Source organism: Diceros bicornis, chromosome 6 (genome assembly GCF_020826845.1).
Source record: "Diceros bicornis minor isolate mBicDic1 chromosome 6, mDicBic1.mat.cur, whole genome shotgun sequence".
Taxonomy (NCBI): domain Eukaryota; kingdom Metazoa; phylum Chordata; class Mammalia; order Perissodactyla; family Rhinocerotidae; genus Diceros; species Diceros bicornis.
In genome coordinates, this window is record NC_080745.1 from 63,793,808 (window position 1) to 63,937,986 (window position 144,179).

At 41.7% G+C, this 144,179-nt stretch overlaps 2 protein-coding genes across 3 annotated transcripts; one reads left to right on the forward strand and one right to left on the reverse strand.

The window, feature by feature from the left end:
* Positions 1-1,760: 1,760 nt before the first annotated feature.
* R3HCC1L (R3H domain and coiled-coil containing 1 like) lies at positions 1,761-98,243 on the forward strand. 2 transcript variants are annotated; one of them, XM_058543702.1, is made up of 8 exons: positions 1,761-2,039; positions 24,814-24,922; positions 66,040-67,862; positions 81,919-82,094; positions 86,797-86,867; positions 87,757-87,852; positions 88,351-88,491; positions 96,326-98,243. In XM_058543702.1, the coding sequence occupies exons 3-8, from the start codon at positions 66,054-66,056 to the stop codon at positions 96,391-96,393; spliced, it is 2,361 nt and encodes a 786-aa protein (XP_058399685.1). In that variant the 5' UTR covers positions 1,761-2,039; positions 24,814-24,922; positions 66,040-66,053; the 3' UTR covers positions 96,394-98,243. The 2 variants fall into 2 exon arrangements, with proteins under 2 accessions (XP_058399685.1, XP_058399686.1); XM_058543703.1 differs by lacking the exons at positions 81,919-82,094; positions 86,797-86,867; positions 87,757-87,852; positions 88,351-88,491; positions 96,326-98,243 and adding an exon at positions 76,913-77,252.
* A 1,912-nt stretch (positions 98,244-100,155) lies between these two features.
* LOXL4 (lysyl oxidase like 4) lies at positions 100,156-120,923 on the reverse strand. The gene is made up of 15 exons (XM_058543704.1): positions 120,855-120,923; positions 116,085-116,399; positions 115,315-115,493; positions 114,204-114,409; positions 112,707-112,745; positions 112,378-112,597; positions 111,301-111,484; positions 110,967-111,121; positions 110,057-110,224; positions 108,840-109,002; positions 106,277-106,520; positions 105,034-105,149; positions 103,926-104,062; positions 103,433-103,544; positions 100,156-101,464 (listed from the first exon to the last, which is right to left on the reverse strand). Exons 2-15 carry the CDS (start codon positions 116,365-116,367, stop codon positions 101,394-101,396), a joined length of 2,277 nt encoding a protein of 758 aa, XP_058399687.1. The 5' UTR covers positions 116,368-116,399; positions 120,855-120,923; the 3' UTR covers positions 100,156-101,393.
* Positions 120,924-144,179: the final 23,256 nt, after the last annotated feature.

A 144,179-nucleotide genomic window follows, 5' to 3' on the forward strand; every position in this document is an offset into this window, starting at 1 on the left:
ATCCTCAGAAAATCCCTCCATGTGGCTGGTGTTCTACTGGATTTGCTTTGAGTCCAACAGAGGAGAATTAGACAGGGTGGGAGTTAGTCAAGGGAGAAAGGGAAGGGTTTTCCAAACAGAGGGATAGTTCATGCAAAGGTGAGAGCAAGTGCAATGCAATAGTTCCGTAGATCTAGAATTATATGGAAGGGAGTAGGAGAAGATTAGCTCCTGAGAAACTTTGATAGGCTGAAGAGCATAAACTGATTCCCAAGCTGGGCTGGGGCACTTGGCAGAGGGAAAGGGACTGATTACTTTTCCTGCATAATTCTTATCACAGCCGGTAACTGTGTTTTGTTGTTGGTGGTTTTGTTTTTTGGCATGGAATCATTTGACTAACATCTGTCTCTTCCAAGAGAATGTGAACTCCACAAGGACTGTCTTGTTCGCTATTATTTTCTCAGTACCCAGCACAATGCCTGCTATACAGTATGCAACAAAATACATCCTTGTTGAATGACTGAATCACCTGGGGAACTTTTAAAAACGCCCACCTACCCTAAAATATGATCTGCTATAAATGTCCTTTCTCTGAATTTCGCAACCACAATATGAGACGGGGTGGGGGTGAGGGAAGTAGGGGGCCTGGACTCCCTATGTTGTAAAAGCCACCCAAGGGATTCATCTCGATTCCTCTTCCCAAACTCAATCAAGTGGATCCTTTAAAAGATTTTGCCAAAAGTGTGACATGATTAAATCTGCGGTTTGCATAAACAGGCCTGATGGTAGGAGAGAGGACTCAGAGGTACTGAGGTGCTGAGACCAGCAAGGAAGCTGATGCGGTCGTCAGATAAGAAATGATGCTAGTCTGAGTTAAATCACTGGCAGTGGGTGTGAAAAGGCAACAGATTCAAGAGTTACTAGGGAAAGTGACTCTACAAGATTTGGTGACCATTTGGACACGGGTGGAGGTTGAAGGTTGGAGTGAATATTAATGATTAGAGAGGACAGAGTAGTTCACTTTTGAAGTTGCTGCATTTGAGGTGCCTGTATGACATGAAGGAGGAAAGATGCCTAGGAAGTTGGGAACACAAACTATGCGCTCAGGAGAGAAGGGACAGCAGTGTCCCCTCCTCCCCTCCACTACCAAGAACTCTGGAGAACGTTAATATTTAAAAGGTGGGTTAGAAAAAGAATTCTTGAAGGGGACTGGGAAGAATGACCCGAGAGGAAGAAGGGAAACCTGAATAGTGTCAGACAGTAGGTGATAAAGAATGTCTGACAGCGTCAAATGGTGCCTAAAGCTTAAGTTAGAGGACCAGAATATACCTCCAATGAGTAGGCTACAAGGACACTGACGGCGACAAGAGAATTTTCTGCGGGGGCAGAAGCTGCAGTGCAGAGGACGAAGGAGGAAGTGGGGACAGCGGGTTTAAACTACCTTATTCAAGAAACTTGGCTGTGAAGAGAAGAAGGGGAATGGTATGACTGAGTGGGACGTGAGGAGATTTGGGCACGTTTACAGCTGAGGGGAAGCGGAGACGGCTGAGCAGACAAGAGTGTAAACAGGTGCCCACCCACGCCATTTTGCCAGCCCCTCCCCCCACGTGACCTGGAGGCAGCCAGCGCTGCCCCGGCCTCGCGGAGACTACAGCCCCCAGAAGGCCCCACGGCGCCGGGGGGCGGAGCCGAGGCCTGACGCGCGCTCCAGCGGCGCGAGCGGAAGAGCTAGAGGTTGGAGGAGGCGGCGGAAGCCGAGAGCGACGGCGGCCCTGGTAACGAGCAGCCCCGCGTCCTTTTCCCTCTCTCATTCCGCACCCCAAGTCGGGGCTCGTGGCCTTCCCTTTTCCCCTCACACCTTGGCCTAGAGTTCCTTTCTCCTTTTGTTTGTTACCGGTATTTTTTCCTCACGTGACGCGTGGGGCGGGCCCCCGCCTGGGGCGGAGGTTACTGGGAAGCTTCCGCCCTTCGACCCCTGCGGACCCTGGGTTGCGGGGGACCCTCTCGAGGCTCTTTTGCCCTGTCAGGGGCTGCATGCCTGCTTTGGGCCCTCGCCTCAGGTACTCCCTGCGGAGGGGACATTCCTTTCCCGGGTTTCAACAGGTACTGAGCGGGTCCGTGGCGACCGCCCCGGGGTACGGCGCAGTGGGCCACTGAGGCCGCCCGAGACAACCCCGGGGCTGCTGGCCGTTTCCGGGCCGCGAGCCTCTGGAGTGAGTCCGCTCCGCTGCCGGGATGGGCTGGGAGTGAGCAGTCGGTGCGGGAGGACGTACTTCCTGGTTTTCTTGGGCGGCCGTCGGAAAACTCTGAGTTCGCTTATTAAAGTTTTCTTTATCAGTAAAGCCACCTGTCAAGAGTTGTGTGAGGGAAGGAGCACAGGATTTAGAGTCTGATGTCCTGGGAGGAGTGCCGGGTCTGCCACTTGATGGACCTGTGATCTCTTGTAGCCTGTTCACCGCAGCCTGGGTTTTCCTATCTGAAAAATGGGGACAGTAGTCTTTGGTCGGCCTGCCTTCCGGTGTTGTGGGGTTCAGCAGAAGTGATATATGCGAGAAAGCATGTTTCAAATATAACCTTACTATGCTGTTTCCAGTTCGGGTCAGTTGAGTTTTAAACCACGTTCATGTATTTATGAACTTGATCATAAACATGATCATGATCTTTATGAAGATCAAATGAGTTAATAAATAGGGAGAAAGTGTCTTTGGAAACGAATATGAGCTATACAAGTGTTCTTATGCCGTGTTCCTGGTGAAGAGGTGACATTAGGGCCCCTCACCTGTAGAGTCAGTTTGAAACTTCCTCTGGATTTTAAGATCCACCAGAATTTGGACACTTCCTGCCTCTCAACACACACACCTGTCTACCCCTTGCTCTGTTATAAGCTTCCTGCAGCACCACACAGGTACTAGTATCTTAGAAAGCACTTAGTGTTCCTCAGATAAACTAATGGCTGTCTCCAGCAGGTCTTGTGTCTTTCCCCTTTTCAGATACTACTGGTGCTAAACCTACCTCTGATTCTGACACAATCCTGCTAATCTTGTGTGTGTAGTAGCTGAAAAATTGGGGTTATTTTCACCTATTCTAGGTAAATGTGCTAGCAGTCTGTGTTTCCTTAGAATTAGAATTCAGAATATAAATAACCAATATTCATTCTGTTTTCTTTTCTGGCAGTTAAGCTCTGAGAGTCTAAGCAGGTGGCTTTTTGTCTGTTTTCCCCTCTTCTAGAGAATGGGGATTTTACAGTCAATTTTGTATAGGTTTGGAGGTGTAGTAATTAGGCAATCTTGTATTTATTCTGAAATCTTTGGTTGAAAAATACTTGAATGTGGTTCAGAAGACAGAATGATAGTACAGTGAAGTGGTTGAATGTACAAAGTTGAACAAATTGGAGTTCGAATTCTGGTGCTGTGACTTCTAGTTTATGACTTTCACCAAATTAGTTGACCTCTCTAAGCCTGTTTACTAATCTCTAAAATGGAGATAATAGCATCTACCTCACAAGGTGCCTGTAGGATTAAATGAGATGTGAATATAAAGAGCCTAGTAGTGCCTGGAGTGAATAATTTTGTTGGTTGCTCATTATTTTGTTGCTGTTGTAATTGATGACTATGATGATGGTAAAAAATGATGATAGTTTTAGATAAAGTATTTTCTTGAGATTCCATTTTTTTTGTTTGTAACATGAGGATAGTTATCTTTAACCCATAAACTTAAAAAAATATACTGTAAATAGAGGTTCTCACATTGCAGAGTTGTGTTTTTTTTTTAGCAATTGCATGTTATATAAAGATTACATTATGCTCTTTTTCACTTTTGGAGGTTTCCAAAATGCTGTTGTGAAAAGATTGTTGTTGGGATGTGCCGTTGGACTGGTGCTTCATTTATAACCTGTAGTAAGAATGCTGTTTTCTGTCTGCACATTAAAGCTTGTAGCAGAACAGTTATCTATGTTTATGACTTAGGTATTGACTATTGACTAGGACAGAGTTTTATAGAGCATTTTTTTGTCTCCCCCACCCCTCCACTTTTTTTTAAGCTGGCCTATTTGATTCTAAAAGTTTAGCCTAGTGGGTAGGGTCTTTCTAGAAGACTTGGTGACCCTCAGTTTTTGAAGGTGGAAACTTAGTGACTGGTGCTGATGCTGGCATTGGTATGTGTGTATCTGCAAGGAGTGAGAATTTAGAGCAAGCAAGGAGGAAAACCTAATAGGGAAAACTGCTTTTTTGGTCAAAGCAAAGTCTTAGGGTTAAGAATTGAAATGTTTATTTTTAATTTCTTCAAGTGTTGTGTTGACTACAAGATATCTGCAGATTCATATGTTTAGGAAATGTTTCCTTTACTCTCTCTTCTTGGTGAGGAAGATCAGCCCTGAGCTAATATCTGTTGCCAGTCCTCCTCTTTTTGCTGAGGAAGATTGGCCCTGGGCTAACATCCGTGCCCATCTTCCTCTACTCTATACGTGGGACGCCTGCCACAGCATGGCTTGATAAGCAGTGCATAGGTCTGTGCCTGGGATCTGAACCTGCGAGCCCCAAGCCGCCGAAGCAGAGCGCGCGAACTTAACCACTGTGCCACTGGGCCGGCCCCTCCTTTGCTCTCTTTTTTGATGTGGAGTCCCCTGGCTCTGCTTTGCTACTTTCATTCTTACCTTTAGTTATGAATCAGCAAGGTAACTGTTTTTCCTACAGACTTGTGTACAAAACTATGACAATAGAGAGTCACTTCCATTAAAACCTACTTGGTGCGCTGTAATGTGTTCTTTTTTCCTTTATGTTTTAAACACTTTTGTTCTTTGACTATTTTTTACTTAAAAGAAGTTTTTGGAACGTACACTCATTCTCAGCTGTAGCATCTGAGTGTGCATGGTGGATGCTCAGTAATGACTGTGGTGAATAATTCTGAATAGGAACATTTTGCTGATTGTCCTGTGTTCCTAAGACATAGGACAGTTGTGGAAATAACCTAACCTTTGGAGTCGGGGTTTGAATCCAGGCTCTGCTACTTACTAGTTTTGTGACTTTGGTTCATATAACCATTCTGAGTTCATTTTCTCATCTGTAAAACAGTGGTATTAATACCAACCCTGCATGACTGAAAAGATTAGAGATTATTTGAACTAGGCACATACTAGTCAGGCTTAGTGAAAGATAGATGGTATTATTATTACTATTTTTAATTTTTATTATTATGTTTTTCTGATAGTCATGGATTTTGGCGATACATCTATATTCTCCTAATGCTTCATATGATGGGTGTATTTTTTTGTTAGCCAAGGTTAAGATTGTTGACTGTGACCATGGAACCCTGAAACAGCAAAGCTAATTGGCCAACACGTTTGAACCTGTGAGCCTGTCCTCATTAGCTCCATACACTAATTGTTCACAAAATATCTCACGAGAATAAATGATAAGACTGGTATATTGTTGATTTGGCACTCATTAGATGTAATAGAAGTAAATGAACTAGTGCCAGAAGTAGAAGTATAGATTTTTAATTATAAACCTGTGTAAATCTAAGACTGGCCCTCACACTATGTATGAAACTGGTGACCTATATGATGACCTTTGACAACCACTAACCTGAACTATAATTTAAATATTTCTTTTAGTTGTTGAATTGTATTTATTGTGGGCTTCCTGCCAATAGGAGAAGTGAGAAGAAGTGGAACTAGGCTATACATGTCTTGAAAGAGAACCCTACTTCTACTATGCCACCCACCAGAAAATGTGCTCTTAGCTAGTGGGGAGGACGTTGAGAATTTTCCATTAATGAGCCCAGCAGGATGGATGAAGCCTGGGTAACTCCTAAGAGCTTATTGAATTACAGAGAAATTCCAGTCGTCAGAGCTTTAGATAGAAGAGAAGTTATAGGGTGTTGCTCAGCAGCAGTAAGCGTTCATTTGGGCAGGATTTTCTCCTCTCTCAATAAAACATAGACCAGTTGTTCCCAGTCTGTGGTGTGCATTTTTCACTGTTTCATGCTAGCTGTCTAGCATTCTTCAAATTCACTCTTCAGTTTTATTAATGTTTGTTGTCTCTCTTGTAGCTTTCTTTTTTTGTGTCAAACATAGCGGGTTTGGGACTAGGGGTAAAAACAGAGGCAGAGAAGCGCTGTTGGAAACAGCAGGTTCTGGTGTCTAGTATTGTGAGGTTTCCAAATAACATGGTTTAACCTGTGAATATCATGGAATGGATTTCTGGAATAGGCAAGTGGCTTACAATTCACGAGCATTTAACTTGGTGCAGAGGCAAAAATATGGGCAAAAGGTGTGTGGCACTCCTTAAGTTGAGATTTGCCTCCTAGAAAAGAATCTGAATATGTGTAGTGGCTTGCAGTTGGGCTGTTTCACGTTCTTTGCCATGGAATACCAGAAGAGTATTAAAGAAAGAAGGGAAGCACTTGGATTTAATCCTCACCTCTCAAATTTATACCAGTAGTCTTGTGTTTTCTTATCATCTCTAAAATAGGAATAATAATACCAGCCCTGATTGTTTATAAAGATTAGAGGGAAAAGTTAACAAGGATATCTTGGAAATTGGGTGGGTAACTGTGCAAGAGAGACTGACAGAAAGGCAGAGTCCAAGAGAGGAACAGAAACACATACACAGAGTCAAATATATACACGAAATAGGCAGAGAGTGAAGGTCAGTCAGAGTCGGAGGGGAAGTCAAACACTGAGAGAGACAGACAGAGGCAGCCTTAGAAAGAAGAGTAATCAAAGATGTAGAGAGAAGAGCTGACTCAGAAATGAGAGACAGACAGATACAGAAAGGGAGACAGAAAAAATGTGAGAGGAAACAACCAGGAGGGCGTGACGGAGAGATGGAGAGCTTATTGAGTTAGTTTTTGTCTGTTATTTGAGGAGACTTTGTAAATATTTATAATTAGCTAGGAGAAAGAAGAAAAGCAGATAATAATAGTAAATCAAGTAACATGTTTATACAGTTTTTATTATGCTAAAATTTTCCCTTAAGTACTAAACATTATTTTGCATCTTCATGCAAACACCAAGCCAGCTTATGTGTTACAGACCTGCTTACTTCACCCCCTTCATAGTGTAGTTTTAAATACATTTGCAAAAAATTAAAACTATTATTTACTGTTTTAGAAATTTTTTTCTTAAAAAATCTAATACACGCTTACTGTAGAAAACTTGAAAATACAGAAAATTTAAAAGAACAGCAGCTAAAAACTCTCGTATTATTGCAGACCAAACAATACACAGCAATGCCCGCACATGTTTTTCATATTTTTTCCCCATCTTTTTTTCTAGGCGTTTACTAAAGCTCTTCTACTTTCCTAAAGGAATCAAAAAACTCTTTATAAGTCCAGAATCATTCTATAAATTAACTATTTGTGGTGGAGTTAAGTTTATGTTCCTCTTTTGGCTCTTAGATATTTCCATAAACCATTTGTATACCTATTTTTATTTCTTCCCTCCCCAGAGTAGATTAACAACTACAGGCTCTGTGTGATTCATCTTTGTGTCTTAGGTATCTAGCAAAGTGTCTTGCATATAGTAGGTACTCAGAATATATTTGAGATGAATGGTTAAGTTCCCTAAGTAGAAACTATCGTATTTAAACAGGTCTGCCCAATTTCTCATTGGCAGATTGGACCTCCCTTAAAGTAGAGAAAAGCTTGATTTTAGGGTGTGTGAGCATGCGTGTGTGTGTTTAGTATAAAGCTACTGAACTGGGAAAGGGAGCTTTTTCTGGTTAGCTTTCGTCGTGTGGCAAGCCACTCTGAAACTTAGTGGTGTAAAACGACTGGTTTATTATGCTGTGGATTCTGTCAGAATTCAGACAGGGCAGGGTGGAGATGGCTTGTCTGAGCCTTAGCTGGAAAGACTTCAAAGCTGGTGGTGACTTGGCTGGCTGGGAGCTCGAATCTGGAGGTATCTTCACTTATGTGTCTGGTGGTTGATGTTGGCTGTCCTCTGGAATACCTACATACAGTTTCTCCATGTAGACTAATTTGAGATTCTTCACAGCATGGTGTTGGCTGTTTTTTGAGTGAGCGTCCCAGGAGAACCAAATGGAAGCTGGTTTTGCCTTTTGTGACCCAGCCTTGGAAGTCATGTAGTTACACAAGCTTGCCAGATTCAAGGGGAGCAGAGGTTACACTGAACCCACTTCTCATAGGAAAAGTGTCAGAGTCACGTTGTAAGAAAAACATTGGTGAGGAGGAGGGATAGGTGCCATCTTTGAGAAAGACGGCATGTCACAAGTGCTTACTGAACTGAAAAACAGCAAGTTTAAAAAAGAGTTAATAAAACAGTATTGCTTTTTTCTTTTTTGCTGAGGAAGATTCGCCCTGAACTAACATTTGTTGCCAATCTTCCTCCACCCTACATGCTGGTGACCACCACAGCACAGTTGACAAGCAGTGCAGGTTCGAACCCGTGAACCCGTGCTGCTGAAGCTAAACGTGCTGAACTCAATCAACTACTACGCCATGGGGCTGGCCCCCAGTATCACTTTTGGAATGTTAGTCAGTGAATATCCTGTTGAGTATTAATAAGAGTTTTTCCCCTACTGCTAATGGTGTTTTTATTAGTTAATTTAGTTTAAAAACATACTAAACTTTTAAAATCTTTTAAACTCAAAGCTATTTTAAATTATTTTCTTGACTTTTAAACTCTGAACAAGGTTTTATTTCTCTTTTTAACCCAGTTTGCAAGTTGGTCGGTTTCTATACTTGGGCTTTTTCATATCCCTTTTTAAATTCAACAGAGTCTTATTTTGTAAATAATATTTTGTAAATACACGTTCACTGTAGAAAATTTGGGAAATCAGGAAAGAAACAAAATCTACTCATAATCTCACCTCTCATATGAAACTAGTTTCAGGTCCATAAATTCTTTTCCATGCTTCCTAAATTCCAACTATTGTGAAAATGGAGTTTTTAAGAAGTTTGTGGCAAACTCAGTTGGCAGCAGAATCCAATCTGCACTGATGCGGGGCTATTTGTAGTCTTTATCATACCTAGTATAATGATTCATACTTTTTTCCACAGAAATATTAATGTGTTTAATTACAGAGTGTTGCCCCAGACCCTGGATGTAATATTTTGTAACATATAGAATGTGTACCATATTAACTTTTCTAAAATCTGAAAAAAAATTGTGAATTCTGAAACCTCTCTCGCCCCAAAGTTTTAGATAAAGGATTTTGGACTGGAATTAAAAACTTAAGTGTTAGGAAAAGATGAGTTGATTAGCCTATTTTGGTGGTTCTAGACTTTTTCATCACATGAGTCTTCCCAGAACTTTTGTGCTTTCATTTCATATTTTTATTTTAGGAAAAGACCCAGAAGGAAAAGAAATAGCCTTGATTTGTTTATATGATTGGTAATTCTCTGCATCATCCCAGATAATTGTTTCAAAGTCTGTGTGACCATCTTTCAATACATTCAGAATTCCCAGTGACCTTTTAGGTCTCTTGACTCTTCTAGTGTGAGAACCAATGATTTATTAAGTACTAAAGTTGACAAGCCCCAGGTGTGGTATAGCTCTTGGTTTTTGCCACCAACGTTGTCAATGTGACATTGCTATTCTTTCCCTTTTTGCTGTGGTGTTTCTTTTTTGTACTGTGCTTCTTGTTTGTTTCCTTGGGTAGCCTGAAACTTTTCTTTGCCTTTGACGGTTGAGTTCAAGGTTGAGGAATTTATCTTTGACTTCATAATGTCATGTAGTTTTAATTTGTTAAGTATTTCTTATTATTACTATTATCATAAATTCAAGATGTGTTCATTATGTAGGATTTGGAAAATATAGCTATATTTTTACCACTTGGAAGTAACTGTTAACATTTAGGTTTATCTCCTTCCATTCTGTTTTCCCTGTGTGTGTAGTAATGTCACACACACACACACAATTAAATTGGAATCTCTTGCTGTTGTATATATGTTTTGTATCCTGCTTTCTTAAAAAAAAGTAATATGTTTATTAATAGTGTCAAGCACTGTTTCAGGAACATAGCATGAATTATATTACTGGACAGTTATCTTTAAATTTGTATTTACTGATTGATTGGGAACCTGGGAGACTAGGGTTAAAATTCTGGCTTTGCTATTGCCCAACTGAAAACTAGGGTAAGTTATAGGATATCTCTGGGCTTCCATTGTGTCAGCTGTCAAATGAATCTTCCGAGGTATTTGACACAATAATTTGATGAAAGTTAACCCTCTCCTTAGAAAATCACTCATACATGAAAGAAGTCCTAGTCTGGTCAGTTTTTCAGATTCTTCCAGTTCTCCTACTGGATGATCTCTTTGTAGAGGAATGCAAAATGTGGAGTATCGGTGTGAGGTTATTTAGGTTTCGTGGAAGAGGAGGACCATGAAGGAAGTGATAGAATAACAAATTGACTAGAAAGGACAGAAAAAAATTCTACACAGAGTTTAGTTTGAAGCAAAAATGAGTACAATATGTGAACTGAACAAGACAAAAAGGAAATGTTAACAATATTGCACAAATGGAAGGTGTGATTTTTACTGATGATGAGTAGTAAAGAGATGAGAGGTTTATTTGTGTGTAGGGATAATGAAGAATAATGGAATGCTTTGAAGGCTAGGCTGAAGAACTTAGATTTGATCCTATAGGTAACAGTACTTTTGTTGAAAGTCATATGGTGAAAATAGTGTTTGAAAGGTTGTACTGGCAGTTTTTGTGCCATAATCTCAAGTAGGGAGTGGCTGGAGAGTATTTCAATAGTATAGCCATAGGATAATGTGGAAATAGAAAACATGATAACTCTTGTGGAGGAAGAACAATTAGTATAGGATTAGAAGAGCTGGAAGAGTCAGAATACCTCAGAGTTTTGAACCTGACATATTGAATGTATTGTGGTATCATTGATAGTCACATTGAGAAAGGATCTCAGATAGATCTAGGGAGAAAGATAAAGAGTTCATTTGCTAATATAAGTTTAGGTATTAGATAATTTAAGTGGTAGTTTAAAAATCTTATGCTTTAAAAATAAAGAACTTAGTAAATGAATGCTGTCCCTTTTAAAGTAATCTGTTTTTGAGGCCATGCATTTATTCTAGCAAATTAATATCTTTGGAATTTGTCTTTTGGAACTGCTTTCAGAACGAGTAGAACCATACAAGAAAACTAATGTCATTACTTGATAGTCATATCCTTTGTCCCCAAAACAGTATTATCTTGCTTGATCACTCATCTTATTTACCATACTTGTTTCTAAGTGATATTTGGCAGTTTCTAAAAATTAGTCTGCAGCGGCATGAAATTTATTACCATAGAGGATATTTAAGTGACTATTGTGGTTGCTGAGGACAGCCTTAAAAAGTCTTAAGCTGTGATAGCATCTTTAGAATAAGGTGCTAGTGCGCACTGGTTAAGAGATTGGGTTCTGGAAAGCCTAGGTTTGAATGATCTCTTTAGTACATTAGTTATGTGTCTTGAGCAAGTTATTTAACTTGTCTGGGTCTCAAGTTCCTCATTTGTAAAATGAGGATGGTTGTAATACTTCCTATTTTATAGGATGTTGTGAGGATTAACTCTTAGAGCAATAGCTGGCAAATATTAAGAGCTCGGTAAATATTAGCTATTTATTACCGGCACAACTACTACTACTACTATTGCTGTTACCACCACTTTGTTTATTTATCTCTTTTGTTTGTTTTAAAAATCACTTATGTTCCTGTATAATTATGTCTCATACAAGTGGAATGATAAAGCTGGAGATAAAATTAGAGCTCAATCAGACATACAGAGATGTGGTTTTTTTTAGAATGTTTGGCCTGGAGCTTAGTGAGAAAAGAGCAGAAAAGACCAAGATTGGAATATTGGGGAGTACTCATAGTAAGGAAGTGGGAGGCAGAAAAGGAGCTGGCAAAGGAGCAGAGGGAGATTGTTTAGAGAAAGAAAGAAAACAAGGAGTGTATGTTAGTCTAGAGGTTATATTAATTAGGATTAGATTTGGTTGCAGCCAAATAACAGAGACTTAAACATTATAGAAGTTTATTTCTCTCGATGTCAGAAATTCCAGAAATAGTCTAGGACTGGTATGGTTTGTCATGGTGTCATGTTGTTGCTCCATTATGCATGGATTCTCTTCTTTTCCAGAGTCATTTTAGGGTCTAAGATAGCTCCAGTCGTTTCATCCACATTCCAACCAGCAGAAAGGAGGAAGAGAAGAAGAACACGTTTCTCTCCCTTTAAGGATACTTCCTGAAAGTTATATATACCATTTTTGCTCAAATTCCATTGATGAAATTTAGTCACAGAGCCATACTCCTGCTAGAGTGCTTGGGAAATGTAGACTATTTTGAATGGTCAGTGCCTGGGAATAAAGAACAAAAGCAGTGAGGATAATCCAAGTGTAGCTAGATGAAGAATATTGCATAGATAACAGAGTTAATTGTCTTTAGGACAGTTTAATTCATTATTGGTAATCCCTGATAGAGTTTCTATACTTATGAAACTATGAGCATAAAACTACTTTTGTCAAATTGCATCAATAGTACTTTGTTTTTAGCATGTAATGCCTTCATGAATCCTTGCTTAATTAGGATTATCAGTCTCTCATAAGGAAAAAAATTGTGTATATATGTATGTGTGTGTATACATATATCCTCATTTAACACTAGTGTTGGCCAAAATTACTTCATATGGCAACAGTATGCAGTAAAATTGATGGAGAATAAGTCTCTGCTATCCTTCTTTTGTTATTTTAAGCCAGTAATTTTACCTAGCCTTCCATCCACTCTCCAATTTGGTTTTGGCCAATGTTTTTAACCCATCTCTGTGCTTTTATATTACTACTCTCTCTCACAGCTGTTAATCGGTATTTCCCCAAATAGAGAAATGAGCAAATTTAATTAAATGTGTTATTTGCACTCTCTTGATCCTTAATGAATTTGTAAGTAAGGTCAGACCTACAATCTTCCTAGTATTACAATTACTGAAATCTCTCTGTCCACTCAATTGGTAATTATTTGCTTTAAAATTTTTTATTTTTAAAGCTTCTGTATTTTGTATGTTTATGCTCTTTCACTATTGGAAATATGAAAGTCTTCCAACAAAAAAGGGAGAACCTTTTCCCTAGGATTTTTTGTCCCTTTCAGTTGAAAATGTTTTATTTATATATTTTTGAATGATGAACAGTATATTTAAGATGTTTGTATGTTACTATTTTTCATATTTTATCAGCAGATATATAGTTTAAAATAGACATAGTTTAAAAAGTCAAATAGTAAAAAAAGTGTTTATAACAAAATATAGTGAGTAGTTTTTGTCCTGCCCTTCCCCGTTCTCTCTAGTCCTCTCCCTAAAGGTAACCACTTTCAACTCCTTAAGCTGTTCTTTCTGGCATTTACATATCTCCATATCAAATATCTCCATATTTGTAAATAATATATGTGTAATGCTGTCTTTTGATTCACCAATTTATTCATAATGTATCAAGTTTCTATTATGGTAGAGAAAGTTTTACTTTACACCATCACCGCTGCTACTCCTCCCCTATCCTCCCAGTTTACTTATGTTACAATATTTGGTAAAATCAAATCGCTAATGTTGCGTTTACATTATTATGCCTGTGCAAATTTTATTTGCTGATAATGTCTTAAATAGTAGTCTCTCAGTGCAGTTTTCCACAAGATCAGTCACAATAATCTATCAGTTTCAGTTTTCTTTCTTTTTAAAGAAGTTCTTGGACAAAAGAAACCAACAAAACAAAAAGTCCACCAACTGGGAGAAAATATTTGCAAGTCATGTATCCAGTAAGGGGTTAATTTCCAAAACATATAAAGAACTCATACAACTCAGATTCAGGAAGTTAACAGTGATTTAATATTATTATCTAATCTACAGACTTGTTCAAATTTCACCCATTGTCCCAATAATGTAGTATTATAGCAAAAGAATATTTTGGATCATGGAGTGCATTCAGTTGTCATATCTCTTTAGTTTCCTTTAATATGGAGCATTTCGTCAGTCTGTGTTTTTTCAAGACATTGAGATTTTTGAAGAGTGCAGGCGAGTTATTTTATATAATGCCTCTAATCTGGGGTTATCTGATGTTTCCTCATGATTGGGTTCAGGTTATCCATTTCTGGCAAGAGTAAGTACTGTTATGCTTCTCAGGGCACCATGTCAGGAGGCACAGGGTGTTGAAATACTGGTAATGTGATCTTGGATCACTTCATTAAGGTAGTGTCTGCTAGGTTTTCCAGTGTAAAGTTATTATTTTTCCTTTTGTAATTTTTTTGGTGGTAAAATATACATAACATAAAATTTACCATTTTAACCATTTTTAAGTGTACAGTTCAGTGGGATTAAGTACATTCACATTTTGTAATTTTGAAGTATCTTTGAAAAAATACTTTGAGACTTTATAAATAATATCCTATTACTCGAACTTGTACTCAATTATGTTAGTATCCATTGGTCATTTTTTTTTTAAATTTTTTGTTTATTGCAGTAACATTGGTTTATAACATTGTATAAATTTCAGGTGTACATCATTATACTTCTATTTCTGCATAGATTACATCATGTTCACCACCCAAATACTAATTACAACCCATCACCACACACATGTGCTGAATTATCCGTTTTGCCCTCCTCCCTCCCCCCTTCCCCTCTGGTAACCACCAATCCAATCTCTGTCTCTATGTGTTTGTTTATTGTTGTTATTATCTACTACTTACTGAAGGAAATCATATGGTATTTGACCTTCTCCCTCTGACTTATTTCACTTTGCATAGTACCCTCAGTGTCCATCCAAGCTGTCACAAATGGCTGGATTTCATCATTTCTTATGGCTGAGTAGTATTCCATTGTGTATATATACCACAGCTTCTTTATCCATTCGTCCCTTGATGGGCACTTAGGTTGCTTCCAAGTCTTGGCTGTTGTGAATAACGCTGCAGTGAACACAGGGGTGCATGTATCTTTATGCATTGGAGTTTTCAAGTTCTTTGGATAAATACCCAGCAGTGGAATAGCTGGATCATATGGTAGTTCTATCCGTGATTTTTTGAGGAATCTCCATACTGTTTTCCATAGTGGCTGCACCAGTTTGCACTCCCACCAGCAGTGTATGAGAGTTCCCTTCTCTCCACATCCTCTCCAACACATGTTGTTTCCTGTCTTGTTAATTATAGCCATTCTGGTGGGCGTGAGGTGATATCTCATTGTAGTTTTGATTTGCATTTCCCTGGTAGGTAATGATTTTGAACATCTTTTCATGTGTCTGTTGGCCATCTGTATATCTTCTTTGGAGAAATGTCTGTTCAGGTCTTTTGCCCATTTTTTAATTGGGTTGTTAGTTTTTTTGTTGTTGAGATGCATCAGTTCTTTGTATATTTTGGAGATTAAGCCCTTATCAGATGTATGGTTTGCAAATATCTTCTCCCAATTGTTAGGTTGTCTTTTCGTTTTGTTGATGGTTTCCTTTGCTGTGCAGAAGCTTTTTCGTTTGATGTAGTCCCATTTGTTTATTTTTTCTATTGTTTCTCTTGCCTGGTCAGACATTGTGCTTGAAAATATGTTGCTAAGACCGATGTCAAGAGCGTACTGCCTATGTTTTCTTCTAGAAGTTTCATAGTTTCAGGTCTTACATTCAAGTCTTTAATCCATTTGGAGTTAATTTTTGTGTATGGTGTAAGGTAAGGGTCTACTTTCATTTTTTTGCCTGTGGCTGTCCAGTTTTCCCAACACCATTTGTTGAAGAGACTTTCTTTTCTCCATTGTATGTTCTAGGCTCCTTTGTCAAAGATTAGCTGTCCATAGATGTGTGGGTTTATTTGTGGGCTTTCGATTCTATTCCATTCATCTGTGTGTCTGTTTTTGTGCCAGTACCATGCTGTTTTGGTTACTATAGCTTTGTAGTATATTTTGAAATCAGGGAGTGTTGTACCTCCAGCTTTGTTCTTTTTTCTCAGGATTCCTTTACTTATTCGGGGTCTTTTGTTGTTCCAAATAAATTTTAGGATTCTTTGTTCTATTTCTGTGAAAAATGTTGTTGGAACTTTGATAGGGATTGCATTGAATCTATAGATGGCTTTAGGAAGTATGGACATCTTAACTATGTTAATTCTTCCAATCCAAGAGCACGGAATATCTTTCCATTTCTTTGTGTCGTCTTCAATTTCTTTCAGCAATGTTTTATAGTTTTCCGTGTACAGCTCTTTCACCTCTTTGGTTAAGTTTATTTCTAGATATTTTATTCTTTTTGTTGCAATTGTAAATGGGATGGTATTCTTAATTTCTCTTTCTGCTACTTCGTTGTTAGTGTATAGAAATGCAACTGATTTTTGTATGTTGATTTTGTATCCTGCAACTTTACCATATTCATTTATTACTTCTGAAAGTTTTCTGGTGGATTCTTTAGGGTTTTCTATATATAAAATCATGTCATCTGCAAATAGTGAGAGTTTCACTTCTTCCTTTCCAATTTGGATCCCTTTTATTTCTTTCTCTTGCCTGATTGCTCTGGCTAGGACTTCCAGTACTATGTTAAATAGGAGTGGTGACAGTGGGCATCCTTGTCTGGTTCCCGTTCTTAGAGGGATAGCTTTCAGTTTTTCACCATTGAGGATGATATTAGCTGTGGGTTTCTCATATATGGTCTTTATTATGTTGAGGTACTTTCTTTCTATACCCATTTTATTCAGAGTTTTTATCATAAATGGATGCTGTATCTTCTCAAATGCTTTCTCTGCATCTATTGAGATGATCATGTGATTTTTGTTCTTCATTTTATTAATGTGGTGTATCACGTTGATTGATTTGCGAATGTTAAACCATCCCTGCATACCTGGAATATCCCACTTGATCAGGGAGTATAATCTTTTTAAAGTATTGTTGTATGCGATTTGCTAGTATTTTGTTGAGGATTTTTGCGTCAATGTTCATCAGTGATATCGGCCTGTAGTTTTCTTTTTTTGTGTTGTCCTTGTCTGGTTTTGGTATCAGGGTAATGTCGGCTTCACAGAATGAGTTAGGGAGCTCCCCCCGCCCCCTCAATTTTTTGGAAGAGTTTGAGAAGGATAGGTATTAAGTCTTCTTTGAATGTTTGGTAGAATTCACCAGGGAAGCTGTCTGGTCCTGGACTTTTATTTTGGGGGAGGTTTTTGATTACTGTTTTGATCTCCTTACTGGTGATTGGTCTATTCAAATTCTCTACTTCTTCTTGATCCAGTTTTGGAAGGTTGTATGATTCTAAGAATTTATCCATTTCTTCCAGATTGTCGAATTGGTTGGCATAAAGCTTTTCATAGTATTCTCTTGTAATCTTTTGTATTTCTGAGGTGTCTGTTGTAATTTCTCCTCTTTCATTTCTGATTTTACTTATTGGTGCCTTCTCTCTTTTTTTTTTTGGTGAGTGTAGCTAAAGGTTTGTCTATTTTGTTTATCTTTTCAAAGAACCAGCTCTTGGTTTTATTAATTTTTTCTATTATTTTTTTGGTCTCTATTTCATTTATTTCTGCTCTGATTTTTATGATTCCCCTTCTTCTACTGATTTTGGGCTTGGTTTGTTCTTCTTTTTCCAGTTGCTTTAGGTGCATTGATAGATTGTTTATTTGAGATTTTTCTTGTTTGTTGAGATAGGCCTGTATCACTATAAACTTCCCTCTTAGAACTGCGTTTCCTGTATCCCGTAAATTCTGGCATGTCATATTTTCATTTTCATTTGTCTCCAGGTATTTTTTGATTTCTTCTTTGATTTCTTCGTTGACCCATTCGTTGTTCAGTAGCATTTTGTTTAATCTCCACGTATTTGTGGCTTTTCTGATTTTCTTCCTATTGTTGATTTCTTGTTTCATACCGTTGTGGTCAGAAAAGATGCTTGGTATTATTTCAATCTTCTTAAATTTATGGAGACTTGTTTTGTGGCCTAATATGTGATCAATCCTGGAGAATGTTCCATGTGCATTTGAAAAGAACGTGTATTCTTCGGTTTTTGGATGGAATGCTCTGTATATATCTACTAGGTCCTTCTGTTCTAGTGTATCATTAAAGGCCAGTGTTTCCTTATTAATCTTCTGTTTGGATGATCTATCCGTTGGTGTAAGTGTAGTGTTAAAGTCCCCTACTATTATTGTGTTACTGTCTATTTCTGTTTTTATGTCTGTTAATAATTGCTTTATATATTTAGGTGCACACACATTGGCTACGTAGATATTTACAAGTGTTATATCCTCTTGTTGGATCGTTCCCTTGATCATTATGTAATGCCCTTCTTTGTCTCTTTTTACAGTTTTTGTTTTAAAGTCTATTTTTTCTGATTTGAGTACTGCTACCCCAGCTTTCTTTTCATTGCCATTTGCATGGAGTATCTTTTTCCATCCCTTCACTTTCAGTTTGTGTGTCTTTAGGTCTGAAGTGTGTCTCTTGTATGCAGCATATATATGGGTCTTGTTTTTTTATCCAATCAGCCACCTTATGCCTTTTAATTGGAGCATTTAGTCCATTGACATTTAAAGTAGCTATTGATAAGTATGTACTTACTGCCATTTTTTAACTTTTGTTTTTTCAGTGTTTTAGTAGTCCTTCTCTGTTCCTTTCTTCTTCTATACAGAATTGATGGTCTCTTTAGTTTGACCTCTGTCTGAAAGGTCTACTCTTTAACTCCCCTCCTCCCTCCTTTTATGTTTTTGATATCATATCTAACCTCTTTTTTGTGCATTTGTATCCATTACCCTCTTATCATGGAAATAGATAATTTTTCCTATTTGTGGTCTTCTCTTTTCCCCTTAAATCTGTCCCTTTAACATTTCTTGTAGCACTGGTTTCTTGGTGACAAACTCCTTTAATTTTTGCTTGTCTGGGAAATTTTTGATCTCTCCTTCCCTTTTGAGTGATAACCTTGCTGGGTAGAGTATTCTTGGCTGTAAGTTTTTTCCTTTTAGCACTTTAAATATATCATGCCATTCTCTTCTAGCCTGTAAGGTTTCTGCTGAGAAGTCAGCTGATAGGCTTATGGGGTTTCCTTTGTGTGTAACTTGACATTCTCTTGCGGCTTTTAGGATTCTCTCTTTATCTTTAATTCTGGACATTTTGATTATGATGTGTCTTGGTGTGGGCCTCTTTGGGTTTATCTTGTTTGGGGCTCTCTGTGCTTCCTTTAGCTGGTTGTCTGTTTCCTTCCTTAGGTTAGGGAAATTTTCATCTATTATTTCTTGAAATAGATTCTCTGCCCCTTTGTCTCGCTCTTCTCCTTCCGGGACACCTATAACATGGATGTTAGTGCGCTTGATGTTGTCCCAGAGGTCCCTTAGACTGTCCTCACTCTTCTTAATTCTTTTCTCTTTTACCTGTTCAGCTTGGGTAATTTCTTCTAGTCTTTCGTCCAGCTCACAGATCCGTTCTTCTGTATCTTCTACTCTGCCTTTGAGACCCTCTAGTGAATTTTTCATTTCCAGTATTGTATTCTTCATTTCTGATTGGTTCTTTTTTATATCTTCCATTTCTTTGTTGACATTCTCACTGAGTTCATCTATTCTTCTCCCCAGATCAGTGAGCATCCTTAACACTCTTAGTTTGAACTCTCTGTCAGGTAGGTTGCTCATTTCTGTTTCACTTAGTTCCTTTTCTGGGGTTTTGTCCTGTTCCCTTACTTGGAATGTATTCCTTTGCCTCCTCATTTTGCCTCTTTCCCTGTGCTTGTGACTACGTATTAGGTAGGTCAGCTACGTCTCCTGGTCTTGGATAGGTGACCTTATGTAAGTGATGGCTTAGGAGGCCTGCTGTGTGCTTCCCTCAGTTCTCAACATTCCAGGGGTGACCCCTATGTGGGCTACGTGTGTCCTTCTGTTGTGGTCTGTTTCCTCTCCCTGTAGGCGCCCAGGGAGGCCGAGTTATGCTCCTAGCCAGCTGTTGTAATGCTCAGCTGCTTGTAGTTGTTGTGGGCCCTTCAGTCTCTTTATCAGGTGTGGGGAGCCCCAGCACAGTTGGCTGCAAGTTCTAATACCACATTTGTGTTGCAGTATTTCTTTTAAGTGAGTAGGCTCCCAACATGGCAGGTTGTTAGGCTCAGGGCCTTACACTTGCTATAAGCCTCCCCACTTTAGGTCTCTTGTCAGCTCTCTGAGGATTGCAGCTGGGCTGGGCTGGCCTCAAGCACGGGAGCACCCAATTGTTTCAGGCTTTGGAAGGTGGGGCAAAACCCCTATGTGGTCTTTGAGAAGCACAAGTTTTCTGCAGCTGACAAGCCCTGCCCCCCACAGGTCCACACACACAGTCAACACAGTCCTGCCCCGTGTGCGCGCCCCGACCTCCCGAAGCAGACCCAGTCTCTCCACGGCAGGAGCCCCACACACTCCACCCGCTCCTTGTGCATGCCCTGCCCTGCTGAAGTCGGCTCAGTTGCCAGGCTGCAGAGAATCCAGTCACCAACCTATGCAGGCCCACAAGTTGCCTGAGGGCTTGTTGTTGGGTGGGGCCAGTCTCTAGGGTGGGCTGCCTGCCCTGGCTGAGCTGGATTAAATCGGTCCTGGGCTAGCAGGCCCCAGGGAGAACTCCAATGGCGTCTGTGTCAGCACGCCTACACCAGGCCACAACAATGGCCGCCGCCAATGTCCCAGTCCCTGGAGAGGTCTCACCTCTCACCGAGATGCACACAGGGCCTATTAGGTGAGTCTCTTTTCACCAAAGCACTGTGCACTTTTCTTTCTGGTGATTTTAGGTTGCTTTCTGAAACGGGTGAGTTTGCGCATGGGCCCTTTAAGAACCGGTTTTAATTTCTTTGTGAACCAGCTTTTCTAGGGGTACTCCCCAATGTTTTAGTAGCAGGCAAAGTCAGATATTATGTCACTCGTCTCGATTGTGCTGGGTCCACAAAATGCCCACAGCGGGGGCGTTCCCCTGCTCAGGGCCCCGCGCCTCCAGGGAGGGCTGCGTACCTGTGGGCTGTTCCCGGGCGGCCGTGAGGCGCTGAGGCTAGTTAAGGCGGCGTTTTTCCTCTCCAGAAGGGAGTTTGTGCCTCTTCTACCTCAGTTAGGATTGTGCTTTGTTGCAGGAGTTCCTCTTATCCAGTTTTCAGTTCTGTCTCAGGGGTAACTTTTCCACGAGTAGTTGTAAATTGGCTCTGCCCGCGGGAGGAGGTGAGTTCAGAGTCTTCCTACGCCGCCATCTTGACTTCCTACCTCCTCCATTGGTGATTTCTGCCTGAATCATTTTCATGATTCCTAAATGGTGATTTTCTAATTCCCTCATTCCTTCTACACTTATTTATTATAATACTTTATTTCATTATTTATTTTGACACTGTCCCTGATTTGGCTAGTGGGAGCCCCTTCAAGGTGATTGTCTCCTTTTGGCCTACCCTTGTTATTGTTTGAGCACTTCCTTACTTTTTACCACAACAAAGTGTTCTAGGCTCATCTTGCACTTTCCCAGCCTGAGCCCTAGAATGAGTTATTTCTTCAAGAAGCTCTAGTTCCTTTTAGTAGAGAATGGCTTTACAAGCCAGGATCTGGACTGTCGATGTCGTCATTGCTGCTGGGTGTCATTGCTTCTAGGCCCTCTCAGCAGGTGTCTAGGAAATACATATATGTGATGTGTGTGTGCACACGCTATATACATCTTTGTCTACTGAAAACAGCGAGTTGATGCTGATACCTCTGATTCCAATCCAACACTGCAGTGTTGATTCTATCCTTCCTTCATTCTATATTTATAACTCCTTCCAACAGTGAGAAACCTAGCCCTATTATTCATGATTTTACTTTTTGACTGAATCCTAGATATCAGAAAATAGTTTCAGAATTGCTAACTCATACTGCTATTTAAAAGATACCTAGTAAATAGAGTTCAGTCTTTGTTGATAGTTTTTTCTTTTAACCTAAGGGCATATAGTATATCTTCACTGTCCAATAGGTTAGCCACTAACTACATGAATTGAGATTTGTTGTCAGTGTAAAATATACACTGGATTTTGAAAACTTAGTGTGAAATCAGGAATGTTAAATATCTCAATAATTTTATGTTGATTATATGTTGAAATATTTTAGATACTTAAGAAAATAAAATATATTAATAAAATTAATTTCACCTATTTTTACTTTATTTCAGTGTCGCTACTAGAAAATATTAAATTACGTATGTGGCTCCCATTATGTTTCTTTTGGACAGCGCTGATCTAAAAACCATGTTCATAAGTTACTTGGATTAGTTTTCTCTCCCCAGCTTTCTTCCCTCCCTCGTATGGTTGTTTAGTCATTTGCAATACAGTTCAGTTCTGTTTGTATTCTAAGTTTTTCTCCTCATCCTAATCGATCTTATTTATTTTTGAGTATGTGAAACATTAACATGGTTCCAAAAGTCAGAAATGTGTAAAAATACATACTCAGGGCAACGTCACCCATTTCTTCTATCCTTCCCACCCTGTTTCCATCCACCCTCTCTAGGTAACCAATCTCATCATTCTTTGAATTATCCTTCCTGTGTGTTTTTTCCCCCAGGAATGAGGAGATACATGTATATTTTCTTATTTCCTCTTCTTTCTTACATGAAAGGTAGCATGATACTCTTTTGTACTTTGCTTTTTTCACTTAACACAATATATTTTGGAATCCATTCTGCATCAGTTTATAAAGCTAGCCCTCTCCCTCTGTCTTTTGCTCCCTCCCACAGTTGCATGGTACTCTGTTGTGAGGATGTTAACCATTCTCTTTTGCTTTTTTCAACATTTTGCTTTACAAACAGTGCTGCAGTGACTAACCCTGTCCATATATATTTTTGTATGTTTGGGTAAATTCTTAAAATGGAATGATGGGGTCAGAAGTTTAAAGGTGTATATATAGTTTTCTTAAACATTGCTAAATTCCTTTCTGTGGGTGTTGTACAAATTTGAATTCCCACCAGGAGTATAGGAAAGTGTTAGTTTCTCCACAGCCTAGCCATCGGAGTGTGTTGTAATACTTTTTAGTTTTTGCTAACCTTATGGGTAAGAAATGGTATCTCAGTATAGTTTTAATATTCATTTATTTTAGTAGTGAGGTTGAACATCTTTTCATATGTATAAAGGTCATTCTGATATATTTTTTTGTGTGAATTGTCTTGTATCTTTTTGTTTATTTTTCTATCAGGTTTTTGGGTTTTTTCTCCCTCGATTTTTAAGAGTTAAAAAAATATTAGGAATATTAGCTCTTTATAAGTGATGTATGTTACAAATATTTTCTCCCAGTTTGCCAGTTGTCTTTTGACTATGGAGTGTGTGTGTGTGTTTGTGTGTTTAGGCTTTTATTTTATGTAGTCCAATTTTTTGGTCCTTTGTTGCGTCTAAATTTTGGTTTATAATTAGAAAACCCTTCCCTTTACCCAAGGTGAAGAGGAATTCACACAAGTTTTCTTCTGGTACTTGTATAGTTTTAGTTGTTACATTTGGATCCCTGATACATTTGGATGTTTTTTGTGAATATTGTGAGTTTAATAATCTTTTTCCAAATGCTAATTAGTTGTCCCAGCATATTTTCTTTAAAAAGTACAGTTTTGCCCTAGTGTTTTGAGATGCCACGTTTGTCATATATTAAGTTTCCACTGAGTTTATTTCTGGACTTTCTATTCTTTTGCACTGGTCTGTCTATTCCTGCACCATTTATCACACTGTTTTAATTATAGAGCCTTGGTAGTATTTCAAGGGCTAGCTTTTAGAATTTTTAATGTTTTATTGGCTATTCTTATGTGTTTATTTTTCTCTTGAATTTTAGTATCAGCTGTCTGTCTCTATAAAAAACTTACTCGTATTGAGATTTTTGTTGGGATTACATTAAATTCATAAATTAATTTAGGGAGAACTAATATCCTTATGATGTTGAGTTGTGTTGAGTTTTCTATCCAAGAACAAGGAGTATCTTTCCATTTGTTCAGATCTACTTTTGTGTCTTTCAGGAATGTTTTAAAGTTTTCATTATATTGGTTTTGTACACTTTTTGTTAAATTCTCCATTTTTAAAAAACTTAATATGTTTTTTGGATCTTTATATCAACATTTAGAGCTACATTTTTTTAAATATCTGTATTATTCTCTATAGTATAGATGTACCATAATTTATTTAACCTGGCTCTTATAGATGGGCATTGAAGTTGTTTATAATTTTTACTATTATAAATAGTTACAGAATAAGTATCCTTGTAGAATTCCAGTTATTTCCTTTTGATAAATTCTTTGAAGGAGAATTGCGAAAGGTCCTTTGATATATAAAAGATGTTGAAATATTATTAAAATGCTTTCTATGTTAATAAAATGTATATCTCCACTAACAGTGTGTGAGCCCTATTCAGTCTGCATTCACCAAAAGAGGACCTTACTGCTCTTTTTTTAATCTTCGCCAATTTGATGGGCAGTAAAGAGTATATTTATTTTGCACTTCTTTGCTACTGATGTGATTTCTTTTTTCTTTGCTAAATGATGAAGTTTATTTTTTATCTGTCCATCCAGCCATCCATTCAGCATATTCTTATTGAGCATCCACCTTATGCCATCCTATAAGTTAGAACTATATTAATGACTGAAAGTCGAACGTCTTTTTCTGTTTTTGATCATGTGTATTATTTTGTTTCTTATCTCTTTTTTTGATGGCAGTTAATAGGCGTTTCTGTCCTCTCACACTAGTTCTCAGAGGACTGAGAATGAGAGACGATGACATTTCCTTATTCTTTTTTGTTGATGAGCCTCTAAAAAGTATTTTTGTGCATGTGTTTATTTTCATTGCACATTCTATGGTAAATCACTGTGTTAAACTCTTAGTTTTCATGAAGTGAGATAATGCAAGTTGAGTGTACAGACAGGTGTCAAAGAAGTGATAACTACCTATTTTTATAAAAATAACTTTTATTATTATTATTTTCCAGGTGAGGCTGCTGTTTGTCAGAAGGAAGCTTTTGTACCATTTGCCTTCAGACACAGTCTATCTGCGTGTTCTAGAGTTTTATTATTCAAAAAATAAATGTCACTTATTTGGTAAGTCAGTTAACTATACTTATGCATATTTTCTAGAAATATTGTCTATTTACTCTGTTTGCTTGCTTACATATTGTTTCTTCAGTGTCATTTTATTTTGTAACTCGCACATAAAACAAGTTTGAAAGTGGCAATTTCCTGAAAGACTTACGGTCTTTTGAAGATTTTCTTGCTTCTATTCACTGTCTTTCTTAATTTGGTGTTGTAGAAAGAAGAAGGGCTGATAAAATATTGGAATTAGTTCTCCAAGTTGGATTACTAGCTTTGCTCTATTCAGTCTCTTTCCACTGTAAGAACTGAAAATTAATATTCTTCCTGCCAAGCACTAGCGTCCCTATCATTCATATAGGGAGCAGCAAAGATGCAGTCTTACTGTAGGGCTTTGATGAACTGGTTTAGGAAGAATAGATGGTTAGTTAAATCCTCAGTAAAGCATAATAAAGCAGAATGAATAACGCTATCAAAGAACTTGGAAATGAAAAATAATTAGATATCTAGTGAAACTGATTTAATTTTTTAATATTACTCTATGGGTGTTTATTTTCAATTAAAAATTTTTTTTCCAAGAAGACTTAGGAAGTTGATATGACCTGCTGTTTTGTGAGAGGTTTTTCTTACCTACGTCCTCTGATGATCTTTTCAGTTTATTCCAGCTTCTGACTCTCATGTGTAGCCAGTGGCAACTGGGAAGCTGACGTGTAGGGTGAAGGCTTTAGTGATAACAAGAGGGTCAGTCACAGCAACTGTCAGATGATAATTGTACTCGGGTGCTGCTGAAACACATGGCAAAAAATTGGATCGCAACTATAATAAAATGATACTGATGATTTGCAGAATGGTGTTTTAAATGGTTTTGCATAGCAAGGCATAGCGAGAAGTAAATGTTGATGTGGAGAGCTGAGCTTAAAAAATGTATTCTCAAGTAGAATCTAAGAAGGAAGAGCCATAGGCACAGAAAAAAGGGGAAAGAAGACTCTTTTTGATTTTTTTTCCGGTAGTCTCTTTGCTTTTGTTAGCATACGAAAGCCGACTTCAGATGTTCCTACATGGGATGTGTGGCTCCTGTAAGTGGAGGCATGGGATTTCATTGTGCCTGGCTCTGAAATGGCCCAGATCTCAGAGCAAACCAAAGCGAGTTTTAATCTTGGTTGTTTAAAATCTCCTTGTACTTGTCTTATTAGAAGTATTATTTTTTTTAAGAAGAAAGTAATTTGCAACTGGCTATAAAGGGGGACATTGTGTCCGGGAAAAAGCTGTACTAATACACTGCACTGTCCCTCAAGAGTACTTCTCAAGTCCCCAAACGTAGTGCTGACAATCTGTGACAGCCTGTGAATTGTTGGACAGCAGTTGGGGAAGGTGGACAGCAGAGTGAGGTGGCTGTGTGTTAAGTTATAGAGGAGATGCGGAGGGGAAGAGATGAGAGAGGAGCAGGCAATTCAGATTCTGTGGGCAATTCATGTGGAAGCTATTCTCATTGTTAGCTGTGCTAATATGACTATGAAGTAAACAGCTAGCGTGTGTGTGTGTATGTGTGTGTGTGTGTGTTTTGGTAGGGTAGAAATAGTGTGTTTCACCTTTGTTTTCAAGGTGTTAGTGTTTCATTCTGTCATCAGAACTGTACGGTTAGATGTTATATTGATGAGAGTATGGATTGGATAGATTTAAAAGTTTTTAAGAGGCTAGAAATATCATGTCATGCCAGGAAATGAGTCTATAAAAGTCAGAGTAATGGGGATGCAACTTATCTTTTTCAGGAATTATAACACTGGTTCTTTTTCAGGAATTATCACACTGGTAATAAGGCCAGTTACCGTATCTAGATCCAGAAGACTGGGCTTTTATCTCAGACAAAGCCTTCATCCTGTTATTTATTAGATTTTATGCTTTTGTGCACACACATATATACATACCACCAGGTGGTATTATTTCAGAGACACTTGGCCAACTATAGCCATCTTCATCAGACATCAAGGCCTGAGTTTCTGAATATTATTTGGATTGTGGAGTAGAATTGAATGTGGGGCAAGCTTTGGTTCGGTTCTTTCTCTGATTATGAGAATGGTTATACCAAGTAAATGTGTTTGATTACTCCCCTAGTTATAATGTCTAATTCTGAATATGGGATTAGACTTGGGGCACATTGTTTTGGAGCCTATCCCTCATATTGGTCCTATTTCTGATTTTTGGTTAATGTTACTGCTTGGTCATTGATAGCATTGGATTAAGAAAGCGTGAGAGAGTTGTCAGTCTTAGGATTTGGTGCTGTCTTATTGCCTCTACACTGATGATGCATATTTAAAAAGATGCCAGGGATAAATGAAAGGGCAAATGGACTAAGGGGCAGACACTGTGATAGTATCGCTTTTTGGGAATTGTCTGTAAGGTCTAGATTTGACTCTGCTTAGGGGATCGAATGCCTAAACCTAGTGTTGAAGGCCCTCCAGGCTGAAAACAATCTTTCTGGCAGAATAGTCCACTATTTCCCTACATTGAACCTTTGCTTCTAGCTACACTAGTTTTTATAACTGTCTCCAAAATAACACTTTTTGACATAGTGCCTCTTCATATTGTTCAGGCTGTTCTTTCTGCTTGGAATGTCTCCCTTCAGTTCTCTGTCTAAATGCCAGCTTCCAAAGGCCTAGTTCCAATTCCACCTACTTTATGACGTCTTTTTCAACCATTCCAGGCCCTTGGTGATATCTCTCTTCTCTGGGTTTTTATCATTTACTGCTTTTCTCTTTATTTAGCAATTATATACTACCTTAAAACAACTTTAAGAAAAAATTCCTTGTTTTCCCAATTAGTTAGAGAAGACTTAAAGGGGAGGCTACATTATTCATGTGGTTCAAACCATGTTATTACTTGTAGGCCTACTTTACATTCTCCACTGCCCCTAGCATAGACTCAGTACATACAATATGTGCACCTAACAAATATTTGTTTGACTGTAAGAAAATGCCATTACCTATTGTTAGCTTTTACCAGTCTTTAACATTTATCTTTCTTTTTGTATCATAAGAATAATAGACAGATTAGAATGCAGTTTAAGTACCTGAACCATGTTTGTTCAGGAGATTATTCTTCTTTGAAAGCCTTCTGTAGCACTCTGTATAGGCTTTTTGGTCCTTAAAGGAGCGTTGTGCAAAAGTTATTGTATTCTAAGGTAATTATTTGTTATTCTTGAAACTCTAATTAGTAGACTTTCAGTCTGCACATATGAGAAGCTCTTTTTTTTTTTTTGGTGAGGAAGATTAGCCCTGAGCTAACATCTGTTGCCAATCCTCCTCTTTTTGCTGAGGAAGATTGGCCCTGGGCTAGCATCTGTGCCCATCTTCCTCTACTTTATATGTGGGATGCCTGCCACAGCATGATAAGCAGTGCGTAGGTCCTGGCCCGGAATCCGAACCTGCGAACCCCGGACCACCAAAGCAGAGTGCGCAAACTTAACCACTATGCCACTAGGCCTGAGAAGCTCTTATTTATTAATTATCTAATACTTTCTTTGCCTGCTTTGAAGTGAAACTTGCTTCTTTTTCTTCCTTGGTTTCTTACGAGCCACATTGGGCCTTCACAGTTGCTAGCATAGCTACAAAGAGGGAAATGAGATAGATAGAGAGTTGTAACTATATCTCTTAACATACAGACTCCACCTCCTTTACAGTTGTTCTTTCTCTTTTGTTGCTATTGCACTTTGGTGTTTTTTGTTTTTAAACTATTCTCTGTTATGTTTTATTTGACCCCATTTTTTATAAGGCATGTATTCTGGTCAACTGTAGTAGTTAAGTGCAGGAACTTTGAAATCCTAACCAACACTTGGAATCTGTGTGATCTTAGGTAAGTTTCAGATTTCTCATCTGTAAAGATGATAATAGCTACCTCTTAGTATGTAGTTGGGATCAAATGAGGTAATATGTATAAGACACTTAGCACAGACTAGGCCTAGTGGCCTCTGTTTTCAAAATTTACACAGTGCTTTATTAGCTTTAGTCTATGAATCCTAAAGGGTAAAAAAGATGAAGTTTAATGCGTATCAAGTTTGAGGCTTTGCCCCAAAGCCTTATCCATTTCAACTTTTTTATTGTCAACTATGGGATATCACTGTAAGTCAGGATAGACCCAGGAGAGGGACTAATTTCAAAGAAGTCTGGAAACATAAACCAACCTCCAGATGTGTAGTGAGGGAAAGAAGTTTTAGGAGGCAGTTTTTTCCTTCTTGCTCTCCCCCTTACCACCAGGTATATATGCAGAGTAGGACACAGACTTTTCTCTCTACCTTTCTGTTACATATTATATTGCTATTGTTCAGTTATATTAAAGCTTTGATCTGACTGTCTTTTGAGGTGATCAATAATAGGTGCTAATGTTAAACTTGGAAGAGTTAAGTTGGTGAACCATGGGGTTACCATATCAGTGGAGTGTGAAAGAGACTAAGCTGCGGACTGTTTCCCAATCTATAAAGCGTGAAATCAGTTGGTGCCGATGCATGGCGACTATAGCTAGTGGAGTGTAAAATAAGTTAGAGGCATGAATTGTGTCATGTTGGGAGAAAAACATTTTCGAGCCGTAGTTAATGTATTTTGGTGGCCCCATGATCCTAGCAGAATCATGTATTTTGCATCTTTCATTGTCTTGATACTCAGATTTTTCGTGAAATGTTTCTTCTAGTTCTGTAATCTGTATTCTGTGTCCAACTGCATACAGAGGCAAAGGCTGTAAATGTCCAAGGCAGACTAATATTAAAATACTGTAACTATTGTGTTCTGTTTAAGATTAAATCTGAAAATACCATCTGCAGTAGGTATTTGATGTACAAGTTTCTTCTGTTTTTAGACTCATATTTGAAAGTGCACTCTACATTCTGCTTTGAAGCTTCCTCCAGTGTAAGAACTGTGATATTAATTTCACTGGTCATTATTCCCATGTTCACGTATGCCTCTGGAGAAAAAGAAATATGCAGAGAGGGATGATGTTTTCAAATGGTTGCGGGAGTTGGTGGGAAGAAGTATGAGATTATTCTTATGGGAAATAGAAGAGAGGGAGTTCCTCTCCTGACACCTGGTGAGGTTCTTCACCATATGGCTTTGAGGGTGAGGCAAGGTGAATGAGGAAGTTTCAGAGACAATAGTGAATTATTCTTGTCAGAACTTTTAAGTCTGGAAGGTTATTGGGAATAGACATGCTATGAAAGCATTAAAGTTCTTTCATTCTTATCCTAGTTGGTTTTCTTATTTTACTGTCGTAGTCTTTGAACTCTCTTTGGTTACCTTGCATTTATGCAGATTCTAAGCAAATTGTGAATATTTATGAAATTAATACATTATTGTGAGAGACCATCTGCTGAATATCAGGCTGTCTAGTGTAGTAGTTAATTGCAGGGACTTTGAAATCCTAACCAACACTTAGAAGCTGTGTGATCTTGAGTTACTTAAGCTTCAGATTTCTCATCTGTAAAATTGGGATAATAACAGCTACCTCATAGTGTAGTTGGAATCAAATGAGATAATATATATAAAACATTTAGCACAGTCCCTGTCACATTGTAACCACTCATTAAATGCAGGCTGGTTATTTTTTCCTCTTTCTCTTCCTCTGCTACTACTATTGGTACTACTCTACCACTACTTCAGTTTTGCTTGTGGGGCCTAAACCTTAATGAAACAGAAAATATAATTAGACATGGTTCACAGCAGCAGGTTTTGAAAAGTATGTCCTTGTTCTCTTAGGCATTGCTTAATAGATCTTTCTTAACCAAATAGAAACTCTATAAAAAGACTTTTCTTAATGAAAGGAAGGGATCTTTGTGTTGGCTTTAGATAGCCTTGCAAATGAGTATAAAAAATTGATTATTCTATAACATATTTGGTTAATGAAAATAAAACAACCTTTCTATGAACTTAGGGAGCATATAGGAATAAAATAAGAGTTCAGATAGTTGTCATTCCTTATTATTCACCTAACACAAGCTATTTGTTTTGAGGAAGTGCCTTTTTTGGAATTCTTTTTTTTTTTGGCGAGGAAGATCAGCCCTGTGCTAACATCCGTGCTAATCCTCTTCCTTTTGCTGAGGAAGACCGGCTCTCAGCTAACATCTATTGCCAATCCTCCTCCTTTTTTTTCCACAAAGCCCCAGTAGATAGTTGTGTGTCATAGTTGCACATCCTTCTAGTTGCTGTATGTGGGACGCGGCCTCATCATGGCTGGAGAAGTGGTGCGTCGGTGCGTGCCCGGGATCCGAACCCAGGCCGCCAGTAGCGGAGCGCGCACACTTAACTGCTAAGCCACGGGGCCGGCCCCTTTTTTGGAATTCTTAGGAGAAGTGTTTTGTCTGGTGCTAAGAATAGTTGTGGTAGAGTTCTTGTTCAGTGTATGAGGCACATGTTTGTGGGAAGGGGATGGAAAAGTCATCCTGATCATTTATACTAATGGAGGTGAGCATTAGTGTTGATAATATATTTGGTTTTGATGTGGATTGTGTGATTATTTTTGCAGGACCATTAACTTCCTGATTAAACTTTGCTCAGCTAGCATATCCCGAGTATACAGTAGTTGTCTCTTATCCCCGGGGAATATGTTCCAAGACCCCCAGTGGATGCCTGAAACCACAGATAGTACCAAACCTTGTATATAATATGTTTTTTCCTATACATACATACCTATGATAAAACTTAATTTCTAAATTAGGCACAATAAGAGATTAATGGCCCTTTGGGGCCATTATTAAGTAAAAATAAAGGGTATCTTGAATACAAGCACTGTGATACTGTGACAGTTGATCTGATAACCGAGTGGGCTGCTAAGTGACTAATGGGCAGATAGCGAATACAGCGTGGATATGCTGGACAAAGGGATGATTCATGTCCTGGGTGGGAGAGAGTGGGTCTGCACGAGATTTCATCATGCTACTCAAAGTGGCTGCGGTTTAAAACTTATGAATTGTTTATTTCTGGAATATTCCGTCTAACGCTTTTGGAATGCTCTATTGGCCACGGGTAACTAAAACTGTGGAAAGCAAAACCACATATAAAGGGGGAGTACTGTATACTGGGTGAAAAACTGGTTAAGGCAGCCGTGATGGTAATAAAACTACTAGTTTGGTAGGAGATCTGGGTTCCGGTCTCAGTTCCCACTCAAATAGCTGTAAGTCTTAGATAAATTCCTTAGCCAGTTTCCTCATCTTTAAAATGAGGAAGTTACACGACATGATTTTCAACTATAAGGTTATAGGGATCTATATGGAGGCATCTTGGCAATCAGGAACTGCAGCAGTGACACATTTTGGCCACCAGAGGGTGAAGTCCAATCAGTCAACTTGTGCTCTGTATTTGACGAGAATGTGATGTCCTTGGAAATGAAGAGGACACATTGCTCTCCATTTAGTTTAAGTTATGGAGCCTTTAGCTCTTCTGATTCTACTTGCATTAAATAGCTTCCTGCATTTTTCTTTTAAACCTTGTAGATAGGACTGGGACAAATACATTAAGAAGGGAGAAGAGAAGAGTAGAGGCTTCTGGTTATCAGGGATTCATCTAATTTTGTTTTCTAAGATAGTGAGTGGCTCTCAGATGACCAATGGGCAACTTTGGTGGGAAGTACAATAGTCTAGGTGACCAAATTTAATTATTTGTGCCACCTTTCTCCCCTAAAACACACAGGCACACACACAAATGGCACTCAACTCTCATTACCCCCACTCCCACTGAATCCCAAGGAAGAAAACAGAACGTCTGAGAAATATAATAAAATGAACACAGCACTTGCCATTGAAATCCAGGTTCCAGTCTTGCTTTGCTACTTAATATATACTACTTAATATATATCTAATCATGGACATTACAACCTCAGATCATTGGTTTAAAAATTCAGATGCTGAATTCTGACCTATATAATGCCTTTCAATAATGTAATTCTGAGATTTTGTAAAAATTTTTTAATGTTTATGTGAAGGGCAGTGCTATTCTTTATGACATAATTAAGTAGTATCTTGTAAAAATAGTACATGATTTCTTTTTTTGCTAGGAACAGAGCTGTAGGTGTTGTTATCACGTAAATGGTAAAGTATTCAAGTAAACTACTATTACAGCAAGAAGAACGACAATTGCCGCTCTGCTGAGACATTTTTCTAACCCCACAAACAAATTCTCTGTGAACATAGGCTCAGGTTGGCAGCAAGTCAGTCAAGAGGGGCAGGACTAGGAACCAAGCCAAGCTGATTTGGGGTATAGTTGATAGTGAAGCATTTAGAGGAGTCATTTGGGGATACGTGAGCTTAGAAAAAGAGGGCATGTGGGTTCCGGGAATCTGTATCACAAAGCTGGAGTCAGAGTCCAATGAGTGGAAATAACTTTGATACAGAGTCCAGTTATACGGGTTTGAGTTGCTGTCTGAGAGCACAGGATAACGTGGAAAGAACAAAGAAGGCATGGAGTCTAATAGACAAGCTGAGATGAGTGTCTAGAAGGTGACAGAGCAAATGGATGCGGAGGTGTGCTTGTGAAAACAGGCAAGGATTAGTATTTATGATTTGATGTGTACACCAGAGAGTAGAAGCCAGCCAGGCAGACTAGATAGAAACAGCATTTTAGGATTACGTGCAAAAGACAAAAATTTAATCTGTCCTGGTCTTAATCACCCTCCCTGATGTTGGTAGGTAAGATCTACTTGGTATATCTAAGGCTCCACATGTTTGAGGCTAGTGATTATATCACTGACAGACTCTATGTGGTTTGTATGGTTCTAATAGCTTCACACTCCACTGGATACACATATTCACAGATCTGCTCACTACTACTGCAGAATTCATTTCACAGAACTGGCTAGTAGAAATTTGGCAGGCAAGCTAGTTTTTCAAGTGCTCCTAGGAATGGAGCCCAGCTGTTCCCTTTGGGCTTTGAGCTGTTGGAATTCATTGGGTTAGCAGCTAGAAAGAATAGAACTGTAACGTTTTCAGCCCAGTTCGTGACAGCAAAGCACAGGTGTTAGAATTTCTGTTCTAGAGGTTTACACTGCAAGTAACTTAACCTGATTGTGTGTCTTAATATTACTGGGCTTCTGACTGCTGAAATATGGCTTGGATCGATGGTGGTTTGGAGAAAGTAGAAACAGAGCTATCCATCATTCAGAGGCTCTGTAGAAGCTGCCTGATAATGCTGCTTTCACCAAGCAGCCATCTGTCCATCCATCCATCAGTAGAATGAAATGAGATTTAGCGGAACAGGCAGCCGTAACTCTGAGACACTTTCTAACCAACTATTGCAGACTTGGCCTGAGTCTGACCACAAAGCACAGCACTGGGGTTTGGTGGGATGTAGTGGCAAGTGCACTCTCATTCCCGTCACTGCAGCCTAGCGTGTGTTCACTATGAGGCCAGAGCACAGCCATACGTCTCATACAAAATTTGACTAAACTTGGAGTGATGAGCAAACAGTAATTCTATTTCAGCTCCATACTGTTTCACAAGTTGAGCAGACCCTTTTTATGGACAGATTTTTGTTTGACTTGGAGAAGAAATAGAATTAAGAGCTGATTTCGTTTTGCTGGAATCCCACCACACAGTTTAGCCTTTATCTCGTATCTTATATTGGCAGACTGTTTTATAAATGCTAATGAATCAGGAAGACTACCTTTTTCTAAATTGAAAACACTGTGAATACTTCTGGCAATTCCCAGTTCTTCATGGTAATGAGGGATGAGGCTAAATTAAATTCAAGGATAATTCAGTGATTTTGTTTTATGTGAATTCTTCTTTTTCTTCTTAATTTGAAACTTTTGCCTAGGTTGTTAGGTAGGAGAAATTGAATTTTCTTTCTCTCATTTCTCTCTATATTAGTAGTGCCAGTAGGAGGGAAAATGGGTAAAAGATTAGAAGTAAGAAGCTGGATTACCCCTAAAATGGATAATCAGGCTCAGAGTAGTTAAATGTTAACTGTTATCTTCCTTGTTCCCCTGCTTTCCAGGGCACTGAGCCTTCTGAGAGCTTCTTGGTCAGTAAAGCTCTGTGCTCATGTTGCCTGTCCTGGTACCTTGCCTCCCATGGCCAGCTTCCTTGACTATTTTCTTACAGTGGTCACTTCGGACCTCAGCTCCTGCTCTTTGTTCTGAAACCTTGCTTTTCATTTCAGATTGGGGGAGGGGTCGAGGGAGCCTAATGTACCGGAGATGCCTCGGAAATGAGAGCCTTGGATGAATTCCTGGGCCTATTGATCCACCGGCAGTTTATGCATCCTGACATTCATAATCTCAGTAGGCTGCTGATGTTCCTGATTAATGGGCCTGGGGGCTGTCCATCCGTCACTTCACATTAATTACTGAAGAGGTGTTTTTCCAGTGATTTACCTGACACCGGACTGTGATAAATACCCCTAAGCAGAGTGGGCAGTGATTAATCACAGGGCCACACCTCTCCCCCCACTTTCCCTTCCCCCTAACCACAGGCCAGCACTGGGACCTGACCAGAGAGTGCCCCCTCCCCATAAGCTATCTATCTCCATAATTGCTTGTGGATGCATATTTATTGGGGCATGGGACCTGGCAGACAGCATTCTAGAATTTGTGCCAAAGATGATGAAAAATAAATCTTCCCAGTAGGAAGAGTAACTAGTATGTTTTTATATGGGGCAGAGAAGTATATGTGAGCTGCCTTTATGTTACTTTTAAGAAATCTGATAGAAATATTGCCTACCTACTATGCATGTACTCAACACTATAATAGTTGCTCTGCAAGCTTTAAAGAGGGCGGAAAGTGCAGTTTTTGTCTTTGTGATATTTTTAGTGTATTCAGGGAGAATCTGTGAAGAAATATGAGAAATTAGAGAACATTTTAAGACACTAATGTAGTCTTGGGAGGATTGGGATAGAACTCCAGGGTTCCATTTCCTACTTTGTGGCCTTAGAAAATGAAGTTTAGTTAAATATTTAAATATTTGAGTGCTTTCCATGTGTCAGGCACTGTATTCAACTCTGGAAATATGAAGATGCATGTGACACAGTAGCAGATCTCAGGGAGCAAAGTCTCGTCCCCTGACTTTAGTTTCTCAAGCTATAAAATAAGCTTTTCCAGGAAGTTAAGTATTTTAAATTATTTTAAAATTAATTTAAAATTAAAGTGATTTAAAATTAATTTTAAATTAACTTCTACATTAATTGTTTTCTCTGAATATTTATTTGATACCTGTTGTGTTCCTGGGAATACAAGAAGCATGTAAAAAACAGTATCTGTCCTCAAGAAACTATTATAGAGTATGAGATGACATTCATAATTGAAACGTTTAAACAAGAATATAAGGTAGTATATAGTGACAAATGAATACCATAGAAAGTGAATGCATATGAATTCACAGAAAGGTGAAATCGATGTGTTTTCAAATAAAGATTTGAGATAAGCCTTTTGAATGAATAGTGACTAGGAGTGTTTAAACTGAGATGATTCAAGGAGGGCATTTCGGAATTTGGAACGAACAGACCATGAGGCCACCTGGTGCCGAATGGAGGATTTGTGTCTGAGAGTGTTAGAAATATGATTGGAACAGTAGATTGACACCAAATCATGGAGAACCCTGAATGTCAGGTAAGTTTAGTTTATTTCTTGTAGGCTCTGGTGAGTCACTAAGGTTTTTGAGGAAGGAATTACGAAAAAAGGTGTGCTTCAGAAAAAATTACTGTATATTGATAGGCCTAATGTCATTTGGAATTGCCAGAGTATCTTAGAATACTCTCAGTGCCCTCTTTTCAAATGTTGTTCAGGATAAAACTATCTAGATTAAAAATATAGTTTTATATATCTCCCTGAGTACAATGCGAAGAATTTTGTGGTTTGGTTATATATAGAGTAGATAATAGAGCTGACAGTCAAAGGAGACCAAGTTTTACAATCTTTACTCATGCAAAGTTGAGTAAGTCAATGGAAGTTTTAAGTAATGACTGCAGAATTAAATTAGGAAAGACTATAGCCTCAAGTTTTAAGAGAGAAATTGGTGTTTAGTCTTGCTAATATGACTTCATTAAGGCTGTGCTAATTACTCACTGGCTTCTAGACAGGTATATTTTAAAGCCAAGAATCAGAAATTAAAGAGTCAGTGCTGTCAGCTAAATTTTGGTAGGAATTTCCAGAGGATGAGATTTTCTTTTTTCATTTAAAAATTAAGTTATAATTTACATGCAATAAAATTCACCTTTCTTAGAGTACATTCTGCATATTTTTGACAAAAGCATACAGTCACGTAACTCCTACATAGGTAAGATATAGAACAGTTCTGGTGCTGGCCTGGTGGTGCAGTGGTTAAGTTCGCACCTTCTGCTTCAGCGGCCCGGACTTCTCCGGTTTGGATCCTGGGCGTGGACGTACTCACTGGTCATCAAGCCATGCAGAGGCGGTGTCCCGCATAGAAGAGCTACAAACTCTACAACTATGATACACAACTATGTACTGGGGCTTTGGGGAGAAAAAAGAAAAAAAAAGAGGAAGATGGGCAACAGATGTTAGCGCAGGGCCAATCTTCCTCAAAAAAAAAAAAAAGAAAAGCAAAAAGAGAGATACAGAACAGTTCCATCAATCCAAAAAGTTTCCCTGTGCCCCTTTGTAGTCAACCGCTTACCTGAACCTGAGTTTCTGGCAACTACTAATATGTTTTCTGTTTCTGAAGTTTTGCCTTTTCCAGAGTGTTGTATAAATGGAATCGTATTTCCCTAATGATAAGTGATGTTGAGCATTTTTTGTCTTTATATCTTTTTTGGTGAAGTATTGTTCAAATTGTTTTTGTTTTTGGATATTGCATTTTGAGAGTTCATTTTATATTCTGAATAAAACTTATTTATCAGGTATGTGATTTGAAAATATTTCCTCTCATTCCATGGTTTGTTTTTCCTTTCTGTGAACAATGTCTTTGAAGAGCAGAAGGTCTTTATTTTGCTGAAGTCCAGTTTATTTGATTTAAAATTTTTAAAAAAATTTTATGGATCATGCATTTGGTGTTGTATTTAAGAAATTTTTGCCTAACCCGAAGTCACAAAGATTTTCTCCTGTATTTTCTTCTAGTAGTGTTATAGTTTTTAGGTTTTATATTTAGGTCTGTGATTCATTTTGAGTTAGTTTTTGTATATGGTGTGAGGTATGGATAGAAGTTATCTTTTCATCGTTCTCACATATGGATTCATAATTGTTTCAGCACCATTTATTGGAAAGAATATCCTTTTTCCATCGAAATTTCCTTTGTACTTTTGTTGAAAATCAGTTAATCATATATGTGTGGGTCTATTTCTGGACTCTTTTTTTCCATTCCATTGATCTATATATCTATTCTTTCTTCAGTACCACACTGATTTGATTACTTTACAATAAGTTCGAAATCAGGTGGTGTGAGTTCTCCAACTGTGTTCTTCTTTTTCAAAATTGTTTTGGCTATTCTAGTTTCTTTGCCTCTCTGGATCCGTTTTAGAGTCAGCTTGTTAATTTCTATAAAAGTCCTTCTGGGATTCTGATTGAAATCTAAAGATAATTTTGGGGAGAATTGACATCTTAATATTGAGTCTTCCCATTCATGATCTTTGTTTAGATCTTCTTTGATTTATTTTATCAGTGTCTTAGAGTTTTCAACATAAATTCCACACATATTTTGTTAGATGTATACCTAAGTATTTCATGTTTTTGAGTGCTATTGTAAATTATACTCTTTAAATTTTCAGTTTTTATTTGTTTATTGATATAGAACTGCTTGTATCCTGTTACCTTGCTAAACTCACTTATTAGTTCTAGTAGCTTCATTGTAAATTCTGTGGGATTTTCTATATAGAAGGTTATATCAACCCCGAATAGCTAAAGGAATCCTGAGAAAAAAGAACAAAGCTGGAGGTATCACACTCCCTGATTTCAGAATATACTACAAAGCTATAGTAACCAAAACAGCATGGTACTGGCACAAAAACAGACACACAGATTAATGGAATAGAATCGAAAGCCCAGAAATAAACCCACACATCTATGGACAGCTAATCTTTGACAAAAGAGCCAAGAACATACAATGGGGAAAAGAAAGTCTCTTCAACAAATGGTGTTGGGAAAACTGGAGAGCCACATGCAAAAAAATGAAAGTAGACCCTTACCTTACACCATACACAAAAATTAACTCCAAGTGGATTAAAGACTTGAATGTAAGACCTGAAACTATGAAACTTCTAGAAGAAAACATAGGCAGTACTCTCTTCGACATCAGTCTTAGCAACATATTTTCAAGCACCATGTCTGACCGGGCAAGAGAAACAATAGAAAAAATAAACAAATGGGACTACATCAAACGAAAAAGCTTCTGCACAGCAAAGGAAACCATCAACAAAATGAAAAGACAACCTAACAATTGGGAGAAGATATTTGCAAACCATACAGCTGATAAGGGGTTAATCTGCAAAATATATAAAGAAGTGATGCATCTCAACAACAAAAAAACTAACAACCCAATTAAAAAATGGGCAAAAGACCTGAACAGACATTTCTCCAAAGAAGATATACAGATGGCCAACAGACACATGAAAAGATGTTCAAAATCATTAACTATTAGGGAAATGCAAATTAAAACTACAATGAGATATCACCTCACCTCACGCAGGTCAGAATGGCTATAATTAACAAGACAGGAAACAACATGTGTTGGAGAGGATGTGGAGAGAAGGGAACTCTCATACACTGCTGGTGGGAGTGCAAACTGGTGCAGCCACTATGGAAAACAGTATGGAGATTCCTCAAAAAATCAAGGATAGAACTACCATATGATCCAGCTATTCCACTGCTGGGTATTTATCCAAAGAACTTGAAAACACCAATGCGTAAAGATACATGCACCCCTGTGTTCATTGCAGCGTTATTCACAATAGCCAAGACTTGGAAGCAACCTAAGTGCCCATCAAGGGACGAATGGATAAAGAAGCTGTGGTATATATACACAATGGAATACTACTCAGCCATAAGAAATGATGAAGTCCAGCCATTTGTGACAACATGGATGGACATTGAGGGTATTATGCAAAGTGAAATAAGTCAGAGGGAGAAGGTCAGATACCGTATGATTTCCTTCAGTAAGTAGTAGATAACAACAACAACAAACCAACACATAGAGACAGAGATTGGATTGGTGGTTACCAGAGGGGAAGGGGGGAGGGAGGAGGGCAAAACGGATAATTCAGCACATGTGTGTGGTGATGGGTTGTAATTAGTATTTGGGTGGTGAACATGATGTAATCTATGCAGAAATAGAAGTATAATGATGTACACCTGAAATTTTTACAATGTTATAAACCAATGTTACTGCAATAAACAAAAAATTAACAAAAAAAAGGTTATATCTGCAAATCAAGACAGTTTCTTTCTTTCCAACCTGGATGTCTTTTATGTATGTAAAATATACATATATATTTTGCCTTATTGCATTGGCAAGAGCCTTCATTTCAGTGTTGAATAGAAGTAGTGACAGTGATCATCCTTGCGTTATATTTAATCTTAGGGGAAAGCATTTGGGTTTTCACCATGAAGTGTGATGCAGCCTGTAGGTTTTTATTACTTTGCTTCATTTTTATTTTGGGGATTTTTTTTTGTAGATACTTTTTATCAAGATGAGAAAGTTCCCTTTTATTCCTAGCTTGCTGTGAGTTTTTATTATGCCTGGATGTTGAATTTTCTCAAATACTTTTTGTGCATCTATTGAGATAATCATGTATTCTGTCTTCTTTAGTCTTTTGCTATGGTGGATTACATTTTGTTTGTCTAAAAGAATTTTTATTTCTCCTTCAGTTTTGAAAGATACTCTTGTGGGGTATAGAATTCTGGGTTGACAGTTTTTTCTTTCAGCACTTTAATGATGTCTGGCTTTCATATTTTCTGAAATTTCTTATCCTGTTTCTCTGTATCTTTTTTTACTGAGGTTGCCTTTAAGATTTTCTCTTTATCTTTAATTCTTTTTTCCCTGCAGTTGGAATATGATGTGTTTAGGTGTGGGTTTTTGTTGTCATTGTTTTTTTGATACTGCTTGGTGTTCTGAGATTCTTGGATCTGTGGTTTGATATACTTTATTAATTTTGGGAAACTTCTTGGTCATTATCTCTTCAAATAATGCTTCTGTCTCATTTTCTCTCTTCTCTTTTTTTAGGATTCCAAGTACATGTATGTTAGACTATTTGATATTGTCCCGTAGCACCTGGATGCTCTCTTCTGTTTTTTTTCATTCTCTTTTATGTTTCAGTTTGAGTAATTTCTATTGCTGTGTCTTTACTGACTCTTCATGGCTGTGTTGAGTCTACTGATAAGGTCATTGAAGGCTTTCATCTTGGTTACTCTGGTTTTAGTTCTGGCTTTTTCATTTGATTCTTTTTTGTCGTTTCCACCTCTCTGCTTAAATTACCCATCTGCTTATGCATGTTGTCCACATTTTCCATTAGTGCTTTTAACACATTAATTGTAATTATTTTAAATTCCAGGATGACAGTTCCAACATTAGGGTCATATCTTAGTCTGGTTCTGTTGATTACTTTGTCTCTTGACAATGCAGGCATTTTCTTGTTTGTTTTTTCTTTACTCCTTTTTATGTCTTTTGGTTGAAATCTGGACTTTTGTGTAGAGAGTAAGGTAAAAAGTATTTATGCCTAGAAATGAGCGTGCTTTATCTTTTGCTAAGACTTGTGTGTGTGTGTGTTGAGAGGAGAAGGGATTTGAGCCAGAGCAGTCTAGTTGGGATTTTGAGCTGAGTTTGGGTTTTATTGTTGCTCAGTTACCCTCAAGTTTACCATAGGCTTCAAGTTTCTCTAGTGTTACCTTGTTTTTAGGGTGGGGTTTGGTTTACCAAAAGGTTTCTCTTAATGTCTGCTCTACACTCAGCTTTAGGTCTTCTTCCCTTTGAACTTGCATCTCAGAGAGACCTCTCTCCATGCTTTTACTCTTCCCAGAGTAGTAGATTGCTGTTACTTGTTACTTGAGGCTTGCTAGCCTGATGTGGGGGGAAGAAGAGGAGGGTATTCTGTTGGTTTGGTTCAGTCTCTGTTTTAGGTAGATGCTTTTCTCCTGGTTCTCAGGGATGGGGCTTTTTCAGTGATCCTGCTCCTTCTTTAGGAGTAGAGGTGTTTTTGTTTTGATTACTGCCCCTACCTGCAGTGGGCCTTCACCTGCTGCCTGAAGGCAACAGGATTTGCTACCTTTTCACCACCCACTTAAGGCTTTTTTCCCCTTACGGGAGGTAGGCAAGAAGGATCCAGGTGGGCCTTGGTACTTGTCCCACAGGAGCTGCTGTTCCCTCCGCCCAAGTCTGCACCACAAGGGAGACTTCTGTCTTTCGCCTTGCCCTTAGTCTTTCTTTTGAGCCTCTAATGAGGTCCATGGAGAAGTTTCTGTGAGTGGGTGAGAATTCTCCTTGTTTCTGTGGTTGCCAAGGATTCTGTGTTCTCACAGTAGCCTGCATTTGGCCTTTAGCAATTTTTAAAACATTTTAACTGAGTTCTTCTTACTGGCTTGTGTGGTGTCCAGTGTTCACTACAGGTGAGGAAGTGTTCATGTTCCATCTTTCCTTTGAGGAGCCTGTCTTTCCTTAGATTTTTGGGTTGCTTGTCCTATGATCTTACTTCTCTGATGAGTTCAAGTAAGTTTGTGGTTTTGCATATCATCCACCTTTTTTCTTTCTTTTGTTTTTTGTGAGGAAGATTAGTCCTGAGCTAACATCTGCTGCCAATCCTCCTTTTTACTGAGGAAGACAGGCCCTGGGCTAACATCTGTGCCCATCTTCCTCTACTTTATATGGGACGCCGCCACAGCATGGCTTGATAAGCGATGCGTAGGACCATGCCCGGGATCTGAACCCATGAACCCCAGGCCGCCGAAGCAGAGCGCGCCAACTTAACCACTACGCCACCGAGCCAGCCCCACACATTATCCACCTTTTATTTTGTTTGTTTTAAGGGTGGGAATGACATTCTCCAGCTTTCTACATCCTAAGCAGAATCCAGAAGTGTCATTTATGTATTTGAGGATGTGATTTTGATTTGGGATTTTTGTTGACCAGAATACCATTTAAATCTTTCCCTTTCAATTTCTACCCCCATGTTGTTAGTTTGTTCATTTGTTTTTCATTCATTCATTCTATAAAACAAGACAAAACAAAACAAAACATTGAGTCTATGCTGTGTGCCCAGGCACTGTGCTAAGTGTTAGGGATACAGTGATGAGCAAGCAGACATAATCTCTTCTCTAATGAGCATATAGTTTAGTGGGGAAGACCAGATAATTAAAGAAATAATTATAATAAAGTATAAGAGCTGTAATAGGAGAAGTATATGGCAGAGGTGCCTAGTCTAATCTAGAATGATTAGGTAGGCTCTCAGAGAAAGAGCTATGTTTGAGACCTAAAGGTTATGTAGAAATTAGTTAGGTGAAGATGGTTAGGGAGCTTCAGTGGGGTAGACAAGGTAGAGGAAAGAGACTGTGTAGAGGCTAAGATGGAAAAAAAAAAACAACAGGGAGAGTTCAAGAATCTGAAAGAAGTTTGATGTGGCTGTATAGCATATAAGGACAGAAGTGACAAAAGGTAAGAGAAATTGATTGGAGCCAGGTTAGAGTCTTGTAAGCCATGTTAAAAAAAATTTGATTTTATCATAAGAATGATGGGAAGTCACTGAAAGGTTTTAGGAAGGGGACTATCTGAGTAGGTAATTGTTCTAAAAGGGTCATTCTAGATGCAAGGTGAAGAATGAATGGAATGGAAGCAAAACAGAGAGACCAGTTAGATGAGTTTTTGTAGTAATCTAGGCATTCGTGTGTGTTGGCTTAATCTGAAGTAGTGTTAGGATACGAAAAACTAGACAGATTAAAGAGAGATTCAGGTGTGAAGATCAGTGAAACTTGTCGATTGAATATGGAGAGTGAGGGAGAGGGAAGACTTGAAGTGTGTATCCTGTAAAAGTCTTGGTATGTCTCTGCAGAACCTCCAAGTTTCCTTCCTTACTTGAGAGGGAGAGTAGAAGAAAAGATCCTTGTTTTACTTTAGCAAATACCACCGTCCATGGCCCATGATTCAAAATTCATTGAGGTTTTGGGTGGAAGTAAGTCAGAAAAGGTGAAAAGGAAACAATATCTAAATAATATGTAAATAAATAATATGTAAGTCATGGTGAATAATGTTCTCTTTCCTGGTTGTTTTTGAGTGTTGAGAAAAACAGTTTGATACCTTCAGTTTTGATGTTTAGCCTATTGGCATATAAACAAATAAAATATGCAAACTGACTTCCTTGCTCTTTTGGAACAAAAATAGCCTACAACAGATCTCAAAGAGCTGTTCCATTGCAGAGAGCAGCTTACTATATTTAATCACGTAATTTCCTTGTTTTTTCCAGATGTTTTTACTCAACATTTAGTGTGGTGGATATTAACGTAAACGTTTAGAACTTGCGTTAGAGAATGCAAGTCTTCTAAGACTCCAGAGTCACCTAAGGTAGTGACGACCGCTACTAATAGCTGTGGCAAGTTTTACACAGAAGACAGTGGTGGGTGTCAGTAGTGTTTTCATGGTATTGGAGGGGCAAAGTCTAATTTTCAGAAAAGGGAAAGTAAATGATAAACAACCTCCATATGATTGAAGATTTCAGTGGTTAAGGTGAGATGGTATGGATGGAGCTCATAAAGGTAAACAATTTTCCTTTATTTTATTTCTCAAAGTGATGGAGTTAGATATAAACATGATATGTTATCACAATGTTAAAGTTAGGTGACTATGATTCAGAAAATTCAGAGTTGTCTTGTTGAGGCTATACTATGGGACACAGAGTTGTGAGCAATCAGTCAAAGTTGAGTTTCAGTTCTGGCTCCTACACTTACTAGCTAGATATGTGACCTTGAGTCTTAGTTATGTTATCTGTAAAATAGCAATAATAATTATACATACCTAAGGAGTTGTTATGATGGTTAAATGAGATAATATATATGAGCACTTAGCACAGTGCTTCATTCATTGACTTCTTCAGTGCAGTACAAATTTAAATTATATTTCTATGTACAGTTTTTTAAATCCAACATTTTACAAGGTTTTTATAATCTCAGAAACATTCAGAGGCTGGCCCAGTGGCGTAGGGGTTAAGTTCACGCATTCCGCTTCGGCAGCCTGGGGTTCACTGGTTCGGATCCTGGGCGCAGACCTACTCACCACTCATCAAGCCATGCTGAGACGGCACCCCGTATAGAAGAGCTGCACCTCTACAACTATGACACACAACTATGTACTGGCGCTTTGGGGAGAAAAAAGAAAAAAGAGGAAGATTGGCAACAGATCTTAGCATAGGGCCAATCTCCTTCAAAAAAAAACCCAGAATTTGGCAAGTATATACGTATAAAAAAAGGTTATAATCTTAGTGCTTTTCAGCATTTCTAATAATTGGAATATGTGTTTCAACTATCTGTAAAAATGGGTATTACTTTAAAAATACAGAGCATCATTACTTTGATGGTGGCAGGACACTGTGGTTTTCAAGAATGAATCGGGACAGGCCTTTAACCTGACTCTCATTTAATTTTGCTCTCACCATCAGTTTGCATATAAAGCTTCTTTCTGTAAATAGATATGTATCATGTGTCACATATACAAGTTAAGAAGGGTCTACATTAGGAAAATAGCTAATGAATTGAATAAAAAAATAACGATAAAGAATTCTTTGATCAAGAATACACATACCTTTCAGCTGTTCACAGTCTCAAGTTAAGGAGAAACATCTAAATTGATATTGCTTTGTGTTAGGAACATTTGTTTTTATGCTTATTTATTTATCAAACATTGAAAGCCATCCATGTGCTAGGAATAGTGCTGGGCATTGAGGATATAACAGTGATAAGGCATTTCTTGCTTTCAAGGAGCTCAAGGTGTAGTTGAGTCAGACAAACTAACAGTTTGGAATGGCAGCAAGGAGCAGAAAATACCTAACCCACATTTACTCAAGGAATAGTTATTGAAATCTACAACATCCAACAGTCATTCAGAGATCATTTATGGCTGCATCTTGAAAGGAATAGTCTTAAATAATTCTTGACACGTAGGTCTTCAATTGCTATAAAGGAAAGTCTTGGGTTTGGAATCCCTCTAGGACAAGCATAGTGTAATCCTAGACAAGGCTAGACCCCCTGAAAACTGCGTGATCAGCGTTCTTGACCCACTGGTTGTTTCTCTGGCTTTTCACTTCCATGGCTCAGTTACGTCTTTTGGAACAGCTTTTGAAGAGAAAGGAGGTAGTTAGTTAGGGGCCAGCCCTGTGGCGTAGCGGTTAAGTGCGCATGCTCCGCTGCTGGCAGCCCAGGTTCGGATCCCGGGCGTGCATCGACGCACTGCTTGTCAGGCCATGCTGTGGCGGCGTCCACATAAAGTGGAGGAAGATCGGCACAGATGTTAGCTCAGGACCAGTCTTCCTTGGCAAAAAAGAGGAGGATTGGCATGGATGTTAGCTCAGGGCTAATCTTCCTCACAAAAAAAAAAAGGAGGTAGTTAGGACTTCTGATCTCCTAGACATCAACTAATTGATGCAGTTGTTCCTAATTATTTTTCTTTCCCAGAGGATTGTCAAAGATTTTTAAAGCAGAGGGTACTAAACACTGGTGTGTTCATATTGCCCTAAGGCAGTTATGAGTACAAACACTGGAGTCAGATTATCTAGATTAGAATCAGCCACATTCTAGGTCTTTGGCCTTTGACATATTATTCAACATCCCATGCCTCATTTTCTCATCTGTAGAATTGGACTGGAAATGATACCACTTCGTAGGGTTCTTGAGAGGCTTAAATGGGGATGTTACTATTTTGAATGTTGTCAAGAAAGCAAATAAGATCTGGTAAGTGGCCAAAATAGGTGTCATAAAGTTCAAGTATTAAAGTTCGTACACTTTGCTCAAGTAAGAAGCATCTCAGATCCTTACTTAAGGCTTTTATTCTTATTTTGTATATAGTTTGAACACACTGGAATTTATAGAACCCATTAGATTCAGAGAAATAAAAATGCTTAGAGTGGCAAGAAGTGACAGGTGGTGAAGAGACAAAAACAATAAAAATAAGGTACTCTGCTCAAAAGTAGTAATCTGGAGGTCGTAATATAGTTGTGTTATGTGTGGGGTGAGAGCAGCCTTTCACAATGAATAAGGCCTTGATTTGTGACGTTTTACATGGCCAGTTTAGCAGTTTGAATACAACTGTTTGCCTCCTTATTCTGCTTCTCATTAATGAATCTGTTTCTTGCATACCTTTGAGTAAGGTCTATGTAAGGTCCTCTAAATGAATGTCTACCTGGTTTAAAACCTTTTTTTCTCTTCAGTCCAGGTATGTTAAACAGAAGGCCTAGAGTAGTCTCTTTGACAGATTTCACAAATTATTGTCTTTATTCTAATTTAAATTATATATTTTGTAAACCTGGTTTGAATAGAAGTAAGAATAAATCTGCAAGTGGATGTAGGAATTATTTTGTGTTTTCAAGTGTGAAATATGTCATTGTATTAACTAGTCTAGTGCAAGTGTGTTTACGGAAGGATGCATTAAGGAAACTACAGCAGAATCAGTTTTGGTTCATTAGCAGATTTTATAGTTTTTAAAATATGAAGCCATTTCTCTGCTGTCCAAGTATAATTTTTCATGTTATTATATCACACACAAATGCCTCTGTGTGTTTGGATCAAGTATATTTTAAGTGAAGCTCTTTTTCAAAGGAAGGACATTTCTTGGTTTCTTATTTGCAGAAAAGTGCTCGTCATTGGGAGGGGAGGCCCTTGAAAGTGTGGAAAGATTATGTTCCTAATTTTATTATTTTGCTAAAGATTACTGGTCAGATGGTATGATCTGATTTTTAACTCATGTTTTACTTTCCCTTTTTTCTTGCTCTACAACCAAAATTCCAGATCATTTGAAACAGAGAATGTTTTCTATCCCTGTTGTAAAAATTTCTGATGTTGAATATGCTGTTTAGAATAGTCTTTTTCAAATAGTCAATCAAGTGAAACAACTTAGTGAATAAATTGATTTTAAATTATGGTAAGAATCTAACATTTTTTAAATTAAAAAAGTGAAATAGAGGGGCCGGCCCGGTGGCGCAAGCGGTTAAGTGCGCACGCTCCGCTGCGGCGGCCCGGGGTTCGCTGGTTCGGATCCCGGGCGCGCACCGACGCACTGCTTGGTAAGCCATGCTGTGGCGGCGTCCCATATAAAGTGGAGGAAGATGGGCACCGATGTTAGCCCAGGGCCGTCTTTCTCAGCAAAAAAAAAAAAGAGGAGGATTGGCGGATGTTAGCGCAGGGCTGATCTCCTCACAAAAAAAAAAAAAAAAAAGTGAAATAGAGTAGATTAAAAAAATAGCAGTGATTGGGCCGGCCTGGTGTATAGTGGTTAAGTTCGCGTGCTCTGCGTCTGGCAGTCTGAGGTTGTCAGGTTCGGATCCCGGGTGCAGACCTATGCACCGCTCATCAAGCCACGCTGTGGCAGGCGTCCCATGTAAAGTAGAGGAAGATGGGCACGGATGTTAGCCCAGGGCCAATCTTCCTCAGCAAAAAAGAGGAGGATTGGCAAGAGGTGTTAGCTCGGGGCTAATCTCCCTCTCCCTTTCCCCTCCCCCCCCCCCAAGTTTGTAAATGAATATTAACTGCTGCATTCACAAGATCACCCAGTACTCCAAAGATACGTACTGACCATTGCTTGAGGAGCAGAATTAATTTGTCTGTGTTCCTTGGACTGATTGAATTCAATGACTGAAGAACTGATTTGTACAGGCTTTAATGAATCCTGAATGTTGGTAAGTCAAAAATACTTTAAGATAGATGTTGAGTATGTGAGCTTGATTTATATGTAAATACTGAGGCTCAAGGTGCCTTAACTGTCCTGAGGTAAATAACTAAGCAGTTCAGAATATCATATTCTACTTAATACTCCCCTTGTGTTTCTAATGAAGATGTGATAGAATTTCTCATCTTATAGTTGCTAACTTTTTGTTCCAGGATTTAAAAATGATTGTAAATATACCTTTATAATATTACCCCCCTCCCATTTGCGTCATCAGTTTCTCCCTTCCTATTGGATCATTCTTCCTCACCCCATACTTGTTCCCTAACTCATTCCAGTGAGGTATTTATCTCTCTAACTCTACTGAAACCATTCCATCGTCACCAACAACGTTTATCCTGCCAAATCCAGTAGAAAATTCTCAGTTCTTTCTACTTGACTTTTCAACATTTAATGCAAAGGATTACTCTTGCCTTTGAAAAATATTTTCTTCACTTGGCTTCTGGGATACTAGATGCTTCTGTTTTTTTCCTATATTCTTCTTCAGTCTCCTTTGCTGGCCGCATCTCCTCTTCCTGACCTCTAAAAGTTGTAGTTCCCCCATGGCTCAATCGCCCTGGCTTTCTATCTCTGTTACTCCCCATGTAGTCTTATCCTGTTCCTTGGCTTGCATCTTTATGGTGATAACTCCTGAATTTTTATCTCCAATTCTTGCACCTCCCCTGAGCTTCAGATTTATGTATCCAGTTGCTTCTTTAATAACTGTACAGGATGTCCAGCAGGCATTCAGATTTAAAATGTCCAAATCACATCTCTTGATTCTTCTTATTTCCTTTTGCAGTGTTCCCTATCTTAGTAAATGTAACTGTCATCACTCAGGTTGATCAGACCAAAACTCTCAAAGTTGCTCCTCTCTTCCCATCACATCCCATGCAATCAGTCCACCAAGTTTTGTTAGCTTTGTCTTCAGAAGATAATCATTAATCTCACCACTTTTTGTGACTTCTTCTGTTACTACCCTAGACGTGCTGCGAGTCTATTAGTTTTTAGACTTTCTTACAGATTTTCGTCTTTCTACTCTTATCTCTTCTAGTCAGTTCCTCACATTTTTGGTAGAATGATCTTTAGCAGAGGTAAGTCAGATCATGTCATTCTCTTGTTGAAACCTTTCATTGATTTCACAGCACATTCAAAATAAAATCCAGAGCTCTTGCCTTGACCTGCAAGCCCTTCTTGTTCTCGCCCTTAGCTATCTTACTTCTGTGCCCTTTAACTCTCAGGTGTTACCACACCTGTTTTCCTGTTATTCCTTGAACATTTCAAGCTTGTCCTGCCTCAGAGCCTTTGCACTTGCTCTTCTTTTTTCCTGGAATTTTCTTTTCCCCAGATAATTTGTGTGACTCACTGACTCAATTCAAGTATCAGCTCAGATATTAACTCCCCAGAGTGGTCTTCCCTGCTTTACCATGTGGCTTCCCTTCTAAAGTAGCCACACACACACCCTTTCACTCTGTATCTGTGGCCCTACTTCATTTTACTCCATCACATTTATGACTTTCAGACATTATAATATATGCTTAAATGTTTGTTTATTATTTATTGTCTCCACCATTACTACTGTAAACTCCATGAGGCCAGAGACTTTGTTTTGTTCACTGCTGTGTTCCCAGTGCCTAAGATGGGACTTGGCACATAATAGGTGTTCAATAAACCTTTGTGGAATGAATGAATGAATGGGGCCCCAAATCTCAACTGGAGGTTGGAGGAGTGTCACCTATTGAGAAGTCTCACTTGCCATGATTTAATAGGTATTATTTAGTGCCAGATGCAGTGCTATGGCATTGTAGATACAAAGACAAAAAGACACTAACCCTACACTGAAGGAACTTACTGTTTAAAAGAGAGCCGGACATGCAAACACATAACTGTAAAGCAGTATGATAATTGCTTTAATGAAGGTATGCATAAAGGTATACAGTGGGAACTTAGGGGTAGGACCGTAGTATATCAGAGAGTCAGTGATGAAGTTATAGAGGAGGTAACCTTTAAGGCGAGAACTGAAGGATGGGTAGGAGACTCTTAGGCAGGCATCTGACTGAGAAAACAGTATGTCTTAACCCACAGAGATGTGAGAAGGCAGCTAAGTGTGTTTCTGGTATGACCAGGAGTTGGAATGGATGAAAATTGTGGAAAGATTGAGTTGTGAAATATATATAAAGTCTGAAATTAGGAGTGGCTGGAGATGAGACGGGGCAGAGAGGCAGTTTTAGGGGTGGCAGTGGAGATAGATCATGTAGGGCCAAATGTGTTATGCATGATACTTAAAGTTTGGATCCCAGGTGTAGACCTACACCACTCATCAAGCCATGCTGTGGTGGTGTCCCACATATAAAATAGAGGAAGATGGGCATGCATGTTAGCTCAGGGCCAGTCTTCCTCACACACACACACAAAAAGATACTTTAAAGTTTGTATGTGATAATGAGCCGCCGAAGAATTTTAAACAGGGAAATGGCCAAATCTGATTTGTACTTGAGAAAATCACTGGATTTACTTTTAAGATATTTTTATTCCTTTACAAATGGACAAATATGCTGCTGAACCAAAGGATGTTGGCATCTCTTAGTTTTGCCAGTTTGTAAGTAGACCAACGAGAATAAGAATGCTCTTCATACTGTAGTAACACAAAGGAAGTTGTTTTATTAATATGCAAAGAAATGTTTTTTTTTCTTTTTTTTTAATTTTTTGTTTATTGCAGTAACATTGGTTTATAACATTGTAAAAATTTCAGGTGTACATCATTGTACTTCTATTTCTGCATAGATTACATCATGTTCACCACCAAAATACTAATTGCAACCCATCACCACACACATGTACCGAATTATCCCTTTCACCCTCCTCCCTCCCCCCTTCCCCTCTGGTAACCAGCAATCCAATCTCTGTCCCTATGTGTTTGTTTATTGTTGTTATTATCTACTGCTTAATGAAGGAAATCATACGGTATTTGACCTTCTCCCTCTGACTTATTTCACTTTGCGTTATACCCTCAATGTCCATCCATGTTGTCACAAATGGCTGGATTTCATCGTTTCTTATGGCTGAGTAGTATTCCATTGTGCATATATACCACATCTTCTTTATCCATTCGTCCCTTGATGGGCACTTAGGTTGCTTCCAAGTCTTGGCTATTGTGAATAACGCTGCAATGAACACAGGGGTGCATGTACCTTTACAAATTGGTGTTTTCAAGTTCTTTGGATAAATACCCAGCAGTGGAATAGCTGGATCATATGGTAGTTCTATCCTTGATTTTTTGAGGAATCTCCATACTGTTTTCCATAGTGGCTGCACCAGTTTGCACTCCCACCAGCAGTGTATGAGAGTTCCCTTCTCTCCACATCCTCTCCAACACATGTTGTTTCCTGTCTTGTTAATTATAGCCATTCTGTTGGGCGTGAGGTGATATCTCATTGTAGTTTTGATTTGCATTTCCCTGATAGTTAGTGATTTTGAACATCTTTTCATGTGTCTGTTGGCCATCTGTATATCTTCTTTGGAGAAATGTCTGTTCAGGTCTTTTGCCCATTTTTTAATTGGGTTGTTAGTTTTTTTGTTGTTGAGATGCATGAGTTCTTTATATATTTTGGAGATTAAGCCTTATCAGAAGTATGGTTTGCAAATATCTTCTCCGAATTGTTAGGTTGTCTTTTCGTTTTGTTGATGGTTTCCTTTGCTGTGCAGAAGCTTTTTAGTTTGATGTAGTCCCTTTGTTTATTTTTTCTATTGTTTCTCTTGCCCGGTCAGACGTGGTGTTTGAAAAGATGTTGCTAAGACCGATGTTGAAGAGCGTACTGCGCAAAGAAATGTTTCTAAATCTAGGGCCCTCCACAGTTTTAAATATACATAAAAAGTCCTCTTTTTCAGGGAAAATGCCCCTAAATTTCTTGAGAATAACTTTTACCGCATAGGAATGTTGTCTAATCAGTCTTATTTTCTGATTTATGAAACGTAAGTAGACTTGACTTCTTTTGATGCTTTGGTTTTTTTGATCATAATGAACTAATGGAACATTAAAGTGTTTGTGCAGAGATAAGCTTATCTATACATTCATGCTTTAGTTGATTTCTTGGTTTGTTATATTCTCTTGTTGCTGAAAGTGGAAAAATCTGAAATAGGCAAGACACAAGAGGAAAAGCAGACTCTGTTCTTGTGGCATTAAGGATATGACAAGATCTTAGACCAGTGCTGTAAATGTATGTTATGTTAGAAATATAACATGGACCACAAATTTGAGCCACATATGTAATTTTAAATTCTCTAATAGCCACATTAAAAAATATAGTCATGCATCACTTAATGATGGGGTTACATTCTGAGAAATGTGTCATTAGGCGATTTCGTTGTTTTGTGAACATCATTGAGTGTACTTACATAAACCTAGATGGTATAGCCCACTACACACTTAGGGTATATGGTACTAATCTTCTGGGACCACCGTCACATGTGTGGTCCGTTATTGATGGGAACGTCATTATGTAGCTCATAACTGTACAAAAATAAACAGATGAAATTAATTTTAATGTGTTTTATTTAGTACGTTATATCCAAAATAGTATCATTTCAACATATAATCAATATAAAAATATTAATGAGACATTTTACTTTTTTTTTTGTATACCTTTTTTTTTTGTATACCAAGTCTTTAAAATCCAGGAGTATTTTACATGCATAGCGCAATCTCAGTTTAGACTAGCCACTTTTCAAGTGCTCAGTAGCTACATGTGGCTGGCTAGTGGCTACTGTATTGGACAGTGTAGTTCTAGATCATTCTTAGACCAAAGAAGTAGAGGTTGCTCAGCACTCTGCAACATTTGAGAGTGTCTTTCCAACATCAAGTAATTTACGTGCTGCTTGCTTTATTATTCTGTCAAGTATATTAAAGAGGTTGTTCTTTTCTCTATTCATCATTTTCCTACTTATAGTAATTTTGTCCAATAAAGATCTGTTTATCAAATTTTCATTGCCTTTAGTTTCTCCTACACCAATTTATGTTGATGGCCTTTTATACTAAAACAATAGCATATCTTTAAATTTGAGTGATTTTGTTTTTAATTACAAAAATGCTACATTTATTGTAACAAATTCAGATAATACTGAGATATATGTATAAAAAGGTAGTAATCCTTAATTCTTTTCCCTCTTATTTTCTGCTTTTCCAGATGTAACCACTGTTAACAGTTTAGATAATAGCCTTTCTCCCCTTGGGAATATACATTTATGAGAAATTATTGTTAAGTGAGAACAGTGGTACTTTGAAAATACCTCTTAAAGTGGACCTATTTAAAATGGACACTAAAGTTTCATAGTTATTAATGAAAAAATGATTTGTTGGGGACAATTTTCTAAAATAAAAATGTTTATTTTACTACATATTTAATAAAATTTAGGGTGTAATTCAGCTGTGCTAATTCTCAGAATTAACAAAGAAAGATATACTTTCTTGGTGTAATTTTTCCACTAAAATTGTGTGATAGTCTGATAGCATCCTTCACTTTGTTTGATTTTCTTAGTATTTATCATATAGACTAGACTAGTACATCAGTTTTGAGATGTCTGAACTATTGAAAACTTTAGCGGTTTCTCAAGAGATTTTTCTTAATTCCTTGACATTTTCTTTCTTGATTTCTATTCTGTCATCATCCTTGTTGGATTTTCCCTTCTTCAGTTGTTCACTGATTTGATTCTGCCAGATCTTCATTCTCCAAGTGTTTTGCTGTGAGATGAGCACTTCCTTCAATATTATCTTCACAGACTTTATGAAATCCTGCATTCTTTTCAAGATTTGTATTTTCACTTTACAATTTAGTTGTATTGTGTTTACTTTGTGTTATTGGATATTTACATTATTAGACTATTAGTGAGAGATTGATGGCAAAGCCAGGGTACCCATAGTTGCCTAAGTAGATGTTAGTGTCAAGTAGAAATGGATTTTAGAGGCTATCAAGACACATTTTGAATATTATTGTATTATAAAGACTTTGGATTCCCTATGCAGACTTGTAACTTAAGGAACTCAACTGCCTGTTATTAATAGCTAACTTTTATTGAGACTTTTACCATGACTGTCAAGTTTCTGTACATGCATCATTTTATTTAATCTGTTTAATGTGCCTATGAAAGAAGTCTGTTATTATCCTCATTTTATGCTTTGAGTAAACTAAAGCTTAGAGTAGTAACTTTTGCCACAATAAAGTTAAGTAATTTGTCTGAGGTAAGGGCTAGTCAAGTGTGGGGCTGAGGTTCTAACCCAGGAGCCACAGCCCATACTTGACTGCACACTCATGTACACACACACACTTTTGTGCAAAAAAAACATGTTTTGGATTGTAATTTTCCTTTTTCACTTAGCATTATGTTTTGAATATCGATCCATTGTATGGATAGGCCATAATTTTAAGAAATTACTCTTCTTTAGAATGTTTATAATTTTTTTTGTTTTTTGTTTTACTAATGTTGCTCTTCTTGGTAACTAAGCGGCTTAGATTTTAATAGCCATAGGAGTGGAGGCATTGGGCCTGGGAGAGGTGAGATGGAAACTGAATTTTCCTCCTAAAGCCTTAAATCTCGAAAGGTTGTACCCTCACTCACAGAGTAGATTAGAAAAAAATATTACTCAGACTTACAGAAGGAAAATAAGGAAGCTTGTCTGTTTTGCCCTGTGTTCTGAGTAAAGGGGAAAAGTTTCCTGGGATTTTGTAGCTACTGTTTTACCCTCATGGGGGTTTGTGTTTCATATTTATATTTACTGCATGGTCCAGAAAACATCAAACTTAAAAATTAACATTAATGCAGAACCACTCCATAGAGAAACACTTGTAGTCTGGCTATATGAAATTCCTACAGATAAAGCCCCACTGATGTTGAGCTCACTACCCAAAATTACAAAAAAAAAAAAAAAAAAGACAATGCCTTGAGCAAAAATTAAAGACACAGGAGACAGCAGAATTAACTCTTCAAGAACTTCAGAAAGTAGAACTATTAAATAATAAATATTTAGGACTAATAGGACTAGTTTAAAAGTAAATGCCACAATTATAATAATAAACATTAAGTAATAAAATAGAAATGTTAAAAATGATTAAAGATAAAAGAAGAAAAGAGAAATATAACAACAACAACAGAACTATTAAAAAACATAAGACCATGGAGATCAGGGGCACGGTGGGAGATAAATAGGATTTCTATAATAAAACCTTAGTTATGAAAATTTAAAAACTGATTGGATAGGATAAAATGCAAAGTAGGCAAATATGAAGAGAAAACTAGTGATGTGAAAGATGGATCTGAAGATATTGCCTTGAATGAATAGAATTAAGTAAAAGACTTGTAGCTAAAATACTCAAATTCAAGAAGCATAGTTTTTTTCTAGTAGTAAAATAACACTAAACACACACTTAAACACATTGTAGACACTTGAGAACCCCAAATACACAAGAGAATACCTTGAGAATCAGCAGAAAGAGAGATTACTTACAAAGCAAAGGAAACATATTTCTTAATAGTAACTATAGAAGTCAAAGTCCATTAAAGGATGAGAGCAATGTAAAGATATTTTCAGAGAAAAACTAAGAGCACGTGTGGAAGGAATTGTGAAATAAAAACATCGTATGATTATCTGGGGGACAGATACAAATAATGATTAGCTTTAGACGTTTAGACAAGCACTCATGTTAAAATGCTAAGAAGAGACTAGACATGGAGTATAGAGCTTTCTGAGCACTAGAAGAAAAATAAAAACTTGAACAACCTCAAAAAAGCAGGAAAAGAAAAAAACTACAAAAAGTAGGGTAAATAGAAAGGAAGCACAGAATAAAAAGGTAGAAATACTCCCAGATGTATCCATGATCACAATAAATGTAAATGGGCTAAATTTGACAATTAAAAGACTGACATTGAGAGAATAGGTTAAGAATACACAATTCAGTTGTATAATGTCTGCAAGAAACACATCTAAAACATAATGACACAGAAAGGTTGAAAATAAAAGGGTAAGAAAAGATACCTAACCAAATGAAAATTGCTATGGCTATATTACTTTTAGACAAAATAGATTTTAGGGGTCCCCCCTAAAAATTCGACAGTAGAAGCGATCACTACATAATGGTAAAAGTAAAAATTTATCAGGAATATAGAGCAATTCTAAATTTAAGTATCTGGTAACATTACTTCAAAAAATTTTATAAATATTAATATATAAAATTAGAGAAATCAATAAATCCATAAACATAGTGGGTATTTTACATGTACTTCTCAGTAATTAAGCAGACAATAAGTAAGGATATGATTTGAACAATAATAAACTTGATTTAATGAATACATACACATAGCACCCCAAAATTTAGCTGATATACATTATTTTTAGGTACGGATGAGACGTTTACCAAAATTGACCATTTACTAGACTATAAAGCAAAATCAACAAATTTTGAAGAATTGATCTCATTCAGACCACAGTGTAATTAAGTTGGAAATCAACTTAAAAATATAATTAAAAAATATATATATACACATTTGGCAGACATTTCTAAATAACCTATGAGATGAAAAAAGCACAGAAATATGTATTTTCATTATTATTTCATTCCAAAAATAAAAATTTGTGAGATCTGAAAGTGCTTAGACACAATGACCAACTCACTAGCGGTGAACTCCTGTAGGGCCCAGACTGTGATTTTAAGATATTATTTTTCACTAAAATGAAGCAGGGCTTCTTGAAAAAAGTGGCTGCTTCCAGCTGTGGGTAAGCTCTAGTGTGACAAGATGTCGTACTAGAAAGCAAGGAACTATCAAAGGCAATTTGGGGTTGTGTAAAAAGGACCTCAAAGGGGCTGCTGTTGGCCAAAGATAGTTTGAGCTTCAAGAAGTATAATTATTGCAGCGGACTGAAACACAACAAAGTCAAAATCTGTGTTTTTTTGTTTTGTTAAAATCAAAAAAATGTTGGTCACTTTTTGGAGGATGCCTTGGAACTAATTCATTCAGAAACTGATAAGTAAATAATCAAGTATTCTGTCTTACCCATATAAAATTTACCTTAGAGTCACAAAATGATGAGGGAAAGTTCATTATAAAAGAATTCCAGCTAATAAATGCAAAAAGAATGACAGAATTAGAATGTCATCATTTTGCAAATAGTGCATCTTAGCAGTGTTCATCAAAGGCTACTAAAAATCATTGGGTGAAAGTCTGATAGGGATGACTTTATAGTGGATGGCTCAGGCTGATAGTACCCGAACCCACTGATCAATGTGAACATTACAAAAAGGAGAAAATCAGACATTATTGCTCTCTGATGTGATGCAATAGGAAGTTTATAGCACCATTTATGACATATTCTTGCTATAAAAGACATTAAACTCAAATCCTATCAAGCCTTCAGATCAACCACCACTCTTTAGGAAGTACAGAGACTACGTATAAGAACTTATTAAACAATACTACAAGAATGCAATCAGCAAAGTCTAGAATATTGGAAATTCTGTAGGACAAGTAACCCAGTTCCTTTAACAAATAAATGACAAGATAGGAAGACAAAAACAAAAACAGTGTGACAGGTCCCTATAATTATATGAAAAGACCAATGCAGTGTGTAGATCTTTTAGATCCTCATTTTAACAAACCAAGTGTTCAAAAAAAAAAAAAAAGAGAGACAACTGGCAAAATTTGAGCACTGGATATGTGATGATATAAGGAAATATATGTATATATTTTTTTAGATGTGTATTGGTATTATGGTTTAAAAAAAGTCTTAATTTTTGTATACTGGAGTATTTAAGGATGAAATGAAATGATGTGTGGGACTTGCTTTAAAATAATCTAGTGGGGCTGAGAGTGTGTGCCCAGATAAAGTGAAGAAACGCTGGCCATGATTTGAAGCTGAGTGATGGATATTTGGGAGTTCATTATAATATTTTCTCTTTTTATGGATGTTCTAAAAATTTTGTAATACAAAAATAAAAACAGCAACAACAAAGAACTTTGGAATATAGCTAATTAAGTCACCAACTCAAGAAGTTAATCAAAGAAAAATAGAGTAATCCTAAAGAAAATTGAAGGAAGAAAATAATAAAGATGAGAGCAGAAATTAATAAGGTAGAAAAATAAAAAGTAGAGAAGATTTATAAAACCAAAATCTAGTCCTTTGAAAGACTTATAGAGTGTAGATTTCTGGCAGGACTGATAAATTACAAAAGAAGAAAGTACAAATAAACAATATTAAGAACCAAAAAAGAAGACATAATCGCAACTGTAGCAGAGATGCTTGATAACAAGAAAGTACTGTGAACAACTTTTATATCAATAAATTTGAAAACTTAGGTCAAAAGGCAAATTTTCTAGAGAAATATATTGCCAGACTGACTCAAGAAGAAAGAGAAACTTCAATAGACCTTTAACATTAAAAAAAACGAATCATTTTTAAACATCTTCACCAAAAATTACCATTCCCAGACAGTAGTACAGATGAGTTCTACCAAACATTTAAAGAACAGTAAGTCCAGCCTTGTACATAAATCTTTAACTTATATGTGTCTTATAGTAACCTTGGTAACCCAATCATGTAATTCCCAATATTAGGAAGGAAAATCATAGACTAATTTTGCTTGAATATATACACAAAATCATCAGTAAAGTATTGGCAAGCCAGGCAGTTGTCTTGACATTGTATGTTCCATATTTTTCCATTGATTTGAAGTGCCACATTTATTATAAAATGAATTTCTGTATAGATGTGTGTCCATTTTGGGGAGGGGTTATACTTGTGTGCTTCATCTGTCATTTTGAATTGAAAATCAAACTATTGAATCTTGCATTCAGGATATTTGCATTGAAATTTTAATATGTGCTTACGTAAATATATTTCTATTGCATAGTTTTTGCAGATCATTTGCAGGGAATGTCAGGGTCGGAACTCAATATATACCTTGTTTGAGACATTTCATTATTCTAAAGAATATTTCATAGTTCAAACAAATGTAAGTTGAAAATAGATATGAAATAAATATATTGTCTGAATATTTTCTACAAAAAAATATTTTCCTCCCGTGCCCTCACATTTCTGTTTATTTACATATATGAATTGATTGTGCCTTGCTTCCTTCCCAAAGGAATTTGAGATGGCTTTAAAAGGGGGGGCAGGGCCGGCCTGGTAGTGTAGTGATTAAGTGCTCGTGCTCTGCTTGGGCGGCCTGGGGTTCTCAGGTTTGGATCCCAGGCGCGGACTTACACAGCACTCGTCCAGCCATGCTGTGGTGGCATCCCACATACAAAATAGAGGAAGATTAGCATAGATGTTAACTCAAGGACAATCTTCCTCACCCAAAAGAAATAAATAAAAAAGGGACAGAGGGGGCCAGCCCCGTGGCGTGGTGGTTAAGTTCTCCCACTCTGCTTCCGTGGCCCGGGGTTCGTGGGTTCGGATCCTGGGTGCAGACCTACACACCACTTATCAAGCCATGCTATGGCAGGTGCCCCCCATATAAAGTAGAGGAAGATGGGCACGGTTGTTAGCCCAGGGCCAGTCTTCCTCAGGAAAAAAAAAAAAAAAGGACAGAGAAATAAATATTACCAGACATCTCGGGTGGATTAATCTTTGAGTTTGAACACCAAACTTAAATTCTCTGTTTTCTGGAAAAGAGCAGAAAGGTACATGTTATGCTGTGCCTATTAAAGGGACCATATGACTTTGTCTGAGAGACATGCTTTTTTTCCTTCTTTTTATAAATTAGACATTGGATAAGATGATAGTTACTGTCAACTTTGATTTGCAAAAATAAGAAAATGTTTTCGAGATGAACATCTTCTGTATCGACCAACTGTGAAAGCTGAAATTTTAACATGGAATCATAGAATCTTAGCTTCTGTGGTGAGCTAAGCCTATGTGGTTTACTTTTGCTTTCAGAAAAATGCCAAGGATTGACTGGTAAATGTGAAGGGACTGGCAGAGTTGAAGAATCATCATTTTGCAACCATCATAATAAAGATTGGATCAGATTAGAATTATTATTGTGGGTGGTAAGTCTAGGGGGAAATTTTGATGAGGAGCAGGATATTTGCATGTGCTTAAACTATTACCCCACAGACTACTTAGTTGCAAGGGAGAAAATACACGGTAATTATATAGTAAAGAAACAACAATGCCTTGACCAGGTGACCAAATTAAGATCACCATTGAAGGACAAATGGAAGTCATGTGCCTCCAGACGTGATGCCTTGAGAAGGACCCATGACCACCTGTGTATTATTCTGACTGAGAATGTATAGCGTCAGTCTAATCATGAGGAAACATCAGACAAACCTTAAATGTGGCATGTTCTATTAAAAAGAGGGTGGGAGGGGGAGTTAGTTTTCCAAAATGTCGATGCCATAAAAGACAATGAAAGGCTGTGGAAATGTTCCAGAATGTAGAAAGGTGAAGAGACGTGATAACTAAATGCATTACCTGATTCTAAACTGGTTCCAGTATTGGAGAGGGAAATATTCTATAAGGACATTACTGGGTCAACTGACAAAACTGGAATACTTATGTTAGATTGGATAAAAGTATCAATGTTAAATTTGCTGTCATTGATAACTATATTGTAATTATGTAAGAGATTATGCATATTTACAGGAAATATACTCTGAAGTATTTAGGGGTAAAGGACTATGATATCTGTAATTTGCCCTCAAAAGGGTCAGAAAAAAAATTGTATGGTGTATGTAGAGAGAGAGGAAAGAGGAAACACGCATGATTGCAAATGATAAAGCAAATAGGATAAAATGTTAACAGTAGATAAATATGGGTAAAGGGTGTACAAGTACTCTTTGTAGTATTTTTACTTTTGTAACTTATCTGTAAATTTGAAATTATTTCCAAATAACAAGTTAAGACAAAGTACATGGTTTAGTTTTGAGGCATTCTAATAAGGTAACAAAATGATAGAGCATAGAGAATTTGTTTTGGAAGATCGAATAGTTAACGTGCTCTTTAGGCATTTTCTCTCAAATATCAGATGTCTCAAGTGAGCCCTAGGTAAGTACTAGATCAAATCAATTCATGGTTGAATTATCCAGTGAGTGCCGTAAGTGCTAATATTCTCTATTGTTGATTGAAGAGGGATCCCTGTGTTTTAGATACCAAATGTAGACAAACAGCATTCACATTCTGTTATGAAAATGTAAAAGCCTGATTCGTTTTGTGCTAGTTCACTTACTCAGGAAGATGGGTCAGAAAGGTGCTTAAAGGAAATTACTAATATTTTCTCTCAAGGAGAATTTGAAACTGTAGAAGCAATTGAACAGGTACTCACGTATGGTCCCAGTGTTCAAAAGTATAGTGTAGAAAAAATAATTTGAGCTAAAATATTTTAAAGGCCTATGATAGCAGTTAATTCCTCTCCATCATAAAGGAATCTGAATTTTTATCACCTTTAGAAAATGTAATTTTGAAAAGAATTGCATGCTGATGGATATTCCAGATAAATTAACTGCAAAATAGATCCCAAGTAACTAATTCTCTTCCTCAGTTAAGAAGCAAGTTGGACTGATGAAAGCACGTAGAACAAGATGAAAAAATCAAAACTGGGTTAAAAGAGAGAAAGAAAATATCAAGTGCTATTAGTAAATACCTGGGTGGGAAAATTTTAATCCAAGATTGGTTTTAAAAATTGCGTATGGTAGGCACCCCTTCTCCCAAAGTTAAAGGCTTTTTATGCTTACAGTTGCAAAAAAAATTCATAAAAGACAACAAGACTTTAAATTGAATGGGCATTATCTTGAAAGTCTATAAGATGAAGGTGCTCCTCTTTTTTGTGTCTTTTTTCAGTTACTATGAAAGAATTATCACAGCCAATGGTATATTGGAGCATCTCCTACTGGCCTGAGAGCTGATTTGTTAAAATTTTAGGAATTTTGCAAACAGATTGTTAAACACAACCATTATTAAAAATTAAACTACATAGCTTATTATTAAATAAATTGCATTTATAAGAAGGTAATAAATACTTAAAATTCATCACTTCCTAATTAGTTTACTGCATTTTACTATGATCTGTGCTCTTGAAGTTATTCATATATCTCATACCTTTATGGTTGAAATACTACATCATAGTGTGCTACTTTGTATCTTTTTCGAACTCCTTGTTCAGTGATGTCACACTGGTAGCTTGAAGGTAGCCATTGTGGGAATATTTACACTGCAGAGATCAGCAAATGCCATAAATCAGGGCTTGATTTATTGTTTATTGATTATTTAAACTTAAAGTGATGGAGAAAATGCTAATACAAACTTAAAAGTGTCATGTCTTTAGCTGTTAAATTGTGCATAGCTCAAAAAATTGAGGATATGTTCTTCTGTTCAAAAACGATTATCTACTTCAGTAAAGAAGTCACTCACATTGTTGACCTCATTGTCATAATGAAAATATCGACCAGTACTCCAAACTACACTTGGAAAGCCAGTTGCTAAACATTTACCAGCCGCTGCTGGTCATGGCGTAATTGCATTCAGTGTTTTGGTAGGAAATAGATAATAATATAAATTTATTATACTATTATTCAGCTTTAGGAAATTGTGTCATGATAACATGTGCGCGTTAACTAAGAAAAAAGAAAGGTTGAGTTCTAAAAGACATAAGCTGTAGCACATGATAGTAATTTTAAATTTGAAGCCTTTGATATATGTCTTTGATATGAAGCCTTTGATATATGTAGATGAGAAATAGAATCACAGAATTTAGAGTTTGAAGAATGCTTAAAATTAATCCAGACCAATCTGCCTTACAGATAGAACTTCTTTCTCTAGTGTATCAGTCATCCAGACTGTATTTAAATTATTCTAAAGACAGCTCATTACCTGATAATAGTGTTGGAGAACTCTAGAAGTAGAGTTCTTTTTTTTTTTGTTGTGAGGAGGACTAGCCCTGAGCTAACATCTGATGCCAATCCTCCCCTTTTTTCTTGAGGAAGAGTGGCCCTGGGCTAACCATCCATGCCCTTTTTCCTCTACTTTATATGGGACGCCGCCACAGCATGGCTTACCAAGCGGTGCGTCGGTGCGCACCCAGGATCCGAACCTGCGAAACCCGGGCCGCCGAAGCGCAGCACGCGCGCTTAACCGCTTGCGCCACCGGGCTGGCCCCTAGAGTTCTTTTTTATATTGAGCTAAACTTTGTTTTTATTTAATTTCTACCAGTTGGTTCTGGTACTGACTTCTGGAGAAACATAGAAACATAGGAACAGAAGGGAAAATTTGTCTCTATAGAGCAACCAACTGTTTGGGTGTAAAGGTAGCTGGGATGTTTCCATTTAGACCTCTTTGGGCAAGAAGTATACCTTTCATTCCTTTACATACATTGTGTGGTATATTTTCTAGATTCTGAAGACTGTTGCCTTTCTAAACAGCCGCATCACTATTTTTTGGCTTTTATTGCCTTTGTAGAGGAAGTAAAAGCCTTTAGATCTTTTTTTAATGCAAATTGTACACAAGTCAAGTCTTCTGTGTTGTTTGAATCTTTTTTTTTTAACCCAAAGCAGATCTTTGTTTGTTCAATCTTATATCTTCATATTGCTTTCAGCACAGCATTCCAGATTGTAGAAATGATAACAATTTGTAACTTTATCATTTTTGGTATTTATTAATCCTATGGATTTTGTGTCAGTTGCAGATTTGATAACCACTCAATGTTTATTGTCTTCATACAAGTTATTATTTAACATGTTGAATTTCAAAGGGCTGTGGGGATACAGTTCTACTTTAAATAACCCTCTCTAAATTCACTTCTACCCATTGTCATTACTTTTGTTGTTTAAGCAATTGTGAGTCCACCTACCAGTTCCATTAAGTAGCCCAGATTTTACCATCTTAAATACAGAAGTTTATCGTGATGTATTTTGTCAGGTGCTTTGCTAACTGAGATCAAGATACACTATGTCTATTACACTATGTCTATTTCATTCTCTCCAAAGAAATATACTCTAGTGCTTCTATCTTTGAAAAGTAGGCATTTTTGAAAAATCCTGACATGGCTAAATGTTAAAGTCATATTCTTCCACAAATGGAAAGATAGAAAGAAAATCCCTGAAGAATGATGGGCTAGCTAATAATTAAGACATCAAAAGAGAAGGGACAAGAGGATCACTGGGGACACTTGATGATCGGGGCCGTGGTATATACTTGGGCTGAAAAGAAAATAGACTGTGCCATGAGAGCAGAGCTTTTTCACTGAGGAAGTATTCTGGATCAGGTGAAAATTTAGGGATTGGGAATGGAGGGGACAGGATTTGTTAGTTGTTCTTTCCTTCTTATTATATCTTTCCTTTGAAATGTATGTGGTGAAATATTAACAATGGGTACTTCTGAGTATATATAGATATTTCTTTGAGATGTATATCACCTCCTATTTTCTTTGCTCTGGACAAACTAAGACCTACTTCACAGTATTATTTTGAAGATTAAAAGAGTAATTCACTGTGAAATTGTCTAGCATATTTCCTTGTATTTTATAGATAGTAGATAAAGTTTTGTTTAACCTTGTTAAATTATTTCCCCTTGTTAAATTCCATTGACCAACCATGGTGGAGGTTGTCAGGAAGTTACTAGTGTGAGCGTCTCATCACATTCCTTGGCCTCCACCCTTCTTTATCCTACCCAGACCTGTTTTATTGCTGCTGGAAGGAAGAAAAATCTATAGTAGGTCACTTGATTAAATAGTATTAATAGAATAATGGCTTTCTCTTTTCCACTGCCTGTTTCTTTCCTAAAAAATTATAGTTCAAAAGCAGCATCTTCTAGAAAGCAGTTCCTGATTAGTCGTCTCATTTTCTATCCCACATTCAAGTTACTCTTAAAAATCATATTTATGTATGATTTTTACATACATAAGCAACGTATGTAAAAGCAAATGTGTTTTTAGGGGTCCTCCTTGAATATACTCTTTCATGTAAATTCTGAGCTCCTAGACTATGAAGAGGTTGTGTTTTACGAGTACTTGACAGCTGGCAATCACTGTTTTAATTCAGCTTAAGACGAGGGTACTTGTTAAAACAGTAGAGAGGAGTTGGGAGGTAGAGGTAAAGGGTTTTAGGAATATGAAGAAAGAGGATATATGGGTAAAATTCATGGGCTCATGAGTTATTTTGAAATTTACTTTTCTTAGTTGCTTACCTGATTAATTATTTTATGGCAGGTTTTACATTTAACTTGAGCGTTTCTATAGCGTGGATTAATAGGCCATCTACCTAGTCTTTAAAAATCTCTTGATTCAATACATTGTAATTAGTTTCTGGTAATTAAATCATTCTCTCTTTTTCCTGCAGATTGAGGTGGTGCCATGCAGCAAGAAGCAGAGAGATGCAGAGTTCGAGCCAGAAGACCTGACATGGCACTTTATGTACCTAAAGCTCGAAGGGGTGTAGTACTCTTCAAGTCAGGTGATGAGGAAAAAAGCTGTGGTCCATCTAACTGCGTGGTGAAAGAAGATCAAAAAGAAGATTGTCTCTCCCAAAAGGAGATCTTTAGAGACAAACCTGAGGCTCAAAGACTAAGTTTTAATCCTGATAAAAAGGAACACAATCATAGGGAAGGAAAGAAATCTTCAACAAAATTAAGAAAAGATACATGCCTTCAAGAAAGAAATAAAGATAGGGTTTGTACTAAGAGGGGAACCACAGAATCCAAAGAAGTATTATCCCAAGGACGTCAGCAAAGAGGCTCAAATCCTGGGATTATACCTAGTGTATTTTTACAAAGACATTTTAAACCAAAGAAGGTGGAGTGTTTGGAGGTTGGAAGCACAGATGGAGCAGGACATGAGAGGTTGCTTCCATTTCAGTCTTGTTCAGAAATCAGTGAAGCTCAGTTTCTAAATAAACCATTCCAAAATATGGAATTCTGTGATTTCAGTAGGCATGAACTAAGTGGGGAAACATTTGAAGACAGAGATTTGGAAAGCAGAATTGAAGCTGATGCCAGGGTTGTGGAGATACTATCCGAGTTTCCTAGAGTTTTTAGTTCTGTGTTGAAACCTGAGAGTGTGCTTGCACCGGTAAAACTAGACTCTGATTCTGGACTTGTACAACAAGGCATGCAAACATCAGGTGGAATGTTGAAGCTCAGCAATGGAGGCATCACCACTGTTTCTGTTCCTGGAAGTCCGGATGGTGTCACTGATCAAACTTGTGTAGACTTTGAAGCTGAGAATGTTGGTAATGTAGCAAACAGTACAGATTTCATCTTGGGTCAAAAAGGTATAGATTCCAGTCCTGAGGCTGTGGGTTACATCTCTCATAAAACGACTGTAATCAGCAAATTAGAGGACACAAATGGCATTTTTGAGCCAACAGTGATTAGAGAGTATGAGGAGAATGACAACACTACTGATGAGTTATGTGTAAAGTATGAACCTTCTGATACAGCTGTCCTGGCTCATGAAACTGATACAGATCATGGGTCTAAGAGTGTAGGTGACATTACCAATAAGGCATGTATGATGGACATTACAGATGTCATATCTGATCAAATAACTGTAGGCAGCCCTTGTGTAGTTGCAGTTAGAATAGCTGATGAGGACTGTACCAACAGAAGTAGTTTCTCAAAATATTTAGAAATGAGCGCAGATACAGCTCCTGTTCATGTAGCTGTGAGAGGGAATGACACTGAAAATTTCAGTAACCTGATTGCTTGCTCAGATATTTATGCTGGGAGTATTTCATCTAGTTTCACAGAGTCAACAGGAAAGTTGATAGAGAGCTTGTCAGATTGTGCTTCCTCCTTACCTATAAAGAAGATTGCTGGTAGTAATTGTAGCACTTTTTTGGACTCTGAACTCTGTATGTTAAATGGAACAAAAGTCCTTTCAGACAGTGCCTTGGGCAACGATCTAGATTGTACTGGTGATATAACAGAGGCATTGCATGAACTAAAAACTGCTGAAGAGTTCAAAACAAAAGAGGAAGATGACTCAGAGAATATAGAGTTTGGTATATCCTTTCCTGATATAGAATCAGTATCTATGGAAACATCCATAGAACCGAAAGCAACTGAAACTTCTCACATGGAAGGAAGTGCTGCTGCTGAGGAGAGCTGGGAGTCTATGTTTAATGATGATGGTGACTGCCTGGATCCACGTCTTCTACAAGAGGTATGTTTAGTGGAAATTGCGTGATGCTTAGGTAATTTCTAGATTCACAGAACCTGGGATTTTGGGTGGTAATTTTGATGGACATTTGTGCACAGTCACACATTCAGTCATATTATATGCAATGTAAGGGTTCCTAAGCAATACACTAATAAGCAATAAACTAATAAGATTGTAGATTGAGAAAAGAATACCTGATAGGTCTTTAAAAAGTAAAACATACAGGATTGAGCTATATCTATAATAGCCAAGTCCTGAGGGATCTCATTGAGTAGATTAAAGATAAATTTAGTGGATTCTGGCTATCTGCTGAGGAAATACAGAGGGAAACTTATTCAGAAGGGCTTTTCTGTGTTGACAAGATGTGAGTGTGGTAACTAGAGATGGCTGTCAGTCTATAATTAGAAAAACACTGTTCAGCAGCGGTTTTAGACCCAAATCAGGTTAAGAATTACTAATAATGCAGGAACTTAGGTGAATATAGAGGTTATTAAGAATCCAAGCATTGGAAGAAGGCCTTAGTTTGAGAAAGGAAGCAGTGTTCGTAGGAGTTGGCAAAGGGACTACTTGAGTGGGTAGAGGACACAGGTATGCATAGGAGAGAAAGAACAGCTTCCTACAAAAGAAGGGCGTGGCACACAGAGCCTTTTATACATGGTAGGACTCAATAAATATTTATTGAATGGATGTAGGTGATAGGGCAGAGTTGGAGCTCTCTGCCTTTTTAGCGTGGCCTCCAGGGACTTGCAGAATATTGCTGTTGGAACTTGGTTTGTGTGTGGTAGCTTAGGGATATGGCTTGTGTATTTGAGGAGGGAAGTTCACGTGTGCCACCTTGTTTTTCAGGTCTTAACACTGTTTAGGATAGGTGCAAAAGAATTTAGGCAACTACTTAGTGTTTTGAGGAGCAGAGTAATTTAGCCGAAGAGGACACTAGCATGACCTAAACCTGTAGTGTAGAAGCTGAAGACATCCAGTGCCTGGGTGTTGTTTTTGGTTATCTTTGGAGGTGCTTGGTAGGGATGGAGTTCTATGTTGAGGGATGAGGATGGATGAGAGCAAGAAAGAAGGAGATGGATTGAGAATACAGGTAGCAGATCCAGTTCCAAACTATGATCTCCTGTGCTTTGGGTTTTAGAAGATACAATAATAATGTTATTAAAAGGTGTCACAAACCCAATAACATTAATAGCCCTTTGGTAACTATTATTCTTAATTTATTATTTATATTGCTCCACACATTCTTTATTAAAGACTAAACCGTAGTGTCTACCTTGAAAACTTTCCGTTCAAAGATTTTTGGCTCTTTTCGCAGCTGGCCCATTTTCTTTGTTGACAATGGCTAGACATGGAGGTATGTGTAATACGTCTAATATGCAGGGAGGTATGCTGCAGAGCAGGGTGTGGCAGCCACTGGCATGTGAAGCAGTTTCCTGTGACATTTTGAAACTCTAAAACTGCCTGAGTGGGGTAGAGAGCATAGGTAGGTCATTATTGAGCTCCTGGAACTGTAACCCTTGATAAGTCTCCAAAGATGACACTTAATCTCCTTAAGCCGTCATATGAGATGCCAGACACCTAAATTGGTAATTGATAAAGAAAACGATATTGGCATGACTTCTTTTAACCCTCTGAGATATTGGTACAAGAACTCAAAGATTCTTGTTGTTTAGATAAAACTCCCATAGCCCCTGCTGCCTCCTGTGCGGATCAGCAAACCTATTGGTAGGATGGTTCGTAGAATACCAGAAACATAGCATCGATATTGGTAGACACTAGTATCTGGTCCCTTCACTGGCCATTTCTGTCCTTGATTTGAGTTTTTAAATAGGCTGCTAACAATGTATAACCATGGAAAAGACAAGAGTAAAGGAGCACCACCCATTCCCAAACCATCTTCCCTCTGTGTGTGCTCACTCACCTTCGTACACTTGCTCTGTCTCCCCATCGTCTTTTGCAGAAATGCTCTCTGTTTTTAAGTAGAAAACCCAAAATTGAAAAGAAAAATTTATAATCCAACCACTAAAAGCAAATTATATGAAGTACAAAGGGAGGAAAGTCCTTTATATCCCACCCCTAGGGATCTCACTGGTAGTTGGTACCCCATCACTTTGCAGTTAAATAGCAAATATTGGGCACCTAGAGTTTGATAAACTATAAATTGCAAATAGATATATATTGTTATTATCACTACTGTGTTAAAGGCTCTGTGCTACATGCCAGCTTTTTTCTCTGCTCTAAAGTTACTTATATTTTATTTGGAGAGACAAGATGTAACCATGTGATTAGATAGTCACATAACAATCTGAAGGATAATTAATATAAAACAACCATATAAGAGATGTCCTAATACTGGATTTGATTGTCTGATGAGTGATCTAGACAATGGCTTCAAAAGAGGATTAGATCCCTGAGGACTAAACTGGTTGATGTCGTTTCATGTTGATGAGGCCATAGAATTAAACGAGATTATAATCCCCACTTCCGTAGATTATTCTATGTTCCTAATTTCTATTTTCTGTTCTATTTCTATTTTTTTAAATTAATAGATTTATTTTTTTAAGCAGTTTTAGGTTTACAGAAAAATTGAGTGCCAAGTATAGACAGTTCCTATATACTCCCTCACTCTTCTATTACTATTTTAATTTCTGTTTTCACAGTATCTTTTATTATTAGTTCCAGCTCAATTTTAACAGATTTATATTTAATATTTTTATTAAAATGTCTGAATTAACATGGTATTGACTCCCTAAGTGGGGATTTATATACTTAACTTGCAGATGCTATATATTCTAACACAGTCCCTTGGGACATCCAGGGGAGAATCTGATTAAATTATGTACTCTGTTTGTTGTTCAACCCGTTAGTGGATGATGACTAGATCTCCAGTTCACGCTAAAAAGAGAGAACATTAAGTGGATTCCATTGCTCATAGTTTGTTGTTTTTAAAACCAGGTTAACTCCTAAAATTAAAAATCTCCCTTCTGAGCTCTGTAGATTTGTTGTATAATGTTTTTTTCCTCTGAATCTTCATTCAAACCAACAGCATTTTAATTTCTGATCTTTCTTCAAAACTAAAGAAAGGTAAACGGTTCTGGGCCTATATTGTCAGTACAAGGAGGGTTTCTTGTCTGAAGCTTCAGATTCCTGGTGTGCCTTCCTCTGTCCCTGTCAGGGCTTTTGCTTCAGTGACCTCCATGAGATGTGGTATGTGAGGTGTGGTTGGGGCAGATCGGGTAGGGGTATTGATATGACTCATAATATTCATTCCATTTAATTAAGTCCCTGTTTAGTAACAATAGCAGGGAAGGGAAATTGCAGGATTGGCAAAGAACCAGAGTGTGCACTCTATGCTGGTGAGGAGAAAAATAGACAGCAACTGTATCCAAAAATTAGAAATTCATTTGTGTTAAAAAGCTTGGTTAAAGGTAGAAACATACCTTTGGGAGAATTAAATCTTGCCTACCTTTGATTTGAATTAATTTAATCATTTGTATCAGAAATTACTTACAGGCATGCTGGATACTCTGTTGCTGGGCTTTGGGAAGGAGTCCTAGGGAGGAAAAGAGTGACCCAGCTGTAGGCCTGACTATTGAAGTGGGTAGGCAACAGTCTAAATATATTTAAATTCAGACTTTTTTGTTCTGATGAATTTGGGGTTGGAGTGTGGGGAGGTGTAAATTTGCAATAAGGCCTAGATTTCGGGCAGAGAGAATTTAAGTGCGAATCAGCAACCTTATACAGAAGATCTTTTTGTGTGGATTGACCAAAGGCTGAGATTGTTAAGGAATAGCCAAGAGGATGCCCAGGCAAACTGGATACTAGACTTAAAGCACTAAGACTATATTTCTGATCCTTCATATGATGGGTCATACTATTATATTGCCTACATGGAACAAGATTGACTCATTTCTTGTAGGTCTGAGTCTGCAGTTTGAAGGTCAGAAGTACATATCTATTGCCTGTTGCTGAGATGGACGGATAGGCAAGGACTAATACTCTATAAAGTAATAAATAAGGAAAAATTTTGATGTGGGAGAACAGACCTGGATGTGCTGCAGGATTTTAGGGAGCATAAGGATCAAGTGGATCAGGGACTAGCGAAATCAAGCAGGAAGTGGAATGGCAATAAATGCTAAGTTTGTCTGCTTTGCAGTTTTTCTTAGGTCTCTTGGACAGCCATTCTCACTATCATAGCAGTACCTGAGTCGAGCTATCAGGACCAGTTTGGGAAGATTCAAACCTCTACCATCCCCCTATTTGACTTAGTTTTACTGTTTCAGGCTAGTCTACTCTTACCTTTCTACTTTATCAGTGGTATCTTTCCATCTGTTCTTTCTAATCATGTTGGGAAGAGAAGAAAATACAGATATTTCTCCCTGCCTTCTCCGTCTTCCTAGTTCACTACAAATTTAATCTACAACAGTGTTTTCACTGTTTAGTGAAAGCATCTTCCCAGGAATGCCAATATCAGGCTACCATGTCAACCTTTCTGTACTGTCTGAATAGGAGCCAGGTCCACGTTGGTTCAGGATATTTACTTGGTCCCTGCTTATATATTCATGTGCCATACATTACCATTCATGGGAGAGAACTAGAACTCTCAAATTTATCCTCTGGCACTGGGATCAATAAATGATCATCTGACCAATTGTTAGGGCGCTATACATGTCTCATTATTGTAGCTTTCTTTTTTCTTATTTCATTTTGCCCATCTCCTTTTCTGCTTCCTTGTCCACTTTCCCCCTTTCTTCTCTTTTACTGTGCCTTAATCCAAAGTTATGGCCATGGCTTTCTCCCACTGATGATAATGAGAAGTATTGAGATATTGCTGCTACTTATTCTAGAGAAATCTTTAGATGGCACCTTGCATGGCATTCTGCCCATTCTGTGTTATAAATTTGTGAAGCCAAAGTTTGCATTTCTGGCCTTGGTTTCTTGATAAGGTCAGTGGAGGCATAGCTTAGATATATTAGATAATTTTATTTTCAGATAGGGAATACCATTGAAGACATTATCTACTCTTATACTTAGTGTATAAAATGTTGCAGTTTAGGGTCTGAATTTATTTTTCTACTTTTGAAAAGGACTTATGCCCAAAACAGTGTAGAAGAGGGCTGGAAGCTATAACTTATGGTGTGTATTACACACTGTAGTATTATTATTTTTTTAGGGAACTCTTTTTGGATGTTTTTGAACTTAGGTCATGAGAAATTTGAAAAGACTTGAAATACTTTTTATTTTTTTAAATAAATAGTGTTATTTCCCTAACTGCCAAAGATAGGAAGTTAAATGGGTAACACATTTTAATTCTAGCTTTTGATTTATTTACATTACCGTAGACCAACATGAACAATTCTCAATTTTCTGTGATACTGGAATACCTTAAGTAGAATCAAATCCAGATAATCCCCAAACCTTCTTTTTTTGTTTGTAGCTTAAGCCTGGTCTCCAATGAAATATAAAAGTGTGTAGTAAATAATAAAATTTTAAGTTGATTTTCTTCAGTAGAAAATGAGTTAATTAGCAGTTAAGTAGCCATAAGATAACAGTGGAAGAAAAAAATAGAAACAAAATAAAGGGCTTGAATAACCTAAACCTACATAATTGAGAATTGACTATATGGGTTAATTCTGTAAATAATTATGTAAGTAGGTATGGTGACGTTTGAAGCAACTGCAGTAGTGTTAATACCAACAACTTGTGGTCAAGTCTCTGTTATCCTTGTCCCTGTAACTCCTTGATGCCCTCACATTTAAATTTGTTATGGCCATAACTGTAGTTTAACGTGGTTTATTATGCTTAATTTGATTTAATTAAAAGTACCCACAAAAATGTTCTTATTCCTACCTTGGAAGATCTGAGCCAGGATTATGTCATAGCCCTAGAACTATAAGCCCTAGGAACTAGACCTTTAACTTAAGAGATAGAACTATACAAGTCTTTTTTAAAAAGTGTCATGTTAGCATTGAAAATGACCTGTGACGTAATATAGTCTAGCCCTCTTGTTTTATAGGTAAGGTAACTAAGGCCCAGAAAGTTTGTTACTTACCTAGCTAAGGTTAGTGTCAAAGTTAGCACTAGAATTCGAGTCTCCTGGTTTCTAGCCCTGGGCTCTTTCCATGACAGGAAACCTTTGTCTCTACCTAACAGGTCTCAGCCGATCAACAGAAATTGTACAGCTATTCTGTGCCCAGCTCTGATCTTGGTGATGTGAGGGATAAAAGAAAAGGATAACAGTGTTTAAGGAGCTTATAGTCTTGTGGAGCTGATGAGATTTATTCTCAGAAATGACTGGAAAAAAATCAGAATTCGGTTTCATTGAGTTGGAAATGCCATTGTTTGTGAAATACATCATTATTTTTTGTATCACTAAGAAAGAAAAAAACTTTCACACAATGCTTACCCTTTAGAATTTTTATTTTATACATATTGAAAGAACTCTTTTAGACTTAGATATAAAATTTTATCATATATCATTTCTTACATAAAGAAAATGTAGGTGAAATAACTTGCTTAAGGTTTTCCTAAAACTTAGTGTTTACAGTCCAACTGTTTCTAATAATTTCTTGTCTCAGTTATTGATATTGGTGCCTTTTTATGCTGATTCATCTTCTGTGCCATCAAGAACTTTGGTGATGCAGCGTTTTTTTTTTTTTTCTTTTTTTTTTTGTGAGGAGATCAGCCCTGTGCTAACATCCGCCAATCCTCCTCTTTTTTTGCTGAGGAAGACGGCCCTGGGCTAACATCTGTACCCATCTTCCTCCACTTTATATGGGACGCCGCCACAGCATGGCTTGCCAAGCAGTGCGTCGGTGCGCGCCCGGGATCCGAACCAGCGAACCCCGGGCCGCCGCAGCGGAGCGCGCGCACTTAACCGCTTGCGCCACCGGGCCGGCCCCGATGCAGCGTTTTTTAAAAGAATACATAAAAGGAGCAAAAATCCTTGTTGCTGAATTCTTAAGCCACCTTTGCACTTAGATAGAGGTATTCTTATATCCGGATTTTCTTCCACATTGCTGACCACCCTTTCTGCAAGTTTTACTACTGGTACTTTTGATGCTCATGCATGTGCAGGAAAAGCAGTGACAATATGCATGTTGTAAGATGCATCTTGATGTCAGAGATGTTGAAATGTGAAAAGATGTGTATCTTAGAACTGATGAAATATGATATATATCCAACTGCTAAGTGTTAACAGTATTGTAGTATAGGGAAAGGAGAGACCGCAGATTGGAGTCAGCAAGGAAAGCTTCAAGAGGAGATGAAGATTGAAGTTGAATCTTAAAGGAGAGGAAAGATCAAGAGCAGACAAAGCATTCCAGGCTGTGGAAACAGCTTGTAAAAAATACAGAATGTTCTCAGATTTAGGTCCTAAATTTGTCACTCTGAGAAGTTTAGATGGTCTATTTTGAAATTTTATTGTTGTTGTTTTCTTTTTATAATTTATTAATTTGGATTTTCTGCCTGATTTATATAACCAGAGCAATTAAAGTTTATTGGTAAAGGGAAAGAAGGTGTCAGGTTTTTTTTTTTGAAATTTCAGAATGCCACCCAGAATCATTTAAAAACTGTATGTTGCGTAAATCAAATCCTTATTGATGAGGGCTCTATGTAGAATCAGTCTTGTTAACATGCCTTTGGACAAAGTAATTAACTTGAGGCATGTGCTTTTTTTTCATTCCACAAATATTTATTGAATGCCTAGTTTGTGCAAAATAATGTGTGCAGTGGGAGGATATAGGGATAAATATGACATGTCCCTTATAGTTGAATTATAGAATCAGAATGTTGATGAGGAAACAGAAACTCCAGCTTTACTCGCTGTATTAGTTTGCGAAGGCTGCCAAAACATAGTACTCCAGATTGGCTGTGGCAAAGTACCACAGAAATTTGTCTTCTCGTAACTCCGGAGGCTAGAAATCCAAGATCAAGGTGTCAACAGGGTTGGTTTCTTCTGAGGCCTCTCTCCGTGGCTTGTAGATGGCCGTCTTCTCCCTGTGTCTTCACATGGTCTTCCCGCTGTGTCTGTGTCCAAATTTCCTCTTCTTATAAAGACACCACTGATAATTAGATTAGGGCCCTCCCTAATGGCCTTATTTTAACTTAATTACCTCTTTGAAGACCTATAAATACAGTCATATTCTAAGGTACTGGGGGTTAGGATTTTAACATATGAATTTGGAGAGGACACAGTTAAGCCCATAACACTCCCCCAGTCTTCACGTTATTCAGTGTAACCACACTGAACTGTTCATTGAATACCACACTCCTTTTTTGCCTTTGCATACTTCTACCTATGGTACCTTTCTCTGCCTTTTCTCTGTATTATTTCTTTACTTGGGCAGTGAAGAAGAGTGAGAAAAGTTCATTTTCCTCTACCCACTGGTAGCACTTTCTTCATTTTTATAACTTTATTACATATTAAAATTCTTTGTTCAAGTTCTTTTTCTAATGTACGTTAAACATATTAAATGTTTATTGGATGGGCGGTTAGGTGGTCAGGATAAGGTTGGAGGAAGAGACAGGTCTAGCTGTAATATAAGGTGTTGTGTAATGGGTACTGTAAAAGTAGCACAGATGAGGTGAATGCTGTAGAAGTATAGAGGAAGTGTCGGATTATACATGCTTTGGGGTATTTAGGGAAGGAATCATAGAAGAGGTGACATTTGAGTATGTCCTTAGAGAATGGGGTGATGTTTTGAGATGTGCAAACTGACATATATCAGCACTTGCAAAATAATGTGAGCAAAGCAATAGGCAGGAAGAAGCAAGATTTATTTAGGCATAGTGAGTATTACTCTGTGGTTGGAATGTAGCATATTTTAAGGGATGACATGAGATAAAGCTAGAAGGGTAGTATATTAGTTTACTATTGCTGCTTTAATAAATTAGCACAAACTAGTGTCTTAAAACAACACAAATTTATTATCTTACGGTTCTAGGGGTCAGAAGTCCAAAACGGGTCTCACTGGACTAAAATTAAGATGTTGGCAGGGCTGTGTTCTTTTCTAGAGGCTCTAAGAGAGAATCCATTTTCTTGCCTTTTTCAGTTTCTAGAGGCTGCCTGCATTCCTCGGCTCATGCTCCCTTCCGTCTTCAAAACCAGCAATGGCCAGTTGAGTGTTTTTTCTATCGTGTCACTCTAACACACTGACTCTATTGCCTGTGAGCTGTTCTTCTTTTAAGGACCCTTGTGATTATACTGGGCCACCCAGATAATCGAGGATAATTTCTCTATTTTAAAGTCAGCTGATTAGCAACCTTAATTCTATTTGCTACCTTAATTCTCCTTTGCCATGTAACACATTCACAGGTTAAGGGAATTAGGACATGGACATCTTTGAGAGGCTATTATTGTGTCTACCACCGGACAGTTGGGGCCAGATTATAATAGCCATTGAATATTTTTGATCAAGGGAATGATATGGTCAAAGCAGTGTTTTGGGAAGTTAAATCTATAGTCTGTATGACATCTTCTCCCTCCCTCCCCCCCCGCCCTCCCTCCCTCCCTCCCTCCCTCCCTCCTAGAACGGCTTATATCCATAAATCCTTAATCAGAGAGAATTAGTTGTCCTGAACATTGATACACCCACTGTTTCTGATTTTGTTCACTGTAAGGCTATTTCGTCATGTTATGGAAGGAATACTAGACTAGCAGTCAGGAGACCTGAGTTATGATTCCAACTTTGTCAGTAATTTGACTTGTAACCTTAGGGATATCCTTTAGTCTTTCTGTGATGCAATTCTCCATCTTTGTAATTGGGATAATAAAAACTGCCCATCTGACAGAGATATAAAGATAACCTTATTCCAAAATAATGTAGCATATTTTTATTTTTTGTCTGTAGAGAGTAACTGGCTTATAACTTTAGAACTTTTTGCCTTTCCTTTTTTTTCTGGAAGAACCAAGGATCAAACAAAAAATAACATAAAATTAGAAGCTCAGTGATACGTGCCTGGCTGACCTTCTACTCTCTCCACCCTTTTTTCCCTCTACAAATAGGAATCAGGGCAATTATGTCATAGCAAGTCAGGTAATATTTTATAATAGACTTGTTTTCAAGACCAGACTATTAGGCTGTAAGAGTCTTAAAACCCTCACTTTGAGGAAGGTAATTTTAATTTAGTTGAATGGTTTTGTGGTAGCTGGTTATGCATATGAAGGAACACTCAGATTTCACTTATGCTTTATAAATAGCAAGGCAGACCACTGGTAAAAATCCTAAAATGTTTGTGATTCATAACTCAAAGTTATTTGCTCTGAGTTATTTACAGACTTTCCCTTGGTCTATAATAGAGGATGGGGGCCGGCCTGGTGGCGTAGCGGTTAAGTGTGCGCACTCCACTTTGGTGGCCCAGGGTTCACATGTTCGGATCCCAGGCACGCACCGATGCACTGCTTGTCAAGCCACGCTGTGGCAGCGTCCCGTATAAAGTAGAGGAAGATTGGCACGATGTTAGCCCAGGGCCAGTCTTCCTTAGCAAAAAAGAGGAGGATTGGCATTGGTTGTTAGCTCAGGGCTAATCTTCCTCACACAAAAAATAAATAAGTAAAATATAATAGATCAGGATGAATCAAATTCGAAACCTCTCCCCCTGTATTGTTGCCTTATTAAACATTTCTTACCCATAAAAAAGAAAAATATATATGTGGGTCTTACAATATGAAGGTTTCACATTGATGATATAGCAAGTATTGCCTCAGTACATGTGAGTCTTAAGTAAACATTTCAGTTGTCTGCAATAGAAATATGATGCAAGCTACAAATGTGAGCCATGTGTATCAAGTTCTCTAGTGGCCACATTAAAAAACGTAAAAAGAAACAGGTGAAATTAATAATATATTTTCCATCTAATATATCTAAAATATCATTTCAACGTGTAATCAATATAAGAAATTATTAATGAGATATTTTACAATTTTTTTGTATTAAGTCTTTGAAACCCACTGTGTACTTTATACATAAAACACATCTCAAGTCGGAGTAGCCACCTTTCAAGTACTCAGTAGCCACTTGTGGCTGGCAACTACTGTGTTGGACAGTGCAGGTCTGCTGCAAAGGTATCTACATAATCAGTGCATCAAATCTTTTAGTCTGCCGTGTCTAATCTCTCAATGACAGTGGTCCTGCCCCCCTCCCCCTTCCTTTACAGTCTTGGTCTGGTCCTCACTTCATACCATATTGTCCTCTCTTAGACATTTCTCCCTTCTATGCTGCATATTCCTGTCTCCTTTACTCTGCCAAGGCCCCCTTGCATGTTTTTTGAGATTCGCAGGAGAGAAAGCGCTATTAACAGTATCCCATCTACCCCTGTACGTCCATTAAAAAACGTATTACCGGGGCCAGCCCGGTGGCGCAAGCGGTTAAGTGCGCGCGCTCCGCTGCGGCGGCCCGGGGTTCGCTGGTTCGGATCCCGGGCGCGCACCGACGCACTGCTTGGTGAGCCATGCTGTGGCGGCGTCCCATATAAAGTGGAGGAAGATAGGCACAGATGTTAGCCCAGGGCCGTCTTCCTCAGCAAAAAAAAAGAGGAGGATTGGCGGATGTTAGCTCAGGGCTGATCTCCTCACAAAAAAAAAAAAAAAAAAAAAAAAAAAACGTATTACCAGTAGAAATGTAAGCTAATTCCAACAATATCGGTACCATGGGGAAATGAAGTGAAGTTCTTCCTCCTCTTAGGAATCCCTGGAGTTAGGAAGTTAGGAATCCCTGAGAATAGTGGAGTCTTGAGTGTTAACAGGAAAAACTAGTTAGTAACTTGTAGGTTTTATATCTATTGTTCCATGAAATGTAGAATGAGAATTATATGTTTGGCTATTATTAACACTTTGCATTTAATCAGTCTCAGAAGCCAAAATGCTTAATAGTTACCCCACAAATGGAATATAAGTATACAAGTTCAATTTTGCTGAGCAGCTTAGAGGAAAGGACCATAATCATATTTTCTTGCCAGATCATCCTGCCTCTCTTTTCCTTCCTCTTTATAATCGGTTCTTAGGATTTATATTTCCAAGGTATTTTGTAGTCGTGTATTGTTTACCTCTCACAATGCATATTTTGGCCCCAATTTATAAACGCATGGACATGCAGTGATTTGTTTTGTTTGGTTTTTGCAAAGTAAAAGTCAATGCCAGAAATCCAAAAAGGAAATGAAGAAAACAATTCCATTTACAGTAGCATAAAAAAATATTTAGGAATAAACGTAACAAAAGAACTATAAAACTTGTACTCTGAAAAGCTACAAAACATTGCTGGAAGAAATTATAGAAGACCTAAATAATGGAAAGACATCCCATGTTCATCTCTTCTTAATATTATTAAGATACTTACCAAATTGATTTACATGTTCGATGCAATCCCAGCTACCCCCCCCCTTTTTTTTTTTTGCAGACATTGACAAGCTGATCCTCATATTCATATGGAAATGTAAGGGATCCAGAATAGCCAAAATGATTTTGAAAAAGAATATAGGAAGACTCAAACCTCCTTATTTCAAAACCTATTATAAAACTACAGTAATCACGACACTGTGGCACTGGCATAAGGATGGACTTCAAGTGATTGCAGGCTCCCCTTGTTTCTGGGGCTCTGAGTTATTCTAAACTGATACACCAGCCCACTTTAGGGTTTTGTCCACTTGTGCAGTGGCCACTTCTTCCCGTGGTCTGCCAAAGACAAAGCAGTTTGTGTTGTGCTTCTCTTTGGAAGGACTTGTCATTCTGTGGATTTCTGTTTCCTTGGTTGTCTTGTATACTCAGCTGTTTGGTGAGCTCAGGAAAAGATATGATTTTGTGGATCAGCTGGTCTTTTTTCATTGTTACAGTAGGAGGAATATTCTCATCCTGCTTTCTAAGCAGAGTGGAAATAACATGGTGCTTGGCCTATAATAGATTTAGCAGTCAGTTAAAATTTGTTTAAAATGGTTGAATTCCTTGAATACTTAGGTGCCAGGCAGTATGCTAAGCACTTACTGCATCATATCATTTAATTTAATCCACATTACTTATCTATAAGTGTAGGTACTGTTACTATTCCCATTTTTTTAGATGTAAAACTGAAGCTTAGTGGAGAAAAGGAACTTGAGACACAGCAATAAATAAACATTTTTGTTGATTTTACCCATATCACTTTCCCCAATCCCTCCTTCCTGAGTAAAATTCTTGAATCCATTTTTCACTTTTCCAAGGAAAGGAGATAGATTCTTGGCATTGTAAGTTTTCATTTCCTCACTTGATGGGAAAAGAGGCACAGTATAAAAGAGGGAAAGCTTGAAGGGATCTAGGTGAACTTTTGATTAACAGAGAGAAGACACTTTTGGGTCTGAGGGCTTTGGGGGGGGTCAATGCTAGCATCTAGGTTTTATAACAGGTGAGAATAACAAAATGGCTGTGATGGCTTTGCTGCTGCTTTCCATTTTTCCCTTACTCTGCTCTTGCTTCCAATGTGATATAGTTAATAGCCTTCAGTTTTTTCATAGGATAGTCGAATTTTAAGTTTTTTTCATTGCTATTAATTCCTTTACTAACCTGCTATGTGGGAATGTCTTAACAAATTGCTTTGAATACGCTACATTCAACAAAAGGTGGACTAAGAAAGTGTTTTCATTTCTAAAAATTTTGCTTTGTTTTTGTTCACTTTCAGAAAAGAAACTATGAGATGAGCCTGATCAATAAGCTCAAATAAAACAAATGTTGTTAATTCATCTCTTCAGCTATTTTCTGAAATTTGTTTTCTAAAATGTGCGATTTGTAAATCACCACATTAATCATTTTACATTTTCTCACACAGTGGTTGATAGATGCAAGTTAAGTTTTACGCATTGCCTGTCTTTGCTGGAATTTCAGCACCTTTTCGCGTATTCCACGTGTTTAATATAAACTGGGTGATAGACGCCTGGTCATTATTGTATTCATAAACAGCATTAATACAGAGACAATGCTCAAGGTTAAGGAATAGGAACATGGAGACAAGGAGGAGGATTGTTTATCTATGGTAGGATATTTTATAATGCCCTGGCTTGATGTAACAGTTGTTACATGCCTCTTCCTCCCTAGTTATCAGGGAATATGAAGAATAGAGAAAGCATCCAGGAATCTAGATTTGATTATTACAACCATGAAGTTCCTGATATTGACCTCAGTGATTGTGAATTCCCACATGTCATTGAAATTTATGACTTTCCCCAAGAATTTCGTACTGAAGACCTCCTACGGGTTTTCTGCAGTTATCAGTAAGTATTTGCAAATGGTTGGGAATGTTAGGGAAGATGGGATGAAGTTTTCTCAAAATGTCTTCTGAAAAATCATTTTTTGTTTTCATATTCTCTGTTATTTACTTTAGCGTCGTTTGTTTATTGCCTTTTTCAAGTGCATTAGAAATCTTATGTATCAAACCACTCTTTTTCTTCTAAGTTCCTTAAAAATGCCAAATAGTCTTTTGAGACCCATTTTAGCATTTAAGAAGAACATCATCAATGATGACTTCCAAATCTGTCTTCATGGTGCATTTAGTCTATTTATATTTATTGTAATTATTGATATATTTAGATGTATGCCTACCATCTTTTTTGTATGTGTTTACTTGTCCCATCTTTTTCTCTTTTTTCTTGCCTTCTTTTGGATTGATGAGGTATTTTTTTCTCATTGCGTTTTGTGGGGAAATGAAACTCTATTTCTATTCTTTGGTGGTTACTTTAGAAATTACAAAGTGCATGCTTAACTTATCAATGGCTAAAGTTAATATTTTTATACTCTTTCCAAACATTATAAGGGCTTTTAACTCCATTCCCCAATACCGTTCCCCACCTCTTACCCACCCCCAACTAGTATGCTATTGTCATGGAGTATTTTGATTCTTTTTAATTTTTTCTTTTTCCTTTTTAAACTCCATTTGATGTTATTGTTTTATAAAATCAGCATTCAGATTTATCCACTTACTGTGTTCTTCATTTATATCTTCTTGCATCTCATATCTTCCATCTGAAATCTTTTTCCTCCTACAGGAAACATTCATTAGCATTTAATTTAGTAACAGTCTGCAGGTAACACACTCACTTGGGGTTTTTTTGTTGTTGTTTTTTAATGGCTTTACTTCAACTTCATTCTTGAAAGACATTTTTGCTGGGTATAGAATTCTAGGTTGGCGATTACTTTTCTCTCAAGAACTTGATTATTCTACTGTCTGATCGCTTTCTCTGTGGAGGATGAGAAGCCAGCTGAAAGTCTAACAGTTGTTGCTTCTGAATGTAATCTGTCTTTTCTCTTTGGATGCTCTTTAATGTTTTCTCTTTGTCTTTAGTATTGTACATTTTCAGTATGATGTGGTTTTGTGTTTCTTTTTATTTATTCATCTTGAGATTATTTGGGCTTCTTAAATCAGTGAATTAGTGTTTTTCATTGGCTTTGGAGAACACTCAGACGTTATCTCTTCAAATATGGCCTCTATGCCAGTCTCTCTCTCTCTCTTTTACTTTCTCTAAGATGCCAATTAAATGTATATTAGACCTTCTCACTTAAGCCTCATGTTACCTATCTTTCATATTTTCCATCTCTTTGTCTCTGTTACATTCTGAATAATTTCTTTAGCTCTAGTTTATCCAGCTCACTAATTTTTTCTTCAGCTGTGTTAAATTTGCTGTTAAGTTTGTCCATTGAATTTTTAAATTTCGTTTTATGTTTTTTTATTTTTCAAAGTTCTCTATTTTTTTTTCCAAATCTGCATGGTCAATTTTTTAGTTTCTTATTTTCTCCAAATATTTTCAAGATTTTAAAATTTTCTTTAAGTATATTAAACATAGACCTTCTATAGTCTTCTCTGAAGTCCTTTTAGTTCTGTTTCTGCAAATTCTCTCTTATAGTGCCTTGCTTTTTTGGAGATTTAGTTATTTTTTTTCCTGTGAGCTGACCATTTTCCTTAGAATTTTATTTATGGAATTGGGGCCTATAATAAAAGAAGAGGATTTCTCCTGAGAGAATATGAGTTTTCTTCTGCCAAGCACCGAAGGCCCCCAACAGTCCAGGAGCACTGTATATTAAATTATTGATTTGAGGTTATTCTGACCACTGGAGAAATAGTTGAGTGGAGAATGATAAAAAAATGATTGTTATATGTCTCAACTAGTTTATTTTAACAACATGTATAAATGTCAGTTCACTTGCCGGTCTTTGATGTGGTGCCAAAGCCTTTTTTTTTTAAGTTGTTGGTCTATTGATGGAAGAGTTCTTGTACATCACCCTCACAATATATCACCTGTGACTTTCAGTTTCATTTCTTTAAAGTGGAGCAAGAACTTGTACCTTCAGAGTCATCTGAGTGTATATTCCTTATAGGTTACAATGTTTTCTCTGTCTTTTGTAGCTATTTTGCCCAAACATAAATTGATAATAGTTTTGTGTGTTTTTTTTTTAGTGGCTTCACCTTACTCCAGTCTTCCAAAGCATTCAATTAAGTTTTTATAGACACAGCAACTGTTCTTTTTCACCCTCATATTTTATTTTTTAAATTTTATTTAATTAAGTCATGTAGTCAAAATATAATAAAACTGATATAAGTGGGTTTGAGAACAATTGCACTAATTCTTCTTATGTATATAGTTCATACATATATGTAGGAGAAGGTAAAAGAGTCAGAAGTATACCTCTGTATCTTTAGGTTATAAGAAAAAATAAGCTTCAGGAATAAAGAAATAATCCAGAAAAAAAGTTACTAAGAAAAAGGTTTTCAGGATCCGAATTAGTCAATACCAAGAAAGATTATACTTTAATGCTCCAATCCTGATATTGAAAATGAACCAGGTCTGTTGTCTGATATTATAGATTTAAATTTAAAATTTAATTCATATACATCTTGATTTGTAAGATTCTGTATCAGTTAGGTTATAGCCCCCAACTTTTTCTTAAAGGACCAGATAGTAAATATTTTAGGCAAGTCTGCCATTGTCGCACAAAAGCAGCCGTAGACAGTATGTAAAGAAAGGAGCATAGCTGTATTCAATGAAACTTTATGTACAAAAACAAGCATGCTGCTACTCTATGAAGTTCTAGAACAGGCAAAACTAGCTAGCAGCCATGTACTTCACTTAAATTTGGTTGGTGGGGAGTATCAGTTCTATAACTAAAAGAAAGAAGGGGGGACTGGATCCTGAAGGACAGTTCTCTGCCGTAGACCTTACTCTAAATATATAGTGTAGGTTAGTTAGTCTAAATTATTACAGTTATGTTAAGACCCAGTATCAGGGCCTGTTCCATATAAAACACATAATAGATTTAAAAAAGCAGTCAATGTGATTAAATCCCAAATTAGAACTACCTTAGATTATTATTAATAATGATTATTTTTCAATTCTTATGAATTATTAACTTCCCTTTGCTTTGTTTCTTCCTAATCTTACCTGCAAGACCATTTTTCTATCAAACCCTAAAATATTCCCAAAAGAGAAGCATTTTAAAGGATTATGAAATTCCAAAGTCTAAAAGGCCCTCTAGAACCCATCTAGGTCTTTTTCTATCCTTTTTGCAAGCTGTCTAATAATACAGACTTCTACTATTGAACTTCTTCACAGTCTCCAACTCCCGTGGTCATTTTATGCCGTGGTCAAACTTACCCTTGCATTCAGGAAATTCTCTAACTATCCTTCAAAGCCTCCTTGATTCCTTTTTCCCTCAAAGGAATTTTTTTTCTTCACTGGTTGTTAGAGAGTGAAGATATTTTAGCAGTTGTCTTTTTTTCTGCTTTATAGTGCTTTATAAAAATAAAGAAAACATCAGGGTGCAGAAGCTTATAATAACACCTGTGAGTTAAATACCAGAGTCAACTTTATGTTTTAATCAGTGTCTTCATCAATATTTATAATCTTCCTGATGAATATTGCTGTTAATAATAAAAAATAATGAGCACCATTCGTTTATTAAATGCTCACTAAGCGCTCAACACCGTGCTCTGCCTTGTCATGGATGATCTCATTTCCATTTTTCATAGCAACTCTTTAGGAAGGTACTATGCCCATTTCTACAGATGAGCAGACTTAGCTTCAAGAGAGGTTAAACCTGCCCAAGGTCACGAGGTGGCAGAACCTGAGTCCATTTATATCTGACCCTCAAACCTGTGCTCTTTCCACAGAACTGTATTGAGTCCGTGAGCAGTTTTAAGCTCCTAGCTGAAAAAATAACTATCATTGTCATCATCCTGATAGTCCTTGTGCTCACTGTATAGCTATCCTCCAAAATAAAGGTGTTTTTTTTTAAGTACTTAGTGGTCATTCTTTGATTCTTTCTAATCTGGTCTGCTATTTCTCTTGATTTCTTTTATCCTGAATTTTTCTGATTTTGCCACAATTCTTTATTTTCCCTTTCTTACTTCCCTTCTACAACAAGAAAGAAAGACTAGGTCAGCCTCTTTGATTATACTTGTGCTTTTTCTCCATTACTTGATTTTTTTTTTTTTTTTTTTTTTTTTTGCTTTGAATGACCTGTCTCCCTCTCCCTCTCTGTATCTGTCTCTGTCCTTGAGCCTACATTTGCATTAAATCCAGGTGACCTTCCCTGCCTGCCTCGTCCTCTAATATTCTTTTACCCCTCCTCTGCTTCCTCTTTCCACCTCTTCTTGTTCCATGCTCATAAGAACACGTCTTGTAAATAGTGCGTTAAATACTTTACCTCCCCAAGGGACTTGTGAGGATTAATTAGTTAATGTCTATAAAATGGCTGGGAATGTAAAGTACTCCCAGGTAGTTCTTTATGATGGTATTATTTGCTTTTAAAATTCAATGGCTGCTTCTGTCCTCCAAGCTGTTTCTTGTGTCATTATCCCCATTCCACTTGTGTGCTCGTCGAGTGTTTCTATCTCATTGTGAAATGCTTTATGAGACTATTTGAAAGATGTTTCATACAAGTAAATTTTGTTTTAAGAAGTAAAATTGTGTTCTTTTGTTGCAGAAAGAAAGGATTTGATATTAAATGGGTGGATGATACACATGCCCTAGGAGTATTCTCCAGTCCGATTACAGGTATTCACCCAATGGATTTCAGCGTTCTTTTCTTATTGTCCATTTTCTGCTGCTACTTGTTCTTATTTCCCTTCTATTCCAGCCAACTGGCATTTTATTCAGCCAGTATAGGTAATTGACAGATACAGGTTTTTGAGGCATAGTACTTTGGTACCCATGTGCTCCCCTTCTCCCTTTTCACCTTCATCCAGTGGTATTTGGAGAGTCAACTCCTTCCAGGGTTATTTGCTGCATAACTGTCCGTTGTGATAGTGCATAAACAGATTATAGGTAGAGATTTAAGAAGGCAGTGTGACTAAATCTTACAATATTTGTGATTTCCACCCCCCAGACAAGTGAATTTGAACTAGCCCTTTAACCTATCCAGTGAGAGATAGTAATACCTACTTTCAGAATATATGATACGGCCTTTTCAAATGTATCATTGGCCTCGTGATAGATCTGATGCAGAGGCTTTCAAAGAAATTAGAGATGTTGGTTTCCATTTGAACCACCTAGAATACGGGTCTGTAAACTTACTCCGTAAAGGGCTAGATAGTAAATATGTTAGGGCATAAGGTGTCTGTCACTACTTAACTCTGCTGTTGTAGCAAGAAAGCATCCATAGACAATATGCAAACGAATGGGTATGGCTCCGTTTCAGTAAAACTTGACACAAACAGATAGTTGGCTGGATTTGATCACAGAGCCATAGTTTGCTGGTCCCTGATCTAAAATAATCACTGCCAAGTTGTTCCTTATGAATTTTCTAGAACTTACCAATTTCTTTTCCTTGCCATGAAAAAAATCATAATATCTAGGAAATACTTTCTAAGAACTAGCCTTAAATTTTCCTTTGCATCAGTCTTCTTCATGTCTTTTACTTCCTTATATTTATTCCTCTTTGCAGCTCGTGATGCTCTGGGTAGTAAACATGCCATGGTGAAGATCCGGCCCTTGTCACAGGCCACAAGAGCAGCTAAGGCCAAAGCTAGAGCTTATGCCGGTGAGCCTGTAATCTCGGGGGCTTTTTGTTGTTGATAGTGATATTATTGTTTTTTCTAGCACTTACACAGCATCTGGAGTTCTAAAGACATATCACTTTTATTTTTAGTGTTAAAGGAAGTATATTGTTAAGGAAAAAAAGAAAAGAGAAAGGCTATATCGGAAATAATGGCATCTGAGCAGCCACTTGGAGAGAGTGGGAGGTACTAGGCAAGCAATGCAGCAACCTTTGCCTGATGACATCCTTATCTAGTTTACCTTTGTGTTTAGCTGTTTGAGAGAGTCACAGAAATTGTGTTAATATAGATAATGAAGCCAGGTCTGTTTGTGCTTGGCTATGTTAATTTCCTCTAATCATCATCTATCAAGCTTGTATTAATTACTGCTGATGCAGCCCTTGTTAGTCTATTTTGTATGTTAATTACTGAGTTAAATCACTTGGAGCTAGAGTGCTTTCTCTTCCTTACTCCCTCCTACTCCCTCCGTTTCTCTCATTCAGAGTTCCTCCAGCCAGCAAAGGAGCGTCCTGAGACTTCAGCAGCCTTAGCCAGACGGTTGGTTATCAGTGCCCTTGGGGTTCGAAGTAAGCAGAGCAAAACTGAAAGGGAAGCAGAGCTCAAGAAACTGCAAGAAGCCCGAGGTGAGTTGAAGTGACGATGTTCTTCTTTAGCCCCTTTAGAGCTCACTGAGGCATGTGTCAAAAAAAAAATGAATGAAGGCCATTCCATTTTGTCATTTCCATTTCCTAGAAGCCTCCCAAGTGCATTGAAATGGTTTTTCTGCCTTATGTTTAGGAAGAAGACATTTCAGGATTTGTCTCTCTTTTCCACCCACCAAGGCATCCTGATCCATGCTCCTACTGTTGTTTTCCAGGAGATAGCTTCGGTCTTCTCAGCTCATCCCTGGCTTTTTCTATAGTTCTTGCTCCAAACTCAGAAAACTTTTCCTCTGAAAACATAATGGTCTCCCAGGCAGAAAACATTATTTGCTGTGGTTTTCCTGGGCCATGATTGCCATGATATTATCAAATGGTTTAGATCTTGGGTAGAAGACAAATTAAGGAAAAGCCAGCAACTGACATTTGATGATGCTAACTGTAGGAGGTATTTTTTTTCTTTAAAGACAGTTCTGAGTGGCTTCATTAGAGTACATCTAGATTAACCTATCTTCTGATTATTTTCCACTACCTGAGAGTTCTCAGAAAATATTTCTAATGATCCACAAGCAGGGTTTTTCTTTCCCTATAGTTAGGAGTTGAGGTTAAAATCTCTCTCTCCCCTTTATAGGCTGTTGACTTTATGTAAAGGCTTGGGACTCTGGCTTTGCTCTTAAGTACTTTTATCAACCTTCAGGCTTTAGACAGTCTCATTGCCTTAGCCCACGATCTGTGGAATCTGTGAAGGCAATTTATTCTGAAAATTCCACTTACTGAAAAGTAACTTCATTTTTCCGTTAAACGAATTGAAGTTTCAAACTCCTTGTTTATTGCCGGTCTAACAAGGCCATTAATACTTCCTGTCCACTCTGCTTTGGTGATAGCAGGCAGCTTGCAGGCTTTCAGCTGCACTGGCCAGATAACCAGTGACAGAGTGTGTCATGGCAGGTGCTAGAGTTTCAGGGTTGAACCCAACTAATTTTTGAAACCTTAATGATTATAATGAGGCAGTTTTGATTTTTCCAATGCATTGTTCACTTAAAGGCCTCCTACAGACTATAGAAACAGGGGAAGATTCATCTGGTTTTTATAGATGGCAGTAACAGAACTAGATTAAAGGAGAATGTGCGGTGTCCTTAACTCTTTATTAATTGGTTGTCTATGTGAAAAATGATTTCTCTGTGATAACCACAATTATCTCAGAAGATCAACAGAGGTAATAACAGTGGTATCTGTGAAAGGACATATGACACTTTTTGCAGTGTATCATGCTTTCCTGTGAGTCTAATATCACCTGTATCTCTACAGGTACTGCAGCAGTGGTTTTGCATGGATATCATCTGAGTTTTCCCATCTATTTCTCTGTAGGCACATCAGCATGCATCTCCACTTGAAGTGTTTGTTTTAAATGCCCAGCTATACAGAGGACTTTCAGTGATGCAATTAAAAATGAAACTGTTGGCTAAGTGGGTACCCTGCTACTTCCTTTTGTAAAGAAGGGCTTTATTTTAAGCGAATAAAGACCCACTGTGATAAGTTCGTCCTATCCATTGGTGCTGAGGCTGTATGGATTATAGAGGGCTCTTGCTTTATTATACTTCAGAACTTTCCCGTTCTTAATATCTGAGAAAACGCATATGGAAAATTCCTGATATATCTCTTTCTGGCTTCTTTATGCATTGAGCAAATACTCTTGTATCTGTCTGCATGGACCCCAAGACTTCTCAGTTAAAGATTTTTTTTCTGTGGAAATTAAAATTACTGTTTAGGTATTAAACGGAACAGATATTTTTGTTCCAAATCTTTTTCCACTGGAGGGGGAGGGGTCAGCACAGCATATGGATGACATTATAGACTCTGGAATCAGACTGCCTGGGTCTACATCTAAGCTCTGCCATTTACTGGCTGTGCGACCTTGGATGAATTACTTAGTCTCTGGAGGCCTCTGTTTACTCATCCATAAAATGGAAATCAAGTGAGATAATCCACGAAAGATACTTAGTCAACTTCAAAAACCATATGAACGCTCTCTCTTGTTCCTGTAGGCCTATAATAAGTATGTGATAAATGCTAGCTGCTGCTGTTTATTAGTAATAGTGGAATTATCACTATATGGTGAGTCCAGCACAGATTCCAGTGCCTATTTTTTGTCATTACTCTTTATTTTAAATTTTCTGTAATACTGTGTCAACTGCATTTGGCATTCACTGAGCACCTGCCTGTGTAAAGCATTGTGCTCCCTATTTAGGAGAATTAGAGAGATGGCAAGATTTTCTTCCTCTCCTTGAGACTTACAATCTAGTGGAGTTATCTGCCTTGAGTAAAGAAGAAAATATGAACCTAGTATTTTAAGCAGTTGTTTCTCCTCTCACTTCAGTTCTGAAGATTTTAATATTAAAAGCCGTGAAAAGCTTTTTGTGATTAAAAGGATTGGAAGGAAACTCCAGGCAATGCAACATGTTATAACTTTGTGATGTATGGTGGTTATTTCCGGTTTAGAGCTGGCCCAGAGAAGTTAAGTAGCTGGCCTGAGGTCACCCAGCCGGTAAATTGAGAGAGGAGGCATTTGAACATAGGCCTCTCTAATTAAAACCCATGCTCCTTCTACAGTACTCTAATCCCTCTTGAAGGACTTTTGGGGTAATTAACATTTTTTCCCAGGAAAAAAATATAAAACTTTTTTTAACATCTTCAGAGAATGAAATATGACAGGCTTCTTTTTCGTTATCTTTTCCCATGGTTAGCAGGCATTCACTGTCAGAACATTCGTCCTTAGGTCTAACTTAAATTTGTACAGTAGTTTAAACCCGTTTCCTCCTCTTTTTTCCTTAGTAGAAAGAGGGAACATCTGGATACCATTCTGTTCTAACAACCTTTAACTATAAAGATCAAGGGCAGATCATTCAGGAATGAGGGAATCTGCGCTGTAATAGAGTTTTTGCCGTTAACTAGCTGGTGTGGCCGTGGGCAAGTCTCTTAAACCCCTCTGTGCCCCAGTTTCCAACGAAGTAAAAATAATGCTTGACTTACCTAATCATTGAGCATTTTTTGAGTACAACATAAGTTAATGTGTAAAAATGTTTAGAAAGGTGCTTTACAAAATCAGAATACTATTATTTATGTGACTCTTGGGAAATTAGTGTTCATTATAATAATATGAGCCAGTAATGACAAATATGTACTATGTACTGCTGCTCCCTATCCATTATCCATGACAGACAGTGCTAATTAGTCATGACCTTCCTTCTTGGTGAATTTTGACTTGACCATTGCCAACTGATCAGAATTAGCATGGGAACTGAAATCTATGTGCCATCCTGCTATAGGTACTTTTATTAATACTACAGAATAATCTCCTAACTTTCTTTTTCCTTCTTGAAGAGCTCTGCTGTCTGGCACAGTGACTAGTTCATAAAAAGATACTCAGTATATGTGTTCATTGACTGAATGCATGAATGACATTGGTTATCTTAATTTTTCTTCATAAATCTAATTTCCTTCATGATTCTACTCTGAACCCTGTCCTGTCCTCCATATTTTTCTTTATAAAACCCAGAGTTGGCCACTGCATATAAAACCCTTCTAATTGATGAATTTGGTATTTGTGATTTTTGAGGTTTAAATACTTTCCTGCTAAGTTCCTCTACCCTACTTTGGTCTCTTTACCCTTTTAATGAGAAGTCTGTGTCTTAGTCCTTAAAAAGAAGATTCAGAAAGTAAAGCCACTCTGGGAAGAATTGAAAAAGGAAGTACCCAAATCATTTTAAGCAAATCCTGTTGTATATCTCTGGGGGATAAGAGCTTTAGTTCATAAGTCCCCATAAAAACATGGGGAAAGTATCTTTTAGTCCAGCAGAGTGCATAACATCTCAGAACTACACCAAGAGTGGGAAATGAAAGCATATTTCTCCTTGAGTGCTTTCTTTTGACTTAATCACGTTTTGTTTTGTTTTTGGTGAGGAAGATCAGCCCTGAGCTAACATCTGCTGCCATTCCTCCTCTTTTTTTGCTGAGGAGGATTGGCCCTGGGCTAACATCCATGCCCATCTTCCTCTACTTTATATGGGACGCCGCCACAGCATGGTTTGACAAGTGGTGCGTCCGTGTGCGCCCGGGATCCGAACCTGCAAACCCCGGGCTGCTGCAGCGGAGTGCGCACACTTAACCACTGTGCCACCAGGCTGGCCCCTAATCACGTGTTTTAACCTAGTGATTCACACTAAATGATAAAACCACACTTTTAAAGACCAAACTCAGGAATACATGTGAAATTTCCCCACGTTCCACTTATCAAAACACTTGTTTCCCACCTAATATTGGAGATAAATATCATTACTTCTCAGAATAAGCTACTGTCTCATTTTCAAAGCCTGCTATAATTTTATTTCATAACTTATTTCCATTTTACTCTTGGGGTAGGTGATTAATTGGCTGCTTCTAAAAGGCCATCTTTTGGGTCACAAGCCTGAAAGGTAGAGTGAGTAAACAATAATTTGATCCCCTAGTTTGACTAATTAAATCACTAAGAGCTTGAAAATAAAATCATCTCTATAGGATACCTAGTCAACTGTAATAAAAAATTTGATCACAATTGCTACCTTCTGAAATTCTTTTTAGGCATTCCATTATTCTGCCTTCAAGGGCAGTGCTGCATTGCTGACTCATAATCTAGGTCATGTGGCATTTTCTTGGTGTCTTTTTTTAGCCTAATGTGAAGTTCCCTTCATTTCTAAGCACATTTCCTTTCATTTTAATGTGATCTTTTTCTCTGAGATGCAGTATTTACCCATATTTTTGGTGTCACCTGCTGTTTAATAAACTTCTGTCCTTGGCTCAGATCAGAGATGAAAATGTTGCCCCTAGGACTAACTGACCAGTTCACCAACTATTGCTAAATAAATAGCCCGTAGTTCTTTGTGTTGACCCAAATACATTGATAATCATTCCACTCTCCAATTATATGCCTCCTTAACACTTATGTGATCCAGACTATATTTTTCCAGTATATTAATGATGACATAAATACTCAGTAAGTCTAAATTCTAAACCTTTTCTAAAATTGAGAGGTTACTTATATTAATTCTCTTTGATCTACCAGGTCTGTCAATCCATAAAAGAAGGCAATTAGATTAGTTTGACCAGACTCGTACTTTAAGTCTTCACGTTGCTTGTTACTCTGCAGATGGCTGCGAGTGGATTTTGTGATGATTTTTCCCATTATTTTCTTAGGTGCAGAAGTAAGTTTTGAAAGTTTTAATTTACATCCTTTTTCTTTATTTTTTTTTAAACATGACACCAAACTGGTCCTTTTTTAATCTTCAACACTTTCCATTCCCTCAGTGAGAAGTGATGAGTTCAGTCAACTCATTTAACATAATCATTTCTGTCAATTGATTTATTATACTAGGAAATGCAAGTCTCCAGGGCCAGCTTAGCTGAGTGCTTTAGGTTAATCATTTCGTACTGATTCTTCTGTTCCCCCTTAGTTCCTTGCCCTTATGGCTGCAGCTGGGCTTTCTCTTTACGTAGTTTACTTTTTCAATTGTTGGAGGTAAAGTTAATAGGAGCTTTTTCATGCAGTCTGTCAGCTGTTATCTGCTTTCCTTTCTTTTTAATAAAGGGACAACATGTTTCTGTATCTTTCTGTCAATACATTTTTTTCATGTTTTTCCCTTTTCTTTGTAGATATTTTCAGATGTCAGGATAGTGGAAAGTATGCTGGCTTAAGAATTAAGAGCTTCAGTTTTTCACTGATGATGTAACCTTCGGCAAGTCACTTAACCCCTCCACGCTTCCATTTTGTCTTTAAAATGAAGAAATATTTTTAAGTCTCATACTAACTTATATTTCTCTATTTTATTCATGTTCTGTATTTCTAAATTTGTGCCTCACACTTTCACTATTTCTTTGTGCTTCTTGATTTGTCTCCCTACTCTTACTAGTTTTCTCATATGGTTTACCACCAGAATTTCCTCTTATTTACATATATTTGGTAATAAAGATCTACAGTCTATTATTAGAAAGCATTAGAGTAGGAAATGTTTCAGAATTCGGAACTTTTCCAGTTTTGGAAAGGTCATATGGTTATCTTAATATGTTTCGTAACACCAAAATCAAACCCATTAATGTTAATAATTCTGCAGCAGAAAATATGGCACTATAGATAGCCATATAAAAAAAAGACTATGAATAGCCTTGTGTCTTTTCAGGTTAGGTTTAACACCAAATGAGTTTTGGCCTCAAACTTTTAAAAAAACAAAACTTTGTTTTCAGAAGTGCTTGGATTTTGGAATTGTGCATTATGGGCCAGTCACTATAGTTTTCTATTGCTTCTTGATTTCTTTTCTTATAACTTCCCATTTGCCTTTCTCATTTAAGTTATCTGAGCTTGTTGAAGAGTTTGAGTTCTAATAGTTCACTTTTCTGGTTTCTTCACTTTTTCTTGTAATCCAGAACCAGTTTTTGATTGCTTTCGTCCAAGGTTGCTTTTGCCTTTAGATCCCCTCCTAACTTTCCCCTGTTTGTAAGAATCAGAAGCACAGTGCCTTCTTAAGAAATCCTGGAATCCTTGAGACAGGTCAGTTATCCTTGGTGCTCTCTGCCCAACCCAGTTCAAGGTTGCCTTAAAGCTGAGTCACAGGACACTGAATTAACTAGCTGGCCTTCAGTTTGGAATTTGTTGACCCCCATTTTTTGCCTCTTATAACTTTGCTGCTATATTCAGATAATGCCACAAGATGGTGCCCAAATAGCAGTGAATTTCTCTTTTTCACATTTCCAAGTGCCAGTCAGCTTCCTGACCAAGTTCTTGGCCCTTAAAGTACAGTCAAATATAATATAGGAATTTTGTAAGGGATTCTGCTGATTTGGAAAGATATGTCAAAATAGCAAATGTTAACTCTAAACTCACCTTGATTTCTGTAATCCGCCTGGTTTATGACTTGCAAAATCTTTTACAGACATTATCTGAAATAATAGCCCTTGGAAGGAAACACTTAGGCTTGTCATCTACATTTTATGGTGGATGTCAAGATCAATGACTAGCCGTGAAATTAGCACTGGTATTGTGGCACCACCAAACCATGTATGTTCTGTATTTTCTCAGGTATTGGTGAAAGTGTTAAATGAAAACCAAGCATCTATGTAAAACATTGGAGATGGATTGCCCAGATTTGTGCGATTTTTGTTTTTATAAATAGTCCTTAGTTTCCCTCCATTATATGTGGTCATTTTTCCATGTTGGAATTGTGTATTTCAGAAGATTTCTGGCTCCCGAAAGTGCTCTGAAAATATTGAAATTTTGTTTGCCTCAGAAATATTTTTTCCATAAGATTGTAGTAGGGAGATATGGCTAAAGCCCCTGTGGGTACCATTTCCATTTGAGTAAGAGGGTAGAAGAAGAATTGAAACATATTCTTGACCCCTAGTGAAATATTTATAAAGATCAGTAAACTGGGAATAATGTGCAGTTAGTTATATTGAAACACTAACACAATTGAGAAATAAAATTAAAATAAATACGTTATCAGCGAGACTGGACTCTGGGTCCTGCTAGATTCTGCCTATCAGAATTAGTCATATATACTTTTTATTCTCTATTAGCCCCAGATCTTTTTCTTTTTATTATATAGTAATAGTAACTACGTTTCCACTTAGAAAGCACGTGGAAAGTTAAAGTTATTAACTCTTGGAATCAGGTAAGAGAAGACCAGGAAATCCAGCTGTCTCATGATTAAAATTTGCCTTGTAATTTGGATTATGGGAAAGTCACTGGTTATATGAAGTAGACTACCACTTTTAACACTGCTCTTACTTATAGAGAGAAAACGGTTGGAAGCCAAGCAACGGGAAGACATCTGGGAAGGCAGAGACCAGTCCGCAGTTTGAACATCACTCAATAAAGGGGATTATTCCATGAATTCAGAAAATATTTCCATAGTCTTCAGAAAAGAGGATGCTTCCAGAGCTCTGTGTACATGCAGATGTGCATATTAGTGAAAGAAAGAGATAAAGCAATCAAGACAAGATTGACTGGGTATAGAAAGAAGATAGACTCCTGTCTGTCTTTACTCCTAAATGCAGTTCTTTGGAATCGCCTTCCTGTTTTGGGCATGGAAAGGAGCCGTCAGCTAGGAAGAAACATGGAAGATGTGACTTCTAAGAGTCATCTGGACAGGGCAAGTCATGCTAGCATGGGTCACAAGATGTTTTAAGCAAATACAAAACAGAGGATTCAAACCTGCGATGATGGGAGATTTAGGCCCTGCAAAGGCAGGGTGTTTCGGAATACCTCACAAAGCTGAGAACAGCAATACTTGTGGGGGGTGTGGGGTAAGCAATTAGCACAAGGAGACAGAACAGTGTCTGGTATACTTGGTATTCACAGAATCTACACTGCCAGTTTCAGAACTCCAAAGTTGGTGAACTGTAGCAGATATGGGTATTTGGACTCCAGAGTTCGTACTGAGCTGAGTGCCTGGCGCTGCTCCAGCTGCACAGCAGCCAGGGGCATGCCAGCTTCATTGCTCGTAGGAAGCCAGTCTTGGGAGCTGCATGCCAGTTCCAGTTTAAGCGTACTTATCATGTTGTAAGAGGGAGACATTAAAGCCCACTTTATGACATAGATCACTCTGGTATTTGTCAATTTTGTCATTCCCACAAAGAAACTGGAGAGTAGCTCTCCTCTTATCTTCATCCCTATAATTCTGTGCATGGGTTCAGTGGATCTGTTGGTTTTATCAAACCTCACTGAGGACAGAGCTGATCATCTCTCTGCCCCAGAGTATACTACAAAAGTGCCTTTCCTGGAATTGGTATGTGGCAGCTCCTCTCCCCTTCTTGCCTTCTTTATGGACCCCTCACCCCAACCTCTTGCCTTTTCCCATTTGTGTCAAATGTGACATCCTGCAGAGGGCATCTGGCACACAGCATGTTCTTGGTATGATCTTCTCAGCCTGTGCCAGAGGCACTTGGCAAGCAGCACGAGACCATCCATTACAATGAAGAGCGTCCAGGATAAAATAAACACCCCTGGGCAGTGAGAGATTCCCTAAAGGACACGGAGAAGTCAGAGCCATCAGCTCAGGCTTTAATCGTCTCATATCTGCATTCTCAGTGTTTTTGGAAAGTAGTTCTGCACTGAAGAAATGGTAGTGCTAGACCTTAAGATGCTGAGGTAGCAAGAAATAGTGTCTCATTGTGCTTTCAACATGGGCTGTAGCCTCTTTTTTGTATAATTTAGTGCCCATGACAGTGATGGATTATTAGCATTGCCTAGAACGTGGTGGAGTGGGGCTCTGTTCAAACGTTCCTCAAATGACACTGGCTTTGGGTCTTAGCCCTGACCCAGCTATCCCTGCTGCTATTCTGGTCTTAGAGCCCTCCCGCAGTTCCTCAGCATTGTTTTTCTCATTCTTGGTCAGTTCTGAAAGTGTCCCTTGTTCATGTTCAATGCCTCTGTTCCAAGTTTGAGGGATTAAATAAATCCTTCTCTTGACCTTCTGTCCCAGTACTACTTAAACTAGTGTCCCTCTCTTTGGCTTGTAGCTGCAGGATTTGTGCTCTCTGTCTTCACAGAACAGACTTCTCTAAGATAGGCAGGTCTCCTTCAACAGTATGGCTGCATTTGAAAGGAAATGCAGGGAATTGTAGTGAGGCTTCATACTGAATGGTATACCTCTGAGGTATACCTTTGCTCTATTTTGATTTTTCAAGGCTGAGAGTGACCTTGGGCAGTAAAAAAGAGATGATTGCCCCTATCACTTGCCTTTGAGAGTGCTTCTCCTTTTTTTTTTTTTTTTTTTTTTTGTGAGGAGATCAGCCCTGAGCTAACATCCGCCAATCCTCCTCTTTTTTTTGCTGAGGAAGACGGCCCTGGGCTAACATCTGTGCCTATCTTCCTCCACTTTATATGGGACGCCGCCACAGCATGGCTTACCAAGCAGTGCGTCGGTGCGCGCCCGGGATCCAAACCAGCGAACCCCGGGCCGCTGCAGCGGAGCGCGCGCACTTAACCGCTTGCGCCACCGGGCCGGCCCCGAGAGTGCTTCTCCTTTTTGACAGCATTTTAGCTTTTAAGGGCATTGTTACTGGTAACATATAGCCCCATGTTTATTACTCAGTTTTTTTGTAGTCCTCCTATATTTCTAAGCAGTTGCTTTTGTTGTCATTCTGATGCTGTGTACTAGGTGGCTAGTAGCTTAGGCTTTTTTTCAGCCAATAATCAGCCACCTCTAACTTTCAGACTTATCCTTATAACCAGACCCAGAAAAGGGATTTTTTTTTGCCAATACTGAAAGCTGTGGAGTGCTGCTTCGTCTGCCATTAGTAGAGAATGTGCTTTTTAGTGATATTTTTTCTAGTAGTTGGAATTATGTGTACTGGCTGGAGGTAAGATGGCCTGCTGTGGCCCAGCATGGACTACATTGAGTTTGTCCAGATGGGAATCAAATCCTTGGCCATGTCTAAACCATGCCTTCATAAACTGAGCTGTTAGATATTCGAGAAGACAGCTAACACTCTGTTGTGCATACATGTTGCTTCATACACGTTGAATGTTTGAATCCCAGGATCACCTGGAATTTATAGTAGAACAGTACATTCCCCTTGAGTTCTCATATGCTCCCTATGGAGTGAAGGTCTTTGTGAAATAGAAATAAATTAGGCTTCTGCATAGTAAGCTGAGGTTCCTAGCACTTTAGTTTCTCTGAGACTCAAGTATGCCGAGGTGAAAATCTGACATTTTTGGTTCTGTCTGGAATTTGGTGGTTGGTATTCTGTTAACATTCCTCATCTAGTTACAAGTCATGCCAGCCACCAGTCTTCCTACGTCCTTCCCTTTCAACTCAGAGGTGTAACAGCACAACCCTTGTATAGCTTTTTCCAAGAATTAGAACTGGCTGCACCTATCAAACTTGTGATGTGGGCAGCAAGACTGAGACCAGAGCCGGTGGCTGACTGCCTGGCCTGCTTTTTTCTGGCCCTCTTGGAAACTGGATCCAGCAAGAAGCTGTGGGTAACCTCCCTGCCTGAATCTAGTCATCAGTTACCACACGCTCCCCCGCTAGCTGCACATTCTTTCACAGACCATTAGCTGCGTGTGCGAGTATAATGTTGTTACTGTTTGGGAGATATTTGCTAGATCCAACAGGAAATCAGTCCTTCCCTTGTTTACCTAAACTGCCATGCCAAAATATAATGCTCTCTCTGCCTAATGAAGGAGATGAGAGAAGGTAGAGGAGAAGGAAGCAAGTACTTCTTTGTATTTCTAGAGGATACCCAGGGCAGGTCCCTCTTTACTCCCTGTGGAGGGGGTAGCTCTTGTGATGTGGGAGGGGAATACTTTTGTAAGTCTACCTCATATGCTACTGTTCGTATTGGCTTTGCAGCCTCGGTTGTAAAAGTTTACAATCCTTGGACTTTGCCTGCTACCTTGCATCCCTTAACCTTTCCAATCCATGTTTCAGCACTGAGCCTGGGGAGGAAATTGGGAAGCAGACCGAAGGCTAATATCTGATCAGAGAAATGTAGTGGGGCTGTTGTGAGTAGTAGGTGGGCCCCACACATCCTAGCCACCAGCTCAGTGGGAGTGAAAAGGAGTAGAATTACTGTGCTGGGAACTGCAAAGAATCACAGCCGGTCTTATCTTTGTAGCAGTCCATAGTGAGCAACCTTTATTGCATTAGGGTGTCAAACCTGTAAGGATCATCTTTTAAGTGTGTCTAAATGGAGAAAAGATTAAGAATCATGTCCAAGAAGACCATGGGATTTTATACTACCTGAGCAAGAGCATATCACAGCCACATCAAGCAGGGAGGTAGCCTTTCCTAGGTTTAGTCCTTAACTAAATTAAATGTTCCCCCTTCTGACTTATTCCTAGTCTCCTATCCTCCACTCTACCAGACCTGTCTTATTCCTACAGAGGTGAGTGGCTTGTTTGACCAATGTTCTTTCCATTGCAAAAATTTATTCAGTGTAAAGTTCACTCCAGAAACTTGGTTGAGACCTGAAATTTAGGCCAGTCCTGAGATGCACAGTGATCTTGAGGGAGATTGGATTGCCTGCCAGGCATATGGCATGTATTTTTCCTTGGCAGAGGCCCTGGCAGGGCCTGGAGTCCATATTACCCCAGCAGTCTTTCTGCTTGGCCTTCTCTTGCTGTTCTGCAGGAAGGCCCTATCTGGCCACTTTTGCGAATATTGCCCCTTCTCAAGCACTCAGTAACTGGTGGTGTTGGCCCATCAGGACGTAAGGGGATGCCTGAGGCCTAAGCTTCCAGGGATATTAGAAATACCCACATTTGCGGTAGGATAAAGGTAAGAGCACTAAAGAACAGACTTTTAGAGAGTATGACAGGCGAGTTCTAAATGAGGACAGATAAAGCAAGGGACTGAATTTACCAACTTCTCTGCCAGTTGTGACTTTGACACAAGTTGTGTTGCTTTGAGCTCCTTGCAGAGAGCTAACCCCACCGCCTGTATATTTTGGTCCTTTGTCTTCTACTCCTTCAAGACATTTGCAAAGCACCATTTAGATGGGGGACTGGGCCATAGTCCATCCCTAAGGAACTGATTGCTCCTGAACCAGGAACTCTGGGGCAAGATCCAGGGAAGACTGAGTCTCCTTATGGAAGAGAAACTCAGTTTAACAAAGCCTGGAGGCCATAGTCCATAGACCAAAGGCCTTTAGGGGACAGGCCCAGAGCCATCCTGAGGGAGCAGTACCATCCTGGTTTGGTGACTTGCCATCAAAAGGCTTCCTGAGCAGGTTCTTGGTGCCCTTTGGCACTGGCCCCTTTCCCTCTGAGTTAGGGCTCTGTGAAGGGCATGGCTCCAATAAGCTGAGGTATCTGGTGTGTGGGCAGCAGCTGGGGGTGTGCAGTGATGGCTTCAGATGAGGTTGTTCCTGAGACGCTGCTCCTGCTCCAGGAAGAGCTCTGCATTGGCTCGGTATGAATCCCCTGTGGGTCAAAGGAAAACAGGTAAGTACACCCTACCATGGTCTCATCCCTTCCCTGACAACTTTACAAACACACAGATACATTCTGCCCAGCTCATCTTTTACCTCAGGTCAGTCAAGGACACAGATCCCAATCCATTCTATAGAGATAGACCCAACAGGTGTGTAGTTTCAGGGGCATCGGGAAGAATAGGCTATTGAGTGGAAAGGGTTGTGCTGGTTACTCTCCTTTGGCCTCTAGAGATTGTCTCACTCTGGCTCCCTCATCCTCTGGTTTCTGGTTGATTTAGGTCAGTGGAACAATAGCAAGAGATGAGAGGGTGGAAGGAGAGAGAGATTGGGGTATTTCTTCCTCTGGTCTGGCAGTGATTGTCTCCTAGCGCACCCTTTGCCCTTTAAGCCTAAAGGTGAAAAGTTTTCCATTCTTGCTTATCCCTGGATGTCTCAACACCCCTTGTTTCCTTAGTCTTACACCTCTATAAGTAGTCCTTTCATTAAGTAACCTCAGACTCTCATCCAAGTGTGCCTTCTGTTTTCTGTAAGGACCCTGACAGGGGTCAGCACTGCATTATTTTTCTTTACCTCCTCACTCCTGGATTCCTTGCAGCCTGCTGCCAGCATTATGGAGGATCTGCTCTCTCTCTATGTGCAGCCTCAGATCCCAATTCCCGATTCCTCTTGCATTTCTGTCTCATTGAATGGCAGCAAAATCTACTCATCTGACAAACTCAAAACGTTAAGACTGTTTCTTCCTCCTCTTCCCATTCTGTCTTCCATCTGTTGCCAGAGTTATCTTTGAAAACATAAATCTGATCTTTTTGTCCCCCTTGACTGAAATTTGTCAATGGTTCCCAGAAGTCCACAGGATAAAGTCTGTTCTCTTAGGAAGAACCATCATAACCCTCCCTGCAAAAAAACATGAGTGGGTTTGAAGTACAAAGCCCTGTTTTACAAAAGAGAAAACTTCTGAGGTTGAGATTTCCTCACCGTCTCACAGCTAGAAAGTGCTGGAGTTGAATTTGGAACCCAGTGAAGCCTTCTGAAGCCAAATCCTATGCTCTTTCTCCTACTCTTCCCTTCTTCTCTGACTCTGCCCCTCTGAACCCAGCTCAAACATCACTTCCTCTGGAAAACCTTTGCTGGCCTCCAGGTTGTTGCTTTCTCTCGCTGCTTGCTCAGCATTTAGTTCATACCGGTTTGGGGTACTCATAGTATTGGGGTTATCCATTTGCATGTCTGCTTACCGTAGTTGACACTGAGCTCCCCATCTTACTCCCATTTATGTTCCTAGTGCCTGGCATAGTGTTCAGCACAGAAATAGGTCTTAATAAATGTTTGTTGACATTTGCCCCACCCCACCCCACCCCACATATGGAAGTGCGTGAACATGCATCCCCCCATAGCAAATACAAGCATTTTTAAACTTGAAGATGGAGGAATTGCTACCTTTATAAATAAAGTAGAGCAACCACCTCCTCACTCTGCCACCCCCCTCAACTGGATCTTCACTTCTTCCTTTGTCTGATATTGCCAATCCCGCAAGAAGGTCCCCTTCTTGCAAGCAGTGATCACAGCTGGGGGACTTCTACTTGTACCTGTGAGAAAGTCAGCTTAGGACAGAGGCAACTAAGAAAGACCATATGAAAAGGAGGGGGAGAATTAACAGGACTGGAAAAGGAAAATCCTGACATGGCTTGAAGTAACAGGAAAGATTCCAGGACACATGACAGACTGAGTTTACAATCCAAACAGCTTTAAGGACAAAGAGGGATGCAGAAGTAGGTATTGGATGAGGCTGACAGTCTGACCAGTTTGTTCTAGAACTCTACCTGTGAAGATGTCAAAGGAAATTCATCTCTGTTCCGTCCTTAGCCTTTTACAGACATTCAAGTCACACACACGGGTACATTTAGAGCCTCCCAGCCCCCTGGGCCCACAGAGGGCTGGCCCTACAGTAGCTTGCAGTTACCTGTGTGGCAGTTGTGCAGCCAGACCCGGTGCCCGTCATACTTGCAGCGGCACTGCATCATGTTGTTGGAGAAATCTGACTCTGCCACCTCGTTTTTGGGGTTCACAACCACCTAGAGTGAGAGAAGGGGACAGTTGAAAACAGGGAATTTGGCTTCTGAGTTGATAGTGGCTGTAATAATCCTTTACATTTCACGTAGACTTGCACAGTGTGTTTATATTCTTTGCCTCATTAATCCTTACAGTCACTCCAGGAGGTAGGCATTAATGTCCCTGTTTGCAGATGGGGACTGAAGTCACAACTGAGAATTGTCATGACTCAAACCTAGGTCCTCTGGATCCTGATTCGGTGTTCTTTCCCCTATAGCAAACATAGCTCCTTCAAGGGACAGACCTGTCGGATGAAACTCTCTTCCTTCATTTGACCTCAGGGAAGCTTTTGGAACATCTGGAGGAAATGGAGTTCCTATGGGGAATCCCCACAAGCCCCTTACCTGGAAGATATAATCTCCAGGGCCCACGTCTGTGATATCCACCCATTGGCAATCAATGTCATGCCGGTAGGTGTCCCAGCAGCCAACCGTCACTCCCTGTTCCCCAAAGTTGGCACATGCATAGCGCCGCTGCAGTCCTGCAAAGAAGGGTACTGACAGTTATTGAGGCACTGAGTAGGTACTCAGGACCAAGCACTCTGCTAGGTCTTTCATATATTTATCATTTAATCCTCACACCGGCCTTACTAGTTATATGCAATCAGATTAGGGACCTGAGGTTCAGTTAAATAACTTGCCTGAGTATTAGAGCCAGAATTAGAATTAGAGCCTACTAACCATGAATCCAGCACTGTAGCAAACCCCATCTGTGACAGAGATCATTACTTTGGATGCTCTAATGGAAATCCCTGTTGGCCTAGGAAATGTGGTTGGAAGATTCCAGCCCTACTGTGCTAATAGATTTGTCTGTCCATCCATCCAACCCTCTGAAGAGCCAGTGTTTACCATGCCATTCCTAAAGGCTAGAAACTGAGTATGCCCTTGGGAGTTAGACAATCTGTCCCCTCAAAGAACTGAGCAGAGATAAGACAGGTCTGCAACTATTATCCAAAATAGAAAGTGTTAAGCATTTTAAAACTGGTACAAAGTGTGTTGGGAATGCAGAGGAAGTAGAGACCTTATACCTAAGATTTCAGAAGGTAACAAACTGATTTTTTTGTGTATGTGTGAGGAAGATCAGCCCTGAGCTAACATCTGTGCCAATCCTCCTCCTCTTGCTGAGGAAGGCTGGCCCTGGGCTAACATCTGTGCCCATCTTTCTCCACTTTTTTTTACATGGGACGCCGCCACAGCATGGCCTGACAAGCGGTGCATCAGTGCGTGCCCGGGGTCCGAACCCGGGCCGCCAGCAGCGGAGCGTGCTCGCTTAACCGCTATGCCACGGGGCCGGCCCCAGAAATTAATCTTTTTGAATTGCCTTGAGTGCTGACTGTTGTCAGGCCAGAGTCTCCAGGTGCCTGGGGCTGTTGCGCAGGGCAGAGGGGAACATGAGCCCAAAGGGGCCAAGGAATATAACACGAGGAGGATCTGCTGACAGGAAATGACGTACCTGTGGGGCAATTTGTGTCCTCTAGACAGAAGCTGGCCTTGTGCCCCTCAGCCACCTTGGAGCCATTAAGAGTCAGTAGGTCATAGTGGGTGAAGACCTCAATGCTGTGGTAGTGCCTGCAGAAGGGGTAGAGCTGTCAGCCTTGCAGCAATGAGAGAGGGTCCTCTCTGGAAGAATTGGCAGGGAAGATTGAGGCGCTAGGCCCCATCATTACCCAGAGAGGAACGTTATAATAGCAGGGCAGTGCCCTCCTCCCTTCCAAACCCAAGATTAGTGTGACCCATGGCCTACTTTCCCAGCACCTCTGGCCAGGCAGCAAGGCACAGCTGCCCCCATCACTTAGGGTCTTAACACAGGTAAGGAGAGGTAAAAGCTCTGCCCTGGTAGCCTCCAGCAGGCTGGTGTCTCTGGCTTCAAGGCCTGAAGCAGAGGTGGAAGGAAGGGGCACTTCTAGGGACCAGCCTAGGAGCTGAGCGGCTGAGTAGGGGCACTTCCTCCACTCCCTGTCAGCCTGGGCCCAAATTGCTACCATTGTTTCCAATCCAGTTCTAATGACAACTCGGTTCATGTTACAGGGAAAGGTACTTATTATCTTAGGCAAGGCCAAGTCCCAAAGTCACTGCCCATTCCTCTCAACTTTCCCCACCCACGGCTGTGTCCTGAAGAAAAAGAACATTTTTCCATTCTGTCTTTGTCACAGGCATTGTCTCTCCTGCCTGGGCTGGAGATGCCTGGTAGGAAAGAATGCTCATTGTCCCCTGTTAGTACCAGAGTTCATGCTGTTCTTTGGGGACCTTGCTTGGCTGCTGCAGAAACCAGCAAGCTTTTTCTGCAGAGCCAGCACCCTGGATGTATTTTGGGACTCCAGGCTTCTAGGAGTCCTCACTTTACCTGGCTTTTCCAACATAGAAAAATTGTCCAGTATCATTCTAACAGAGACGAACTCTGCTGGCAATGACTGCTCTGTTGGATGTTGCTGTGGGAAATGGACCCCATGAGCACCATCAACTTGGGTACATCTGGGGCAGGCAAAGGAGTGATGGAGAAGGCAGGTTGATCTCCTAGGAGTCTCTATTACCTCCTGGAGGCAAGGCCAGTAAAGTGGCTGGGAAGGAAGACTCTTACCCAGAGCATACACTCCTTCCAGGAAAGTCTGCTTGGGGCCAGGGAAAGACCAGACTGGTTTGGTCCCCTGGACCCTGTTTTTTGTCCCTCTAGAGCCAAAGCATGAGTGGGCACTAACCTGTGGCACTGGTGCCAAATCCAGCCGTGGCGTCCTGTCTTGGGGCGGAAGTCGGCCCGGCCCAGATTGTAGATCTGTGAGGAGAAGCGCAACAGGCGCCGGTGTCCGTAGGGCCAGTCCATGCGGTCAGCAGACTGGGAGAGGCAGTTCTCCTCATGCGCACAGTACAGCAGGCTGAGCGGGCGGTCCTCCAAGTAGGCTGTCTCCTGCACTAGTTGGGCGTTCATCACGAGGTCTGGAGCACCTGGGCCACAGGGGGCACGGTGCGGATGCAAAAGGTAAGGGAGCCGTTTTTGCTCCTTTGCCCCCAGACCAAGCTCTTTTGGAGCGCCCCAGAAGAGGAGGGCAGTTTAGGAGTCAGGAGACGTGAGTTCTAATAAAGGAATGATCTATTGCCTTAACCTGGGAGGCAGCTAAAGTGTCACAGTTAAGCTTGCTGGCACTGGAGCCGGGCCGCCTAGGTTCACGTCTTGGCTTAATTTCTGACTGCATCATTAACTGGCTCTCTGACTTGCTTAACCTTTTTGTCTCTCATTTTCCTTATCTGTAAGATGGGGATGATGATAATATTAATGCGATAATACCTGTAACATGCTTAGATCATTATCTGGCCTGATGTAAGCCTGCAATTGATGTAACCTAGTATTTCTTTTGAAAAATGCTTCTCAGCCTATAAGTGCCTCTCTGGAGCCTGCCTCAGTAAGCTCTGCTGATGTCTAACTTGGTTACCTCAGCTCAGCCACTCTTTTTCCCTGGGCCTCAGTTGGTTCAGTGTAAGGGGCGGAGGGTGCGGGCTGGGGGGGAGAGCTGGAAGAGTCATCTCTGAGCCTGCTCCTGAGCTCTGCTGTTCTAGTCCGTTCTGCTGCAGTTCCTAGGCCTGTACTTGCTCCAAGATTCCTGTTCTAACCTGATTACTGTCATGGGTGTTCATACCAGGGCATCCTGTGCATTCTTCTCTGAGTCATTGTGGACATTTCTGGTGCTTCTCTGTACATAAAAATCCAACATGCTGGAGCCTGTGTCTCAACAGGCTGCTCAGTGCTTCTCCTGTTTCCTTCCTGTCACAGGGGCTCTTACCCTCCTCGGAAGCCACATGCCTCCTCTACCATTGCTAGCCCTTGCGTGTGTCAGCACAGAAAGGTGGAGATCTGCAGCTGTTGCCGCGTAACATCAAGAGAGAAAAGTTGCCTGTTCTCAATGCTTGTTCGTGCAAAAACAAGGTTACAGTCTAGACCTGTGGCAGAAGCCCCATATGCGTGAGCCTGTGTGCTGACAGTGGTGAGATGGGAACCCTGGTTGACTTCAGCAGCTGGGAAGCGAGGGTGGAAGCAGGGCTTGGCTGGTTTGCTATATTGTATAGCCTGTACTATGACTAGATGCTCTCGAAATTCCTGTGGTATATTTTGTGAGTGGGCCAGGGTGTGCCCACTCACAAACCCTAGAGTTCCTGTGGAAAAGAAGGAGAGCTTTCAGAGAGAATGAGAAGAGGAGAGAGTAAAGGAAAGAAAGAAATGAGAAAAACCACAGAGGAGAAATACGGATGGCCACAGAGGGGCAGGTTGGCTGTCTGCTCGGCCATTGTGAAGCATCGAATTTGTTCAGGAGGAGAGCTGCCACTCCAGGCAGTGGAACAGGGAGGGGGTACAAGGTTCCCAGGAAGGGGAGCAGACCCCCAACGTGCTGTGAGCCTTGGTGCTGGGAAGGCCCACTGGGATGCCCCATTACCCTGCAGGAGAGGGTATGCGGTAAGGGCTCTGTGTTCTTCCAAGGTGCACTGGACAGAGAGGAAGCCCTGAAGCTTGCTGACAAAGGTTAAGGATGTCTTGGCTTTGAGGCTTGGCTGGGAAGAAGGTCAAGTGGCCACTAGGGTTGGTGCCAGCCTGCAGCCTTTGGACTGGATATAGTTATGTTGGCACAGATCTGGTTGGCAGATGTCAAACAGAGATGCTGCTGCCCTGAAAATCTGGGTTTGTGGGGCAGATCGATGCCTCAAAATGGTCTTGTCCTAAAGCCTTTGGGGTAAATCCCACAGCTCAGGATAAGAATACACAGTGGAGCCTTAGGCCCCGTGTGTCCTCACATTTATATACCCTTTACAACAGCCTTCAAACTCTTCATACTACAAACCACAGTAAAAAATGTATTTTATGTTGGTACCTAGTACACACATATATAATTCCAAGAAAAAAATACTACTCTTATTAAATGTAACACGTTCTGTTGTTTTCTCTTCTGTTTCACTTTTTTTAACCATTGGTCATGACATGAAAGTTGAAAAACACTATTGTACAGCCTTGTGTTTTCACATATTCCCTGGTTTAATTCTCACAATAACTCCATGAGAGGGGCAGGGCAGGGTTTGTATTCCCCCTGTGACACACATAGCTGGTAAATGGCCGAGCTGGGGCTCCAAGTCCAGCCTTCCTCCTCCTCCACCCCGCCAACCTTGGAGCTGGGACCAGCACTTGGGGCCCTCCCTGAGGACGGGAGGTGCGGGCTTGCCGAACTGGGGGATCCTAGGCCTGCCTGCCCCACAGGCCCCGTGGGCCCTCCCGTTACTCACTGTGTGTGCAGGAGACTCCGGCTGAGAAGCGCCCCATGCCATGGGAGCAGTGCACTGGCCCGTGCCTTTGACACTGCTGCAGGGCCAGCTCTGTGCCTGAGCAGCGCACCCCGCTCATCACCACTTCTCCGGCCCCTGGCGTCCCCTGCCAGTACCAGGTGTCCTAAGAAAACAACCGGCATCACCCAGTCAGGGCTGAGAGGAGCCTTTGGAGTCATCTCCTTTGACTCCCATTGAGGCTAGGACCCTGTCTGACCACCCCCACCAGGCTGTGCCCAGCCTTGGCCTGAAAATCTTTAGTGATGGGACAGTCCATGCCACTTTGGACCCCTCTGATATTAGAAATTTCTTCCATGTATTGAGGCAAAAGTGGCCTCTACCACTGGCCCTGCCCCCTCACTCTCCTACAATTGGAAGAGGATGGTCCTGTTCCCTTCCTGCCCACCCAGGTGGCCTGTCCCATTTCCCCAGCTGTTCTTCATACAGCCCCAGATGGTTGGTTGTGCTCAGGGTTGAGCCCAGTTCTCCAGGTGAGGTGTGGCCAGCATTGCCCGGCAGGCCAGTGCAAGTGCAGTTGAAGAGATTTCTCCATCGCAGCCATGCCCAAGGCCTCTTGACTTTGTTTCCTTAATATCTTTTGAATCCATCCACTTATTTCCCCCAGGACTGCCACTAGCCTGGCCCCAGCCAGCATCATTCTCACCTGGGCCACTACAGCAGTGTGTTTCCTTGTATTCATGTTAGTCTCTACCCAAACTGTTTGCCAAACAGCAAGGAAGAAATCTTGTCAAAATCTGGATTGCAGGCTTTGAATGGTCTCGTCGCTGCCTCCTTCCCCACCCTCACGCTCCACACCACTTGGCCTTGATAGCCACACTCCACTCTTGATCCCTGATTTCCTCAACCGAATCAAGCTTCATTTGGCCACAGGGTTTTTGCATGGGCTGTTTCTTCCTCCCCCATCTCATCTGGCTACCTTCTATTCATCTTTCCCATAGACACAATGATGTGCCTGTTGTGTGAACTTTTATTAATGGCTGCCTCCCTCACTTGACTGACTCCTCGGTGAGGCAGGAACTATGTCTTGTTCACTGTAGTATCCTCAGCACCCAGCATTATATTGGCCCGTAGTTTCACTCAATAATGAATTGTTGAAGGAATGAATGAAGGGTTAGCAGCGTTAGCACAGGAGGTTTTGGAGCAAGACAGGGACCTACCTTGATGGCGTGGTTGGCAAAACCCAGGCCGAGCTGTCGGCAGGCCACCATGGCTTCAGTGAGCCCCCAGTGGTCACTGCACACGGACCCCCAGCGTCGGACCCCATTCACCTCCACCTGCACCTCCACCACACCCTCCACGGGGCTGCGCCCACCAGCCAAGCGCACCTGCAATGGTCAGAGGTGTGTCAGGAGCAGGGCAGCCCTAGGAGGGGAGAACGCAGGACTGCTAGCCCTGAGACCTGCCCAGGCCAGTTCACTGTGTGGCCCTGGACACAATGCTCCCCTTCTCTGGGTTTGTCTTCTCCTCTGTAACTCGAGGACATTTACTAGATAGTCTCTGACGTCTCTACCCACTAGAGAAATCTGACTCAGTGTGCCTGCACCCAGGGCTCTTGCTCTGGTACTTGCCCTCCTCCTACCTGAAATCGTCCCATTTACAATGATCTTATGAGACAGTTAATCCCATCTCACAAAAGAGAGAACCAAGATCAGAGACACGAGTGATTTGCCCACGGTCCACGTTAGCATGACACTTCAACTCTGACCATCCCACACAGCCTCTCCAATGCCACTGCCTATCACTGACAGCCCTTTGGCCCCCTGCCCCAGGCACCTTCTTTCTCAACTTCACAGGGGACCCAAGAGAGTGTGGTGGGAGAGTGCATATACCTAAGAGTCCCCGTTGCCTTCTGCCATCTCTGAAGGCCAGAACCTGGCCTTGAGGGGATGTGGACCAGACCAGGGGAGACTCAGGGAAAGGACAGGGCTTTCCAGGCTGGCTCCAAGGGAAGGCAGAAGTGCTAGCCACCTCTCATGATCCCTTCCCCACTGGCTTGATGCTGTGTCCTGAGGCTATCTCAGGGCCTCCCAGGCCCCAGCCTGAGGCCATGCCCAGACCTGAGCTCACCTGATTCTTGAAGTCCATGTTAGGGATGTTGCACCTGACGGCAGCATCATTCTCATGTTGGCAACCATTCTGGGACCCTTCCAGGGAGGGGCAGTCACCGAGGGTTCGCTCATATCCCCTGCAGCGCACCTCACTCAGGTGGATAGGCCCCAACCCTACAGGGGGAAGGAGAGAGGTACCATGTTACATTCCACCTCTGTAGCCCCACACCTGTGGCTTCCCCTCCCCAGAGGGGGAGAACTTCTGACCTGGGCTCTGGCATCCCAGGGCCACCAAGAGATGGACCAGTGGCACATCTAGGCCCTCCCACCCCACACCAGGCCTCCTCACTCACCTTGGCCCAGCCGGGCTCCAAAGAGGACCTCTTGAGCAGAGCCGAAGCCAAGCTGACGACACACGACACTGGCGGAGATGAGATTCCACCCGTGGTCACAGACTGTACCCCACTGGTGGTTCATGAGCACTTCCACTCGGCCCTCACCCACTTGGGCCCCGGAGCGGAGGCGCACTCTCGTTTCCTGCTGGGAGAAATCCAGCTTCAGGGAGGGCTGAGGAAGAGGCAGGGGCTGAGCCACCGCAAAGGGAACTCAGGCAGGGCCCCATCCAGCTAGGCAGAGCCAACGACCAGAGCCAGTCCCATCTCTGACTGCCCACAGCTATTGCCTTGAATAAGCTATTTTTCTCAACCTCCCTTTCTTCAGTGATCAAGAACTGCCACAATAATAACAGTAATAACAAATTCCAGCTCTAATGAAAGTCTTAGGAGCTGGGGTCCCTGGGCTTTACCACCCTCCTAATCTAGGCAAGTCCCTTCCTCTCGCCCTGCCTCAGCTTCTTCTTTGTCCTTTGGGACTGAACTAGATCAATTCTTCCCCAGGAGATCTGTGGGATGATTTTAGAGATGCACAGGGACATGGTATTAGTTAAAGTGATTCATGTAGTGGGGAAGTTATTTCCATTTGAATTCTCTTCCACTCCTTCCCATTTCATGGAGGAGACCATCTCACTGTGGTGCCGCCATGTCTGCCAACACCTCACCAGCGCTTGCTCACTCATTCCTTTTTATAACAAAGGGCCAGGCTCATGGTCAATACCTTCAGCCCTCCATGGGATGTAGCTACAATGTAATTACTGTTTTTATAGTTACCTTCTATTCATGGCCCGTGATGTCAGCTTTCCATTTATGGTAGGGTTATAAACAGTTCCTTTTAAATAGATTCCAAGATTCTACCATTCTGTGATTCGCTCTCCTCCTCCCAGTCTGAACCAACGCCTCCTTGATAGGGGTGGTTCATCCCTCCTCTCCTGCCTGTCTGGGAGAACCCCTCCCCCCAGACCCGCCCCATGGGACAGGGTCCTGCTGAGAGGGGGCCTGTGCCTCCAGGCCGGGGTGCAGGCCCCTCGGACCCACCTCTGCCTGGGACTCCTTGCGCTCAGGCTTCGCCTTCGAAGGGCGGAAGCGGGGCCCTGCTACACAGCTGACCACAGTGTGCATGCCACCTGGGCAGGCCGGCTGCAGCTTGCCCTTTGCTGGTGCCACCTGCACCTGGCAGTTGGCCATGTGGGGCTCTGTCCCCAGGCAGTTGACCCGGTGGATCCAGAAGGAATTCTTCTTTGTCAGGCTCTGCAGCCTGGAAGACAAGGGAGACTGAGGGTGGGGGAGGGGTTGAGGGAAGCGCTCAGGACTCAGGGAGAGCAAGGCATCGGGGAGGGGAGGGGAGGGAAGGTGCCGCTCCTCACCTAGACGTGGGATCCTTCATCTTCAAATTCCAGACTTTCCTGGGGTGGGAGAAAACAGGTGGGGAGTGGAGTGGGTGCAGAAATCCTACCCCTTGCCACCCTGGCTCTTCATAGTTGTCCTTGAGTTTGCACCAGACTTCACAGTTTGTAAACTTGTTCACAAATCTTATTTCAGTGCTGAGCTTCACAGCAGCTCTGACAGGGTGGCCACCTCACAGATAACGATGATCTCCATTTTACAGGGAAGGAAAGCGGGGCCTAGCCAGTCCCTCGAGTAGTACCAAACTGGGGTCTCTTCTGCACTGGGCTGCCCCTGGGGCAGGCAGCTCCAAGCTTGCCCTCTCCCAGTCCCCATGAAGGGAAACCTTTAGGGAATGCCCAGGGGAAGGGACCCAGGGGAAAGGTCCTCTGGGGACAGGTGGAAGTTGAAGGCCTTGCTGGCAGGGGCTCCCCACCAAGAGACACTGCCTATAGAGACACGAGGCTATAATCAGGGCTGCCCACCTCATGGGTGATGGGCAAGTCAGCCAGGCCCAGATGTGCAATTACCAGGCAGTGGGGAGTCAGGGACCCACATCCCAGTCATCCTCAAGGATGGAGCCACATGGCTGGTCTTAGGGACCAGGGTCATCTAAGTCCGGGACACAGGAGAGAGCGACTAAAACTGATTGGGGGTGGGAGAGGGTAGATGACTCAGATGTCCTGTGGGAGATTTCTCCCTTGATGAGAAATGCAGTTTTCACTGACACAGAGCTGGTAGGACTGTGACTGGTCATCATTTACAGGCTGATGCAATCTTGTGACAGTTCTGTCACGTTTCGGACAATATTTTTACGTCACCTCTCCCAAATGTTGCCCCACTCCACGCCTTGCTTACACGCAACCCAGTCAAAGCCTGGCATGGATCGGAGTTGAGGAAGTTCACTGGGGCAAAGTTGAGATAATTCCCTGCGGATTGAATAATTGAGGCCTCACAACTAGTCACTGGCAGAGCTGAGACCAGAACTCAGGTCGTCTATCGTCATGGGCACCACTGTAAGTATCTTCAGTAAAGTCTAGTTTTTTAATAAAGGATACAGTTTTACATTCGATTGTTTTCATTTGGGGAGTATTCTGTACTATAGTCAATTCTTTTTATATGATTGGCAAGTACAATGTTTATATTCTGACTGTTTCTAGGTATTTCCCAGGGTCTTGAAGTTCATCCTCACTCTCCTCTTAATTATTCTGAGGGACCCATAACCCAGGAAGTCCAGGCACATTCCTCAGTTGGGCCTGTTTCCTTCCCAATCCCAACACCTACTGAATGCCCTGCCATAGACACCCACCCCCGCCAATCTCACTGAACTCTGCAAGGTCCCACATGTCACACACACACACACACACACACACACACACACACACACAGGTACACTCACACATGCACGCGCACACACACTTAGCCACTGCCCCACTGCCCCACCTCCCCTGTGGCCCTCTGCCCAGCCGTCCTCCTACCTATAGTAGTGGCTGTCGACAGGTGCCTCGCTGGGGAAGCCCAGCATCCCGCACACCACCCTGCTGTTGTTCCTGGTCCAGTCCTGGTCACACACCTGCCGCCAGTGGCCCTCGTACTTCACCTCCAAGGCTCCCTCGGTGACGGGGCTGCGCCGCTTGGCACTGGCCAGGATGGGCTTGAGCCGCACCTCCTCCAGCCGCCGGCCCTGCAGGGTACGCCATCACCGTGGGCCCCAGGATCCCTGCCCCTGTGGAGCCCACTGCAGGTCTTCACATGGGAAAGCTGGGTCTCAGAGTGCTTAGAGATCACTCCACCCAGCCCCCTTATTGCACAGGCTAGGAAACTGAGGCCCAGAGAGGGGGAGGCATTCATCGAAGGCCAAACTGTGAGCACAAGGCTGAACCTCAGTTTGTTTAGGGTCCTTTCCTCAACTCTTGAGAGAACCAGGCAGATCTGTGCCCTCCTTGGGATCAGGATGGGAGCCCTTGGAGTTAGGGAGGCTTCCATTGAGCATAGAGAGACCTTCTTCATGCCACCCTGGGGAGAGCTGGAGATGGGCACAGACCAGCTACTTGAGACCACCAGCAGGATCTTTTGGCCCACAAGACCCCCGACCCTAGCCCTGAGGTGACTTAGACCAGTGCAGAGCTGCCCATCATGGCCCACCGCATTTAGTGGGCCAGGGCCAGCTATCCTCTGTCCCTGGCAGCAGAGGGTAGGAGCCAGAGACCTGCCTTGCCTGCTTCTGTTGTTTGGCTTGGGCTGTTTCTAGCTTGGGGTTGTTTGTGCTGGGAAGAGGCAGCAATTGTGGCTGGGCCCTGTGGGTAAGGCAGCCCCTTGCCCCCCTGCTGCCTTCCTGATGGGGAGCAGCTTCAGGGATTCCCAGCAGGCCCAGCCTCTGATTCCCTGGCCTGCCCTACCTCAAGCTGGGGCCCTCTGTCCATGCACCTGCTCCAGGCCACCAAAGGAGTCAGGGCCCCAGGGATGCTTCTCAAACCACGCTCTGCTCCCTTTCCCCTCCCTCCTCTTCCAGGTTCATCACCTGGAGGCTTTCTGTCCCCTGACCGTTGCAACTGTCAGCTCAGGCCAAGGCCTGAACAGCCTCCTCACCTGGGGCCCGAGGGCATTGGAGACCTTTTCAGAAAGATAGCCTCGCTGGCGCTGGGGGTTGCACACCACCCCGACGTCCTCTGAGTGGCTGCAGTCACTAACGCCCCAGCCATTAGACCCGCACTGGTCCAGGGAGCTCTCTGTGCCCATACAGCGCACATTGTCCAGCCAGATGGGTCCTGTGGGGGAGGGGATGGGTGATGCTCGGGGACAGACATGGAGAGGCAAGTCATGGGCTCTGCCTCCTGGATAGGACCCCCACAGTTATCAACTTTCCCCTTCCAAACCCTGAGTAGAAAGTGGGGGTGGGGGAAAAGAGTTGTTTCTCCTGGGATCTTGGTATCTGCAACCCTGCCTACTGCCTCTTCTTGGCATTAGGTCCTGTAGCACCTGTTTTTGGAAAATGCTGGATAGGTCTAGTAATTAGACCTACCTGTTGACCCATTCATCCTTCCATTCATTCACTCAACATTTGCTGAGCAAATGTTAATTGTGTTAATTAACTGTGTTAATTGCTATGTTCAAGGAACTTAGAGTTGAGTGGTGGTGATGGTTGTGGCTTCATTGCAAGCAAGAATGGGAGGGTTGGAGCAGGGATCATTTGCAGCTGGGGCACTCAGGAAATGCCTCATGAAGGAGGTCATTTGAGCTGGGTATTAAAAGATGGGTGAGAGTCTGATGTGTTCTGTTGGAGCCTCAGTGAGCCCACTCCCTGAGAGAAGCCTGTTGCCATCTTCTTGTCATCGTGCTGGGCAGCACCAGGCACTCACCCTCCCCTGGGCCATACTTGGCACTGTGGGCCCAGGTCAAGGCAGCCTGAAAGCCCAGCTGGCGGCAGGCCACTGTGGCTTCCTGGAGAGCGAAGTTGTCATCACACACGGTGCCCCACTGGCCCTGGTGCAGCACCTCCAGGCGGCCCTCCTCTGGCCTGCCCTCTGGGCCCACCAGCCGTAGCTTCCTGGTGCCCAGTGACTGGGGCCTGCTGGGAGGGGCCTGGCCCAGCAGCAGGAGCAGCAGGAGCAGGGAGGGGGTGGCTGGTGGGGACCACGTCATGATGACTTCAAGGGCAGCTGGGGTCGAGGCACCTGGAAAATGAGTAAATATGACAATGATCATCACCTCTACCCTGACCTCAGGCCTCTTCTGCTGGCAGAGACAAAAGAAGGCAGGGCCCCTCCAAGTGTGTAAGTGTGCGTGTGTGCACCCACATGTGTGTGTGTGTACAGTGGCACTGACAGAGTCTGGGCTCTGAGATTAGTCAATTTGGTTCAAACCCACCATTCTTTGGCCATGTGACCTTGAGGAAGTTTAAGATTAACCTTACTGAGCCTCGATCTCCTCATCTGTAAAGTGGGGATAATAAATAAAATCCTTGTCTCACAGTGTTGTTGTGAGCATTAAATAAAACACTGCCTGTAACTGCTTAGCACAAGCCTATCACGTGGTAAGTGCTCCTCAAATAGCTATTCTTGATACGTCTTACATGTAGGTAGAGGGGGCGGCCTATGCTTTGAGTCATAGGGGAGCTCCCAGGGGTGCCCTTAGATTCAGAATATCTACCCCAGGGGCACTGCCCTCATGATGGTCCCAGCACCGTGGCCACCCTCCCCGTGGAAGGCACATGGAATGCTGGAGCGGAAACGGTCATTTGTGGGGGTCTAGGCCTCTGCCGCTCATTTGCTGTGTGGCTTGGGCAAGTCTCAAACTCTCCAGGTCCTAATTCCTTATTTCCAAAGTGAGGAGATTGGAGCAAATATTGTCTAACATCTCCTCCCACTCAGATAGTCTGTGATATCCTTGGGCTCTTGCTCTAGGTCCATCTGGGGGTGTGATTTGTACACCGATTCAACCAGCGTTTTTGGAAATCTTGCTTCAGGCCAATTATTAGGCCCGGTGCTGGGACACAGAAGTGAAGACATTGAGCACTACTCCCTGCCCTCACAAAGCTCAGGGAAGAGGTATCAGGGAAGGCATTCAGAGAAGGGACACTTAACCTGGGCCTTGCCAGATGAAGAAGGGTTCTCCTGGGTAGAAAAAGGCATTACAGGTAAAGAGAACAGATGGGTAAAGGAGGAAAGAGGGAAAGAGGTGAGTTGGGCAAAAGCAGGAAATGCCCTCTCTTAACCCTGTGCTGCAGTATTGGGGGCTGGGAGGGGACAGCGGTGGAGGGACAGGCTGGGTCCAGATGATCAAGGGCCTGTGCACCATGCGGAGGGTTTGTCCTTCATCCTGTAGGAAGTGAGGAGCCATCGGCGGGTTTTAGGCAGTGGCCATACACCAGAGAGAGGGCTCCTGTCTCCAGGGATCTTTGGGTCCTTAGAAGCGATGAGGTCGGGGGCTGGTCCTCTCCCCCTCGTACATTAACAGCCTTGGTCCTGGGAGCAGGGTGGAGGGAGCATAGCGGAGAGAGTCATAGCTGGTTAGAGCTGTCGAGTGTCTGCAGCTGCCAATGTGGAAGCTCCTCCATGCCAGGTTCTGCTGCTGACAGGGAGCTGAGGCCGGCCGGACACAGTGGATGGAGAGAGTTGGGTCTTTGGCTCCCTCTTCAGTGCTTGAGTCTTAAGAGAACTCGTTCAGGGGAGGCCCCTCCCCCTTCCACGGTCACTGCTGCCCTCGAGGGATTGCATAGCTGATCAGTCTCAGTAGGGGGCGTCTCACATGGCCGCCTGCCACTCCCTTCCCTCTGGCTGGTGTCTGGCTGAGAAGCACTCTGCACCTCGCCAATCCTCCTGCTTTGGCAAGCCCAGGGCTGGGTTGAGTGGGCTCCTGAAAGTGCACCAGATGGGCTCAGGAATGAAGCTCCACGGGCATGAGGACTTTGTGTTGTGTCCCCAGTGCCCAGAATGGTGCCAGGTATGTAGGTGGCACCCAGTAAATGTCCACAGCTGCACAGATGAAGGTGGCATAGCACAGTGCTTAAGTGTCCAGACTGGGAGTCAGGCCGCCTGGGTTCACATCCCACCTCTGCCAATTAGTTTCTGGGTGGTCTTAGGCAAGTCATTTAATTTCTCAGTGCCACCATTTCCCCCTCTGTAAAATGGGGATAATAATAGCACCTACCTCATAGGACTCTTGTGAAGATTAAATGAATGAATACATGTTAAACCCTTAGAAGAGCCAGCTCTCAGTTGACAGTTAACTATTATTAACAACAACTATTAACAGCTACTATAGAACCATTGGTCTAGGTCCCAGCCCCTCTTTGGATAAAGAAGGAATGGAGGCCACGTCCTAACTCAACAGCAAGGCCCCGGGACCCCTCTTTGCGACATTCTCCAGCTTTGCCTCTTTTCCCTCTGAGCCCAGGTTCTCTTCTCTCCACTTCCGGAGACTGTGTTGCCTCCTCCCCATTCTCCCTGCTGAAGTCTCTTCCCACCCTGACCTCTCCTGCACTTCCTTTCCAGACTTAAACACTTTCGTCATGTCTCTCCCCACTCGTGAGCCTGTGAGGGCTCCCGGCTGGCTGTCACCACGAGCAGAGTGCTCTCCACTGCTTGGGATGTCCCCATTCCCTCCTCCATGCACCCCTAAGGAGGAGGTGGACAACTAGGGACTGAGCCAAACCGAAGTCACTGTGGTTATGACCTTCCCCAGGTGACAGGAGAGGATGGGAATGATTGGGCTCAGGGCCCTCCAACTGTTAGGACCCAGTGGTCACATGGGGTCTGGCCTGAGAGACAACCCTGCTCCCTGTCCCCATAAGTCGGGATGCTCCTCATTCTGCCACCAAGCTGTTCTGTGACTAGAGTCAGGTGCTTCCTCTCTCTCAGACTCAGGTGCAGCACCTCTGAAATGAGCACTATCTGTGACATGCTCCGATGGGCCATGGGGTGGGCCAGGCAGGTCTGTGTCTGGCTGTGCCCGACAGCCCCACAGCACTGCGGACGTCTTATAAGAGGCTGTGGACAGTCCTGGGCCAACAGACTGCCTCCCCTCCAAGGGCCTCCCTGGAGGCAGGGGTGGGCTTCTGCGGCAGGACCCTGGTGCCAGACAAGGGCTGCTCCCTTCTATGAAAGCTGCCCAGGAGATGGATGGGCAGTAGGAGGAACCGAGAGTCAGATAAGGGAGAGCCCCTCTTCTGAGCCTTCCCACCACTGCAGGTCCCTTAATAGCTTTTGCTCACACCAAACTCGTCCCCTCACATTCCTCACACAGATCCTTCAATTCCCAGCCTCCAAGCCTTTGCCCTCACTGTTCCTTCTACTTGGAGGACCCTTTCCCTCTATCTCAGATTGCGAAATTCCTCCACATCTTTCAACACCCAGCTCTAATGCTACCCCTCCATTAAGCCCTTCCAGGCTCCACCTTCCTAGCACTTGGTGTGTTTGCTTCCTGTCTCCACACCAGTTTCCACAGTGTCTCCTCATAACTGTTCCCGCAGCACTGAGCACAGAGGAGAGGACCAGGCTGGGAAGGAAACTGCCTTTTCCCAAGTGAAGCAGAAGGGGTCAGCGTGAGGGGAGGGAAGGCTGGAGTGGAGGGAAGGGATGTTAATAATAATTATTATAAAAATATTTCTTGACTACTTATCTCTACTTTACAGATGAGAAGATGAGGCCCAGAGAAGCTAAGTAACTTGCCTCGCCAGGATTCAAACCCAGGCAGCCTGCTCCAGAAGCTAGACTCTCAACCATGAGAGAGATGGATGTTGGAGGAGGGGGAAGAAGGAAGGGAGGCAGGGAGATGAATGAAATTCCACCTTGTTGCTGGTTGATTTATGACCCAGCTGTGGAGTGAGGGCACTGGGGTGAGTGCCAGCCCTGAGTGCAACCAAGTGACAGATCCAGGACCTGCCAGCTTGAAGCAGAGAGCACCTGGTCCGGGTGCTACCAGGGGACTCTGGCACCTGGCCTGACCAGGCCCCCCTCTAGGGAGGGCTGGAAATACCCACGGGCATTCAGGAGAGGGCAGCAGGGCTGCTGAGCTGGTGGGCACCAGCCTCGGGATCACCCGAAGCCCCTTCCCTGTAGCTCTTTGGGGATGGGGCAGGGCTTCCCCTCTCAGCCCTGATACCCTCCCTGGGACCACTGATTATGGTGACCTGAAGCAGTGCCAGCAAATGGGCTCTGAGCTCTACCTGTCCAGGCATAGGACTTGTAGAGGTTGAAGCCCTCTGCCCACCCTCCATCCTCTGCCTTCTCCCCCACCCCCAGCATAATCAGCTTTGATCTGTTTAGTTGGAGAGCCTGGCTTTACTCGGCCTCTTTGTCCCCCAAGTCACAAGGGTGACATCTGAACCCACCTTGCCCCTTCTGCGTCCTCCGTGGGGGAGCAGGCAGAGAAATGGTTACACTCAGTGTGCTCACAAACAAGACACGCAGACACCCCGTAGGCCAGGGCGCACCACCCTGGGTGGGCCTTGGGCCAAGCTCCCCAACTTGGTCACTTCCACTGGAAGCAGGTTGATGAGCGACTAGGGGGCTAGGTTAACTGTCCATGGGGCCCCCATCCTTCCCAGGCCCCAGCCTTCAGGAACCCTCAGAGGCTTGCAGACCCACAGAGAGACATAAGTCGGACAGACAGGACAGCAAGAGACAGACCTGGGGCCAGAGGCCAGGCGGAGGCTCACCAGCTGGAGCGCAGGCGTCCGGGGCTGGGACTGGGTTGTCGAGGCCAAGCAGCGCTAAGCGGCCTCCTGGAGAGCCCTGGGGCCCTTTTATCCAGCTGCCGCCCGCGGGCGCCCCCCACCCAGCCGGCCGGGAGGAGGCCCCGTAGGCCCCGCCCCCGGGCGGACCTGGACGAGGCGAGCGCCCGGCCGGCCCCTCCGCTCCGCGCCCCCGCGGGGACGTGTGCCAGGGTGCCCACCCGCAGCCCGCCAGAGTCCGCCGCCTGCTGGCCCGGGAAGTCCCGGGCTCGCAAAGTAGCGGGGGGTCGAAGGGGGGCAGCTGTTTTCCGTGGGAGAAACTGGCGCCTGCGGCAGGAGGGACTGTGGGAGGCTCAGAGTTCCCGGGAGAGCGGCGGCTGGGCGCCAGCGGGTTGCGTTTGCCTGGAGCGCTGCTGTTGCCTCGTGAGTCCCTGTCTGAGGTGCAGTTTCCTTCTCTGCAAAACCGGGTGATACGCCCCCCTCCCCCGAGTTGACCTGGGGATTACATTAGTGAGTCCTGGGAGGTGCCGGTGCCACAGCACAGCACCCTTCATAGGGGAGGGCCTCCCTGTCAGAGGGCCCCAATCCCTCGAGCTTGGTTACTTAGCACAAGGCAGAACGCTTTCTAGGGGGCGGGCAGGGGGCCGAGGGGGCTCGGTTCAAACGAGGTCCGGATGGTGTGGTGCAGGTGTGCTCTCTCCATCTGGAGCAAAAGGTGGTCCTCTCCATTGCCCTGGTCCCTCCAAGCTTACTGAGTACTATGTGGGCGTGAGGCCTCTGTTCTGCCCATTGTACAGTTGGAAACACTGAGCCCCAAGAGACAGGACTTGCTGCCTCAGGTAATAAACAGTCAGCAGAGAACTTAAATCCTCCACTACAACTCCTTACAGAGATGAATGAGGCAGTCCTGGCCCTTCACAGGCTCATGGGGGGAGGGTGTGTGTGGAAGGTGGGGTGGGGGTAGACTGTGGAATAAGACAAAAGTAGACAAGGCTGAAAGAGAGGAATCGCATCAGCTTAGTTGAGCACCCAGGTGCCTGAATCCCAGCCCCGCTCCTCCAAATTCTTTCCCACAGTGCTGGTCCCTCCCAGTGCCTCAGTGACCCCATCTGTAAAATGGACAGAGTTCCAGCCTCCCAGCTTCCTCCCTAGGCCCAGATCAGTCGAGCCTGGTTCACCCTCTTCCCTCCACCTTGCCTGAGTGTCGTTCCAAAGGCTCATTCATTCACAAACCGTTACTGATTTTCTCCTATGTGCTAGACAGTGCTGGAGAGCTAGACGCTGTAGGGGGGTGGTTGGGGGGGGGGGGGGCTTCCCAGTCTGCTAGGGGAGGCAGACGTGTAAACACTGCCACAAGGCAGAATGTGATTAGGGCTAGGATGGCAAGGTGGACCTTTCTGATCTCTGGGTGACAGATCACACTGACCCGGCTGCCAGAGGACCACTGTCCTGCTGGTCGCCCATGTCCCAGATGTCCCCCCAGTGCCCTTACCCCGCCCCAGCTGGGCCCAAAGCATTCCCCCTGATGAATCAACAGGAAAGAATGCTCCCAGCCTTGGGTCAGAGACAGCAGCAGCAGCCCAGCTCCTCCCCCAGGGACAATGAGGCAGCTGTGGGCTGGGGAGCTGGGTATGCCTCAGCCCCCTCCCCATGCCCAGCCACCTCTCATGCGGAGCCAGGAACAACATGGAGGGCTCGGAAAACGTGGGCTCTACCTGCTGCCAATCACCCGCCCAGGCCTGGCTGCCCAGAACTAAAAATACCCTGGAAGCCAGGGGCTGGCCGGCTAGAGCCCCGGGGAATGAATCGACATTGCCCAGAAGTCCTTTAAGCTGCAAGATTCTGGGCAGAGGCTGAGGCTGGAGAGCAGTGGAAGGAGGGATCTCCCAGGGGGTCACTGTGAGCCCTCCTCCTTGAGAAGTGCGGGGCTCCGTTACAGGCCCAGCCCCATGACTTACTAATGGTGGGATTTTCTCAGCTGAGTGGCCATCTCCTCATCCTTAAATGCTATTGCTGTGTGGGTCAAATGGAACAATTCAGTTCCTCTCAATAAGCTTTGACTTGATGGAGACTGCCGCTTCCTCCTTCATGCCTGACTGTGCTCACAGCCTCAGCCCGCGCCGAGACCCTCTGCTGCACTCTTGATAGACGGGTCTGTGTCTGCCTTGACTCTGGGGGCCCCTTGAACTTCTTACTTATCTCTAAACCCAGATTCTATCGCAGGGCTTGGCACATGGTGGGTTGAATAAACGGGCCTGCTTTGAGCTGGTCCTTGAGCGAGAGCCGGGGAGACGCAAACAAGCCAGATGTGATCCCTGTCCTCGAGGAATTTGCAGAGTGGTGGGGAGGACAGATCCACAATCAACCAACAGATGAGGCACTGTTGTCAGCATCATAGTGGCTAGCAGGTATGGAGTAGTTGCTCTACGTATCATCTCATTTAATCCCCTTAAAATTCCTATGAACAATACTTTCATCGCCCTCCTTTTATGGATGATGAAACTAGGGCCCAGAGAGGTTAAATGATTTGGCCAAAGTTACACAGCTGTTATCTGCAGAGGGTAGCAAGTGGTAAACTGGAGCGGAAGCACAGGGCCGTGGGTACAGAGGAGGGAAGTCTGAGTATTCAAGGCTTCCTGGAAGAAGTACCTTGAAGGATGGATGTGACTCATGAGGTAGAGAGGTGGGCAAGCAGGGTGGTCACGAATAAAGCTTTGAAGCCATGGAGTACAGGTGTCAGGAGTTATCCCATCTCCCCTCAGCCCTCACCCAGGGCCCCGGGGTATAAGCATCGCTGTCCGCCCACCCCTCCCAGGGTGAGGAGCTGAGGAGTTGAACAGTAGCTAACACGACTCTCTTCCCCATGGGGTGTTTCTCAACCCTGCCCAGGTCAGGGCTGTACTTTCCTCCCGAGTGGGGAGAAAATCTGCAGAGCGCTGTGACCGAGGATGTGGCCAGCAGCACCTGGGGAGAACCTGCTGGGCAAACCTCCCTTCTCAGCTGCTTCAAGACAGTCCAGCCCCACCTCCGTTGAGACTCAATGTGGAGGAAATTGTACAGCTGGGAATTGGGGGATCTCAGTTCTAGTTCTGACTGTCTGAACTGTGTGGCCTTAGGCAAGTCATTTTGCTGAGCCCGAGATCCTGCATCCATTTGTTCTGCCTTTGCACCCCTGCCTCTCTGACATCCAGGGGCCCAACTGCTCTCCTCTCTTCCCTGCATCTTGGCTGTCCTGACTTCAGTAAATCCTGCACAGACTGATCTTCCTAACGTGTTGTCACGCCCTAGCTCAAGAATCTTCAGTGGCTAACTGTTGCCCACAGAATATGGAGAATCCACTGTTGCTTGTCCTGTTCCCTGCACCCCTTTCCTCTTCTGACTTCATTTTCCATATCCTACCTATCCTTCAGGCCTAACTCAAATGCCAGCTTCTCTATGAATGCGTCCATGAAAGCTTGCATGAATGCTCTCAAAGAGTCACGGAGCTGAACCAGACACAGTCTCTGCCCTCGAGTTGCTCACCACCCAGGGGCAGAGATGAGTCAAAGACACAGAGTGATGGGGATGAGACCGTGACAACAGAAAGCAGGACAAATGGGGAGAAGAGACCATTCCCACATAGGATAGGACGGGCTTTTCCTTTGCTGAGAGCTGTTTAACCAGGCATGGGGCTTTTGTTCAGAGCGGGAGGGGAGCTGAGGGGATTCTGAGAAGTCCTGGGGGTGGGGGAGTGAGGAGGTGGATGTAGCAAGGCCAAGAGGCTAGCTAAGGCCACAGTTCCCAGGGGAGAAAGGCCAGATGAGATGACTATAGCAGGGAAAGGACATTTGGGGGAAGAACAGAGCTGGCTAATAGAAATTTTAGAAAGTTTTGCTTTGTGATGTGCAATGTCACCTTCCCCCGGTTTCCCTGAAAGCTTCAGAAAAATTTCCGTTACTCAATAACGTTTGGGGTTGGACAGGCCCACCCTAATATGTGCAGGGCCTGGGCATGAGACCAAGGGGGCCTCATACCATATGTCTAAGTAAGAGATAAAAATCAAACTAACTCATTAGTAAATAACACATGGTCTATGCTCCTGCCTTGACAAATACCCCTTGGAAAGACCTGGAGGGCCAGGTTTGAATCCGGAACTTTCCACCCCTTGGAGTTCTGTGCGAATATGTTATGGGGAGTGTCTGCCCCTGGCCCTGAACCCCACTGTGGCCCACCCCCTCCCTTTCCCACATCCCACACAGTAAGGGGCCTTCTGCTGTGACAGGAACACACACACACCAGGCTCTGTCCAGACCTCCACAACAGCTGCCCTTGGGCCTCCCGAGCCTGGGTGCACAGCCTGGAGGTGCGGTCTGCACTCAGGAGGAAGGGCTGGAAGCCGGCTCCTGCCTCTTGGGCAAGGAATTCCTGGAGCACGGGTTTGTAAGTGGGATGGAGGCTCCAGTGGGCACATCCTCTTAGCCCTGTGAACTTGTGCCCCCACTCCGTGGGGATGGGTTTGATTAGAAGTGGGTTGTAGGAACCTTAATCTTTCCTGGTGCCGTCTTGAGCTGGTACGGTGGGCCCACCGTATCCGCGGGTTCCGCATTCGCGGATTCAAAGGCCTGCGATGGTTGCGTCTGTACTGAACATTAATAGATTTATTTTTCTTCTCATTATTCCCTAAACCATACAACAACTATTTACATGGCATTTACTTTATGTTAGGTATTATAACAGATGATTAAAGTATACGGGAGGACGTGCGTAGGTTATACGCAAATACTACGCCATTTTACCCAAGAGACTTGAGCATCCCCGGATTTTGGTATCGGTGGCAGTTCTGGAACCAATCCCCCCCATACTGAGGGAGACCACACTTAACATTCATAGCATTTATACCTTTGGTGGGGGGAAGCGGGGTGTTTTGGGGGGAGGACAGGGAGGATCCTAATAACCGGCAAGCTGGCAAGACAGGGAACCCAACTTAGACTCCTCCATTTCCGCCTCCGCCCCGGGATCCCCAGCGCAAAGGCCCTGAGTTCCCACACATGTTTTGGGGGTTCAATTTGATACCAAGAGCTTAATGCTCCTCTCTGCCCCACTGCCTTTTTTCTGGCCCCCTCTCCCCTCCATCAGGCTCTCACCTCATTCCCCGTTTCTCACGTTTAAGTCCACGCCTGAGGAAGATCGGTGTCCTGGTCACCGTTCTCCCCCACCATCATTATTTCCTCCTGCTCCCTGTAGACCCCCCACGTCGTCTTGCTGTCCCCTCTCCTTTTCTGTCCTTACCTCCTCCTCCCAGCCACACAGCCCTCTCTAAACCCTCCCCAAGTCTTCTGCAGTTCCCTTAAGAATATTTCCCCCTCCCGCTCTCCCTCCGCCCAATGCCACCTGCAAACCCCACATTTCCCTGTCTCGGCGGCTAAACAGGCACATTGTCTGCACGCGCTTCTATTCCGGTAAATTAAAGTCGTAAGTTCTGGGGGAAATGAGACGGAATGAAAACTCAGTGCCACAGCCCTGAAGCCCCCGAAGTCCCTTCGGAATCTAACACAAGTCTGCCATGACCTTCTCACCTGCCAGTAAGTGAACCCTTTTTTCCTAGAGCAATACTAGATAAGTTAAGTTAAAAAACATTTCTTATTCTGAGCTGTTTTACTGGATCATTTAAAACGACTACTATAGTGACTGCATTGCTTCTCCCAGTTTCTGATGGAAGATAAGGTCAATAGGCCTTAGTGGGCTAGCCTGGGAACCTTGCAGCCTACATGAAATCCCCCCTAGCCCAGGGTCTTGCCTCTTCTCAGCCCCTTTAGGAAGATGGTTGACTATTTGAGGGCAGAGCCAAGCTGAAGGCTAAAGCTTTAGGAGCCAGTCCTAGCCTTGGATCAACGGTTTGTGAATTTTCTCTGGGGTTCATTGAGGCAGTCAGTGGGAAATATGAGTTCAGGAGCAAAGCTATTGATTAAAGAGAGGTACATGTGCCCTAAACACAGTTTTGTATTCTCTTATGTCTAAGTTTGTTGTTCTAGAGCTTTGCAAACATTTTAAAGGTTCTTTGTGAGGAGTTGGTTTTATCTCCCCAGCTAGAATGTAAGATCCTTCAAGGCGGAGACTGACAGATTCCGGAGGGTTAATTTTCATGTAACCAGTCAATGTTCAGCTTCCAGGAGCCAGGAGGGGGCAGCAAGGAGCTGTCTGGGTGGGGAATTCCCTTGACCAGGCCTGCCAGGGGGAGAGGGTGGGCAGAGGTCAAGGGAAATCCCTAGATGAAGCAGGAGCTGAGCCAAGACCAGAGCCAGAGAGCTGGAGGCGAGGCAGGAGACATCGGCATCGAAGGCCAAACCAGGAGCGAGGATGGGGGGTGCAGAGGGGAGGGACAAGCCCCACCAGAAGGCAGGGCTAATCTGATGGGCCTGTTCAGACAACACCAGACAGAGCAACAGACAGGCCTGGCAGTCTCACACTGTAGCTCAGCAGTTCTCTGAGTGTGGTCGAAGACCAGCAGCATCTGTGACACCTGGGAAGCTGTTAGAAATGCCAATTATCAGGCCCCACCCCAGACCTACTCCATCAGAAACTGCGGGATGGGGCCCAGCATCTGGGTTTCAACAAGTCCTCCAGATAATTCTAACATCTGCTAACGTTGGAGAACCACCTCTCTGGACCACACCCTTGGAAAAGGTTTGCATTGACAGAGTCTAGAGCCCTGGAGTCCCAGACTTGCCTGGCAGGCCCAGCCCTCTCGGGAGCCCTCTTGCATAAGGAGGAGCCTCCTCCACATATGATGGGCTGAGTCTTGGGGGACTGCAGTCTACATCCCAGTTATTCCCAAATGGATTATCAGTCCCTTCATGGTCAGGTGGGAAGTCCGTATCTTCTGTCCCACATAGAGTTCTACAAGGACCTCCATGTCCCCAAGGAGTGCATCATTGGGGTAGGTGTGGAGGGATTCCTCATTCTCGTCCTAAGGGGGCCATTTGTGCTGGGCAGGAGTGGGAGGTCAGGCCAACATCTAGATTCTGGCAGAGTCTTCCTGCATAACAGGAATTTCACCATCTATTCAATACCACAAAAATCTATGCCATGTGAACATCAGCCTGGAGTCTCAGATCTTCTGGGAGACCAGTTGGCCAACAGGTGTCATTGATGCCCACCAGCTCTGGACAGGCAGATAGGACCTGGAGCCTGTTCCAAATGCCCTCTCCTTCCCCTTGGAGCTGGTCCGGGCTTTTATAATTCACAGTAGAGCCCAAGTTGCAGGAATAATTCTTAGTCTCGGACCATTTTGGGTATACCAGTGGCCAAAGAAGAGTTAAATAGCTGCAAGGCTGTTCATTTGTTCACAAAGGAAACTGCCTGAGAAAGAACAAGAAAAGCTTCATTTCCTAGCCATTAACTGAAAACCGCTTTTCTTAGGACAGCTTGACCTCTAAAGTGTTGACTGAACTATCCAGAAAAAATGTAGATACACGAGGTCTCTTTTTAGCATTGAGTGCTAGTAAACAAGGTGGGAGAGAAGGAATTCCACCAAGATGTCGGCTGAAACTTAACTTCTTAGGGGAAGTAATTTCCTCTCCTCATTACCAATTAATGAGCATAAGCTTCTGCCCACCAGCCCTCTTTGAATTACTGTCACTGTGGTGAGGTGGTGTGACGGGAGCTTGGTGTAGGGCCTTACGCCTTCAGCAAGGATTTGTAAAGCAGAGCTAATAGGTGAATGTGTCTTATTCAAGTTGTGGTGTTATCCTGTACTAAGTATTGAGCATGGATCCATCATATCTGTACAAGGGATACTTTGCTGGGGACACAAAGAGGTTAAAAAACCAGTTCCTGCCCTCAATGTAAGTCTCATAAGTCAAGAATTATATTTATATCATCATATGAATCACATGAATTACATTAGCCAGTGAAATCTGTTTGTATAGATGAGATCATCCATTTACTTACTCATTCAACAGATATTTATTGAGCACCTATTATTTGTGTAGCCACATTGGGAAATCTAGAAAAGTAAAAGTAACCCAGGTTTCCCAGGCTCCAGGGTACTGCTGGAGTCACACGAATAGTAAAGCCCTATTTTCTAGGTTCCCGTCTGTTTTGTGTAGGTAGCACTTCTAGCAGCACCACTACCCCCAGTCAAATTCTCACTCAGTTTATATCTAGGAGTTTTCAGGGGGTGGTCAACACGTGCTCATAAACCAGGCTGTAAGCTATGGGTTCGATTGCAGCATCTTCCATGATCTTCCATCCAGCTTTGCACCCTCCCCTCCCCCACTGTTGCTATCCATTACCTGAGAAGCTTCTGGAAAAAATTTTCAAGTATTTGTGGCTAGTGCCTACTGCAAAAAATGCTGAGATCCAAGCTCATGATGCTTCTAAAGCTGCTGCCTTTCAAGGCACAGAATGGTGCTACCTTCCCTCAGAAGTGAGGAAAATGCCTGTCCCCCATGGTGCTGTGCTGTGTCACCTGAACTCTATTCTGTTTCACTGGCCAATGGCCTATCTTTTCACCAGTGCCACACTGTGTTGATTATTGTAGCTTTATAGTAAGTCTTACATCAGATAGTGAGTCCTCCAACTTTGTTCTTTTTCAAAATTGTTTTGGTTATTCTAGTCCCTTTACCTTTCCATATACATTAAGAATCAGCTTGTCAATTTCCACAAAAAGGCCCACCAGAATTTTGATTGGGATTGTGCTGAATTTATAGATCAGCTTGAGGAGAAGGGATTTTTTTTTTTTTTTGGTGTGGAAGATTGGCTCTGAGCTAACATCTGTTGCCAGTCCTCCTCTTTTTGCCTGAGGAAGACCGTCACTGAGCTAACATCTGTGCCAATCTTCTTTTACTTTTATGTATGGGATGCCTCCGCAGCATGGCTTGATAAGCAGTGCGTAGGTCTGCGCCCAGGATCTGAACCCACGAACCCCAGATGGCAGAAGTGGAGCACGTGAACTTAACTACTATGCCACCAGGCTGGCCCCGAGAAGTGGTATTTTAAGAAAACTGGGCCTTCCGATCCATGAACACAATATAGTTCTTCATTTATTTTTTTTCTTTGATTTGTTTAATCAGTGGTTTCCAGTTTTCAGCATAAAGATCTCACACATGACATACTTTTGTTAGATTTATGACTAAGTGTTCCATATTTCGGTAATATTGTAAGTGGCACTTAAAATTTTTAAATTTCCAATTGATCATTGCTAGTATATAAAAGTACAATCAATTTTTACATATTGACCTTGTATCCTGGGAAATTGCTAAACTCACTTCTAGTAGTTTACATATTCCTTGAAATTTTCTACATAGAAAAGCATGTCATCTGTGAATAGAAAGTTTTATTTCAACCTTTCCAATCTGTATGCCTTTCATTTCTTTTTCTTGCCCTATTGCCTTTTGTGGGACCTCTTGTATGAAGATGAAGAGGAAGAATAAGAGTGGAGATTCTTGCCTTGTGTCCAATTTCAAGGGCAAAGCATTTAGTCTTTCTCCATTAAATATGATGGTACTTGTATGTTTACCTGATGGTAAATATGCTTTACCATTTCATCTACATTGTGAAATTTACGTGTGTAGAGTTGGTCATAGTATTCTCTTCTTATCCTTTTGATGTCTGCAGTGTCTGTAGTTATATTCCCTGCTTCATTCCTGATATTAGTAATTTGTGTCTACTCTCTCTTTTTGTCTTGTGCTTGCTGGAGGATTGTCAATTTTATTGATCTTTTCAAAAAACTAGTTTTTTGTTTCATTGATTTTCTCTATCGTTTTTCTGTGTTCAATTTCTGCTCTTTATTATTTCCTTGCTCTGATTTGTGTTTATGTCATTCTTTTCCTAGGTTCTTGAGTTGGGAAATTAGATTATGGATTTGAGAATTTTCCTCTTTTCTAATGTAAGCATTTAATGCTATGTTTTCCTCTTAGCACTATTTTGTCTCTGTCCCACAAGTTTTGATAGGTTGTATTTTCATTTTCATTTAGTTCACCGTACTTTTTTGCTTCCCTTGAGACTTCTGCTCTGACCTGTGAATTATTTAGAAGTATGTTGTTTAATCTCCAAGTGTTTGGAGATTTTCCCATTACATTTCTGTTATTGATTTCTATTTGATTCTATTGTGATCAGGTAACACACTCTGTATGATTTAAATTCTTTTAAATTTGTCAAGGTCTGTTTTGTGGCCCAGGGTATGGTCTATCTTGGTATATGTTCTAGAAACACTTGAAAAGAATGTATATTCTGCTGTTATTGGGTAGAGTGTTCTATAAATGTCAGTTAGATCCTGTTGGCTGATGGTGTTTGAATTCTTCTATATCCTGCTGATTTTCTGTCTAGTTGTTCTATCAATTGTTGAAAGAGGAATGTTGAAGTCTCCAACTATAATTGTAGATTCATCTATTTTTTTCTTTCAATTCTGTCGGTCGGGTTTTGCTTCACATATTTGCAGCTCTGTTGTTTGTGAATGCATGTATAGGATTGCTATGTCTTTTTTTTGGACTGACCTTTTTATTATAATGTAATGCCCCTCTCTGTTTCTGGTCATTATCTTTGCTCTGAAGTATACCTTATCTGATATTAATATAGCCACTCCTGTTTTCTTTTGATTAACTCTTGTATGAAATTACTTTTTCTATCCTTTACTTCCAAGCTGCCTATATTGTTATATTTGAAGTGAGTTTCTTGTAGACAGAATATAGTTGGGTCGTGGTTTTTAATCCACTCTGCCAATCTCAGCCTTTTAATTGGTATATTTAGACCATTTACATTTAATGCAATTATTGATATATCAGTACGTAAGTCTGTCATTTTATTTTTGTGTGTTCTGTTTTTTGTTTCTCCCTTTTCTTTTTCCTGCCTTCCTGTGGGCCACTTGAACATTTTTTAGAATTCCATTTTGATTAATCTATAGTGTTTTTGAGTGTATCTCTTTGTGTAGCTTTTTTTAGTGGTTGCTTTGGGTATTACATTATATACACCTAATTTTTCATAGTCTATCGATATTGCCATTTTTTCAGTTAGATTCAACTGTAGAAGACTTATTTTCCTCTACGTCTTTTTACTCTCCCCCATTTATAATATAGTTGTCTTAAATATTTCCTTTACATAAATTTATAACCACATCAGACTGTATTGTAATTTTTGCTTCAACTGTTAAACATAATTAATAAAACTCAAGAACAGAGAAAAATAAGTATTTTACTCATTTTCTCATTTTTCTGTTTTTCTTTCTTCCCTCCTGATGTTCCAAAGTGCCTTCTTTTTATCATTTTCCTTCTGTTTAGAAAACTGCTAGCCATTCTTTTAGGATACATCTCTTGACAATGAATTCTCTTAGTTTTCTTTCATCTGAGAATGGCTTGATTACTCCTTCATTCCTGAAGGATTTTTTTTTTTCTGAATATAGAATTCTAGCTTGACAAGTCTTTTCTTGAAAATATTGTGCCATTTATTTCTGGCCTCCTTGGTTTCTGATGAGAAATCCACTGTCATTCAAATTGTTTTTTTCCTATAGGTAAGGTCATTTTTCTCTTGCTGCTTTCAAGATTTTTCTTTGTCTTTGGTTTTCAGAAGTTTGACTGTGATGTGTCTTGTTATGGATTTATTTGGGTTTATCCTGTTTGGAGTTGGTCCATCTTCTTAAATTTATATATTTTGTATTAATGTTTATGTATTTTGCCAAATCTGGAAAACTTTCAGGCCATTATTTCTTCAAGTATTTTTTCAGACCTGCCCTCTTCCTCCTCTGCTTCCGGGACTCTGATTACATGAATGATGAATATAGGATCTTTTGTTATAGTCACACAGTTGCCTGAGGCTTTATTCATTTTTCTACTTTGTTTTTGAGTCTATTTTCTCTACATTGTTCAGACTAGGTAATTTCTATTTTTCTCTCTTTGAATCCACTGCTTCTTTCCTCTGTCCTCTCCATTCTGTTCTTGAGCTCATCCATTGAGATTTTAAAGTTTGGTTATTGTATTTTTCTGTTCTAAAATTTCCTTTTGGCTCTTCTTTATGTCTTTATTTTTTTTCTGCGACTTTCTGTTTCTTTACTGAGACTTTTTATTTTTCCATTTGTTTCAACTGCGTTTCTATTTGTTGAAGCATTTTTATGATGGCTGCTTTAAAATCTTTGTTAGATAATTCTAGCATTTCTGTCATGTTGGTGTTGGTATCTCTTGAGGGTATTTTTCATTCAGTTTGAGAGCTCCCTGGTTCTCAGTATAATGAGTTATTTTTGATTAAAACCTGGACATTTTGGGTATTATGTTATGACTCTCTGGATCTTGTTTAAACCTTTTGTTTTAACTGGCTTTTTCTGACACTGCTTCAGCAGGGGATGGGAGGGTACCACCTGTTACTGCTAGTTGGGGGTATAAGTCCAAGTTCCCCATCCAACCTCCCTTGACACATGAGGGGAAGGCTCCTCCTTACAGCTGGGTGGGGTGGTTGATTGGCTCCATATTAGGCCTCCACTGACTAATGGTTGAGGGTATGCCATAAGGTCAAAATATACTGTAACTCAAATGCTATCGCTCTGGCCATCAATGTATCCAGATTCCATACTCACTGCATGGTGGTGTAGCAGATGCTTCTTATGCACTATTCCACATCCCCTTGGGGTGATTAATGCCCCAAAGGCAACTTCCACAATAGAGAACACAATTGAAGAAAGAGTTGGTAAATAAATGCCCCAGCTTCCCATCCTTTGGGGGGGAAGAATTCTGAGGTACATCCCTCTAAAGAGGGTCCTCAGTAGATAGAGCCCCAATTACTCACTATGGTAACCACCTCAATAATCCATCTCCAATTGACTTTTCTCCCTTGTCTGTATCGTTCTTGGTTCTTTACTTCTGCTTTCTGGGATTACCTCCCATGTAAACAACATGCACCCTAGTCCTTGCCTCAGGAACTGCTTTCAGGGGAAACCAAGCTAATTCCACTGGTACTAAAAGTGGGCCTAGAAAGCATACTCTTAGGATGAGATTCTGGAACTGGATCATTTATCAGTTCATACAACCCAAAGGACCACATGCATAATGGTAAGTAGGATGGTAAAACCTTTGATATGCTATAGCTCACAAATATTAAGACTCTTGCCAGTGGTATATTGGGATAACACATAGTGGAAGAGAAAACATTGGCTCATGCAGTAACTCTAGCACTTGAATGTTGTAGGGGCAGTGGTAATAATAAAGATTATGGAATTGGGTAACTTTTTTTACATTGTCCTAGAAATCTTAAAGAAAGAGAACAATAGGCTCAGTCAACTAGCAACTCAGAGCATGCTGTGGAAGCCAGAGGCCTCCCTGGCAGCATTTGAAAAGGCTCTTCTTCTCTGCAGTCATATGGAAGACTGTTGTAAACTGGGCACAGGATTTCATCATAAGGGTGCAAACTGCGAAGGATATGGATGCACAGTTTCAACAGGTTCCTTCTGCTAAAGTGAGAACACTGATAGCGAAGGTATGGGCCCTGAGATTAGGATGGGACATATAGGTGGATGTGCATGAGAAACAAACCCTCAGATTCACCTGAACCCAGGTGATGCAGAAGCATCTTCCTGCCCCTCACTAGAGAAGAGAGCTCCCCATTGGCTAATTTAAACACAAAAGGAATTATTGGAAGGATACAAGAAAAGCTGCATAATCTGGGGTGGTACAAGGCAGGCTAACAGCTCAGGGGACCTGGTTATTAGCCAGAACTAAAGGGCAGTTGATTCAGTTACTGCTAGTGGAATGGCCTCAGGTCATTTCACTCCAGTTTAAATTCAACCAGAGAAGGTCTGACTGGGCAAGATGATGTTCTATGCCAGATCTTGCTCAGGGGGAAGGAGGTGGGTAGGAAAGGGGCACCATGGAATGGGGGGGTTAGTTCCTGAAAGGGAAAGCAAAGTGCTGGTACCACAAAAAGGAGAAAGGACACTGAGCAGACAGAAACCCCAGCTGCCCAAGCAAGAAGCAAGAGCCAGCTCACTGTTCCTCTTCTTATCCTGATCCTCAACCCCAAACTCTACTTCTTCCTGCCCAGTTCCTCAAAAGGAGTAAGGAGAAGCCACAGATTGTTTTTTATAACTTTGGAGGATACCTCGAGTCAGTGATGAGCGATAAGTAGACTGTGATTGTTCTATTTAAGCGCTTCACTTAATCAATTACAGTTGCCCATGCTGTCTCCAGGTATTGATTAGAGAGTCCCGCATTCTGGAAATCTTAAAGCACCCTCCTGGGATGCTACCTCTGACGCTGCGATCCTCGTTGGCACATGAACACCTGGGCTGAAGCCGACCTTTCCACGTGGTTGCTTGAGATACTTTTTTCATCTTAATTGTTTCTGAAGACAAGAGAGAATAGCAGCTCCTTCTATTGCTAATCTGAATCTAAGCGGGAAGGAGCGGCCCAGTTAATGGGGCATACGGCTGTTCCCAGGTGGGAAGGATGGGGTTGGCTGCTCCAGATGCCCTTTCAGAGAAGATACAGGAATGGCCTAGAGATTGGCTGTGAACACTTGTGAGCGTGATAATTGAGGAGAGGTGACCCTGGACAGGCACCAAGCCACCCCATCCACCCATAATCATCATGGCAGGCAACAGTGGCTCAGGACTGGCCAGGGGCCCCCCTAAGCAGATGGGCCTTGAGATGCCTCGGGTCTAGGCAGTGTGGAAAAGGAAGGAGGGGCTAGGTGAGAGGGGAGAGGGCAAGTTGCAGTGGTTTTCAACCCGACTGCATATTAAAAAAGACCCATGCTGGAGCAGCCCTGGTGGCGTAGTGGTTGAGTTTGTGTGCTCTGCTTACATAGCCTGGGGTTCATGGATTCAGATCCCAGGCGTGGACCTACATACTGCTTATCAAGCCATGCTGTGACGGTATCGCACGTATAAAGTAGAGGAAGACTGGCACAAAGGTTAGCTCAGGGCCAATCTTCCTCAGCAAAAAAGAAAAGAAGAAGAAGAAGAAGACCCATGCCTTGGTCTACCCTGGACCCATTGTATCAGAATCTCTGCAGTGGTGGTGGTGGGGTGGTTTCTGGGCATCTGTATTTTTTAAGTTCCCAAGTGACATCTTATTGCACAGCGAAGGCTGAGAATCACTGAGTTAGAGAGGGTCCTCAGCCTGAGATCCATGGTGGGCTTTGGGGGCATCTGTGATGTCCCCTGAAATTGTATGCAAAATTGTCTCTATATGTGCTTTTATTGGGACAGGAATCCATTGCTTTCATCAGATTCTCAAAGCGCCCATGCCCCTCTGAAGGAAGCACTGAGATGAAGGGGATAGAGGGCCTGAGCCAGGGAAGAGGAAGGGGTTTCAGGCTCTGGTGTTTGTGACGCTAGTGGTCCCTTGAAGCACTCTTGTCACAACCCCACACAACCCCACAAAACTCTGGCCCTCAGCTCAGCAGCGAGGCTGCTTGGCTACCAGCCCCGCCAGGTAACTTCCCCGCCAGCTGTGTGCAACCAGCTGCAAAAAGACAACCGCAAGATTTGGAGGTGGATGTGGAGTAAGCAGGGATTTGCCTCAGGCTCATCTCAAAATTAGGGCAGCAGGAACCAGTTCCAAACCCTATCAGGCAGTGGTTCTCAAAGTGTGGTCCCTGGACCAGCAGCTTCAGAATCACCTGGGAACTTACTAGAAATGCCAGTTATTAGGCCCCTCCCCAGACCTTGTGAATCAGAAACTCTGGTGGGGCCCAGCAATCTGCGTCGGAACAAATCCCTTGGATGATTCTCGTACACACTGAAGTTGAGAACTACTGCGATGGGGGAGAGAGCGCCCCCTCATTTGTTGATGGATTTGTTCCGGGCCAGCTGAGCCCCTGGGTGAGGCTGATCCAGCAGGTAGAAACCTGTCAGTACCCACAGCCAAGAAAGGCTCAGCAAAGGCTGACAGTTGAAATGTTTCAGAGGCTGTACTGGGTGAGAGGAAGGATTGAGCTGCCACATTCATTTGCTGAGTTGGAGAGCAGAGAGACTGGGGAGGGGCCAGGTTTTGTATCCTGTTTCAGACGTACAGGGACCTCTGTGCAGATGTTTCTAGTAGTTGGCTAAGACGTGTCATCTTGATTTTGGGAGAAGATGCAGGGCTGGAGACGTGCTCATCAGCAAGTAGGTTTAAGTCATACAGGGAAGGTGCAAAGGGATGAAGGGAGCTAAGTACAGAATCTGAGTCCTTCGGAATCCTCTCACTGGTCACAGAGTGTCTGTGGTGCTTTCGAGGAGCTGGTGGATCACCTGGGAAGAGGAGACTAGCACACAGGGAGTTGGCACTACTTGGAGTGAAGAACTTCAGCAGAGGAGGGGGGTCTATGAGTGTTTGGGGAGCACAGAGGACGGAGGGAAGCCTCGCAAGGGGAGTGATCCCAGAGGGCTCTCGTGGTGGAGCGAGCCATGTGTGGGGCTCACAGAGTGGGCAGTTATTCACAGGGATACTAACTGGGAAGGAAGGCATCCCCAATGGCCTCCCACATGGGACTTAGCGAGCAGTCTCTGGCGAGGGGACCGAAAGGAGGGAACGCTGGGCAGGCAGGCTGGTGTGGGATTGGAGGGAGCACCACAGTCTGGGCCAGGAGTCGGCACCCTGTCTCGTGTTGCAGGTTTAGTGGGGATGATACAATCAAATAGTGACTTAGGAAGAGCAATGTGGTGGCACAAGCTGGAGACTCCTGAGTGGGGAGAAGAGCTGGGGGTCCCAGGTATGAAGTGATAAGGACCCTTGTTAAGGTATAGGTGAGTTAGGGAGAGAAGCTAATGTTTGAGCTTTTGGCCTGGTAATTGTTTAAAGGCTTTTCATTGAAGCATGGAGAGTCAACACAGTGCTGCCTACCCTACCAGGAGCAATCCCCAGGGCCATTTGCTTCCTTCTCTGGCCCCTAGCCAAGGGCCTGGGCTTGGGAGATGCCCAAAGATAGATTGTAAATGAACCCAAGGACTTGTGCAAAGAAACATGGTTAGTAACCAGAAAAAAAAAAGGGGGGGGATTTAAACATCCCTCCGCAGGGGAGTGATGAACTGACCCATGTCAGAGTGCTGCTGTGAAGTACAGTGCACGAGAGAACAAGAAGGAGGCAGACCTACACGTGCTGACAAGGAGTGGTTTCCTGGCATTTTGTAAAGTGAAGAAAGCAAGCTCCATGCCAACACACATAGAATGATGCCATTTGTGTAAACAATAAGGACTTCAAATTATATATGAATATGCAAGTGTATTTTTAAAAAGGTCTAGAAAGATGCACAACCAACGATCGACAGGAGTTCCCTGCAGGGAAGGTGGGATAGTCATAGAATGGGTGTGAGGAGGCCCTCACACTGGGTTTTCTTGTGGAGTTGAGGACAGCAGTGGCCTGTAATGCGAGGCCAGGAGGGGGTGAGATGAGAAGAACCCCCAGTGCAGACATTCTCAAGCCCCGGTGTGCACCAGAGTTACCGAGGGGCTGGTTAAAATGCAGGTTCCTAGGCCCCATCACAGCCATACTGAAGCAGGATGTCAGGGTGAGGCCCCTCTCACATCTGCATTTTAACCACTGCCCACGACTCTGACGCCAGTAGTCCCTCGAAGTGCTCCTGTGGCATCTCCGTAAAACTGCTTTCCCTCCCTTAGCTCAGCAGCCAGGGCTCGGCCACCAGCCTTGCTGGGTAACTGGGCAGGGTGACTTCCCCTTCAGAGGTGGGGGAGGCTGGGGGGTTGTTGTGTGGGGCGGCCCTTCCTTCGGAGCTTGCTCTTCAGTGGGATACACACTGTCCTTTACAAGCACCGCTCACCATTCCACTGGGAGCTCGACGCGTTGAACTTGATGCCACTGCCTCCTTTGGACCTTTATATATCGAGGGACAAAGGTAACCGCTCCAACTTCCCTGGACAGCTTTTAAAAGAGACCTAAGCTACCCAAATCATCCTTCCCAAATTCATTTGGAATTCAAAGCAGGTAGGGAAAACTAGTGTTAATTAAATATTTAATTGATATCCATTAAGGCAAGACTATTGGTTTTAGTTCAAATTTATGACACAGTTGTATTTTTTATAGCTGCACATATATTGCATATAGGCCATTGGTTCCCTATATGTCAGAAAGTGTTCAGTATATTTATGCCCATTTTATAGGACTTGGAGCATAACTGGAGTATGGTAAGTGATTATGGAGACATACAGTATTTGCTTTTACGACGTTGGTGGTGGTATCGGTGATAAATTTGCTGTTGAGTCACCACTGATCAGACCAGTAACCACCAATTACAGCCCTGGGCCTCTGGGAAAATGTGGGCTGCTTTACAACAATCTATTTTATTGTGCAGTTTTCAGGTACCTGTTGAGGCAAAATGGAGGCTGTACATTTATGAGGCAGAGAGTTGAATGTCCCCTCACCTCAGATGGCCAAGGCAAAGTTCAGAAGCAGACTTCTGTGGCTTAAAACACGAGTTTGGGGGTGGCCGGTGGCGTGGTGGTTAAGTTTGTGCACTCCACTTTGGAGGCCCAGGGTTCGCGGGTTCAGATCCTGGGCATGGACCTACACTACTCAGCAAGCCATACTATGGCGGCGACTCATGTACAAAATAGAGGAAGAGTAGCACAGATATTAGCTCAGGGCCAATCTTCCTCACCAAAAACAAAACAAAACAAAACAAAACCAAAAAGCATGAGTCTGGAGATTTCACTGTGGACTGGAGGGGTTGTGAGTGACAGAGGTGTGCAGGCGGGTAGGAACACGCAGGTCTCCTCCGGCTCATCTGACCTGGGCCTCCGCCCCATCAGGAGGGACCCTTTCCACTAGGGATGACGAGCTCGAGAATTTCTGGTCTTCTACAAACAAGAAAACTCATGCTGAGTCAGTTTGGGTTCAGGGGTGAAAACTGGGCCAGAACTGACCCTTCTTCTGGAGTAGCCCTTGTTTCCAGTAAGTCAATTTTGCACAATTTTCAATTTCTAAAATGGATGAAGTAGGCCCCACTCTGTTTTAATTAACACAGGAGCCGGGAGAGATCTGAGGTCCAATATCCTTCTTTGAAGTTTAAAAATCAACAATACCAACTACCAGCAGCAAACAAAACTGACCTTTCCTGAAAGCATGCTGTATGCATGTGTGTGTGTGTGTGTGTGTGCATGTGTGTCTGTATGCCAGGCCCATGCAAAGGGCTGCACAGACGCTGCCATCTGGCCCTCGGAACGGCCCCACAATGGTGGCACTGTCATTATCCCCATTTATAGACAAGGAAAAGGAAGCTGGTGAGTTGAGTGACTTGTTCATGGTCACCCAGCCAGAAAGTGGCTCGGCTTGAACTAGGTCCCCCTGGTTCAAAGCCCCAGCTCTCAGCTCTCTGCTTTGGGGAGCTCATTGTGGGTGAGTGGGGAGCGGAGGCTCAGATTCTGGAGACCCACACCTAGGGAGGGGAGGAGGGGCAGAAGGCGGGGATGGTCCAGAGAGCAAGTTCAGACACATCCACAAATTTATTTGCCACTTTTGCCAGAGTGGATCTCAGTCCTCTGGATCTGCTCTGTTCCCTGGCCCCTAAGTCTGAGAACAGATGCCACACCACCAGAGACTTCTCCGTTGTGAAACACAGATTTTGCATGAGTACAAAGGAACTTTTCCTCAATATTTCAGGAGGGGCTCTTTCCCCCAGCATGGCTTGGAGGTAGGCGACACATGAGGCCTGAGTCTTTATTTGGACCTTCTTCTGTTGTTCACCCCAGAGCCTGACCATGTCACAATGAAAACACTCTCATGAAACCTGCAAGAATCAACCCCAGTCAACTGAAGTGCAGAGAAACCAAGCAGCCTGCCTGCAGGCACACGGCAGGGTCCAGGCTAAGACCAGTTCTGTTGGGACCCTGCCCAGTCTCTCCCCCTGAGGCTCATTCTTGCTGTGTGCACCTAACGCCTCAACTTGAGGTGTTTTCAGCCTGAAACGCATCTGGTGTTTTGGGGAAAACCCTACATGGTTCACAATCACTCTGGCCTACCAGGTCATTCATTCCTGGACTTTGTTTTGATTTCAGTTCATTGGGTTCTCCTCCCACTCCTCCACCTTAGCAGGGGAGGCCAGGGGCTGCCAACAGTTATGGTGAGGGGAGAGTATGACTACGTAGGAGCAGCCATAGTTTTGGGGGGTATGGAACTGTCCTGTAGCCTGATTGTGGTGGTGAATCTATACATGTGTTACAACTCACAGAACTGTGCACCAAAAATAAAATAAAGTAAAAATCAAAAAGGAAAGGATCCACCTCTGCTGGAACACATCCAGAAGAGGGACTTCAGGTGGAGGAGGGTGGTTCTGGGGCCCATTTTGTGGACCCTGCCTTTCTGCTCTCCAAACCAGCAGGACAGAGCCCTGCTTCGGGTTCCAACCCGGCATGTCTGCCCATTGGGCGGCACTTCCCTCAACTCTTGGAGGAGCCTCCACACTGCTGACAGCCCACCTCCTTCCCCCGTGGAGTTGGGCTTGTGGGTATGGCTGCATCCAGAGCTTTCTTGGGACTCCTTGGGGACTGGCCAAGAGGCTCTAAGGCCCTTTTTCTCTGGGTGCTAGGGAGCAGCTGGGCGGCTATGGGGGACAGAGGTCTGACCTACATCTAGTTGTTCCTTTGAGCTATGCTCTACTCCCTGGTGTCCCAGAGAAAAGAAGCCAACCCTCCACTCCCATTTCCCAAATCATCCCAAAGCATACCCAGAGAGACCAACTGGCAGTCACTCCACTTGCTACTGGGAAAAGTCCCCCAAATCGAATTAGCCTGAATTGGCCAACCGACCCAGGAGCCTGGGGCATGCAGGCACGGATGACCTGAGGATGCTGGGAAGAGCTACCAGGGTGGGGACACCGATGTTGGCAGTGCCCTCTAGGCCTGTCTCTGCGGGAACACATTTCTGAGGCTGGAGCTCTGTGGGTGACCCAAGAACCACAGGGTATATCAGGAGGCAGGAGGAGAAAAGGCTGGGTGGTGGCTTTAACCAGTGTGGTTCCAAGAGGGGGGATCCTCTGAGTGGCAGCTTGTGGTGTGAGCGCCTGGTAAGGCCTTGGCACCGAGCCGGGTGATCCCAGGCGGAACGGGGCTGCCGGCTCAGCTGCCTGTACTTTTCCTCACTTACTCATCTGACTCGAAAACAACTCCACCCACTAGCGGTGAAGGCTGCCCTGCATTTTTCACCTTTGGGCTATCATTCTGAGGAAGAAATATCAGACTAGGGGAAGAGTTTTGGCCAAGTTCAAAGGGAAGGGCTTGCGGAATGGAAAGTCCTTTGAAACCTAGCTTGGATGGTGACTGCCTGACCCAGATTTTCCCTGTTCAGAAGTATGCTCAGAGCTCAAAGGCCCGGGTGTCACGTCAACACGGGCGTGGCCGAGTCCGGGAAAACACACCAACCACAGCACAGCTGCAGCCTCGCTTAGAAAGACCTCCAGCCTGAGTGTCATGGGGCAGCCTGGCTGTGGGCACTTCCTGTGGGGATGCTGAGGCCGCCTCCAGGGGGTGAGGCTTGAGCCCACCGTGGTGTCCTGGCTGTGTCTTCTCCAGGAGCCAGCTCCTGCTGGACCGGAGGCCCCTCTTCCTTTTCCCTGTTCCCTGGGTACTGTGTCTTCTCCAGGAGCCAGCTCCTGCTGGACCGGAGGCCCCTCTTCCTTTTCCCTGTTCCCTGGGTATCTTAGTTCTCCCGGAAATGGACGTTGAGACCCAGGAGGTAATCCTGAGAAACACTGCCATGGGAGTTGGAGGAGACGGGAAGACAGGAGAGGGTTACCAAGTGAGTTACTACTGTGGGCATCCAGGGTTTAATTCTGCCGGGAAGTAGCACAGAATAGGCAGCTCAGAGGTAGCCCGCCCGGGTGCAAGGGAATTGGGGTGCTTACATGGCATCAGGCGTTGGTGAGGATTCCATCATTCCACGTGCTCAGGTGGAGCAGGCTGCGGTGCTGGCGGTGGGAGGTTGGGCCACCAGCTCTGAAGTGGTAAAGACTGAGGGACAATGGCCTGGCACCCAGTGTGACTGCTCCCCTGGGCTGCATTTCTGCACCTGCTCTATCCAGGTGGGTGCTTCCCAGACTCGACATTCCTACTGCGATATAGCTGGTGAAATGGGCCAGTGCAAAGTTTTGCATGTGCCCCCTGACCCATTGCAGACATCTCTGTGACAAGAAAAGAGCTCGTATCCTTTCACCTTCCAGCAGGGCGGTGGGTTTGACCCTACAAGGACGATGTCCAGTGGAGGTGGAAGTGGTGCCCCCTGGGGGGTGGTTCTGGGGGTGAAGATTTTCCTGCAGGGGGGTTGCTCTTCTCTCTCCACATCTGCATCCAGGAATTAGTTCCTCACAGTCTGTCCCCCTTCCCTCGTAGGAAGGAAAGAAGGGGGAGGAAATGTGGAGACTGAGAAATGAGGCTACAAGCCAGCCTTTTCTTCGTTCCCTGTCTTCGGCATGGGGTTGTCTGGCTCTGAGTGACCGGGGCACCGGCTGGGAGCCCACTGCCATTCCAAGGCCAGGTCTCACCCCAAACCCAGCCACCAGGGTCTTTGCAGTCCCATGGGTCCCAAAGCATCACATCATAGCAAACTTTAGCTTAGTTTTCACATTGCACCCTGGGCCTCCTTAATTCTCCCCACCTGCCGTGGACCCCATGGCTGCCAAACAGACTGCCAGATCTGGTCTCTCAGCCCAACCCCATTCTCCTCTATTTGGCTTTGTGGTGCCCGGGCTGGGACTCTGCAAACTGCACGTTCCCTTTGCCAGCAGCCAGTCCCTGGTAGATTCTGCCAGTGGGGAGGCCAGAAGGAGACAAGAAGGCAGGAGGAGGAGGGAGCTGGGACTTTCTCCTTCCTGATTTTCTTCTTATTCCTGTCAACCTCACCCTAACTGATGGTTCTTATCCTGCCAGCGGAAGTCAGTTCTGGTTTCAGGCTTTTCTGGCACACTTCTAGAATTAGCCTCGTTGTGCCTATGCAGATGCAGCGGCCAGGCAGCACCCCTCCTCAGAGGCTGGTCCCAGCTCCCTTGGCTGCAGCTCCTCCTCCAAGCTTCAGGATTCCACTAACCCAACTCTTCCTTTTTTCCTGCCCCGGGAGGCAGCTGTTTTTATAGTTATTCACTCTGTTTTCGCAATGCGTCCTCCTCCCCCACTTTTTTTTGCCTTTTCAGTCATCCGATACCCGTTTAACCGATTCTCTAGATTAAATTCTCTCTGTTAAAATAACTGCTGGGGTTTCTGTTTTCCCGAACAGACGCTGACTGACACAGACCCCATGGCTGCCAAGCAGACTGCACAAGGAAGCTGTAATTCACCATCTGGTTTTCATCCCTCAAAGGCATTGGTAGCTGCCAGCTTACCCAGTTACCACA

Coding starts and splice junctions, on each gene's coding strand:
- LOXL4 (XM_058543704.1), bottom strand. CDS start 116,367: ATGACGTGGTCCCCACCAGCCACCCCCTCCCTGCTCCTGCTGCTCCTG. Junction 111,485..112,377: donor GCAAGGAGTCCCAGGCAGAG/GTGGGTCCGAGG, acceptor TTCTCCCAGCAG/GAAACGAGAGTGCGCCTCCG. Junction 103,545..103,925: donor CTGGAGATTATATCTTCCAG/GTAAGGGGCTTG, acceptor CTCTCACTCTAG/GTGGTTGTGAACCCCAAAAA.
- R3HCC1L (XM_058543702.1), top strand. CDS start 66,054: ATGCAGCAAGAAGCAGAGAGATGCAGAGTTCGAGCCAGAAGACCTGAC. Junction 67,863..81,918: donor ATCCACGTCTTCTACAAGAG/GTATGTTTAGTG, acceptor CTTCCTCCCTAG/TTATCAGGGAATATGAAGAA. Junction 87,853..88,350: donor CAAAGCTAGAGCTTATGCCG/GTGAGCCTGTAA, acceptor TCTCTCATTCAG/AGTTCCTCCAGCCAGCAAAG.